This window comes from Osmerus mordax, chromosome 21 (genome assembly GCF_038355195.1).
Source record: "Osmerus mordax isolate fOsmMor3 chromosome 21, fOsmMor3.pri, whole genome shotgun sequence".
NCBI classification, from domain to species: Eukaryota; Metazoa; Chordata; class Actinopteri; order Osmeriformes; family Osmeridae; genus Osmerus; species Osmerus mordax.
The window spans coordinates 5,132,502-5,276,680 of record NC_090070.1 but is presented as its reverse complement, the minus strand read 5'-3'; the positions used below and the strand labels follow the sequence as shown (position 1 = coordinate 5,276,680).

Genomic DNA, 144,179 nt, shown 5'->3' with positions numbered 1-144,179 from the left:
CCTTTGGGTCTTTCCAGAGATTGCCTTTTAATCCTGTGTGATTTACCATTCCAGATGAAGGATGCTATGCATCGGTCCAAAGTAAAAAAAAAAATGTGTAACTCTTTTCTTGCTTTATTCTATTCCCCTTTTCTCCCCACCAGCACACTTGCAAGTCATACGCATCACAGTTCCTCACAGCACCCCCACATGGTTTCTCTTAGTAATAGCACAACATAACACGTTTTAATGTTATTGCACTGCCAATACAATTTATTTTAAAATGAGTTGACCGCACAGTTGAAGTTATTCATGCACACACACGTCACACAAGCAAACAAACACACGTATACACTGAACAATCTCTCATCAATCTGCAAAGAGGAGTTTGTTGCTATTTTTACCAGAGGTAAGATTGCAAAGGGAAAGAGAATGAAGGAGCGGTGACAAAAAAAAACTATCCTAGCTCTATGTATCAGACTGAGGCCAAATAATGGAGAAATACGGCAAGCTTGGACATTAAGTCCAAGCTCATGATCAAGTCTCATGATTGATTGATTGATTACTAGATCATTTCTCATTTTAATTCTTAATTTGCGTGAGTTGATGTTTGAGCTAAACCAGAATCATACTATTATTTTAGGAAATTCATGATTTTTGATCAGGTTTATTCAGGAGAGACTTAATTGTTTGATTAGGAGATGAAGGTCCATAATGGAACGTCACACTTAATTCTATTGCACTTATAAGATCACAGAGAACCAACAAATTACTAATCTCCACAAGAGGCTGCTGTTGTACTGGTAATGAAACAATTCGGTTGAGGCTGCTCTCACACTGATGTGAGACACTGACTCAGGTTCATGAAGCGGCCCTGTTGATGTTCATGAACATCAGCCTCTTGTTATAGGGACTCAAGAGACTATGCTTCTTCAGTGCTGTTTTTGGTCCCCTTGTTACCACAACGATTATACAACTAAGAAGTCTAAATTAAAAGGTAGAGGGAAGTTCAGTGGTCATTTTTTTTTTGGTCCTACACTGAAATAGTACAAAGAATAAGTATCACATGCATAGTCATGGTGCTGAACTGTTCATCTTTAATGGGGACATTATTAAAATTCACCATAAATATAGGAAAATTGCATATGCAAGTATTCTACTCCTCCAGACTCCTTCCTAGTTCTTATGACATCACTCCTAGTGGTTGATAAAGCCAAAACCACGAGTCATAGCCACTGTCTAGTCTGCTCTTCACACCGCACTGAATGTCTGACAGTTATAAACCTCTTTTGTTTATACAACCACCCCATCTGCCACAGTGGCCCAGTTGCGTCACTTAGACAAAAAAAGATGTCAAGAGAAATTGGCTCATCTGAGAAGTTGAATATATGGGCAAGCTATGGGACATGAATTGCCTGCGACCATTGTCAAAATAAAGGACACTTATTTTGGCGTGTCATCGCAATATCCTCTTTTGATGACTCAGGGTTGAACTTGCCTCTGTCAGGCAGAAATGCCAGACCCTCATCATCTGCTACTCCAACACCTTTGAATTGCTGATTGCTTCGGATTGTTTTCTCCTATTTGTGCTTTAGTGCTGAACCAGAAGCCATCCTGTTTGTAAAGGTATTACTCAGTGTTGTGTGTGTGTATTTGTGTACATATGTGTGTGTGGTGGGGCGGAGTGTGGGTGCAGGTTTATAACCATGCCCCTCATTATGCACTTACTTTATCAAGTTTTGTAATGTTCACAGTTATGAGGTGGCTAAACAAACTAACCAGCAAATGATTTACACTGATTTATTCAGCCTGTGTATTTTAGTTTGTTGTATTATTTAGGAAGGAACAACATGACCCAGCAGGGTAACTCTAACCCAAAAATCCTGTCTGTGCGTGCCTTGCTTGTGGGAAGAATTTTGGATCTCAAGTTTAACTTTTTAACACCATTAGCCTACTGTAGTAGCACATGCCTAAGGCACTTTCTCAAGATTTTTATGAATTCAGAATGCGAATGATTAGTCTTTTTCCGCAGACTGCTTAATTTTTTTCTTACTAATCTCTAAAATGTTCTTAACCCTTGGGGCCTTTCACTCCACTTATGCATGTGATAAGTCACATTCAGAGAGAGTCTTTATTAACTCATTAGAATTCTGAACGTTCTTCTTTCAAACATTCTCTCAAATTGTACATGCACCTGGTTTCCTCCATATGTCCTGACTGAGGAGAGGTTCACACCTGACTTCCACTTTTCAGTCGTTTGTGGCACATGGTACACCTAGGAATATCTGCCGTTGTAGCTGAAAGGTGTGTAATCAAAGAGAGTTAGGCATTCCAGCTTTAACACATACACGTTTATATTTAAAAAATATACAGCATACTCGTATGTCTTAGTATTTTTCTGAATATCTTCTCAATATGATAAATATTCTCCCTTTATATGGTACGAAAGAACAAAAAAGATTCAGATTTTGTGGATTGAAAGTGATTGAAATAATCACTTTTCAAAAAAGATTTGAGACAACACCATTTACAACCATGCAATCTGACTTGACAGAATAAATTAACAAGTTGCCAAGTCGTGTTAATCAAGTGTTGGGAGTCAGTTGGCTGAGCGGTGGCTGAGCGGTGAGGGAATCGTGCTAGTAATCCGAAGGTTGCCAGTTCGATTCCCGGTCATGCCAACTGACGTTGTGTCCTTGGGCAAGGCACTTCACCCTGCTTGCCTCGGGGGAATGTCCCTGTACTTACTGTAAGTCGCTCTGGATAAGAGCGTCTGCTAAATGACGTAAATGTAAATGTAAGTGTTCTGTTTTCAAATGTGACAAATTAGATGGTCACTTTATGGCCTCAGCAGTGTACCCTGAAGAACACGTATTCTCCACACAACCAGTAAATATTAAGCATCTAAACTGAATCACCAAAGAGGCATTTTGTCCTCAAGCAAGAAAAACAGACCAGCCGAATCAGAGACGAAAAGTGTTCGAAGGTGCTGTCAGCAGCCCTTGGTGAAGTTTACAAAATAAGAAAAGGCCAGCAGGGTAATAATAATAATAATGGATTTTATTTGTATAGATCTCCATTTTAGTTAATTTTGTCCAGGGAACTGCAAGGAGGTTAGAGTTTCCAGACCTAAGTGTCCTAGATGTGAAATGAGGGGTGAGGAGGTCCTGGTTGGACCGGTAGTGTTTATGGCCTTGTGAACTAGGAGAAGGACTTTGTAATTATTCTTTGGTTGATTGGAAGCCAGTGGAGGGAGTGGAGGACTTGGGTGATGTGTTCTGATTTCCGTGTCCGGGTGAGAACCTGGGCAGCACTGTTCTGAACATACTGCAGCCTCTAAATGGTTTTGGCTGGTAGACCTGCCAGAAGAAAGTTGCAGTAGTCAAGACGGGAGGTGATGAATGCATGCACCAGCTTTTCTACAGCATGTTTCGGTAAAGAGGGTCTCAGCCTTGAGATGTTTCTCAGATGGTAGAATGAAGTTTGGCAGATGAATTTAATGTGTGCATCAAAGGACAATGATGAGCCCAGCTTGACACCCAGGTCTACCCAGGGTAGTCATTTTTACACAGTAAAAAAAAAATGACATCACTCTTCTTTTGGGTTGCAGCATTTTCTGGATGAAGGGTTTCAAGTAAAGTCCAAAAATACAGAATGTGAAAAACAACCACAAATATTCACTGTCCAGTATTTTGAAGCTCTAGAGTTCACATCAGAGTGGTTAACATGAAAAAGTTATTGAGCTTGTTCCATTGTGTTTGTAAGAAGTTTTTCTTTGATCTGAGGTGTAAAACTACTGAGAAGATGAACCAATTCCAGATATGGTGTTGACTTATGTCTTCAGATACTCTCTGTTTTTCTACAGGAGAATTCAGGGGACGACCTTTCAGGTAGATAGGCATGGCCTTTGTAACGAGGCGTCTGTCTTTCCACTTGACATTTCTGGGTTATGTTGCGTGTGGGTACTGTACGTGTGTGTATCTGCACGTGCAAGTGTATGTGCAAGTGTTTGTACGCATGTCGGTGTGTTACACCATGACATAGCGTGTAGAGGAAGAACTGAATCTTGTGACTGTTCATGAAGGTGACAGCAACTTATTGCTCAAAAGGAGATCAGTGTTGAATTTTACCGCTGCAAGGGGCTTGCCACTGACAGATGCTTTTTGGCAGGCAAGCAGCATAAACTGGTATGTGTGTACAGTTTGTGGTAATAGATGTGTATGTTGATAGTGTGTGTGTGTGTGCTTTGGATGTTTTCTCATCAGCCTCTCAACAAAGCTTATTGAGTGTGTGTGTGTGTGTGTGCAGGGGTGTTTGTGTGTGTGTTTATGTTTAAAGTGAGTGTGAGTGAGAGTGAGAGTCTTGTCTAGTCGCGTATTGCAAAGCCATGTGACCGAATTAACTAAGTGACAATTAATACAGCCATACCAGACTATGGGTCAAAGTAAAGTTTTGAAAAAATCCCCATATTCTCACGCAAGGTCCCTTAGTACCATTGACAGCTTGTGTGTGTTTTTGTGCGTGTGACTATGCATGTCGCTGCAAGCATTTAGCGCAGTTAATTACGAGTCATATGAATGTCCCACAGTGCATTTCACTTGAAACACTTGAAAGAATGCTTCAAACTAACCCTCAACCAGACATCAGCCTGATAGTTCCATTCCTTTAGTTCAGCACGGTGTACAATGATTTAACTTCCCATAACTATGCTAAGTACATTTCGTGACAAGGTCAAAAAGTTAAAACCTTATCAACCTTAAATGTTGTGGGTACTACTAACTATTGAAGATATAAACAGAAATGGTGCAACTTCCAAGGCAAAAAGTGCATTGCCACACATCAGAATGTGTCGCATACCAGAATGCACCATTTTAGAATCAACACTATTTTGTGTATTTCATTTCACCCCAGGTGCAAAGAACCTTGAGTTTGGCAAGAGTTTTGCATGAAAGAGATGATGGCGTCCATGTACAACTGGTGTGAAAGATCCAGCAGTAATTTGAGTTTTATTCAAGTTGGAAAGATGGATGTTTTGAGATGATGATTCCCATGGTGTAGTGTAGCCTGAAGAGATATACGAGCCTTAACCATCTACAAAAAAGCTTTTCAATGGGAGTTGTTACTAAAACACATCAGATCTAACTTGTGTCCCACTCACATTCCATTATGTCCATTCCTTTTTTTCCCACGACCAGAGGGGTATGTATATGTCTGTGTAACACAGATTTGAGTGTGTGACTCCTGTTTTGTCTTTACTTTGTTTGATATTGAGATAATTTATGCAGACATTTGCCCTTTGTGGCTCACTAGACTTCCTAATGTAGCCTAGAATTTCTGGCTTGTTCACATCTGACAAATTACTATCATGTGTGGATTTAAAATGCCTGAACATTTTACGCTTTTCAGACATGACTCATCTGTCCTTCCTATTCTAGCAGTACATGTAATTAGGTGGAATAAACATCCGTTTTGTTCTGGGTTGTAAATGGAGCATAAAAAGGTTAGCTGCACATCTTACTCTTGTTATGATAATTGAGCCATACATGGTCAAAAATGGCAGTGATTGGTGGCACACTGCAACGATCCCAGGTTGTGGGTGGAGTTTGCATGTTGCTTGAAGTCATTATTCAATCTTCCTGACTGCAAAAGATCTTGGTCTGACAATAGAACAAGTGCGTGTCCAATTACTTACATGACATGAGACTACAAAGACCAGAGGACAAATTACACATTGGGATGTAATTGTTTTTGATGGTGTTGTGCATTCTATTTTCATTTTCAGTAGTGGGATTTACCTAAGGGTCAATGTATAAAAACTTTGTGGGAGGCTTTTTACTTGCATGGCTGAGTTTCCTTTATAATTATAAGACAATTAATAATCTTACTTAATGACTAGGAATACCACATCTCCAGGATGTCTGTCATCACCAGCTCACACTGACCATACACCTCATATAAGTGGGCAGTTTTTTTGTTTTGATAGTTACATCCGTCACAGTTCTCAGACACATCCTCAGTGATGTTGCAGAGTTTAACAGTCATTCAACATCATGCATCCCAGTAAACCTAACTAAAGGTTGATGAGATCTCAGCTTGCATCCATCTGGCACTACACTGGTCATGTGTGAATTTTTTTGAAGCCACACCATTTCACAGACTGACCAACCTACATACCTATCCAATAACTCAACAAGTAACGCCCAAAGATTCTTCTATCACACCCAGTTTGACAGGCATTTATCCTTCTCACCAGTCAGAGCCAACTATTACTTGTTGGCTTGTATGGCCGGTTCCACCACCAGAATTCACATTCTGATCTAAGGCACCTGATCGCAACCCATCCAAACAAGTCCAACAAAGTATTGTTTGAAGTCATGCCTATCCAATTATTAATGCCTGCTATCATCTGCTTGTACAGCCTTTTAAAGGTGTAGGGGGTTAAATATTGGCCAAACAATCGACACTAATTCCCCTATGGTTTAAAGGAAGATGGGAAACTGAACAGTATATTAGCATGAACCAAATAATTCCAATACCAATGGAATTATAGTTATTTGACTATGGGTTAAATCAGAGCAAGAATGGTCAAAGTAAGGTTAAAATGAAATACACATTTAATAACATTGCAAATGAATGAGATCAATTACAAGGCAAACATGTTACAAAATGAAGGTTAACTCTTACCTACGCTACCATGATTATTGTAAATCAGAGAGACAGCAAGATGTGAGGAAGGATAATGAGTACAAGGACAACCCAGAGTTGAGGAGAAGGTCTCAGGAAATCAAGAATCCACAGAACAATGCTTCACAATTCTTTTCATACACAAGAACAACCAATCAGACCAAATCTTGACCCTTACTTATCAACGTATGACTAGCAATGCTACAGTAAGTTACACAATGGGGTGTGAGAGCCATCAAGTTGAGACCATGTCAAGCAACTCCAGATCTGAGCATATGAGAGGTAGGGGCAGGTTTACACCCAGCCTTACAAAAGGCATATACCCTTTCATTACAAATGGAAAGGATAGCCTCATAGTACTCTTTCACACACAATTAGAATCCAACCTCATTGACTGGGATGTCAAACACCACTACCCCCAGCACTCGGACACAACCGCAAGTCACTAAACCAAACCATACCTCTTTATCCCTAAACATTTAGTATTGAATAAATAACCCCTTTCAATAGAGTAACCCCATCAATAGAATGCCTCAGATGACATCGCCCAAGACCAGTTTTGAGATGTCACAGGACTATCCAGTTAAATAAAGTCCAGTGTGCAAGTGTCTGTCACACAACATATCTTCCACACAGCAGAGTGAACAGTAGAGTGACCGCTAGTGTTCCTGATTGTGGCCTTTTGCTTCAGCGCGGCTCAATGTACTGTGTGAGCTAGTCTTTCAGAGTCCACTGGACCTTACAAAGGATGGCATGCATCTGCCGTTTCTCCTCTTCAGCCCCATCTTGCTCGGAGGACTGCCTCAAGGATTCCCACTGTTTGTTTGTCATGCTGCGCAAGCGGTGTCCTCCAGCTTCTTTCACTCCCCAATGGCCTGTTTGCAGTATCATTGCTGATAGATCGCCTTGTTGGAGCATGTCTCCTTCACATAGTGACATCCACATCAGCCCATCTGTCAAACGGTGCCTTGTTGCTGTGCAACAGCAGTTTAAAGGTTCACTTTAAAGGCTGTCGGGAAATAGATGGGGCATTTAAGCAACTGAGAACCTAGGAATAGGGACCAACCAATATATTAATATCTATTAAAGAGTGATTGATGATCTTCTGCATTTTCAACAAGCATATTTTATTTTTAATTTTCTGAAACCTGTTTTACTGGACTGGTCTATGAGTTAATTTGGTAATACCTTGCTTTACATGCCCAAAACCACACAGAGAAAAACATGAAAGTCCATTATAAGCACATGCATGCAAGACCAGCCCATTTGTCTACTATTTGAGTGTTATGAATCATTTAGAACTGGCCCAGTTGTAAGCTCACAGTAGGACAGAACAAATACATCCATGGGGTGTGTATGCAGCTAGTGGGCAGTTCCCATGAGGCAGTGGGGCATCCGCCGACGAGCTGTTGATGAGACACACCGCAACAGGGAGTTGCCAAGGGGATGCTGGGTACATTATTAGATCTATGTGCCAGTGGACCAGAAGTAGAGTAGAGACAATGAAAAGGGCAGCTAGAAGAATGGTGTATGTGTGTTGTGCTTACAATGTTGACAGACATTGTAATCCAATAATGTCCACAGCCCCCTGCTAGAGTATATGAGACTCAATCCCGGGCGGATTACATTGAGATTTTGCACAGACCACAAAAATGTAAAGACTTATTTTTACGACATCTGTGATGAATAAAAGTACCTCACTCTGGTCAAAACGTCTGTTAAAGTCTAACCTGTCTCCTGACCTGACATTTCCCCATACAAGCAGATTAGTAGTGTGTTTCCAGTAGCAATACAAAACCTTATACATTCTGTTTGTAAAAAGATGAACTCTTTGTGTCTTCTTTTTCTTTTTCGACATGGCCAGTTAAATTATGCAAAATAAGTCCTTTCAAATTATGAGCCAACCATTAAAATTCAATAGGACAATCTCAATTTAGAGAAAACTACGTTGCCAGAGGCACTACATTTCCCTGAAGTCCTCTACTGGTAGCTGGATCCAATTGAAATTACCAAGACACCAGAGTTATTCCAAAACACATGCTTTAAGCCCCCACACACTGCTTAACATCCAGAACTGGGGAGCACTTGCACTTCTGAATCCTTAAATGCCATATGGTCAATATTACAGCAATCAACCCCATATTTGAAACAAGAAAGAAACAACACGAACTAATTGGTCAGGGCCATTTTAGGTTTGGCCAAACCTTTCTGAGTTCTGGAACATGATCCTTGACCTGACTGATAAGAATGACTGAATATATTTGTCATACACTAAAATGTATGCAAAAGCTATATAAAAAAATTAAAGAAAAAGAATAATCCCTGCTCAAAAACAAGAAAATGGGAATTCATATTTTGAAAATGGTTGTAAATCACAACTATACTACCTTCATTTTCTCCGATTCTATATCATCTATTTTTATACAATGCTTTTTGTCTTGACTTGTCTTGTGCTGGTTCCTCTCTTGAGAGTCACTGCATCACATTGCTAATATGATCTCACACAATCACACCTCACACTCGCACATCGCAGTACACCTCTTGGTCACACCGGGTTGTCTTTTCACACATGCACAGGTAATAACAACCCAACCCATGGCTGCCATGGTAACATAATAATAATTCACTCCCTGCAGGAGGTGTTACTGGGGCCTCTGGGAAGGCGAGAGGTAGTCCATTATCTATAATTGGATATTTCATTAATGTTGGCTGAATGTGGAAATTAGGCTGGCAAAGAATGTTGTCCCATCCTGGAAATTTGTCTAATTATCATTGAGCTGGAATATGATGAGGATGGCTATAACAGTCAAATTATTTTGAATGTAATTTTGAATTAAACATTTGAATGTAAATAGCAATTGGAAATCACACAGAGCATAGTAATATAATAGAACATAACATAGCATTCAACAATCCTCAGAAAAATATCTAATAATGTATTATGTATATATAGAACAATAGTTCCTATTGACACACTCTGTTCAATGAAAACCCTTGCCTACCCAGATGCACAGTGTAGTTCAGTTTACTAATGAAACAGCATTTTAATCATGTTACGAGTTACATTTACATTTAGTCATTTAGCAGACGCTCTTATCCAGAGTGATTTACAGTAAGTACAGGGACATTCCCCCCAAGGCAAGTAGGTTGAAGTGCCTTGCCCAAGGACACAACGTCAGTTGGCATGACCGGGAATCGAACTGGCAACCTTCGGATTACCAGCCTGATTCCCTCACCGCTCAGCCACTTGACTCCCGAGTTGCTTTGTGTTGGAATTTATTCAAATGCTTAGGATTGACATATAGTGGAAAAGTTCATCTTATTTCATGGTTCTCATCCAAATATAATTTGATGGTTTATAATGGTTTATAATTTACTTGGTGTGAACATTATTACTTTGGTAGCCTCAACAAAACAGATGATGATATCTTCATTGTTACGAAGAAAAATACCTTGCAAAATGTTGTCACGATGGCTGGCTGCAGTGGTGTAGTGGTAAAATTAGAGGTGGGTAAACTATAAATGTTATTATTTATTTATTTATAATAAATGGCCTATTTAGATGGAACCAGTAAGGTTGGCTTGTACCTGCATCATCGTATTTGAAAGCACGTTATTAGGCTAGCCGCTAGCGTTTGTGTCGAGTGGGCCCGGTGTTTTTACAGAGATTTTTTTATGTGTATGTAAAAGTGGTGATTGGATGTGGGGAGGGGGACTTTGCAGGTTATCTGCCCTCGGACAATGGGAAAAAAATGGCTACTGTGTAATTTGAACTGTACTCTACCCAGCACGGGTTCGTACTGTCTGCTTTTTTTGTATTCGCTCATGAATAGGCTTTCCCGCTGATTGCCATTCAAGGGCAAATTAATATGACACGGCTGCAGGCATTCAGGATGTTTAGTGACCGCAGCACCGATTGGCTGAGCCGTTATAGAGGGGGATATAAGAGGACTTACGGTGGCGAGATGGTGGAGAAGGATTCTACGATCGAGCTGAGGCGGCAGGCTGGTGGCCCATAGTAGCTACCCTCTGCGCCACAATCTCCATTGCTGACTGCCATAGTAGCTACCTTCTGCGCTACGATCTCCATTGCTGACTGCTGCTGTTACAGATTCAACGTGGGCTATAACATCTGAGTCCCGAGGGACGGGGGAGCTGCGCGGAGACAACGGAGGAGTGCTGTTGTTCTGCGCTCTCAAACCGATTAGAAAGGAACGGTGACTTCAGCAAAGGACGCACAGACCTAGTTGGCTTTAGAGGGCTGTCAATGGGGCATGGAAGCTCCTATTGGGTCAAACAAGGTGTCAATCAAAAGGGGAGGGTTCAACGGAAATTTTGATGCCTTCATATTGTAAATACTCCGTTGCTAACCGGAGAAAAGAACACTTTTATGTGAACAAGTTGTTTCTTCTGTCGGCTAACTTGCATAATGAAACAAAGGATAATGGCTATTCATGAACGTAAAACATTGTATTTGGAAGAATTACTTTACATGGTTAGATACTTTGAACCCTTGGGACTGTAAGCAGATCAAGTTTTGATGGCATGATTTGCACACCTGGACCTATTTGAACCACTTAGGGTGAGTAAAACTTTTTTCTTTGGCATTGTTGAAGGAATGCTCACCGGAAAAAGACGTTGACTTTGCTTGCTATTGCGACTTGATCTTGAATTGGTTTATTTCAATGGAAGCACAAGAATCGTAGCTTTCCAATGATGTATAACATGTGTAGCGTCTAAAAAATATATTTGTTAGAATTTAGTGCGTAGTAACTGAAGAAGGGGGGGGCAGCATTTTTGTAACGCGGGCGAAACAGCAGCGTAACGGAGTGTGTGGACAGGAATGCAGGAGCCTGTAATTGAAAACAAAAAGGGACTGACAAAAAACAGACAGAAAACGAAAAGGGCAGGTCCAGCCCAGGGATATGAAAGTCGGTGGAGAAAAGTTCTGACCTTGTACTGTAAAAGTCCCAAACAAGAGCCTGCAAAATATCCAATCTGATTCTTGAAATCCCATTCCAACCTTACCCCACAAGTTTCATGTACCCTAACCATTTTTTTGTCAAAAAAACACAGAAGTGAAGTTTAGTGACAAAACAACATGTATTTTGTGCATTGTAAAGCAAAAGTGTATTTTCAACCAAAAGCAGCAGAGATTCCGGCTGTCAAGAGGCCTCACTTTTTTAAGTCCGCAAAGCCAGCTGCACTACTACACACTACTATACACACTGTTCTTGAACTGTTGCCTTTGGTACACACATCTCCATATGGTTGAAAAAAGTATTTTTAACCTGACGGTCCTCCCCCAGTTACTGCGCACTCACTTTTAACAAATATATTTTTTAGACTGCTACACATGTAATACATCGTTTGAAAACTATGATTCTTGTGCTTGTACTTATGGAAACCATTTAGAGATCTAGTCGCAACAGCAAGTATTACCAATGTCTTTGTCCAGTCACAAATATGTCAACAAAGCAAACGCAAACTATTCTACTCACCCTAAAAGGATTTGCCTGGTCCAGGAATGCAAAGAATCCGAACAAAAATGGACTGTCAACGTTCCAATGGATTGTTGGTGGTCATGATGTTGTGGCCCTCCTCCCCACGGGGTTTGGGAAAAGTTTGATTTTCCATCTACGGCAGATAGCTCCGTGGTGAAGGAGTTGGCTAAGGCGAATGCTAGCGATTGGTTATGGCAGATCAGAGTGGCTCTGGGCAGATCCAATAGTTTTAAACTTCAACAGAGTACCCGCCTTCAAGGAACTTAACGCTTGTCAATGGAGCGATCCCAGTGTAGCACAGTCCACAGACAAAACACGGTACCATCACACCTTCTCCTACCCCCGACAAGGAGAGGGTCTTTCCCCTTTGTCCTTCTCCCAGAGGAGAAGCTTCAAAGCTTCTGGCCCAGCATGGGGCAGAAACGGAGGCCACACGGCCTACAGTATCAGACAAAGGATTTATAAGGAAGAACTTTCTTATGTGGATTTACAAACATATTCTCAAGGACTACATGGCTCATGGACACTATTTCAATGACAGTAGTTGATGTGTTATAATGTGTGTTTTTCTCATTTACTTAGAACATTGTTTAATTGAGGTTTGATTATAACTTCCCTTCAAGGATAGTTAAGTCAGCCAATCTTGATATCAAAATGATTGTACCATACTAACAAAACCATTTATGAATGTTGTATTGTTATATTCTGAAGTTTAAGCATTCCATGGACAGTTTGAAATAACAGAACTCAAAAGGTACAGATACTTCACACCTAGGCAGATATCAGGACGACGCCTAGGTGGGGGGAAACTGACCAATGAAAGAGGTCACCTTCACGGAGACCCCCCCCTTGTTCTTTGGATTATAAAACCCCCAAACGTACAATCACCCTCGCTTGTTCGTAGGATTAAAACTGAGGTGAACCGGTCACTCTCTAACCTATTCCTCTCAATCGGCACATTCACTGAGCGCCCGGAACTTTGACGAGAGATTCCGCTTTCTATTCGTTGGACATAACGAACCTTTGACTCTTTCTTCAAACCGACAAAAGTAACTACGATTTGCAATATTTCTTACTTGTGATATATTGGCATGTTGTGATTAAATTGTTGATGTTTGTTTGTATTTTACAATTTAGCTAACTTAACCCTTGCTAAGTCAGTTACCCTTGCTCGTCCATTGTTACCCCAAAGGCCTACCTGTCCCTCTCTACCCCTCTCTCTCTCTCTCTCTCCCCCCTTCACACGCGCTCTACACAGCCATTGTGTTGCTCGCCCTCATTTGCATACAGCCACTGTACTACTCTGACTAACCCATAACTTACCTGGTATTTGTTCATTATAATTACATTCTCCTAAATAAATCATTGTGTATAATCCTCACGTATCACTCCCGTTATCTGATTTGCTCTACTTTCATAGAATTCACTACTTAAGATTAGATTGATTATTACGAAGGCTATTATTTCAATATTATTCAATAAGGTTTCCTCTATACCTTTAACAATAAGAGGTGGTTCCCCCAAGAACTACATGCTTTATTATTAAATTAAGTATTGCTAATCTTAAACGAGCAAACCCCGCTACACCAGAACCTCTGTACAAATGAAATGTATGAGGTTCTGGTTAGGACCAGGCTAGCCACACTTTGCCCTTTCGATTGACACCTTGTTTGACCCAATAGGAGCTTCCATGCCCGGTTGACAGCCCTCTACAGCCAACTAGGTCTGTGCGTCCTGCCCCCCCCCCTGCCCCCCCAAAGTTTTTGTGTTTCAGAAATACTAATGGGGGATTTAGCTATTATATATGATATGTTTTTATCCTAAGTATTTGACCTTGGTTACAAAGGGTCATTTTGGAGTCTCCAAAAGGCTCTTTTAGAAAACGACACAAATTTTCCAAAAGGAAGAAAAAAAACAGATCCAATCATTTGGGCCAGTATAGGAGAACTGTAAAAATATTGCATACTACGACGTCCCCATCTATGACACTTTTTCTTTTTAAAGATTGTTTTAGGAGACCCAATGGTTCACTTCCAGTTGATTGCCATACACAGCTGTTGATTTTACAGAAAATCCTCAAAATTGGGGTGGACAGGGTCCAAACTGAAACAACAATTCAAACATTTATTGTTCACCCAAATAAATCAACATTATTTGCAGTTCCACAAAGTTTCAACATATTTTTGCATTTTGAATAGACAATCATTTCATATTACACAATGGAATTATTCAATGTTTGCGATGTTCATCAACATCCAACTGCATCTATTCATTGCATGAGATAAGAAAGAGCTTTGCTCTACATTGGTATGTTGGCAACACAAAATCTAGTCAAGTCATTGTCAGCAAAGGCTGGAGGCAAGGGGGGCAGGAGGAGGCCGTGGGCTTTGCAGATATCTTTGCCAGGCTTGACAAGCCTGGGGGGTTCTGGCTCAGAATTGAGTAAGCAGCTGGATTTAGACTTCCTCTATGAGTAGTAGATGTCTTTCTTTCTTTGAAGGGAACATTTCTCGGTTGAGTCATGCTTGGATGGGAACTCCATGTGACAGGGCTGTATTTTTTTGTTTTTTTTATATTTACTTCACAAGTTTAGGTTGAGTAAAGGTCAGTGGGGGGTTGGGCAGCACATTTGGTGCTGCTGGGGTCTCAAAGTTACATTTACATTTACATTTAGCAGACGCTCTTATCCAGAGCGACTTACAGTAAGTACAGGGACATTCCCCCAAGGCAAGTAGGGTGAAGTGCCTTGCCCAAGGACACAACGTCATTAAACACAGCCGGGAATCGAACCGGCGACCTTCTGATTACTAGCCCGATTCTCTAACCGCTCAGCCACCTGACTTAGTTATCTGACTTTTCCGTTGCTTTCAACTAAATGCGATGGTAGGGATTTTGGTCAAGAGTCAAAATAGTATCCTGTCGCAACAACATTGCTTGTGATATTATAAGCATGTATTGAAACAGTTGCACATCAATTTCTTTCACACTGCACAATACACATGCCAGGTAGAATGTGTTCATTTGGCTGTCTATTTGATACTACCCTGCCAAATTGTATGCTTTCTCAGTCACTATCAGCCAAACGTTTACAATCAAGTTTTTCTGTAACACCTAGAAAACAACTAAGGTGTTCTTCAATTCTTACAGGCAGTGGATGCATTTATTGGGTTGGGAAATATTAAAGTCTTTCTCTTTTTTGTCTCAGTGGATCGGTGCAGAAGTCTACTGGAGAGAAACAGTATGCCATAATCTGGGTGTTGGATAGTGTGGTTCGATGACTGAACAAATACTGTCGATTCATGTTCCATGAAAGTGAACATGCATTTTACAGCTACACACTAATGAAGCTAAATAACATTGACACATTATGCCCAGAAGTAGGCTGTTCCTACTATCCATTAATTTCTGTTCTCACCCATTTAAGCTATGGTACAACTGTTAAATATATAAATTCTTATCACCATGCCTCCATAACCTGTAACCATAAGTGAAACCATAAAATGCTATTATATAGATTTCCTCCAACTGAGACCTCATGGATAAGGAGCCACAGGGGAAGTAAAAACAACAACAAAAAGAAAGAAATATTATGGAAACACAGGACCATTCACAGTATTTTAGCTGTTCCCAAGTTTAGATGCTAGAGTCACTAGTACTAAGAGCGTAGTTATTCATAATTCATCATCTCTTTTAGCATTCTGAATGCTAGGTCAGTTATTTTGGTTAGGGACAGAGAGGGGTAGAAAGGTAATCAGTACATGGCCAAATAGGTCTGGGGTTTAGCTTATGGATCACAGTCAGTGTTCCACAACACTGAGCAGCACATTCACTTAAGGGGCTTCTAAACCTGCCATGTGCCATCGTCTGATGGAAAAACTGTAGAGGGGTACAAGGGTGGGGGGGGGGGAGTAAGAGAGGGCAAACACACAAAACAGAAATCAAGAACTGTAAAGGTTTGGAGACATAGAGAGAGAATGAGCAAGAGAAAGTAAGGGAGAGAAAGAAAGAGACTGAGAGAGAGAGATAAAGATGGGATGAATGAGAAGGGAAACAGATAAATGAGATGCTTTGTTAAGATAACAAAGCCGGGCACATACTCTGAAGCGGTGGGAGATGTTTGTTTTTGCTTGGGCAATACTGTCTCCCGCTGTCCTTTTTTTATTTGAGAGAGAGGCTGGGTAAAGGTTTTAATGATTTAGACAGTGTATTTCAAAAAGCTCAAGCACAATGACTCCCAATGCAACCATGTGACTTGAGTATTCTGGTTCCAACTGCCTTCATCCTCCTGAATTTGTGGATGTAAATTCACAGTTGCGTACACGGGAAGCTGAGTAATAAGTGTATTCCTTTCAGATTCTGATGAGAGCTGTCTCGGATTTACAGGGCGTGCGCCCAATGCTAATTTATGTGAATTGTCAATATTGCTGCCAACAAAGTCAGCATCTAGAGATTGACAATCCAACCCCTGAGATTAACATTCATGTCTCAAAATGGGATTGTGACTCAACTTTCACTGGTGACTAGTGAATGCAGATGCAGAGAATGCCATTTAATAAAAAATCTCTGAGATAGGGGTGTTCATTTAAATTCAGAAATTAAGTATGCAACCCTGTGTGTTCACATTCAGGCAAGCTTGCCATAATGTCAAAATGTGAAATCTCACAAACACCAAATGTACCTTCAACACAACCACACACCCTTCAAATATAAAAGCAAAAGTTGACTTGAAGACACAAGTTAATGGAAATCATTCTGGCTCCTGTATACTCTTAAATCTGCTTCTTATGCCTGCCTGGCTTAGGTGCATGTTGGCTCAGTCACAAGAGTCTACACTGAAAATATGTTTCGGAAAGTCATCTGTTCAAAGGAAGAGAAAAAAATACCACTACACTTTGAAGTTCCATCCGACGGGCCGTTCTGTACTTAACACGTGGAAATGTGCTCTATTTATGGTAGAGATACACTCGCACCCCTTCTCGCATTTCTAATTAGGTTCCCTCTGGACCCCCCTGCCCTGCAGCCAGCACCTTCCTCTCACCATTTCAAAATCCTCCTCTGAGAGTCTGTCAATGCATAATCCTCCGAGCCAAAAGCTTGGGGATTTGGTGGAAAGAAAGTGAGTGAGAGAGAAACAGAGAGAGAGAAAGAAGGTGGGTGAGAGATACTGATTGGCACCACCATGTCACTCACAGACACTGAGTCCAAACACTCTAAAATACTTCAGTGAGTTTCAAAAAGGTTACATTTGGGTCAAATTATGTCCCTAAGCAGGAAGTTGCGTCTTTATGTTTGATTATGTAATTCATTTCTCAATAACATTATTACTTTCATTTGAGGTAAACATGCATGGGAAAGTCATACTTATATAACCAAACTAGCAATGTGCAGAGAAATAAACTCATCACTGTACACTAACTGTAAGAAGCACAAATAATTTAACCTCTTTAGAAACCTCCTTTCTGTTCTAAAAAGGCCACATGTTACAGATGTATACAATCCTTCTCACTATTCTTTTCTTTTTTGTGTTTTTTTAACCATTTTAAAGTTGTTTAAGTTTTTTATGTCGTGTAGCTCTCCCGTCTCCAAAATAAAAAATATAAGTAACTGTAATGGTTTTGTTTCTCAGTTTTGTATGAGAGCTTATTCTATACATTCTATATTTAGCAAAAGAATATACCTGAGGTCCTTGAAAGTCCAAAAAGTAAGAGCAAGGTATGTGTGAGAGAGAGATTGGGTTTAGCAACATAGCCATTTCCAAAGTCTCATCTGGGGTGACTATTAAGATCAAATCGAAGTCGAAAAAGGCTCAGCGTGTGATGGTATTGATGTCAAGACCTCTTCGTAATAGACTCCACTGCAGAGAAAAACTATGGAAGGACCCCCGTGTCCCTTTTCAAACCAAGGTCATTCTAAAACTGGCTTTATAATTGGCAGGTGGGTTCTCCATTTTCAGAAGGTATTGTAGGCTGTGGGAGAGCGGGGTTGGAGGAGTGTGTGTGTGTATGTGTGGAGGGGGGGGGGGAGATTGGTACCTCAATGTCCCTCATATGCACACTTTTGGAAAAATCTCTTGGGCTCTCATTCTCACACGCATATATAGTTTTATATATAGGCCGATATACCAGGGACCGTGACATGTGATAGCTTGGAGGACATCCCTTAATGATCCCACTGCAGAAATGTATATGACAGTAAAATCCCACCAGGCCAATACCCAGCAAGGCAGAATTTGGAAGAACATTGCATAATATCTATTCATCACTGTGAATGCCTGTATTTATGCATCAACAAAGAGATGACCTAATTTAGAACAACTGCACATGTTATTATTTACATCTAATTGAAAGTTAAAAATAGTATTACAACCACAAATAAAATAAATATAGTTATTGAAAAAATTGAGAGAGAGAGAGAGAGAGAGAGAGAGAGAGAGAGAGAGAGAGAGAGAGAGAGAGAGAGAGAGAGAGAGAGAGAGAGAGAGAGAGAGAGAGAGAGAGAGAGAGAGAGGTGAGGGAAGTATCATCCAATTACAAACGTCCTATTAATGGCAGGGACGACATGAGAGGCTCCAAACTGATGCCCATGGATGCCAAGGACAAGGATTTTAGCATGAGAGGTAGAACAGACCCAGATGGTACAAGCAATCCCCTTGGGAAAGGAATTAAAAATGAAATGTGCCTCAGCACTTTGTAGCCCCTCCTCCTTTCCTCTCCTCTCCTTTCCTTTCCTCTCCTCTCCTCTCCATGTATCTCCTCTGCCCCTCCCCCATCAAGAGCTGTGTAAATGTGCATGAACAAGGTTACTGAATATAATAGCCATGTTGATCTTTTTATTTATCTGCATCATTTTGCCTGTACAATATTTTATTGTACTTCATCTATGAAAGGGTACTGTATTGTAATCATTAATCAGTAAGCAATTTATGAGTAAGATCAAAATACATTTCCCAAAGACACAAACATAATTTCTATTCCATGCTAATTTGTGTCCAGCCATCGATCAGTCTGCAGACCAGGAAATCATGAAGTGCAAACACAGTCAATCTGTTTAATTGGACAGAAAACTGCAAACTATAAACCACAAACTATTAACCATATTACCGTAATGGTTGCGTGGAGAGTACTTACTTTACAATGTATAACTGCACCACGTGCTTTCTATGAAACAGATGTTAATCCAGGCTAAGAGGGTCCAAAAGTCATAATCTTTTGCTCAATCTGTTACCCACAACCACATTGTTCACCTTGGGGACCCCATCAAGAATTACACAATCCAATTGCGCTCATGACATTTAATATAAAAAATTACAATCCAGTGACTATTCTTAGATGCATGCTTTAAAATATATACATACAATTGTTATTTGATATAATGATACACAAACTGCAAATAGAACTGATAAATCAACATCCTATACCTATTGAACCCTAACCTCCCTCTAACCCTTTATAACAACAAAAACAGCATGCAAGCAAAAACAAAGTAAAGAAACAGTTGTAAATAGTAGAAGTAACATGGGTGTCCATATTCATACAAGTAAACGTGCACATATAGCCATACAGAACGCAAATATCACGCTATTTTCTTCCTCTCTCCCCTTCCCATGTCCCTGTTGGACCCATGTAAGTATATGCATTGCATAAGTAGCACTCTAGTTGTTTACATTTACATTTAGGCATTAGCAGACGCTTTTATCCAAGCGACTTCCAAGAGAGAGTTTTACAAAAGTGCATAGGTCACTGATCATAACAACGAGATAGCCCCAAACATTGCGGGTAGCCAAACATGATGCATACATTGTGAAAACCAAATAATTCCAAAAGGGAAGAACAATAAGAGCATGTTTGCTTGATGCCTGCAGATACTGCTATGAGATCAGCAAGAGAATAAGATGTGAGCATGTACCTATCTTTTAGTTTTTAATGTGAACTGTAAATGTAATGATCTTATAAATCATACGCAGTGTCACAAAAATGTATGACATGTTTGTATTTCTTTGTCCTAGTTGGGCAACTGCAAGAAAGAAAAAAAAATGTATCCCTACATTCTCCGACAGTTTTTTCGGAAGGCTTTTTTGTGAACCATTAATTCAGTAATTCCACAAAGTACCAAGTAGGCCATGTCACTTCCACCTATACATGAAAACATTCTACTTTGAAACCTGTGATACAATAAACAGATCAATCCACTCGATTGCCAAAAACTGGTGACATTCAATCCAAAGGTCACATCTAAAGATGCTAGGGTACACAATTTGTGTCCATAGATAGCACAAAACAACACTAAAGAATACCTTGTAGATAGACACATGGAAGACAGACAAGAGGCATACGATGAAATAGAAGAGATTGGTTCTCATTAAGGTGGTTTTGGAATGGAGGGGTGCACAAAGTAGCATGGTCAATAATTCCCAAAGGAACACTGTGTATACTTGAAGAAGGACATGAGCTAAATGCCAAAGAAAACCTGTCAGAGACTGCCTGACAACTGCTGAGGGCTGCCTGACCTACATGCGTACAAACAGCGACACAGACAATATCCCAGGGATGTGCTGAAGAGGCTATATCTTCAGCGTCCAGCATCTGCTATGCCAGTAAGCACTCATCCATACCAGGAAAGCCCTTTACTTTGCAACAACAGAGAAGCGACAGGAGCTACTCACCCATCAACACAAAGCAATTTTTTGAATCCCATCATCCTCCACTTCTCTTCAATCGAGAAGCACTTCAACAGGTCATATCCCAGTGTACCTTATAATTTTAACCTTTTACATTGCCTGGGGTGTTCATGCTCAGAGCTGCTTTTGTGGAATACATTCCAAATTCTATTTTCAAAAATAGATCATCAAATCTCTAAATACACTTTTGACTGTTAATAGCAGATAGTAGTTAACAGTAGTTATCTTTTGCCACAGTAACATGCATGTCCACAAGTTTGTGGAGACTAGTGTGGGATAAATCAAGGACTACTTGATTACCATGTGCTTATATTAAACACAAATAGTAGATCAGCTGTTGCCTTAGTTCATAATGTTGTTATGTATCGTATTATTCATTTATATTCAGGTGTTCCTGCTGTAACCTACTGTATATTGTGTCATTAGCCTGTGAGAGCCTGAGAGTGTAGGACAAACACCTGCTGGTGCAACTGTGTATTTGTCTGGTCATTATTCTTGTCTTGTCAAGGTGTGAGTTCACTCCCTCCAATCAGCTGGTTTTCTAATACTTACATACCCAGAACCTGAACTTGAAATCACACAGTTATATTGGAGACTGACAACAATTCCTTCCATTCCATACAACCATTTAGGAGAAGTGTGGGATGGAGGCAGGGAAGTGGAGGTTAAGATAAACTGGTGGTCTCAGTGCCAGAAGGGGTCACTCTGACACCATCTATATGGTGCCCAGGGCTGGCCGCTAACAACATTTTGATAAGCCAAGGGTTAGGGTTAGGTTGTATTCCATATAAATTCAGATTCAAGTAACTGTGTAGAATATTGGACACAAACAATGGTGTTATGTAGTTTAAATACTAGTTTTAATGTATTTTCAAATTGTTGACGCTGAACCAAAAGTGTGTGGTCTTCATACATAAAATTGAGAATGGGATAGTGTCTACTACAAATCAGATTGAGGAACAGTCTGTTTCCAGCAGACGTTTGTATAATACTATTAAACTTTGCAAGCCACAATACATAGTATTTGCTTTGTATTTGACTTTCAGTAATTGAACCGCTTATCTTAAAAAATTCCATTCCAGTATACGCTCCAGTTTACTCACCATGACCATGGAATTAGACTACGGAAGACTACGGAATAGTTTGCTTACATTACACTTGCCATACACTCCAACTTGGAGAAAGAGACACAGAAAAGCCCCCTGAGATACAATAGTTCCACTTTTTCCACACAGCACTATAGCCGTTTCCTTAGGCGGGATTCATGAAAGATTAATTTTATCATGATGTCGCCCACCTGCTTTCCACAGACTAATAAGTGACTCACCTAGGGTAATTAGGCAACTGTTGCATTGCATTATCTTCAGCATTATATGGTTCCGGTCTGAGCAACTAACTACGTTCGAAGATGGCATCTGTTCTAATTGGATGATGTACAGTTCTCTATGACCTGGTTTGTGCTTTCAGGACTTTCAGGTCTTTCTCAAGAAACAGCCGACTAAGGATGGCTTATGCATCATTCAATACTTACTACTGGTATTTCATGGGAAGTATGTTACTGAATCACGTGACACTGTATGCTGTGACCTGGTTCTGTATGTTTTAAAACTAGCCTACAGAGGGTTACGAAGTGTCCAAATGGGGATTCTTTTTTTGATCTCCATTGAGTCAACTTTAGTCCCCCTAAAAAACGCCTAGAAAGTTGTACTGTGCAGCTACAGTTGTGCTCCCATGAGGAAACATACTTTGCAAAGCTGCAAATGTTTGTCAGACAGTCCTGTCTCACCCAAGCTGTCGCTTCATTGGGACTGGATTTTAGACTACACCCATACATCTTCAAACAACATGTTTGATCCAGATGTTTGTGTTTAGTTTTTCATAACATCTTTCTCATCTGTTGTTATTTTTGGCATGTGCCCTGAGTTCTTCCTGTGGTTGGATAGCTTGCATACATGTGGTTACCATATACATTTTGTGTCGCACCACTAACATAATCTTGTTATACATCCCTGCTCACATTGTTCTTTTGTAGGTGCTGGAAGTAAAGACAATAATGTACTAATGTAAATGTAGCTTTCATCGCATTCATCTATACCAAAACACAGTAGAGGGGATCTGATCCTATGACATCTTGATAGACGTAGCCATACCTTTGATAGCTATACCCACCCTGTAGAAATATCTGTTTATTAATAATTCTCCTCTTTAGGTTGGCACCTCAAACAATTGATTAAGCTGTTATAAATTATACCACTTTTATCCCAGGGTAACAGTCTGTTTACAAAATGTTTCCAACATTGTTGGAAAGAGGAAGAATTCTTTGCAAGGTATTGTAGGTGTTTAATGAATATGTGAATATGTTCATTGTCTGGCTGTGAACTGCAACTGTGTTTGCACCAAGACAAGCTGATTTATTATTGTTAATGAGGGAGTTAGAATCATACCCCATCAATTACAATTACACAGACAGTTTCTTAACCTGCCCATATTATAACTACATTAACAGCAGTTCTTGGTTATCATTGAGTCTCTTTTATTTGCAAACCATGTGAAGGCTCTATTAGAAGATTTGTTGATACTAATGCATTAAAAAAGATCATCAAATGTCAAACATCCTTAAGAAGATATTCCATTTACTTATTAGTTACTATCTAGTTGTACAGTTACACAATCACTATGACAAAAATATTAAATGTTGTATTGCTTTGAATGTACATAATGAACAGTAACCAGTATGATGAATAATTGAAGGTTACATAGATACATACATAGATGCACCCATGTACAATAGATCATTAATGGCACAGGAAAGGCCCATCCACCTCTTTCACATGACAGACTAGGCCAACATTACAGTACGTTTGCTTATGCAAATGCGCTTCACTGTGAATGCAAGAAATGAGAACTGAGAAGAATAGAACAGAACTGAAAGAGGAGGAAAAAATGCTAACAAAATAAGAAAGGGAATAAATAGAAAATGCTAATGATTTAGGATGGAAGGTTGAGGAAAAAAACAACCATGCCACCAAAAGGTCAGCTCTGGAAGCCACTGTGCATAGGCAACATTTATAAATCAGCTATTTTTTTTTTTCTTATTCTCATCAAGCCAAGAAAGCAGTGACAAGTAGACAAAGAGGAGTACTTAGAGGGGAGCATCCGAAGAAGGGAAGTCATTGCAGGGCCCTACTGTGTGGCTGGAATGCCACTAGCACAATAAACAGACATGGTATGAAGGAAGGAAGAAGATACATTAAATATTAATCCCATGGCAACGCGGCACAGCAGCCCTGCAATGTTCCTGACTATTGCCCTGTTCTTGAACAACATGGGGTCCCACAAAATCCACTCTACAGTATTTTTTGCTGTCTGTGCCCTAAATCAAACACAGCAATACCTACTGTTTTGTAAGATATTGCAAAAAGAAGGCTTTATAGACAGTCTGGTTTGAGACCGAAAATGTTTGGTATTGATTTCCATATGAGGATAGGAATGTGTGATGTTTAATCTATCAAGTACTGACAGGAATGACAGCCAGAACATGGCCGATGGCTCCTGTGCCATCAATCATGTTGACTGTGTGCTCAGCCAGATTGAAGTCCTTTTCTCGATTCAAACTGGTTGAATGAGAAAGTGTCAATAATATTTTCCATGCCATTTTAGCATGTAGTTTTTCTATTTTGGAATAAGCTCTATTATTTTACTTTTTTTATTTTTGTAATGTATTTAGTTCCGCTGCTGCAAACCATACAAATAAATACAGATTTTACAATTTACTGGAAAATTACTGTATAAAAAGGTACCAACATTTTCGGCTATAACTGTAGTCTTGTATTGAAGTAGTTTTAAGATGGTCAATGTTTCAAAGCAACCAGGCATCTTTACTGTGGATTTTCTGGTAGTTCCCCAAGAGATACATTTTAGAAATACATGGACATATATGGACGCACACACACACACACACACACAAGGTCGAGGGATGTTTCTATCATCAACCTTGTCATCGATGACCTGTACCACACAATTTCTCTCCTCCTCAATCATCTCAGTATTCCACACTTCTGCTATCTAAAAATAACAAAGGTGTAACTACTCTCAACCCTCTTCTCTTGACCATCACTTAGGAAAAGAAACAGACTGAGGTCATTCTGGTCAGTTTGTCCCCTCTCCCTTCGTTATTTTTGGGATGTTTATCCCTTTAAGCTGTGTGACATGAAAGCCAATGTGCACAGACATTGCTCAAAGATGTCAGTGAACTATTCTTTCCAGACAAAGTTTTTTTTTGTTGCTTTTAGCAAATGACCTTTGCCAAACAAACTATCTAAAGTTGCTACATTGATTAGATCTGACATTGTTCCTTATTGAAAGACAAGAGTTGTGCTTCATAGCATCCTGTCAGGAAAGTTGAAAGGAACCTAAGAACATGCCTAAATTAATATGTGACTGACATATTATATTCACATACTGATCATTGGTACTTGTTCTGGTACAATGAAGTACAGTAAGCAACTAACTTTCCCATGAGAATCCCAGGTTCCATTCCTGGGTGAGGCAGTGACACAAAAGCTTGTGATGATGTTGACAGTAAGTGAAGATAAAGTCAACTACATCATATGACGGTAATACTGTAAAAACATTTTGAACAACACAAATTTAGGAATAGATTTGTCAGAGCTTAGCAATTCAAATTTCTTCAACCAACGTTATTACATATAAAAACAACTTACTTTCAGGGGTTACACATTGTATGCATACTCATACAGTATGAGCACAAACTAGGAATGGAAATGAACATGGGTAAAAACAGCATCAATACAATATGTTATGATACAGTAAGAGAAAATTATATTTTACCAAGACATTGTCAGAGAAATGGGATTCAATTATATGTTTACGTAATGGTACTAGTAGTTAGTTTCACATATAAATTGTATGAATACCAGCATTGCATAATAGTGGAAGCCCAGCTGTCTGCTTTATGTGTTGCCCACAGTTAGTTTACGGAGATCACAGATGCATACACTCACAACAGACACTTAGAGAAGTGGAATCATGCAGTAGGCTTGTTTGATATTATTTGTAGAATTCTGAAAGATTGTGTATTTCCTGATTCATTCACAATCACAATACTTTATAAAATGATTATAAAGGTCAAACAGTAGTCTACTGGTAGTACAATGACCATGTCAATACATAACTATAACATTTTGAGTCAAAAGCTGCAGGATCAGCAAAATGGTGCAACATCTGTCAGAAACAAAAACATAGGGTACTCAAATCCATGTTCTAGCCTACTTTGTTAACTGATGTAACACTGCTGACAAAAAGAAAAGCTAAAGCTTGAACATTACACACATTGCTGAACCATGAAATAATACAAAAAGCTTTTCTGAGTGTAATACAAGTTCCAAAGCAGCCAAAGTACATTTCCAATTTTGGAATAGTTCAATCCCATGCTTAATCTTTGATGATATAACAATTCTGTGCAATTCTCAGTAGAATACAAGATTCCTGGAAGTGCCTCCCTCGAGATCTTTCAAACTCCAGTCATCAGGTTTTATTTTTGCTTTTGGTAACTACATAAATCTCTCAAACTTGGTATTTACATGTAGCCTACCATATTTCTTTGATTAAACGCCGCAGCGTTTATTACACAATGTTCATTTTTGGTGCGGCGTTTATTCGAGGGCGGTGTTTAATTAGTAAGAGATTTAGTGAATTGTAGCTGCAGTGCGGCCATAGACAAACAAAGAATAGCCGAGTGTAAAATTGAAGCCAAGCGTGTGTCTACATTGTGTAGAAATCTGAAGCAGCATGCCAAAACGTTTTAGCCTGGGTGCCAGCCGAACATAGCCCCGCCCACAAAAATGTTTTGGTCGGGAAGTTGGGTCTGGGGTCGCGCGGTTGGGGAAAAACTATGTCCGAACAAGAGCTGTTCGGATCATCGTATAAAGCCCGCCCTGACAATTTGATTGGTACGAACAGCTCTTGTTCGGGCATAGTTGCGCCCCAACGGAGCAATGCCAGACCCAACTTCCGGACATCAAATGTTGTGGGCGGGGCTAAGTTCGGCTGGCACCCAAGCTATACAACAACATTAGCATACAGGAAATACAACTGAAACTGCTGTTTCAAATCAATACGTCCATTTTGATTTCAAAATCAAATCTTTGGTTTGTTTCTTTTCTTCCCCAATTGCCACAGTGACTCCAGACAGTAAGAGTAGGTTTGCATTCAAATGCTAGACACAGTACCAGATGTTTTTCGTCAAAGAAAACAGATGGGGTGCAGACACACCTCCTAAGCCTTTCATTTTCCAAGGCATTCACTCTACTCACATAAACAGTGTCAGTTACTAACAACCACTGTCAGATAAGGAATTACATCATACTCACAGGCACTAATCTGCCTTGTGATTGTCCACTCTTACTCTCAGAGATAAAAGCTGAAAATCTACATCTTAGAGAATCCATTAGATATTTTTCAGTGACAGCTGGACTGGTGCTGCTGTGATAAGGGTCGTCTGTCTCTAATTTTAGATATACCTTGGATGTGGAGAAATGTGTTCACTGAAAACTCCACGTAAATTTGCATTTGTATTTATCCAATTTAAAAGTATAATAAATAAGACACATTGTATGTAGCACAACAACAAATGCTGCCGATTTTCAACTGAAATAACTGGGAACCCTTTACGAATGTATGTCTATGTCATCAGATTTTTGGTGACCTTCCCGCGAACTTTCCTAAAGGGAGTGAGTTTTCTTTAAATAATGAGGTGCATCATGTGACATGTTTGCACGCACATCCATACAACCACATGCAGGCCCATCCACACACGAACACTCTACAGTAAGTGCTGACAAACTACATTAATTGGTGCTTATTACATCGCTTAAATTCTTGCTTAATACACAAATGCATTTTAAATGTAAGCATGGGAGGCCAACTGGAGTGAAACTAATAGTGACCTTCAGTTGACTTAGTTTAATTTTTAAACATGTTACACTGTAGCATTGCACTTCCACAGCCCCATGTAAAGATTTCATTCGTAAAATTATTATTTTAACAACAAGTTATTGATCATTTTTTGAGGCAGTTTCAAATAAATAGTATCAAATTGTGAGATTTAGAAAAAGCAGCCTCTGTATCAGGAATGTACAATGTAGAATATTGCATCAGTAATGTGATCAAAATAGCATTCCTTCATATGTCTATACATCTCTGAATGGCTGACTAATACTGTCAACCCAAAATGGACCCAAATCTGCATGTATGTGCTTGGAGTAATAAAGTTATAAAGACTTACTCATGGGCACTCTACAGATACCATTGTGCTGCATAACTTGTGTACATTGTATTCCACTTACTAGGCACACTGTACCAAGGACTACTGTAAAACTACTGTGTGACTACTGTGCACTTTTTATTTTCTTTACATTGTGTATTTTGTAATATGCATAATCTGTGCCCGTTGATGCAATTATAAAAGCAATATCGTCCTTGAGTAGCAACACAATGCAACTCTACTCTCTCTACTCTATCTTTACCAAACATAGAAACCATTACTTAATTTCTACATCGCATTAAAGCCATGGGGTGAAAATTCAGTCAAAATTGAATCTCTTTCATAAACATAATCTCTACATTGACTTCACATCACAATGACTTCACATCTCTCTAAACTCTTAACAGGGCTCTCTGTGTTTCTTGGTTTGTATCCAGGAGAGTTCACAATGTCAGAACAGCTACTCTGCTAACCTTCTTAACAGACAGATGTCACCTCTGGGACACATCTGGGACCTGTTTGAAGGCACGGGTGGCATCGCATTGCTGGTGCCCAAACTCCTCACTGTCCTTTCTGCCTGACCCAGATGTTGTCCTTCTCAGATTCTGATCAAATCAAAATCAAGATCAAAATCAATATATCTTATGGTCTGATGAATATATCAAATTGAGAGACACTTAACTTAACATATTGGAATGCAATGTTACTTCTAATGATCATCTTGTTCAATAAAAAAATTACATAAAAAATAAGTTTATTTATTGAACAATTGTTCTTTTATTGTCTATATTCAACCCATCTTTCAAAGATTCATGAACAAATACTGTAATTGCAGCTGTAATCCCTGTGTCACCTTTCACTACAACCCCATACCTCCCATTCAAAACCTCCAAAGTTGGTTCTCTCTGCCAAAGAAAAATCTGTATAATTATTGGGTGTGCTTTGCCTTCGGCAAGGGCACAACCTTTGTTCTCTCACATATATATTATTATTATTTTTATTATTCTTTTTGCCCCCCTAAAACTCAGTCAATATTTGGCCTACATAGACAAAGTTGGTGTCAAACGTTTCGTCTTGGTAGCGATTGAGTTGCTTCTATTGGAATTTACGTTCCGTTGCATGGTTTAGGCTGAAGTTAAGTTTTTGTGGCGAAAAGTGAAGCTAACGGTGGCTAATTTGCTAGCCACAGTCACTGACGTTACTAACGTCACTACGTCACGAAAACCCGCGTGACTACCTTTGGCAGAACATTCGTTTCGCATCTGTTAACTTGGGGGATAGCTAGGCTAACTATAGCTTTACTGCAAGGCAGCTGCAGAAACGCCACAAGAAAAGAGGCCAGGGTGATAACTATTTACTCATTTTACTTGGTGATATGACACACAATTGTGATGTGTAATGTACAATATAAGCTTCCTTAATAATATAAGATATTATTAAGGAAGTACATCTACTTTCGGAAACAGTAGTCTACTATTTCACTGAAGTATTAGCATCATGACGTTAGCCTGTGTTGCCCGGGCAACACATACTACAGTGGTCTATGATGTAGCGTTATCTGTTTTCAATCGTTAAAATAAACATTCCTCACATATACATTTTCGTTGTAGGATTTATTCTGACATTAGTAAACGATTTGTTGGTGAAATTACCATTACCTGTGGTTTCAAACCAGTGTAGCTCACTGCAACGCTGTAGCTTACGCGAGACACACTACAACAACATCTACACTACACAGCTGTTTAGGAAGTCAAACAGCGACAGAACATGTTCGGCACTCTCCTTACTTAAATCAAAAGTCTATCTAACTACTAACCTGAACTTCATTGCCACAGCCTAAACATTGTCAATCTGTTCATGAAAATAATTAATTTCAGCCTAAACCGTACAACGGAACGTTAAATCCAATTCAACCAACGCAATCGCTACCAAGACGAACACAGCAGTAGTCTAGCACTGTACCGTAGTAGTACAATTTACCGGGGCAGCTTCTCCACACAGGGCTATATCGCATTTTGCGTTGTTACTGACAATGGTCGCTACCAGTGAGCTTTTTATGAATGAGCGATTTTCCACTAAATAAATGTCAAGCTTATTTACGTTTTGGGGGGCATATTTTCAGTTAGCAGATGGTACTGTTTGAATCGCGATTCAATCTTCTACTGCCGGTAACGTCGTAGAATAATCTTCAAAGGGGGTTCTTTATTCATGAATGAATGCAATATGAGTAGGCTAAATGCTTGAAAATATCACGAGAAGGGAAAAACTTAAAAGGACGTTTAAGTCATAGAGATTAGGTCAATTTTTACACCGGTCTGCCAAATTTATTCGTTTTGATTCAACGATGAGGCTGCCTCTTGCAGGGGAAATGAGAAGACATCTATTTCATTCTACACTTCACTCGTATTTTCAGTTGTAAATGAGCAGCAAAAAAAATATGCTTTTAAATCTATGTAATCTTTATAAATAATAAGTATGCATTTTTATATAACATATACAGAAATATCAGTTGTAAAAATGTCATTCAAAAACGGACCCCTGTGCAACTGATGCAAGCAAGCACACCCTACAATTTCCCCAGAAATTGTACCCTCTCTAGTTTTGATTGAAATTATGCAGACAATAACTCACCCCTTCCTGGTCTTTTGCTACCACTTCCTCAGTCTCCACTAACGGTGTGAAAGCAGGAAGGTCAGAGAGCAATTTTTTCTCACAGAGAAAACAGATGTAAAAAAACAGCTGGTATACAGAAAAGCAGGTGGATGAATACAAAAGGCAGTCCTTGAATGTGAATATTACGGTCTCAGGACAGGACAGAAAATACAGTGGAAAGGGACATACATGCAAGACTGCAATACAAGAATCAAGAAACCTGTAAGAAAACTTTTTAGTAATATTAAGATAACAATGGATGTTATATTATACATTAATAAGATAATAATAAGGTTAAAACAAAAGTTAAGACTTGACCTACTGATTAGAAATAACACATGTCCATGGTAAATCGTTCAATTTCTCAGACAGTGTGAAACAAAAGGGTGCATTCACAACATATACTTAATGGACCATGCTGGAGGCAGTGCCTGGCCTCTGTAACTGGACATCAAGTCCAAATTTTAAGATCCATGGCAAAGAAACATATATTACAAACAAAACCAGACAAAATGCATAGATGAATGCTTCATCTATGCCTGAATAATTACAGATTTCTTTCAAAATCTGTAATTATTCATTGTATGGTTGGTAGAATCAATTCATGCTTTTTTTGTTTTTTTAAATAAAGAACTGTCCTTTGACAGAGATTGTCACTTTTCAGTTTGTAGGCAAGAAACACCTCAACTAATGATACAGCTGTGTTGAGGTCAAGGCGTGCATTGGGAATACAATACCTTAAGAACAGTTAAAAACATACTGTACTGCATCCGTATTGTAAAGAATGTTTTCATATACATTTGAAAAGGCTTTGGTCCCATTCAAGATTAACAATGTGGTTCATACATTTGGGAAAAATCCATGCTATAAGCATTAGCTATTATTCATACAATTATTTTAAAAAGTTGTATTTTCAGGATTGGTTATTACATTCTCAATATTAAAGTTATGGCCTCTGTTTGGACCTTTATTTTGGCCTATTTTGTCCTGAAAAGTTATGGGTTCTGCTGCTAGGTTGTATAAGTTGCCTACTCAGCTAAAACCAAGACAACCTAAAATCATACTACTTTCCACAGAGTGCCTAGAACCAGAGCATTGAAGCATTGATCATTTTTCTCCTCTTCAGATATTATAAATTCAGGTCTCCAGGTCATTTAATTATTGAGGTCCTCTCTGACGAGTTCCTGTACTTTCTCTTCCAAAAAATGACAGCTTCATTCACCCTGTTCGACTCCTCTGTTTGGCTTTTGGCGTGCGCTGCCAACATCTTTATAAAGTGAGTATCCATTAAGACAACTTTGGTTCAATAAACTGGGAATGCCAGGGCGATGTGGTGTCTTTCGTGTCGCACTTTCACTGGTTGAGGCTCTCGGAGTAAAAGCACTTTGTCATGCACAGGTGCTCTACATGTATGCCACGTAATCTCCAAAGTGCTCAATCAATAATGAAAGGCCCCAACGATCTGCTCAACTGACTGAGACAGATGCGGGACAGGGTAGTAGGGTGCCGGGTTGAAACATGAGGTGAAAGGCGTGATCCGGAATTATTTTCCTGTATTTCGGAAAACAAACCTATGTATTTGCCTCCATCACAAGATTTAGCGGTAGCAGGTTTTGTCTCGATTTTTCTCTTCATCACCGTTGAGACAACCCCCCTCTGCCTCACCCCTTGGACACAGCCCCTCAGTATTTGGTGTACTCCTGTTTTTTGTAGGGTTTTTTTCCCCTCACTCAGCTCCTCCACTGTGGTCAAACCATATGTGAGAGAGGTGAACTAATGGCTCCCCAAAATGTTAGGCTTGAGCTTGTGGCCATCTGGGAAATGGTCCCACTTTCTCCCACTCACAATTCCAAGCCTTATAAATGCCACAATGCACAGGAAATGTATCACTAATGGCATTAGTTAAACATGTTCTATTGCCTTAATAGTTTGAGTTAAGTTAAGATTGCATTGATGTCCTTTACGTTTTTTTGTTTTTTTTTCTCTATTCACACATTCTCGAGGGTTCATCCCAAAATCCACCATAAAAAAAAAGAAATAACCTAATTATATTCAGAAAGGTTTCTTCCACAGGAAAACTAGAAAACCTCTCGACACTGTGATGGTGTAAAGTGGCCTAGAATGTATACCTTTTGATTTCAGTAAACATGTAACATTTCACTAAAGACAAACTAAATCAAAACAAGTTATTCCCTCTGGTTACAGGTCAAACAGGTGATGAACACTGGTAAAGTTAAAATGACTCAATCAGGAATGTTTGTTTATTTCCAACAACCTACATTTATTTAAAAAAAAGCAAACGTTCTTGTTCCATATTTAACAGAACATTTTACAAAGAACTAAAAGCATACAAAACAACAAGCTGATCTCTAGCAGCATCCAAATGTTGGACTTTCCGGAAATAACCCCATTTAATATGTATATATTTATATATCTTCTCTTGCCATCTATACACATATTTCAAAAACAGAGCTATTCATTTTAGTGCAAAAGGAACAAAATTATCTTGTTTATTAAAAAAGAAAAAAAAAGAGAAAAAGGTGGGTTGAATAGGTTTAAATAAAAGTGTTAAATACAAGATGCTTTCTCTAAAGTACTGTACAAAAAACATCAAACACTTTATTTGTCTTATAAAAGACAAATTAAAAAGTGGCTTCACAGATCTGGATCCATCTGGTACATTGTGTTCTGGGATAACTGCATACAAATAGGATTATCTATGGCAAAATTAAAACACAACTTGAATCCAAAGGTTATACTGCATGAGGGTTTGTCATCATGTCAATGTACTACACAATATGACAATTAAATCATCTTGAAATGATGAAATTCAGGGTCACTATATATATATAAAAAAAAAAAAATCTAACGAAGTCCAATATGCTATGAGCAAGGCTTATAAATTACCCATACAATACAATGCAATGCATACCAAGGTTGTGGTGAAGGGTTCAATTGAACAACTTACTCTTAGACAATGATGGTGAGCTGTGGACTGGGTGTGATGAGACAAAGAAAAAAATGATGTGCAAGTACAACAATTGAAGAGACTACCCATACACCACTGGTTAAGTCAGGCACATTTTTGTTCCTGCAAAATAAATATGTCAAAAATAAGTCAAACACAGCCGCATCTTGACAACACCACAATCAGTGCTAACCATAAATAACAGTTTTGTGACTATTACCATATTTATTGCTTGGACATTTTACAGCGGTGAACCTACAAAATTACTTACAGTATCAAAACTTGTATTCAACTAAAAAGGACACTGTGGTTAGGTCCTGTTCCAGAATGCTTTAATATCTTATAAGGGGGATTCTGTGGAATAGAGCTGAAGTTGAAAATGACTTGTGTCTGTTTTCTGACAGGGAACCAATACACTTGTCATCTAGCAAAGAATAGGATTTTACATAAGTTACATTCTTTCATTTAATTCACGTTCCTTCTAAATATGCAAATAGTCCCAACAGCTCTGCTACAATCTTCCCTTCCTTTCCATAATATTCCTTTATCTTACTGTCAACTCTGTTACGAGTTCATGTCATTGCAGACATGTTAGTCACGACTAACCCTCAAATTACGATTTTAGTTAACAACTCACAAGGTTTTGCTTTCAAACCATGACTATTTGTATTAGGATGCTAGTTCACTACTTTCTATTAACGTTGGCATTCAAATATACAATATTTCACTTATTATACCCAGTAACTGTTTATCAAACATGGGCACTGGCTCAGTTAGTGTGGGGTGTTAGCAATGTCGTAGTAAATCTGTGTGTGTGTGTGTGTGTATGTGTGTGTATGTGTGTATATGTATGTTGTGCAGCTCAGGGTTTTTTGTCGACTGAGTGGAGGAACCAGTCGGTGAACTTCCTGAGCTGGGCGGCTGCCGTCTGGCTCTCCTCGTGCAGACGTTGGTTGTCCTGACGCAAGTTTTGGACCTGCTCCTGCAGCATGGCCTTGTCTTCTTGCTCCTGTGGGGATGATACACACATACACAGAAAACATTTGGCTCATAAGATTTCAAATATGATATAATAATGAATACCTAGTATTCATAAGTACCTATTGATTCCTATCAAAATCTAGTACATCTGTAATACATGTAAAAAATGCACATTTTATGTACTGTCAAGTCCCCCCTGTTAAATCATTGCCATGAAACGCTCTATAGGAAGTCATCAGTCAGAGTTTATAACAGAAAATGATGTACTGTAGCCTGTGAACACATGATACATATATAACATATATCAACCTAAAAAAGAAAGGTGCCCGAAATAGACCCCAACATTAACTCATGCACATATTCTCCATATTTGGGGGTTGAGGTGTGTACATAACCAATTGAACCAGTTTGAATCATCTGGACATTGTCTCCCTTTAAGGCATGGAAGCATCTAGCCGAGTTAGGAGTGTTCCTTTAACATCTGCTGAAGGACTATATTCCTGCTATTGTTGTGTGCAGCTGGGTTCAATGAATCAGCGATACGCCCCGGGCCGTGGGAACGTTACCTTTCGGAGGTCGTACTGGAGCTGCATGAGGATCTCTTCCAGCTGATTGACTTTGCCGGTGAGCAGAGCAGGAGCACTCTCCCTACACAGGGACGGAAAGACAATTTTTAGACATCATCTGTCTTCAATAACAGCATAACCTTTCATAGTGGCCTGGCTTTTCAAGGAATTCACATGAGTTTCAGTGCCTGGTACTGGAGTCAGGTGGCTGAGCAGTCAGGGAATCGGGCTAGTAATCTGAAGGTTGCCAGTTCGATTCCCGGCCGTGCCAAAAATGACGTTGTGTCCTTGGGCAAGACACTTTACCCTACTTGCCTCGGGGGGAATGTCCCTGTACTTACTGTAAGTCGCTCTGGATAAGAGCGTCTGCTAAATGACTAAATGTAAATGTACTGCCACATCTCGGCAGAGATGAAGATCGTTCAAGTAGGTTAATTATTGTTGGTTACTGTGCTAGATAAGATCTTGAATGAAACATACATTCATTGCATTAGTATTGACATGGTGACAGCATTGTGAATTCATATAACTATGATAAAATTCAATCTAACTGCTGTTAGAAGAGAGACACAGCTTCACTATCAATTAGATTAGTATAATTTAACCAACGCTTTGGAAAACATGTGGGTGCAATAACATACCCTAGCTCTAGGGAAGCGCTCTCAGAGGCAGCCACTCTCCGGCTAAGCTCCTGGGAGAGTTCCAGGGCCTGCTGGGCTTGTTCGGCATCTGACATGGAACACAACGATGACTGGTCGGCTAACCAAGACAGAAACGCACACACACAAGAACGTTAAGTTTTCACAACCTTAAAATCGAACAAATGAAAGTGCACACCAACATCCAAGTGCATGCACAATATTAAAAAAACACCACAAATAGATTGCACATTGGGGCAAAACCTGTAGAGAACCTGACAAGAGTCAGGTTAGGGGAAATAGAAAGTTAGCCAGCTATAAGTAGCCTAAACAGGAGAAGAAGGATTGCTGCATCATGTCAGGTGGGAGTCGTGTGGCTGAGCGGTTAGGGAATCGGGCTAGTAGTCTGAAGGTTGCCAGTTCTATTCCTGGCCGTGCCAAATTACGTTGTGTCCTTGGGCAAGGGACTTCACCCTACTTGCCTCGGGGGAATGTCCCTGTACTTACTATAAGTCGCTCTGGATAAGAGCGTCTGCTAAATGACTAAATGTAAATGTAATGTGCACAGTGGTTATTGTACCTTCATTCTAGTAGCCATATATAAAAGCATCATAAAATATCCTATAGAGTATGCATTGACAGCAGCAGAGGGGAAATAATGTTGGTGTGGCACTATGCAAAGGTTGTAAGACAAGGTGTTTGGAAAAGAATGAGAAACACCAAATACACCCGACAAGATCAAATAGTGCAGTCACCTAGAGCGTCTTTCTTTAGACACAAGCTACTGGCCTCCTTGTCAAGCTCCAGACCTGAAAATGTGGTTAAAAAGCATAATACAACTTTATTATAGTTGATCAGTTATACCCCATTCCATCCTTGTTCAGAGGAAACACTTCTGTATCACAAAAGTGCTATAAAGTACAGAACAAATGGGCCAAAAGGCAGTATTTAAGAGGATAGTGGTGCATGTTGCAGCCTTCACATAGTCTATTAAAGGAGTACGGGCTTTGAAGTTAGAAAGAAAGAGTTACAGTAGTAGTGAACAATGCCTTTGGAAGGTTCAGAATAAATTATACCAATAAATGTATTGACATTAGAAAACTTCTGCACACATTTTGTTAGCATAAATGTGCCCATGATTTTGAATCTCAGTGAACACAAGAGATTATCACTGCACACACAACAAGCATAAACAATTTGTGAACTTGCTGAATGTTTTATATCCCAAATTGTGAAAATAAATTGTAAAGACCCCCCCTAAACTTATCTTTTGAGGGGCCCTCATTTTTGCCACATTAGCTACAAACTACTCATTAAAAAATACCCTGTATGCGTTTAAGCAATTCTCAAATAGACTTCACCGATAGTGAGTCAGCAGTGCCCTTATGGAGCGTTACCTCATACAAAGCTCTAACTCGTAACTACGCTCTCAATGGGTGAACAGGGTCGCAAGTATAGCAGTGGAAGGTTACGAATGAGATTGAAATGAATTTCACGCAGTTATTAGTCTCAGTATTTGTAAGGTATAAGCACTTTCACTTTGCACAGCACAGCAAAATGTGGTTACCTTCCAGAAATAGAGCATAAGACAATTCTGAAAGGAGGAAGGGGGAGGGGGGATAAGGCAGAACATTTGAAAAAGTCAGAATGGCCTCGCTTATATCCCTGCACAGATGAAATCCTGAGGACTTTGGGGGAAATTGAGGTTAGGCTTATAGTGAAAGGTCAAGCTTCCTCCACCTCCATTGGGCTTTGAGATGCTGTAACAGTGTTCAGAGATGATGCCGCTTCGGATTGCAATGTATTTGGATAAAAGAAATGGATGGAAGACGTGCAACAGACGGGAAGAGAGGATTCTCTCCAACACAAGTCAGACTCAATGTCATTTCGCAGAGGGGCGGGGCTTGACTGCAGCTGGAAACATCTCAACCATAATTACACCTCTTTTCCTGTCGCTTTCCTCTCTGTGTTTCAGTTGCTTTTTTTAATGAACACTCTTCACTTTCTAAATGCCGGGCGCATATTGTCTTAACGTTGACAAGTGTAAATCACAGACAAGGTGATTGTAACACCGGAAAACAAAGGGAGGAGGGAGAGAGGATGTGTGAGACAGAGAGAGATAGTGTGAAAGTGTGTGTGTGTGAGAGAGAGAGAATTGCTAATTTAAATACACAACCAATTTACATATTAACAATATAATACATCATAAAATGTCCTTCATACATATACATGTGTAACTACATATAGGTAGTGACATATTACCCCATCCAGTACACATAGGTCTATGGAAACCAAACAAATGCTTGCTAATGACAACCCACCCGTAGCCCCTTAGATGCTAATTAATGCTAGCGTGCATATTTTTCCATGTGCTTAGCAACAAAGCCTTGAGACCACAGCAAGTGAGTGCTAATCAAGGCAAGCTACTCAAATCCCACAACCAGCTAATAACGCGAGTCAGCACTCCCATGATTCCCTGAACAATTTGATTCCTTCCTTTGTTTCCCTAGCATGCACGGCCAAAAACGACCGTGCCTCTACAACATTTTTGAAGTGCATCCACTGTAACCTCTCACCACTTTTTAGCAAACACTTGTCTTAAAAGTCGATTCAGGTGAACAATTCCACAAATCTTGGGCATCTTTAAAACACACACAACCATTACATTCCGTTTCAACTGAAATGGTTGTAATTAGTGGCAGCACAAGATGAACTGTAAGCTCGGACCCACTATCTTAAAATAGACCTGAAACAAAAATTGGTTTCAAGCCTTTCACATTTCACATCAATTCATCATAAATCAGAGGTCACAAAGGACAGGAATCCATTTGTGAAAATCATAAAACACAAGCCATCTAACAGCCCTTTATAACACCAAAACACACACCACTCCGTGCCAGCTAACCTGAACACTGAATTACTCAGAACAAGGTTAAAACGTGTCATGAGAAGCTATAATTGTCTAAGACAAAGTGTGCAAGCAAGGGTGCTATTACAGTGTGAGGTGGCGTTGAATTTTGCAAAGTGCTTCCTTGCTGTGCTCGCATAGTGATAATGGCTTCATTTCCTATTTTCCAAAAATACTCTCTCCATCTCTGCCTCTCTCTCTTTCTCATTTATTTCCAATTAGCACCTTAAGGTAGTTTGGCACAAGGTATACAGAAGATAAGAAGGGAGCCTAAATGTTTTGACCAGGTCAGGTTGACAGAGATTTTATAACTCAAGAATGAATAGTGGCTCATCAGGTGCATCAACGCAGCTGCCAGGGTTTGATTATGGTTTGGGAGATGTCTGTATGACTACTCTCCCTCTCTCACTTAGACTTTCTATCTGTCTTTCTCAAAATGTCTCAATTAATCCAAAAAAGGTCTAAAATACATCTTTAAAAAAATATTGTACAAAATATTACATTATTCATTGTGAGCATGGTCAGGATAGTTGTTACTGTTAATGAGTAATCATCATCAACACTGGCGCAACATCAAGCAGTCAAACATCAACAAACATTTATTGTGAGTGGTATCATGCAACTGCACCATACCGGTATGGATCAGAATGTTTGGCTTACCTTCGAAAGCCCGGGCTGCGTCCACCAAGTGAGACCAGTCTAGGCCAGAGGTGGTGTCTGGGAGAGGAATCAGGCTGCCATCTGCCATTTTGGCCCTTTCGGCCAGGGAACCATCAGAAAACCAAAGCTCATCTGTAGAAATGCATTATTTCGGATCAATAAAAGGTACTCGAGAAAAGGCCCAGTCTGTGTTTTCACTCTCTCCCTACTCTAGCCTTACATGATCTTGTTTTATTATTGTTGGCCTGCATAGTCAATTCAGTCATGCCAGAACAATGCAAGTTCAAAGATACAGTGATGGATATTCTCTAAGTATATTACATTCAATTTGTCAGTACAGTACTGATTAGGGATCAAGCCTGTGCATAAAACAAGTAATAAAACAGATTGTACCAAATGCATAGCTTTTTCTTTTATTACAAATAAATAAAGGTTGTGTAGTCTCATAATAACTGTCACCGAAAAAAACACATTTGTACAGGCCATTATAACTCCAGTCAATTCGTTCCAGCTTGAGCAGATGCGATTGTGCTAGACATTATGGGGGGGTGGGGGGGTGGGAGGACAATTATGTACTCAAATTGCAGACACGTTGCCTTACTGCTATATTTTTTTTACCCAATGTCACAGTCTGCCACAGACTGAAAAGCTGATTAAATGAGCGCAAAGAAGACTAGCTTCCCTTTGCCAGACAGACAATTAACCTGAGTTGTGGGAGGTCACTGGCGCTGGGGTCAGCATTTGGGGACTAGATGTTCGATTATGTGCACAGCCGGAGGTTCATCTTCCCTTTGGTTTCTGACCCTACCTGGCCTCTCAACAGACCTTGCTAAGCGAAAGGTAATCTGAATGAGAAAGATTTTTTTTCTTTCTATCCTTCACTTTGGTTTTTCTTTTTTTCAGCAAACACTTGTGATAACAAGCTTGATGCCAGAATACGTCTCTTAAAGTTGAACCCTTTACATGGGTGCTTTTAAGATTCAACATATGAATAAAGATTAGAAGAACAATTGTTATGCTTACGGATGGAAACCCTAGTATGGTATTTTTCTATGAATTTAGCTTTTGTCAAAGAGAGCATTGTTATTCTTCTATACCTACAGTAAAGGTTTGCATTTAATGAGGTATGAATGCAAAACATGCCAGTCTACTCTAAACCATCTTCTATGGTACACACATCAGGGTCATTGAAAACATTCTCTAGCTACATCTTAACTTCCATTAATGAACAATAGAGATGCTAACATACTGTACCCTCACCATTATATTTGTTTGACAAACAACACACTTTCTGGAGCTATGAAAAGAAATCCAAGGCAGACACTCACTTTTGTGCAGTCCTTGCCCGATGCGGAGGCCCATGCGAGAGGGCAGGGTGCTGTGGTACGGTGCTGCGCTGCTGAACAGGATATCGTTGGCCAGGGACTGGTCCAGGAGAGAGGTCCGTGAGTTGACCAACGAAAGGGTCCGTCGATGGCTGCACAGGCTCTCATCGGACAGGGTTCGGTAGAGGGAACGCCGCGGAGATGCAGGCAAGAAGCCATGGCATCCGGTGAGTGTCTGGCAAGAGGAGAGGAACAAGAAGATATGGATAATGTGAAGGATGGAGAACTACTGCATTACCATAAAAAAAATGAATTTGTCATATGCCCAAAACAACAAAAACAGTTTATACATTACTGTTACCTTTTACGTAGCAATGCATGTGTTAACAGCAATGTATTAACATGGTATTGCAGTTTAGAGGTAGAACTGACTGGTGAAACAAGGAATGGGGAAGGATGGGCTCTTCATAGGAAAGTCTGCTGTACTTTAGTCCTAACCTATTTTTGGTGACTCAGTCTTTAACTGCCCTTTCGCCAGAACTCCCAACCGTGTGGTTTGTTCTCTCCTCCATACCTTGTTACCACATAGTTTGAAAAGGCTGCTTCACTATAATTTTATCACATTTTTGTCAGTTCTTGCTAAAGTGTAAATTGTTACCACCTTTGCAAAACAAGCATAAAGACAGCAATCTTTTGACTAAACAGTATTTTTGCCTGACTGGTAATTGCTCTATTAGTTTTGCTGAAGCTAAAAGCTGATGAAAACTTGCTAAACTGAATGTGCGATAATTAGGGTGTCTCAAAAGTGCCCTCAGATAGAAAGATAGTGGTGAGGGGAGAGAGAACAAAACAAGGGAGAATAAAAGCGAGTTTCCACTCAGTGGGATATAGTAATTGTTAGGTCTCTTCAAATTCAATTAGGAAAAATAATGTCCAAATGTGGCAGCTGCAAAGAACAAGCAGGAACTGAAGACAGTTGCAGTAGAGGCCTGGCAGAGCATCACCAGGGACGAAACCTAGCGTCTGGTGATGTCTATGGGTTCCAGACTTCAGGCTGTCATTGACTGCAAAGGATTTGCAACCAAGTATTAAAAGTGACAATTAGATTTATGATTATGTTAGTTTGTCCAATTACTTTTGGTCCCTTACAAAGGGGAGGGCCACATATAAAATGTATTGTAATTCCTAAACCGTTCACCTGATTTGGATGTAAATACCCTGAAATTAAAGCTGAAAGTCTGCACTTAAAGCACATCTTGATTGTTTCATTTCAAATCCATTGTGGTGGTATACAGAGCCAAAATGATGAAAATGGTGTCAATGTCCAAATACTTATGGACCTAACTGTACATGCATTCTGTATATAACATAAATTCGACACTTCCAAGGATACTGGCTTAAAAATACGATAATGAGAAATTAAACACTGATCCCCTTCTCCTACATATTGTCTCGGGATGGTCCATATCAGCCAGATAAAGGATCAAAACAGAGCAGAACCAGAAGACAGTGGGCTGCTACACCACTTGGCATGGTCAAGGCTCACCTTCCCCGGGCCCTGCTGCCCAAGGGGGCTGTCGGGCAGCATCATCTTCAGGAAGGCCTCCCTGTTCAGGCCGGGCTGGAGCTGGCCGTCTGTGCCAAACACGGCACGGAGCCTACAACAATACATGAGAGAAAGAGAGAGAGACAAGATAATCAAGCGGCGGGTAAAGGAGAGAGCAGGGGTAGAAGTGTGTGTGTGTGTGCGCGCATGTCGGGAGGGACACAGTAACTACACAACTTTGTGGAAAGGCAGGTGGGGATGGGGGCAGTCCCCACAGCAACAGGGGTAAGTGCACACTTAAGGGACAAGGGTGAGGTGGACACTTGCAATACACATGTATAGAATATTGACATAAAATGGCTTGTTTAAACTAGGCCTGTGTTCTTGTTTAAAGCAATGGTTCCAAACAGTGATGGCCATAATGTGTGTGACAACCAAGGATGACCTCTCATTGATACCACAGCTACAACCAGCTTTTCCCTGCCCTTTAGAGATCCTAAATTCTGAATTTCCCTTCAGGGATGAGTAAAGTTTTCATTTAATCTTATCCCCACCGCATAAACACTACACTTTATCCTGTTGATAGCAGCCAAGTAGTGCAGTGCACTGTGTGGTAGATTTGGGACTGAGCCATAACAAAGACATACCGGTAAGTTACAGGGATACAGGCATGACTTTCATACGAACAGAGTTAACCATGATTTACAGTTCCAGATATGGAACTGTATTCTAACAGATAACAGCGAAAACAGGTTAGGTTGGGGCATGTGCACACACCGTGCAGGTGAAGTTAGTGGGTAACACTTTATTTCAGTCTTCTTTGCTACTGATATTGACCTTATATTAGATTGAAACAATGTTTTATGTTCTAATTGTACATTGGTTCATATGTGACCAATTTAAATAGTATTTTATAGTATATTTGAGTGTTAAGTTAGTGTTCAAGGAAATACCAGGAAAAGAAAAAGTATTAAGACCATAAAATAAAGTGTTACCAATAGGTGCAGTAATGCTCATATACCTGGATCTCAGCGTCAGTGTCTTAAGTAGAAAAGACAAAACGCTCTCCACTCCACTGAAATCCAAAATGAAAAAGGAGGAAAATAATAGCAATGTTCATGTGCAACATAAACAATGTGTACATAAACGGCTCAAAATGATACCTATAATAAGTTAAACTTTTACCAGAATAGCCACGTCGGTGTGGAGTACAGTATATTACCTAAATTGCACAATCATTAGCAGTGTTACCTCCTACTATTACAAGGTGTATTTTTTTTTTTACAATAAGATATTAAGTCCTTGTTAATAATGTCATACTATGATTAAAGAAACTGTAGTGGAACATTTAATAAAGATGAAGCCTGTTTACCTTTAATCCCCCCAAAAATTACAGCATAGTAAAAATAATATATAAAAAATAACCATTGATGCTGATGTGAGAAACCATACATGAATGAGGAAGAATGCTGATCACAAATGTGATGTTCCCAAGTTCAGTTGCATTGTCATTAATCAAACTTTTGTTCTTCGATCAGACACACAAGCCAATTGACGCAAGACTCGACTCTTTGCTTCTGGGAAGGATGTTAACCTTTAGGAAACTAATAAAACAAGACATGTGCCAAGTGTGGAGTGTCATTTAGTTTATAATTAATATAGCTGTCCTGTTTGATCAAAGTCTGCCGAAGTGGGCCTTTGGTGTAATGTACATGCTAGGTAAGTGTACTGTATCAACTTTAACTGGCACAATCCCTTGAAGCACCTTGATATTGATTACATTGTTTATTCTAGAATTTTCTTAAATTCACATAGATAATATACGCCAAAAATAATCTTCTGCGGAATAAAAGCAAAATTCCAACCAGAAAATTGCATCATGACAGATAATATTGTAAAGGCTACCTTCAAGAAAACCATGTATTGCTAAGTCTAGCTATATGGCCACTTCATGGCTAAGAATGCAATCCATTACACAGCAGATGTACTCACGCAAGGTCTTTTGGCCTTTGTGGTTCCTCCACTAAGGTACCATCCTCTGCTTTCTTCCAGCCCATAAGGTACTCCTTTCCTGGTGACTGGCGGGGGTGGGCGGGACCAATAATCCCTGCCCCAGATGTTGTGTCACCAGGTGAGACAATGTAGACTCTGGATGCGTCTGTGGAAGAGGCTGTCTTCAATGCACGCTCTGAGGGGCTGCCGGAGTGTCGAGACCCACTAAGAAAACAAAGTTTGGAACGTCACCAATTACCATAAAATAAGTCACTAAATTGTACATTTCACAATCAATTAACAGTTGAATAACCCATGACTACATTTTTTCCAAGGTCAATGTGTCTCAACAATCAGCTAATTTGACATTCAGAGAGGGTGAACATGTTTATTTTGTGTCCACCAGCTCAAATAAAATCCTGCTCTCTGACACTACCAGCAAGACCAGTTTCCACCACAGCCACTACAAAGCGATTCTAGCCAACCCAGTTAATGTTGATGACAGTCCGATAAACTAAATGACACTGGAGCCATGGGACTATTCTAGGCATATTTGTGTCACAGTCTGTTAAGTGGTTGCGTAAACCACTGCTGGGAGCTAGTGCCATGCCACATCTGCAGAGTGGGCCTCTCACAACACTACTTGTCACCTTTCAAGTCCAGGCCCAGCAGGATGCTGTGTTGCCCATCTCCCCTTGACTGACCCCCGACATTGAGGCGTGAACAAATATCCATGGGAAGTGACTGAAGGTTGGGTTTTTTGGGGGGGGAGAAATGTGGGGTGTGAGGGGCGGGTGGTGGTTTACAAACAGATAAGCTATTTATTAAAGCCTGCATTTGAGTTGAGGATGTGAAAGGTAGGTAGAGTGAGGGGACCCATTATCATCCATTCAAACTCTCCAACATTCCAGACTCTATTATCATTCATGACAGTTTCTTCCATTAATTTATTAATCTGCTGCAGCAACAAAAGAAAGTAACTCACCGTTATGTATACACCTTATATTGCTGCAGCCTCATACTTTGATATTTAAATATCGCTCTCCAACCATATGTGTATATATATCTGTCTTGCTCAGCGTCAAACTTGACATTTCTCTATTGAAAGTGGTTGGACAGATGACAAAGGAGCCCACTGGCTAACTGCTAAAATTAGCAAAATAACATTTCTAGGCATATCCCTAATTAATGTTTAACTGGAATGTGATGATATAGGTGTGTATCTATATATTCAAGTACATGTGACATAATGTTTTTTATTTGTATTCTATCAACATTTTCATAAAATTCCTGACGAGCGTCGAGAGCTAGGTGGACAATAATGGGACCCCTTACGCTAAAGTATAAACTAAAGAATTTGAAATGTCAAGGGAAAGACGTGCCTGTGTGTGCTATTTTTTTGCTGTTTTTTATTAAACACAGAGAGAACAGACAGGCTGAAGAAATAACAGCACACATTGACATAGCAGATGCTGGGCTTGATTGTAGTTGCCTTAGGTTGGATCTGGGTGGTCGACTATACTAGTCCACTATGCTACAGTATGTAGCTCGCACAAAAGGCCTCTATCTAATAACCTGAAGCAAATACAAGCCAAATACAGAAAAAAGGTCACTGGTGATGCACCCAGTACACATCTGACTCCACTTAAAATCAATTGTTCAGACATAGCTGTGCCTGAACAATTGATTTTAGTCCAAATGTGACAATGACCTATTCGATATCTATGTTTCTTATATACTAGTGTAATAATTGGACCAATACGCTGTTCCTATTGGTCCAGAAGACGTTCTCAAAAGTTAATAATACCGTTTATATACCTCCCGAATGTTCGCAGAGGTAAATAAACGGTTTTATGGACCTAGCAACAAGCGGTTGCCTTGGAGATGTAGCCATTGACCTTAACAACGTAGCATCTGCTCGGCAACAAAGTAGCTTAAGTTGCCTAAAAAAAACTAAAACAACCAAATATGGTTTCTGCACAAGTCCGCAATCAATTCGCGTTTAAAAAAAGTATCTGAAGCAGACAGAAGACGAATTGATGTTGTTGATATGTTGCCTTGGAGGTGTAGTGACGTCACCAGTGCAAGTGCAGCTGATTGCTCTGACAACATGGCGTCTGCTCCAGATTCAACCTGTTTGATTTGTGATCTTCCCATGTATTGTTGTAGTATATAAGAAACCAAATGTTTACTCCTCGACAGGTCAGCAAACGCTTTGTCGCCTCGATTTGTTAAAATTATTTGTTTGTAAACCTCGACCTACGGTCTCGGTTAACAAACGTTTTAACAAATCTCGGTTTACAAAGGCGTTTGCAGACCTGTCTAGGAGTAAACATTTGCTGTTTAACTGATAAAATCCTACCTCATGGTATTGGGGGGTCTTGGGGTCTCGGGGTTGAAGAAATGAAATTATATTGTCTGTGAAAATGCGGAGTCCAATTGGTAATAAATGGTGGGGTGAAAAATCGATTCACATTTGAATCGCGATTCAGGCTTCTAGCGATTCAAAAATGTAAAAAAATTATAATAATTGTAATTATTATTATTAATGGGATAAAAAAAATCGGTAATCGATTTTTAATCAATTTGTGACCCCCAAGAATTGATTCGAATCAAATCGTGAGAAACCAAAAGATTCCCACCCCTAGTACTAAAGATACGAGCCCCTCAGGCAATCTTTACCTGGACATGGAGGAAATCTCACTCAGATCTCCCAGACTTCCATCGGTCACATTCCCAGCAGAGGTGGCCTGCGTGAAGCCCTGGGGCAGCCCTCCATTAGGGGTCCCTGCTGCATGGTATCCCCCTGGGTACTCTAGTGGCCACTGCTCCCCTCTGCAGTCCTGCAGTACCAGCCTGGAGGCTGCGGGGACGCCCCCGGCAAGTGGCGGAGGAGGAGGGGGCATGCAGGGGGCCGTGTCGATGCCACTGTCGGTGGATGCCCCCTTGATGTACGTGAGACCCAGGGACTCTGGGTCCATCGGATCCCCGGAACCGAAGCGCTTGTCGTCACTGCTGCCACTGGAGGCGTTGCTGGAGAGGGTGTTGCTGCTCGAGTGGCTGGAGCACCCCTTGTCACCAGACTGGGAAGAGAGATGAAAAAAGGATGTTGGGTTAGTATATATTATTTTCAAACTATAATAATAAAACAGTAAATACACCACACAATGTATTTTTTCTGTATTAATCTAGCCTTAATTATTATAATTTTGTAATGGGTTGGGTTATTCAGTAGTATTCAGTTCACAATTATGGTAAGCTCATAACCCTGGTTACACATTTTGTATAAAATAGTGTGTTACTTAGACAGGCCACTGGTACGTTTAAATAATGCCATCAAACTTTTTAATCTTATTAAAAGTGAGTTAGTCACAGGCAATCTCAGTTCCACTTAAATGCCAGAATTGTCAAATGAATTATTTCTGAGGCCCAATTCATTGAAAATTCAATAACCAAGCCTTTCTAAATAGATGGTAGACACTATGAATGCTTAATGCAGCTCTCCATAGGGAAAATTGCTTCTTGTTTCTTTCATGACATTTGGTGGGCATGGGGGTGGGGGGGGAAACCCCCCAAAAGTACTTTTCAGATTTGGGAGGGGGACACAACTTTCGCAAACATTCATTTGTCATATTAATAAAAAAACAACATTTAAAGAAAGCTAAGTCACAAGCTAAGTCACATGACCTTCCCCCCCAAAAAACAGTTGAATAAACTTGAAGCGACAGCTTGCCGTTTCGAGAATTTAGCCACCAACAAGGGTAGTATGACCTTTCCTAGCCAAATCTGTCAGCTGCAGGTCTACCTGCCCTGGACATGAGGTCTTCTCCCTACGCAGGCATTGCGTTGGACGTCCGTAACATGCTTCGAGGTGTATCGGTAACTGAGCTGTCCACTGCACTGAAAGCAACACCCGGTCAGATAAAGATCAAGTGACCGTGTGAGAAAGGCGAAGAGCCCATCTGCCCAGCGGATCATGTTGCGGTCTCGAACGATGGCTGTGGATGTCTTGCATTTTGCTAATGCATGTAGGACGAAATAAGAGGTCCTGGGAGTATTGCGGTTATCCTGTGAGGAGCCTTCATTGAATTACATGGCTTCTCCTAAGGGGTACTTTCACTTGACTGGCATTGGATGCAATGAAGGTTGGGTTGAATAATTGAATGCTTGGTTCATGATGATGTCCTCTGACACAAATGTTAGATCCTGGGTAGCGCATATCTAGTCAAAGAATTCTGATGAAACCATTTGTTAATGGCTAATGACTAAAACAATCAGAAAAAATATATAAAATACTGTAACTATAACTAAAATCTGTATTTATTTATGTTGATGACAACACAAAAACCACATCACTGACTAGGTGAAGTTGGTTTTGAATGAAGTTCACTACACTGCAAATTGTATTTATGTACCACAAGCTGAAATTGGAAGTTCAAATTCCAAACCTCATTGGCTGAAATGATGCTTTGCCAAATGCCATCTGCTATAACATGATATTCAGGGGCAAGTAGCAAAAGCTAGCTATTCGTTGTATTTTTTTACAGTTTTGCTGTGGCTCATTTTTGGAAACTGTCTTAACATTGTCTAAACTAGAAGTGCAATCCCCACAACTGTTATTGCTGTACATGCTCTATTGCATGTTTGCAAAAGGTAGTTTATCACCCAAAACATTTAATTCATGCTTCAAAAGGTAGTTATTGAATCAGTGAATTGGCCAATGCTACCAAAATGAAAAGCAATTTTGTCATTGTGTGAGCCGTACTGCTCAAAATGTTTTGATGTTTTTTCACCATGGCAGTCAACCATGGAAATATTTATTATAAATAAAAATGTTGACCAGTTTGGATATTTGAATTTACTGTTTTGAAAACAAAATATTCTCATTCGAGAATTGAACCAAAACAATTGAGGAACAAACTGTAAACTGGTTGAACTGTGGTATTGTGCAGTACTGGAATTCATTTTCCCTTGCTATTATTTTATTTTACTTCTAATACTCACACGTTGGAACTTGGAGTCCTTAGCTCCCTGTCTTGGTTGGCTTCTTTCCCTCATGTTCAGAATCTTTGTGGAGGGATGATGCCACTTGGCCTCTGTGAAAGAAGAGGAAGCCATGTCGTTGCTTGTTATGATACAGACTCCATTTCTTTATTAACATTCTAGTGGCAGACATATCTGTCATTTTAGTGAATTGAGGTCAGCTCGAGTTCCAGAAAGCTCTGTTCAAGATTCAAACATAACACTAGAATTAACACATAACCTTGTAATCATAGTTGCCTACATTGTATTGTGTGCAGCTGTCATTATCTGCAGTAGACTCATGTATCCCAAATCTATTCTTTATCCTCAAATAAGGTAGGAGGGGAAGTGTTAAGTCATACCTGCAGACCTGGTCCTCTCAAGCTTGGGCTCTCCCTCTCTCCGACTCTCTCCCTCCTTATCAACAGGTGCGTCAAGGAGAGCAGGGGACTGAGACCTATTAACAAAGGATATTTTGCTGCTATTTTGTTGTATGAAAGGTGGAATGTGGACATTGCTTGAATCTTGAATGGAATACCACACTGCTTCATCCTAAACCCTTCTTTCCTTTCCTTGCAGCCGTCTCTCATTCTTGAGATAGTCACTAGTTCTACAGTATCAGACGAGTCAAGAAAGCTTTCAACAGCACAGCTTTTACAAACTACAACTTATCGGATCAGTGTCTTTTTCAAACGAAGGAAGGAAAAAAGAGAGGAAACATTTAGTCGTCAGTTGAGTTTTTAAAACCCGAACCTGCCTTTGTCTTTTCTTTGTCCCTTGTAATGACAAAGCCAAAGAATGTGTGCTGGGCCTATACTTGGCAATCAAGCTCACCATCACAGGCCTTTGTGCTTAGGCCATAGCAGGAAGCTATATCTAGAACGTTCCCTTAGCTTAACACAATCTTGAAAGAGTATGGCAGCCTAGTCACATTTCCACGAGGGAGAATGTGGGATATTGCTGGAATGCCTGCAACCTGAGCCAGAGGGGTGGTCCGCCAGTGGCTCTTGCTTGGACTGCCCTGTCTGGACTGCAGAGGGGTCAGGGGCTTGTTGACGGTATGGGGGGGGGGGGGGGGGAGTTGTGTTGGAAGTGTCATCCAATTCTAGATGCATGTTAAATGGTGATACATCACCATTTTTATGCATAATATGTAGCATGCAGATTCTGTATATAGTGTGAATGTTGTAGTCATTACCTAATTACTAATCTTCAAATTCTGGTTGGTGTCTTTGGAACTGAAGTATTTTGATCAATTCATGAATACTGTTGTCTAGCGAATATAGTTTAAGTCAACTCTCTTAAATGCAGCCTGGTTTAAGATAGTCAAATATCCAAGCATTTGTCTTTTCTCCTCCTTCATCTATATTGTGATACACAGATCCTTTTAGCACACACTGTTCAATTCTAGGTTAATTTTACCAAGAAAAATCATACTGTTGCAAGTATCAAGCAGGTAAACCAGCTGGTGGCTGTACATTTTCTATCCTCCACTTACCCAGGTTTATAAATATGAATACCAAGCAATAGCAGTGATTCAGTGCATGCCACTTCTCTAAATGTGTACATGCATACAGAAATTAATCATAACAGTAAGAATAGATCATAACAGCAATAATGTATTATTTTGCTTGTTTCATTCCCAAAATAGGTTAAGATGTACAGCTTAGGATCCCTGCTACAGGATATCAGCAATGCTTGGCCAAGTTAACGCTCAGTTGTTATAGATGTTGCCCACATTACCCGTTAATGGCAAGTTTCTGGGACCAGGTGCCAGTTGGTCCTGGATCGCTGGAGGTGGACTGGTTACTGGGAGAGCTACAGTAGAGCTGGCCTGTTTCCCCTCTGCTACATGAAGGGGTGGGAGATATCTCATAATCCTTAACGCTGTAAAAGAAGAGACACATGGGGATGCTGCGTTTAGGGATTACTGAGGGTTTAAGTAGAACATGAGTCAAAGAGAGTGATTTTTTGGATATTGGTATGTCTGGGGCATCGTAACACATAACATGTTGTTAATGTAACCTGTATTGTATCTAAATATATCAGGTGCTGGCCATGACATTAAATTAATCAAACTGAATTTTCTTCATGAAACAATTACAGCAACAACAGTGAATAGCAATGTTCTGGATTGGTTGGCAATTAAAAACCAACAACTGTTGTTTTGCTTATCCTCAAAAAACACAAAAGCACTGACAAGAAAAGACATACTGTATTTGCACATTTGCTTGTTGGTGGGCCTATTCATGACAGACCTGTGACTAAAAGCAGTTGTGGTATAATTCACCCCCCTCCAATTTAAATAGGGGAGGGTGCATGTGTCACTGTATCAGGGACTCAGGGAGAGGCTCCATCCTGCATGGGGTGAGGCAATCGCTATTCTTAGCAGAGTGTCCGTTGTCTCCAAGCAGTTAACGAAGATGGTAAATCTCCCGGGTGAGAAACCTGATGCTGCCACTGGCCCAAAAGGAACGCCAAGCATCTCAAAACCACGGAACATATGGAAAACATGAGGACAGTTTCAAAAGGTGCTATGGGGGAAGTGATGGGATTGGAAAAAAGGAGGGAGGTATGTTGGGGGTGGAAGGGGGAGGGGGATGAGGAGAGGATGAGTTCTTTCCAGATGGGGTGGGAAACGCTGCATATTCAGTATCTCAGAGAGATGGGGACTGTGGCAAAGCCTTGGCAGCTGCGAATGGAGTCAGCCAATTAGCAGACTGGCAAGGATTGTAGTGATAAGGGGGGTCCAAACTACAATAAGGCTTCACACAACCTCAAACAAAGAACTCAGAGTTTCTACATGTATTACCCAAAGGTAAAGATGGCACTTTTTGTAGTCTCATCATGCTTTGTACTCTACATAGCTTACATGTTCATACCCAAGACAAAGACACATGTTTTATAAATGAACGTGTGAAGGAAATGTTAGTCAAAGCTTGTTAGGATACCTAAAAGCACTTTGACAAATCATAATATTATTTATATTTCTTGCCTTTAAATTGTGCTCTTTCCGAACAAATACAATTGTCAACATTTTATATTGAATGCTTTCCCTTTAAGTCATATTTGTCATTCAAAAGCGGTAGAACCAAGGGAAAATACAGATAAATATGAAGTGGAGGGGAAAACAAATAATAAAAGAAGATACATAAAGTCAACATATTATATTTAAAAATAGTCTTAGGATTAAATGCATAGCATGATTAACTACCCCTTAGAGCCCTGCCACACCGAGCAGCAATATTGTGTGCTCATGTGTTTTGCTAAACACATGCATATTAGTCAATGTCCTCCACAGTGTGACATGGTGTTTCCAAGTGGACAAAAGCTAAATGCGTACTTGGTGCACATGCATGGCTTGTGTAGTGTTTGTTAGTGTCTATTTCAGTTATGGTAAATTATATGCCATGTACATTAATGCATGCTTACTTAGTAAATACCTCAGAAAAGTCTTAATTTTTCATACTCTTTTTGGTGAAATATGGGTTTGGCACACCTAAAGTTTAATGGAGACCCTCATTGCAGTAAAGCACTGACCTTTTGGTTTCAAATAGCCTCACTACTTTCACCCAGGTACATGCAGGTAGCACCCCAGTACTGCATAGCTACTACAGTACTCCAATGCCCTTTGCCCACAACAGCATACTGAGTACACCAGTTCCTAACAAGGTTTTTGATGATGTAATTCTGAATCCATATGAATAGGAATCTAAATATCCAGCTCTTGATGCTGAATGTCAGATATGCTTGGATCAAAATATATATTACAATCTAAAGAACGTTGATGCCAAAAATAATTGTATTTTTGACGAAGAGCAATCAATGCCATATTGTGTTCAGTCACTGACCAGGGGCATAACACTTAACGTTCTTTTTCCCACAATAAAAACCACAGCAAACAAAGTATGCTATGGTTTCCATAAATGGAACATAAATGGCAATCACACATGCATGTACTTTCATTTACAGCATCTGTACATTTGAGTGCATGCATGAAAACAGTTGACACACAACTGTTACATCACACAAATACACATACACACACACATACACAGCAACCTAACACAGCTGACATGTAACAGAATGCTATCAGACACCAGAGCAGTGTTGGCCTCCCAGCTCACTACGTGCGTGTGTGTGACATTGAGGACAGTCCACAGCAGGAGACTGTAAGGGACTCCGAAAGAGAGCTTTGACAACCAGGAGCTTGATAAAATATTCACATGACAAGAAGCCAGGCTAGCTAACCTCATCAATCCCACCCCTTTAATGTGCCAAGGAAAATAACTGAGGCTTTAAATGAAACCCACTTCTCCCAAACATGGGGCCTGAATTTACATACAGTATTGGTACATGCTTTATCTCACATGATATTTATTCAAACTTTTTCTTTTGAATGTAAGTACTACCTTCTTTAGGATTGTACTGACAAAGCATAGAAATGGTAAAACACAAATGTTTAGTCTTGTGTTATTTTGTTTCCTGTTGGATTCAGTTTCCCAGTCATGTGCTTGCCCCTTGTTAATTTTATGCTAATCACATTAGAAAACCTTGACCTAATTGCTCACGGGGTATGCAAATGATACTGTGAGGCCAGTAAAGATAGAGGTTCCCATTGTGACCATTAGGATAATTACACAAATGCACAACTCATTAGGAACTCTTTAATATACAGTACAAAAATAGAATGTTATACAATAACTGTCACATTAAAAATAAGCAAATGGCTATGACCAGGCTTTAGAAGTAAGTAAGTAAGACTTTATTTATATCAGAATCAGAATCATAATGGGATTTATTCGCCATGAAAGTTTGCACAGACAAGGAATTTGCTTTGGCAGGAAGGTGCATACAATAAACATACACCTAAAATTTAAATATGTGGACTATCTATACTAAGGGTACATAAACTAGCAGTACTAAGTGGGATTAGAATAGAATTAAATATACAATAAAATAAAATATAAGTTGCCGTAAATTACAATATAAAAAAATAAAAATAAAAATATTACAAAAAATACAAATGTACAAGATACCATTATTGTAATGCAGTGCAAAAAGCAGTGTGTTTTAAGCAATAAGTCATTAGAGTCAGTGTGGTCCCTTGGCCTTGTTGAAGAGGCCAACAGCGGAAGGGAAGAAACTGTTTTTGTGGCGTGAGGTATTGGTCCTGATGGACCGCAGCCTTCTGCCGGAGGGGAGTGACTGAAACAGGGAGTGTCCAGGGTGGGAGGAGTCGGCCACAATCTTCCTCGCTCGCCTCAGGGTCCTCGAGGTGTGCAGGTCCTCGAGGGTAGGCAGATTGCAGCCAATCACCTTCTCAGCAGTGCGGATGATACGCTGCAGTCTGCTCTTGTCCTTGGCAGTGGCAGCAGCGTACCAGACGGTGATGGAGGAGGTGAGGATGGACTCAATGATGGCTGAGTAGAAGTGCACCATCATTGTCTTTGGCAGGTTGAACTTCTTCAGCTGCCGAAGGAAGTACATCCTCTGTTGTGCTTTCTTGATGAGGGAGCTGATGTTCAGTTCCCACTTGAGGTCCTGGGAGAGGATAGTGCCCAGGAAGCGGAAGGACTCCACAGTGTTGACTGGGGAGTCACACAGGGTGATGGGGGTGAGTGGGGCTGTGTTCCTCCTGAAGTCCACAACCATCTCCACTGTCTTAAGAGCATTGAGCTCTAAGTTGTTCTGGCTGCACCAGGTTGGCCGCTTCCCACCTATAATCAGACTTGTCTCCACCAGAGATGAGCCCAATAAGGGTGGTGTCGTCCGCAAACTTCAGGAGTTTGACGGACGGATGACTGGAGGTGCAACTGTTGGTGTACATGGAGAAGAGCAGAGGAGAAAGGACGCAGCCCTGAGGTGATCCGGTGCTGATGGACCGGGAGTCAGAGACTTGTGTTCCCAGCTTAACGCACTGCTTCCTGTCAGACAGGAAGACTGTGATCCACCTGCAGGTGGAATCAGGCACGTTCAGCTGGGAGAGCTTGTCCTGAAGCAGGGCGGGGATGATGGTATTGAAGGCAGAGCTGAAGTCCACAAACAGGATCCTGGCATAGGATGCTGGGGAGTCCAGGTGCTGTAGGGTGAAGTGGAGGGCCATGTTAACTGCATCGTCCACAGACCTGTTGGCTCTGTAGGCAAACTGCAGGGGGTCCAGTAGAGGGTCAGTGATGGATTTAAGGTGTGCCAGCACCAGGCGCTCGAAAGACTTCATTACCACAGAGGTCAGGGAGACGGGTCTGTAGTCATTATGTCCTGTTGGCCTTGGCTTTTTGGGCACAGGGATGATGGTGGAGGACCTGAGACAGGCTGGCACATGGCATGTCTCAAGGGAGGTGTTAAAGATGTAGGTAAACACCGGAGACAGCTGGTCAGCGCAGTGCTTGAGGGTGGCTGGAGAGACAGAGTCCGGCCCAGCTGCTTTGCGGGGATTCTGCCTCTTGAAAAGTCTGTTAACTTCAACCTCCTGAATGGAGAGAGTCGTCACTGTAGAGGGGGGGAGGTGGGAGGCCTCCTGGGTGGGAAGGGGTAGTTCAGGACTGTCCAATTGTCTTTCAAATCTGCAGTAGAACTCATTCAGGTCGTTGGCCAGGCGGGAGTCGTTAGTGGAGTGGGGGGCTCTGGGCTTGTAGTTGGTAATCTGCCTGAGCCCTCTCCAGACAGAAGCAGAGTCGTTTGCAGAGAATTGGTGTTTTAGTCTCTCTGAGTACAGTCGTTTAGCCTCCCTCACCGCCTTGCTAAACCTGTTCTTCGACTCCTTGAAACTGTCTTTGTCCCCACTCCTAAACGCGGCCTCTTTCTCTGACCTCAACCTTCTGAGTTTAGCTGTAAACCAGGGTTTGTCGTTGTTGTAGCTTACCCTGGTGCGTGTTGGTATACAGCAGTCCTCACAGAAGCTGATGTATGATGTCACAGCCTCTGTGAGCTCATCCAGACTATTGGTAGCAGTCGTGAACATGTCCCAGTCAGTGCAGTCCAAGCACGCCCGCAGATCCTCCATAGCTTCACTGGTCCACTGTTTTGATGTCCTCACAGCAGGCTTACAGCGCTTTAGCTTCTGCCTGTATGCAGGAATCAGGTGGACCATGGCGTGGTCAGAGTGACCCAGTGCTGCTCGGGGGACCGCATGGTATGCTTTGCTGATTGTAGAGTAGCAGTGATCCAAGGTGTTTCCTTCTCTGGTAGGGCATTTGATGAATTGTCTATATTTTGGGAGTTCTTGAGTGAGATTGCCTTTGTTAAAGTCGCCTAGCACAATAACCAAGGAATCCGGATTTTCATGCTCCACACTCAGTATCTGGCTGGCGAGCACACGTTGAGCCTCGTTGACGCTAGCCTGCGGAGGCATGTAGACGCCAACCAGAATGAATGATGCAAACTCTCGTGGCGAGTAAAAAGATCTACAGTTAATAAAAAATGATTCCAGATCAGGAGAACAGTGCTGCAGAATCACTGTCACATCTTCACACCAGCCACTGTTAATGTAAAAACAAATACCACCGCCTTTCGTTTTGCCAGAGAGCACGGGGTCACGATCCGCTCTCAGCAGTTTGAAACCTGCTAGCTGTAGCGCAGAGTCTGGGATCAGTTCACTCAGCCATGTCTCCGTAAAGTAAGTAAGTAAGTAAGTAAGACTTTATTTATATTTTCTTTTCATACAAGAATTGCAGCTCAAAGTGCTTTACATAAAATCAACAAAAACAATAATACAAGTGTTGATCTAAAAAGTTTAACAAACCAAACTAGCCGCACTCTATCTGCGGTCTCTCGAATCCATCTTAGATCCGAGCTGCCACTTGCAGTTTCTAATACACAAACATGACAAGGGGGTAGACAGGACGAGACTAGAAAGTTACAGCATAACATGAGGAGCAAGATAGTCTCGCTTCAGCGCTCTCCAGGGGAGTTACGGGGCCGAAAGTGGATAAGATTGGGGTAGTTGTTGACGCATAAACGCACAAAACGGAAGATGAATGAAAGTCTCTGTTTTTCCACACCAATAGCTGAAGTTCATCCAGTTTGTTGCTCAGTGAACGCACGTTGGAGAGAAATATCCCCGGTAATGCTGTGCGTGCCCCACGCCGACGGAGTCGCACCAGAGCACCGGCTCGTTTGCCTCTCCTACGGCACTTCGCTGCTATGACAAAGCCGAGGGTGGCTTTGACTATAATTCCCACTAATTCTGCCGCTGGAAGCAGAAAAGTGGGAAATAAATCCACAGGAGTTGTAGTCCTGATGTTTAGAAGTACTTCTCTAGTTAGAGAACCCCAGAAATCTTGGCAGAACACTGAATTAACAGACAAAACAAGACAAAAAAGAGCGCACCTAACGACCGAGGCAGCCATCATCGGCGCCATCTTGGATCTTGGGGGATCTTAGGTATAGCACATTTCATACAAGAATTGTAGCTCAAGGTGCTTTACCTAAAATCAATAAAAACAATAATACAAGTGATAAAAGTAATAATTAAAATAGCAAATCTATAAAAACAATAATATAACTAATAAAAGTAGTAAAACCTTTCTGAGATAAAATTACTTAAATGCTTCGGTAAAAAGATAGGTTTTAAGCTGTCTTTTAAAAATGTCTAGCGTGTTTGCTTCCCTAATATTTATGGGTAATTTATTCCATAGTTTTGGGGCGTAATTGACAAAGGCCGAATCACCAATCTTCTTATGACTGCTTCTGGTGACCTCTAATAGGCCTGCATTTGATGATCGCAGTGTTCTAGCTGGTGTGTAGTTTATAAGGGAGTTAGCAATGTAGCTAGGTCCTTGTCCGTGTAGAGCTTTGTATGTGAGGAAAAGGACCTTAAAGTCAATTCGGAGCCTGTGTAAAGTAGCTAGGCCAGGACTAATGTGTTCTCTCCTTTTAGTTTTGGTTAATAATCTAGCTGCAGAATTTTGAATGAGCTGTAGTCTTTCAGTGGTTTTCTTGGGAAGACCAGTGAAAAGTGCGTTACAGTAGTCCAGCCGGACTACTTCCCTTTATCTGTTCTCATTTCCTCATCTCAAATATAATCTGATTGGACCCAGTCACCCTTTAAGTGGTGTTGGCAGATTACATCAATAACGCCAAGTGGATATTAGTTGTGTGTGATAAAGGAGGACTTATCCATTTTGAATAGTTAGGAATTAACCTTTTCAATCGTGAACAAAGGTGAATTATTTTCTTCTGAAAATCAGAACCATCATGAAGCAGACAACAGATAGATATGAAAGGAGAAGACTGGGAGAGGGAAGGGGAAGGGTACCTGGTTCCATCCTGTAGCTTCCTGTCGAAGGAGGTGCTGCGGGAGATGGTGCCATGGACGTACTGGAACATCTGCTGTCCCGGGCTGGGCCCTTGGGTTGGTGAGGAACGGGATAAGGGTGGACCGCCGGGAACGGCGGAGACCCGATGCCAGGCAGCAGTGGTCATTCTGAAGGGGGTGGGTGCTCCTTCGTGATCCACTTTATATTCCACCATTGGCACACGGTACAGTTCAGTGTAGCTCCTGAAAATACAAATAGGTCAAATCCAAATGGATTCACATGCAATTCCCTAACTACTTCCATCCATATCATACCATACTACCACTGGTATGAGGTCATTTAACGAACGTGATTTTTTTATTATATTTTTATTAGGTAAATGGCAAGGAAGAATCTTCCATGATTCCAGAATGCTTCCAACTGTCTAGATCAGCCATTCCCAACCTTTTCCACTTTGCGGCCCACTTGCATAGCTCAAATATTTTATGCGGCCCGTGTACACATCCGTTCACATAATTCGCTCTTATCACACGTTTAACTCACCACGGGAGCCAAACAGTTCACTTTCATGGCAACATTTATTTTAGCCAACACAGAAGACAAAGTGTCCATCAGTGCCACACTAAACACACATTGTAAAGAGAGGTAACCTGTATAACTACAACCATTCCTATAGTTCCATATAACAATTTTAAATAGCAAACATGCCAAGCGTAACTATTGACGTTTTGGTCATGATGTATTAAAAGGTAAATGTACCGTATTTTCCGGACAAAAAAAAAAAAACGACAGTGAGCCTTATAATCCGGAGCGCCATATATATATGGATTAATTCTGGTTGTGTTTACTGACCTCGAAGCGATTTTGTGTGGTACACGGCGCTCTGTCAAAATGTTTTAGTACGACTTTGGTAAACTACAAAGCCACACCGCTTGCAGCATTAAGGCTACCGTTGTCAGGAGTGTCGCGGAATAATACATACTGTGCTTCACCATAATATTACATTGTGAATACGCTAACGTTCGTTTTAGCGGTATCAGACTGTTTTTTTTACGGGTTACAACTGATCAAGGTTGGGAGTTATTGTGAATACGCTCATTAATGTTTGAACAATGTTGTGAGTTATTGTGAACACGTTTAATAAAGTTTGACTGACTGACTTATCTGTAGTGTTGTTTTTGGCGTCCTGTTTTAATTTTTGTTTTAGTCTAGTCTGTGTCAAGCTGTCATTTGAGTTTTTATTCGTTTTAGTCACGTTCATACTCTTTTTAGTCTAGTCTAGTTTTAGTCGACTAAAAGTCTGAGCATTTTAGTCTTATTTTAGTCAGACTTATCCATGACTATTTTCGTCTAGTTTTAGTCTACGAAAACTGATGACATTTAGTCTAGTTTAAGTCAATTAAAATTGTATTTTTGTGTCTTTTTAATCAAAACAGAAGTAGTCTAAGCAGTAGTCTCAGGAGGCATGTTAATACCAAAACCATATGTTTAATGTATTGGTCTAGAACAAGGTATTCAAAGTCATGTTGTTGATGCCAAATTCAGTTCAGTGTGATTGCTATGTGAATGACAAAACTAGCTACAGTATTTGGCCAACAAGGGATGCTTAGTACACATGCAGTCAGTCAGGTAGGAACTAAGAACCCACTTTACACTGTCTCATACAAATACGCACACACACAGTACACACACTAGTCACACATGGTAACCCACTTTACACTCTCTCACAAACAAACAAAAAATTTTTTTTTAACAGCAGTATATATAAATATTTCAGTTTTAATTGTTTTGGCGGCCCACCTGCATTAACCACAGAGGTCGACAAGATGGTAATCATTGGTCTAGATGGCTTCAAACTAGTAATTGATTGAATTGCTTCAAACATAAAAATAAAAATAAAACTGTTAACTTTCCAAAATGTGAAGTCATTTTGACTGTAAACTGGGAGCAGCCATTTCTTCTTTGATTTAACCACTGAATACATACCCTCTCCAAATGGCACAGGCACAAGGCATCAAAAGGTGACAAAAATTCACATGGCATTAAATACCAGTTGGCAGGCAACATACTTAATATTTTTGGGCAGTAATTGCTCAATTCAGTATCTATCTACATATTGCGTCATTGCGTGAGGCCTGTGGCTGAATTACATCAATAACATGGATTAACCTAATGAGTCTTTAGGTCATGGCTTATGGAGCTAATTAGCTTGGATGCTTCCCTGCATCCCCAAGTTTCTGCAACGACCAGGCCAACAAGTATAGGGTTGAGGGTTTAGGTTGGTTGAGGGGCAGTTTCTATGGGCGTATGTGAACACCTCTGTGACATTGCTTGTAAAAAGGGCTATAAAATTAAATGTTGATTTGACTATCATAATTTTTTCCCCAACGTGTTCGAAATTTCACTCAACAGTGCTTTGGTTGTGCCACTGTTAGATTGGTACTAGCACCCTGGGGTGTTGTAACAAGAGGCCAAGTCGATATGCTGGAATCAATTTGATTCGTAAAAATGGCTTGCTTAACAAGCCACATCTGTGCGAATATTACAAATATTACTGTATTTTAAAAGGTAACGGTAATATTGAACTTTTTCTTTGTTGTTCTTGTCCATTTGCTATTAAACCGTGGTCCCTTTTATTTGGCTGGCCGCCAAGTGAACTGACCTCCTTGGAGTCCCATCCTCATACGGATGAACGATGACCACACTGACGGCAGCTGACGTGCGGAGCAGGTCAATCATTTGCTCATGAGACAGCGATGCAACAGCCACCTTGCAGATCTCCACCAATCGGCAGCCGGGACGTAGCCCAGTCTGCCAAGCAAAACCGAATGGCTCCACATCGGCCACAACTCCCTCGAAGTTGACGTGGAAGCCAAGTTGGCCAAGACCGTTTCTCCGCAGGGTCATCTCCACTGTCTCACAGCCACGGGTGACAATCTGCAAGGGTGCAAATAAGTGGAGAAAGATGGTTTTAAGAGCAGTAATGTACACTATGAAATATATATTAACATTTTATAACCATCTCAAAACATTATACTTAAATATAAACCATCAGCATACTAAAATACAACTAGATTGGACACTTCTAATACAATGCTAATTGGAATACATTTAAATTCCATTATAAAAATATAAACATTAAAATGTATAATTAGTACTAAATAAAGGCTTGGTTTATTATTTTATTTAAAATGTGTAAATATTACTAAGCACATGTAGCACTGGCAGTCATCAACCAAGTTTTATATATTTTGGTTGCATCTTCTATAGCAACTGGCTTGGGTCAACGCTTGCCTTAATTAACTTTGGCTAAAGTGACATTATTGAATAATCTTCAAACTGCTTAAGTCATTCCTTCTTTCTACTTAGAAAGACAGCATGGCCTATTCAACTTGGTAGCTGGGTTTATTGGAAACATCAGGCACTGATTTTAGGTTGGCAAAGAGAGGGTTGTTTGTATGTTTCCAATAAAAAAGGGAGTGGGAATCAGGGGGCATTCTCCAAATGTGCCATGTGTTTCTTTAATTATGTGAAGAACACTTGGCCACAGTGTTCATCACCAACCGGCAGAGCGTGTCGATGCGTTATTAGCTCAACTGAGATACAACCCCCAGTTCCTCTTTGTTGAAGAGATTATGTTCACTTTTGGAAAATCCCATGGCCCAAAATGAACTGTCTGAGGTATGAGGCACATGGTATGTGAACCACAACAAGTTATGCTTCTTTCTCAGAACAACCAGCATTTTCTCACCTCATCTTTTCATTTTTGGTCTCAACGGTTTTATTTCTATCTGCTGTTTCAAAGAGTTTATTTTATGACGTACAATTATCCTGACTGCAGTGATTGGCAAGAGCATGGGATTGAGTTCTTCTCACCCAAGGTAAACTATTTAAACTAACAAGATTAGTAATGGCTCACCCTTCATTTAAGCCATTTTAAAACAACCTTCTAGAGAGGTAAATTGCAGTTCCCAGGCCAACTTCAACTTACAAGAAAACCCTGACCCATCATGTTTTAATATCTAATTCATCCAAGGTAAGGCCTCTCTGGTAAAGGTAAAATGTCCAACACACAAATCTGACAATGTGGGCATATTTACAAATCGAGATAAGGATATAGTTTCAGTAAAGGTTAAGTTTGAAAGCATCCTTATATACTCGCCTCCAGGCGTTGCATGATCTCCCGAACGTCATCCCAACATCCCTCCTGAACAGAAAACACCACGCATTCCCCACGCTCGTAGAACAGCTTGACACTCCCACATAACGTGCTCCAACCAATGACGTCCCGACAGTAGCAGTTAAAAACCACCTCTTTGGATGCCTCCTCGATCAGCACCACAAACTCGTTGGAGACAGCCAACAGGCAGCCAATGTCTGCCGACTGTCCAAAGTCCCGGGCCACCACGGCCCAGGTGACCGCCCCTGTGCTCTGCAGGTGGCTGTTCCTCCTAGGTCTTGTACGCTCCTTCTTTTTGCCGCCCAACGTGATGAAGCTGAACTTTGCGCCAGATGAGTCCACCGGGGTGGCGCTGACAAAATTCTCGGCCAAGTCTTTCAGGTACTCTTGTCTCGTGCGCATGGCCATGGCACGGAACTTGTCTGACTTGTGAGCCGCATTTTCACCGTTGATCATTTTGGCCAGGAGGAAGTCCCGGAACACTGCTGACTTTGGGAACATCACTTCCTGTGGGATGGGTGGACCGAAGGCGGGAACATCTTTTGATCTGGTGACTGCAACACTGGTGAAGGGAGAAAAAAGAAATGTAAAACAAAAGAACTTTGTTTTTTAAAGTGCTCTTTTTAAAAGGCATCAAGTCCAAGAGGATGTCACCCTGTGACTAGCCTTGCCACATGTCATCGCACATAACACAATAATTTGTCACCACACATTGTTCGGTCTGATATACAAGAACAAAAATAATAACAAATAACATTTTCTATTTAATTTACTCCTATAATCTTGCTAAAGAAAAACAAACAGAGCAACACACAACAGAATGGGTCATTTGAAGGATTAATGTCATATTAATAATAATAATCCACAACCTGAAAATAGAAACAACTATTAAACTCCTAATGCAAAAGGAATACTGTAGCAGCTACAACCAATGATAATGGATGCAAATATAGAATGTTTTCCCAAGTAAATGTTTAACATAGGTACAGTAAAATGTGTGAAATGGAATGATGAAGGTCCTCTGAATCACTTAACATAACCTGATTTGGAGTAAACACAAAAATCTAACCAAATACGTTTAAACAAAATGTGTTTGAATCCTTAGAGTACTTGTATCCTCTCACACAATTATTCACCCAAAGTGCATTGTATGAATGCCACTATGCTCACCTGTAGCAAACATTTTCAGTGCAGGGGTTGTGTACTTTGACTATGATGAAGACATGTTGAAAGTGTGAGCGGATGTTTACTGGAGTGAAGGGAAGAGCACCAGGTTCCTGGAAAATGACTGTGACTATGTCGTTTCCAATATGTCTCTTTCTCAGTAGCTGCAAAAGGAGGAAAAAGAGACAGGAAACACATGACAAAGAAGTCAACTTTGAAGCAAGCATATCACTTATTACACATCAAATTCAAATCACCCAATGATTCTGAACCTGGGTCAAATACTGTGCATTAGCTCCATCATTGAGCTTTTACCCTGAATTTTATTTAGCTATCTGCGTAAAATCAAGTAACAGTGAAGTTTTTGATAGTAAATAACATGTGATTAAGACATCTGAATCAAGTGTGTGATCTGCCTCCTTACTCCCTTGACAGAGGTGGTGAGCAAATAGGATTGTGGCGGAGCCGCCCAGCTCAGGGAGTTAAGAGAAAGAGATCTGTTCTCTGGAGACCTTCAGGAGGATTACTGCTAATCCCAGACAATCAGCCCTGATCCCAGAAAAAGGGATCAGGGCTAAATCATCAAATCACACAAAGTCCACTAATTAGGTCCAAGACACACGCAATGCCATCATATAACACTGGCTCGATTTTCAAATGGGAAACGCTTTCCAGAAATGTCACTCACAAAGTAAAGTGTGTCCTGGACCAGCAGATGGATGTAGCTTTAGGAGGGCCTGAAATCGAAGCTGCTCTGTCAGTGCAGGCGCTATTTTACGGTAAAACAAATTTGTCACAAGGACTGTCCTTTCAGTTTACACTAGCAGTCCTTGAAATTCCCTGCACGATACATGTTACACTTCTGTTTTCTGTTAGCAAGAAAACAGGGTGCCAGGGACCCCATTCCACCATTTCTAGATGTATCTGACATATTCACACAAACACCACACACACGGCTAATTGGCAACTGCATGCAGAATTGTTGCTGCGGTAACATTTCCAGCAATTTCCTTTCCCATTAACAGTTCACAGGCTACAAAAATGAGAAATGCCAATTCTAATTCAGCAGAGCACACTGTGACTAAAGGTCCAAAATTACCAGCTGTCTGCTGTGGGCAAGGGAAGGCCACTGAGCAATCTGTTCTATTATGATGGCAATAATGATAAAACAAGGGCATTTGACTCATAGTTGCAAACAGGATATACAATCGCCCATGCAGTAGGATATATGAAAGTTGAAATGTACTACTGCAAAATAAATGGAGGAAAAACAATATTTGTTTCACAGAACTAACTTGTCTTTCTGGGAAACCATTATAAAGCAACTTGATTCCTTCTTATCAAATTAAAAACAATTGATTTGCAAATTCTTGCCTCACAGCTAGCATAACATACTTAACCTACATATCAAATATTAACAAAATCAAAAAAAAAAAATGGATTCTAATGTTTAATATGTGTGGGTAATAATTTACCTTAAAATTATTTGTATAACTAAGTATTTTTACATTTAAAACCTAAGATGATGTGTCTTCTCACCTGTTGTCTGTTATTGGAAGTGTATGGGAGCAGTGTGGATACATGGAACATCAGCTCACAATCTTTATAGTTGGTGTAGAGAGAGTGGGTTCCCGTGGAATCCGCTGACACAAAAACAAAGAATTGAGGTCAGACTGACTGACACAGAACAATACAAAGTAATGGATGTTCTAATCATGAAAACAGACACTGCAAGAATAGAATGTTCAGGATTGAAAAGAACAGGTCAATAATGTAACATGTAAAAACTTATAAAAAGCACTTTAGGGGGGTTAAACCTTGAAGTTATTGCACAAGTTCACATACATTTTCACATTTGAACACTTACTTTTGTTGTCAAGTTGCGCCCTATACTTGGTGAAGCCCTTCAATCTCACTCTTTGACCCAGCAGATCTAGAAACTCATCCAGGGCAGGGCTGGCATTCTCATTGTTGTACATTTCTTCCTCCGTTCGCTGCCCCGTCCGGCAGTACAAGATTCCCACCTTGTGTTGAAAGCTTAGCTGGATCACATAAAAAAAGATTTGGCAGTTCAAACACATCTTAGTATGTCAAGTATTGTTTTCAAATGCTTGGGTCTGATGCAATGGCTTTATGGCATTTTCATAAGAATGACAAGACACATGTTGTCATGTCTCTTGCCATGTCTATATAGATAAGCAGGGTACTCATTTATTTTAAAGTAGAGTGATATTTAAGTGTCAGTTTATCACAATTATCCAATAAAATGACAATTTCCTATTGAATCGCTACATTGTATTCCAAGTGGCTTTCAAAAATACATGACAAGAGACAATCCCTCACTGTCTGTATCTTTAGATAACATTGTAGATTTACAATGTGGATGCGAGCAGTGTGCGGTGTCAAATTAGGCTTAAAGCGCAGTGCAAGCTCTCAAGGATAGCCCGTTTTACTGGCAAGTGCATTTTATCTCGACCTATCAATATCCATTACCTGACACCGGTGCTGAGACAGTCGTACTAAGTGTGCTATCAATCTGAACAGGGAGTCGACACCACAAAAGACGAGTAATTTCATTCAGAGTGCCCATCAGACAACACCCAACTGTTGGGTCCTGAATAATTTATGAGACTTCTGGAATAAGGGAGAGTGGTGGGGGATGATGAGAAGAGGTTTTAAAGGCAACATTTCAACCCACAACCAAAATCATAGGGACCAATGCAAAATAGGGATTTGTGCGGGGGAGACTGGGCAGCTCAACGCTAGGCAAAAATTGTGATTTGAGCCGCTAAAATGAAAATAGATTTGCGAGTAACAATTTCACTTTCATTCACGCTGCAGGTGCTACCTTTAGCACGTCTTCCCTTCTCTCCAACACGAGAGGGGCTCTTTGGTGAGTGTCACAACAGCAGTTGTCATAGCAACCCATGGCAAACATTTAGCAGAAGGTGATGGTCAAATAATTTTGATTTGCGGAACAAAGACTGAAGCACTTTGAATGATTAATATTTTGAGGAAGCTAGCAAAACATGAGTAAACCATTTAATTTAGTCTCCTCCAAATGGTTGTCAAGATATATCCCCTATATGCTTGAGGTAAAAATTGCCGTTCATTTCAGTCTCAGCTTTACAATCTTTTAATTATTTTTATTTTTTTGACTAAACAGACTTAAACTCTATCTCATCAATACTATTTTATTGTACTAAAATGATGTTACCTTTGCAGTAGTGAAAAGCTAAATCGATCCATCCTTTCCATTACACCTCTTAGATTACTTACACATTGAGTTACGTGGCAATATAAGGTGTTGTTTTTCTGCCCTCTTGGGAGTAAAGATGAGAAAATTTCTATAAATGTAAATATGTGACAGTCACGGAGGTCTAGGGGTGAATTAATCAAAATACTCTTAATATAATTAGGATAATCCCCTGACATGTTCATCCCTATAATATTGAACTACATTCAGTGTATCATCTCAAAATAATGAAGCTTCTTCCACTCGGCTTTGGTGTTAGCTTGCCAGGTTTGTACTTTTTCCCAGACCATACCAAAATACAATCAATGTTAGCAGACTTTAGACCAATAGAACAGAAATGCTTAATCCATGAACCAATTAGGACAGAGTCTTGAGAAAAATTCCATTACAGCACATCTAATAACCAACTTGAGGAACCAGATCAATGCCTTAAAGGAAGCCCCACTCAGGAGCTTCACTCAGATCAATGGCGTCATTGAAGGGTGGTTTCTAAAAGAAGTACCAGGCTAAACCACGTTCCATTCACTCTCTCCATTCAAGTTTCAGTCTTAGGGATTAGCTGTAGAGTAGGAAAACGACCCAGGGAGTTCATTCTTTACATAAAAATTGGGAATTCAGCATTGTGACTCTTCACACAAAAGGTCAGGATAACTATTGTAGAACTGCCTGTCATATACACTATGAAGAAGAGTTTCCACACATGCAGGAAGAATAAATAGAACCCACTGTGCATTCATCAACTAAAAAAAACCTGAATGTTTCTCATTTCAAAGACCCATTTTTTGTGACTTTAAAGAATCACATCTCTGAATAAACTAGGAATGATAAAACTCAACAGTTTTAATCAAGGTAATAGTATTGGTCAAAGATCACTCACGCCTTGCTGGTCCAGTTTCAGAAGTTGCTCAGGCACCTTGGGTGAATTGATTGCCAGCCGAAGACACTGAATATTCAGCTCTGGTACCACATACTCCAGAACCTCTTTCAACGGTAAGCCCTTAGTCGTACCGTGCTTGGCCGTGGAAGGGACCGCATCCTCAAGGATGGCTCCCCGGAGGGTGGTGAGCTTGAGGGAAAAGAAGGTTTGGTGTAGGGAGAATGACCACATGTAAATGTTATTATTATAAGTCCGGGAAATATCAGAATATTAAATACCCCGGTTTTAGCTCAACAAACATAATTAAAGAGTAGGTCAACCAAAAGAGCCTCCTCTGAGGTGCTAGTCTGAGTGCATCAGTTTTGAGTTGAGCATTGTAGCAACTGTATGTATCGTTTTATTTTTTTCTGCTTAATAAAATGTATTACTTAGCGACGGACAAAGTTTTAGGAACTCAAATGTAACCCATGGGACAGGACTAAGAGCAAATTGTCTGCACCCCATAAGTCTTCCATTAACACCCCGATTAAAGTTAAATGTTACAATCAAATCTACAAGTCTCAGCACTTTAGACGATTAAACAAAATGTATACTATGCCATTGGGACATGGCCAGATCCCTGTTCCATTGTATTATTTAGAATTTGTACAAACTTTGTAAAAAAATAAATAAAAAAAGATGGCAACATGAAGAACATTTTCAGCACAAGATCTAATATACCAGACCAAGAATGCATCTCTTAAACACTGCCCCCTCAATGCAGGTCAGTTTACCTCACTAGTCCTGAAGGTGACACGGTAGTTGTACTGTGTGCCATCTTTTCCTTCCTCCAGTTTTTCCCTACGGACGCTGACCGCCACTGGACCCAAGGTCTCATCTGTGCCAAAGTAGTTCTGGTGATCTGAGAGTGAAAGGCAGCATCATTCATTAATAAGCATGTACTACCTGGATATTGATGTACATTCATGTGGTTCATATAAATATAAAACAGTATTCTTTTGCCCAATTTTTTTAATTTATCCACTGCTTAAGCATTCGAAAACAATCAAATAATTTCATATATAGATATATATATTTGTATTTTTATCAAGCCGGCCTTGACTGAAACACCAGTAGAAGGAATGGTTTTCATCAAGGGCACTTAAGTTTTCATAAACTCAGCAACTAAACATTGTGACATGCGACGTGTTAACAATCGCAAAATTCCATAAATTTTACAACCCCAAACATTTTTCTTCATTACAGTAGGCTGAAGAATATTTCCCCATTGCTAATCCCTTTTAACATAATTCTATTCAACCGAATGTCCTAATTATGTTTTGTTTGATCCCATTTCTGCACAACAAATTGCAGACACAAGTTCTAACCCTAGGCTGAGGCTACAGTGTGGAGGGGATCAAAGCACAGCAATGGAAGGAACTGTAAAGCTGTGTGGGCTGTGAACACATATGGAGGGAACTGAAACCAAAACCTCATCATCATACTGAACAAGACACACAACCAAAATACACCAATGCTTCAGTTGATCGCTCATACTTAGGACGACATACATGCTTCCCCTGTCAAGTCGAACTTCTTCTGTTTTATTAATATCCATTCTTATTTTTGTTCAAGCGTGCAAGACTTCAGGAAAAGCTATTACCTCAGACAGGGGCATATGGTAATTGACCATCCATTTTTCATACTATGGATTCTAAACCATTTAAAAGGGTAAAACTCTTGAGTTACCAATTATGGCAGTGAAGCTATCAAGAGATGTTTACCTCACAACATGTCATGCACTCTTGACATGGAAGGGACATTTGAAGTACCTGTAAGTCCCTTGAGATCAGGGTCAAAACAGGCAAATAATAAGCAATGCCAAATTCAAAGTGGAAATGCATAGAGTTGATGTGGTGTCTGGGATTTCAATATGGCTGCTTGATGAATATGAAAAAGCTGTTCAGTCAGTTACCTATTTATGAGAACATTGCAGTGCTTGCAATACTTGTATGAGTTGCTCTATGCTATGTGAATACTTCCTCAAACATTTAGATGGGCTCCTACCTTTATTGTAAAAGTACTTGTGGTAGTAGTATGCTCCTTGATCAACATGCTCAATGGTGTAGCGCTTCATCATGTCTCGAGGAAAGGCTTGGCTCTCCCTTGGCATCTCTAGCACTGACACACCTGCATTGGTGCAGCGGGTACTTAGCGTTGATTCAAGTGTATAAGCCTCTCCTACACTCCCATAGGTGGCGCTATTCGCCTTGGGCAAAGCCAACTTCCTTTCCCCCTCACCCCCAGTCTCATTACGAAAGTAAGGGCAGCTGAGAACCAAATGATTGCCTTTCCCGTCCCCCTCATCTGCTTCCATGCTTGCTTTGTGTCCAAGGTCTTCGCAGCTGCCCACCGGCGATTCACAGATGGGTATGGGCATGACGGTGTCCCCTGTCCCAGAGGCCTGGCATTGGGAGGCTGCTGAAGCCCCTGTGGTAGTGTTCTTCCTCCGGCCAAGGTCAGCACGGTTAGCAGCAGCTTCGCTAATGTTGAATAGGACACTCTGGACATCATAGTGGGCAAAACACTTCTGGTAACTAAGGGGCCTGCCGAACCTCCCGACATCCTCCTGATCTAGGTAGTCTCCCTCGCTTTTCATAGTCTTCAGTCTCCGGAAGATTGAGGTTTCCACCTTTTCGGACTTCATCCGCTGGATGAATGAGCGCTCCCTCTCTCGGCTATAGAGGAGGGAACTGTCAACGTAGTCGTAGCCCGGTATGCAGACAATGTCTCCTCGCGCAATCTGGGCAGCAGTCTGAAGACTTGGGGACAGGGCGGTGTTGAAACGCAAAAGTTCAGGGAAGCTTTGTGGAGGAGGTGCACTGGGTTGGTCAGCAACTTCTGGGTGGTAACCCCTCAACGTGGCTGAGAAACCTTCACCGGACAGACCCTGCCGATCTAAGGAGGAAGTGCTCCCGTACTCACGGCGCAAAGTAGCCCCCGTATTGGGGTTGATAGTGGTATGATCAATATCCTCAGCTCCGATGTCACTTATGGTGACTTCGCTGTTGCTCCTCTTCACTCTAGCGAAGCCTTTCATAGGTGAATGGTTTAAGAGGTCGCAGAGCGGGTACTTGGTCTCTTCAAAGTCTGTGCTGTTAAGCAACTCCTGACTCTTTCCGGGGATGGCGTCCATGTTTTGGTCAGATGGCACTAGGCTGTCATACCTCGGTGGAGGGCAGGCCTCCCAGCCATCCTTCCGCTGGGGCCAGTCTGACACTCTTGCCCGGACACCCATCTTGGGTCTGGCTGGCGCTGCCTGCCCATGGGGGATTGGAGGTCCCATATTCCCCTTTAATGCCTGGAGCTTCTTATTGAATGGGTTGTCCAACTGCATGAAATAATTGGAGCCCTGGGAATCTTCGACTACTCCAGAAAGGTTTGTCAAGTCTCCTGTCCTGAAGTTAGGCGCGTTCATATCCTGAGCACAGGCGCCCCTCAATCCAATTCTGCTCTTTAATACAAGCCATATGATAGAGTTTCACAGCAGTTGCACCTCTTCTTTCTCAGTTGGCTAATAACTAATAGGTAGTTGACTTCACCAGGTCCATAATCCATTAGAGGAGTCCTTCTTCTGAGAAAAAACTGAGAATATTTATCCCTACAGGTTGTCCTCATCAGTCTGTAACAGCCACATTGGTGTATTTTTTGTACCACAATCTGAAATGAGACAAAGAACACAATAGTTAATTTCATAATCCCAAGATCCGTCTTTCAAGTAAGGCACAAGATCCAACCCAAACCCAGATTAATTGATACGATATGCTTGCATCAATATATGTCAAAGCGACATGTTTGTTTTTATGGGTTTGCTGGAATCTTTGAAATGTATTTCGAGCATTAAAGGGCATGTTAAATCAAAAATAAAAGATGAATTATGTAATAATACTACCACACCACCATCATTGGAAAAATAACTGGAGTGCATACAATATATTCATGGAATATATTTCAACTTTGAACCATCTACATAATTCCCAAAAATCCAGACAGAAGATTGTGCATCCTTTCATGTGTGGAAGGTTTTGTTGTACCCGGCATGCACCAGCCCAGGGTTTAAACAAGCATTGAGCATTAATAACACACAGGAGGTGTAAAAACCAATTTGCAATAACTACATAAGACACCTGTCCTAAAATTGGAAACGACACAGTGTGGTGCCTGAGACAGGGCAAGAGATGCCATCTGCACCAATGATGCCTCCATTTATTATTAAAGGCCACTAATAAAGTGTGGAGGGGGAAAGGAGGGATGAGGGAGCATTCATTAAATGCATGGCCTTGATGTCTGACCATTTGAGAGCAAACAGATCATGAAAGTGCAAGATGAATATGGATAGACGACATTTCCTGCACCCCTCTCCCCACCCCCACCCCATCCCACCTGTCATGCATGTGAAAGCTTCCAGCCCAACCAAAAGGGATGGCTTTGGTTCTAAGACTTCAATTAGTAACAGGGTCTAACAGAGCAGATTAAAAAGCAGATATAGTAAATATAAAACATGATTAGAATATTCTTCCCCAGAACACATACAGTAGTTCTATTCTTTGTTATCTGATCCACAAAGTGAAACACAGTGAAGCTAAATGCAACGGAAAACCAACCCTCCAATCTACTCTATATCTGGCCCTGTGAATTGAACTGGACTGGAAAACAACAAATATCTTAAAACAACAGGGTCATAAGTTCCTCCCATATATCCAGTTGACACACAAACTCTTCTAAAACCCCAGAATTCAGTGCAAAGCTGGTACTGAAACCCTGGCAGAGTTTATAACAAAAGAGGAGGGATGGATATTTATGGATCAACCCCTGTACCCAAACGAAATAAAAGTTCCCCCACTACTGCCTCACAGAAAATATATTAGTCCCTGACTATGTCATTACCAGTTTGTGTTACACTTTCTCATTGATTACCATTACATCTGGTGGGGCTGTAATTGTAGGACCAACTTTGATCAGGTCTATGATTTCAGCCAGAGGCTGAAAATAACCTACATTCAGACTTGTGTTGTCTACTCCAACAGCAACATTAATCAAGATATTTCAGATCATGTAATATGTGCGTAATATATTTTATCTCTCCCTGTGTTCTATTTAGATACAGCTTGGAGTCCAACAGTCATTATTTTGGGAGGATTTTTGACACAATTACTCCAGATTGCTTATGGCAGTGTTCCTTGGTTGAATTGGGAGATTACAACATAATCCATATCAAGTTGTGATAATGATGAGAATAATACCAGGAAAGGAGGTCAATGAGCAGCCAGAGCTAATGTTGCCCAGTCCCAAATCCACAGAGACAGTTGTCTCTCCGCGTGTGTACCCATCATCTCTGTAAGGAAGGAGGGTTTAAAATGACATGTGCTAAATGTACTAGGGATTCTTGATACAGTCTTCACAACAGTTAATCCTAACAAACAGCAACCTGGGACATTCTTTTCTCTACTTGCAAGAAAAGAGCATCCCTTCTTGTCTTCAATATTAAAAAAAATGCACATCCTACACACCTGAGCAGACAGTCCATGGACAGGCTTGGCAACAACATGAGTGATGCAAGACCTCAAATCAGAAGCACATGTCCAAATATGGGGAGCAAAGATATGTTTTCATTGAAAGTGGGAGATTCTCTTCTGAAGAGTGCCATTCAGAAGTCTATGCCTACAATTATTTTGTTATTGTTTCTTTAATTGTGATGTGATGAAATGATAAGAAATCTTTATGTGGCCCACTGTATCATTTCTTCTGAGACTACCTCTTTGAGGGTAGTGATCAAAAGGAGAATGATTGCTCTTGATTAATGAAACAGAGTTTAGTGTGTGCTTGCCAGTGTATACTTACACTGAAACATAGCACATCTCTTGACCTGATACAGTTGTAGTCGACATACAAAATAGATATTTAAGATGCTAAATCATGACATTTGTAGATGGTTCAAGTATTAATATTTTTTTTTACATTTACAGGATTAACACACTTCAAGAAAACTCACTCTAGCTACTTGTTTTACAAGCATGTCAGTACTGTCTCACGGTAGATTGTGAGAATAGTTTTACAGATGTGTTAAAGGGGCAGTGCCTGTTTGCTACACACTTTATGACACCAGTTGGCTACACTTGTAATTTGCATGGCGGCAAATGGTGCATTAATACAACAACAACAACAACAACATTTCATGAGCATAAAAATAATAAGTAAATAAATAAGTAAAGAGATCATACATTTTTCCTAACTGGTCCTTTACGGCCACACCTCAGGCAGTCATAAAAAATCTAGCCAAGGCATTGACCGCAATATGCCTTTAAGGCCCAAAATCAATGAGCTCACATGGCTCTCATTGCAAACTGGGCCTGTATCCAATCAAGGTTGGGGAGGCGGGGGGAGAACAGGGTTACAAAATTCTGGCCCAACACTTGGGCCATGCTACAACTCCCTACATGGGTTGCGCACTTTTCATGGCCAACCAACACTGGCACCGACACATCATTAAGAAATGACTAAACCAGCATGGGCTCCACCCGTCTTCTATTTTTTTGCCTTGTTAGGTGCCTGAGTTTAAACCTCCCACCCCTTCACATTCCTGCCTCCCAGACGCCCGCCTGCCCCCCCTCAGTTGTGGCACATAATGCTTTCTGTGCCGGGGTGGGGGGGTGGGGGTTCTCCACCAGGATTTATTCCAAGCAGAGCAGGCTCTCTGGGTCCGACAGCAGGGATCGGTTCACATACACATTCCAACGCCAGAGTTCTCCCCCTCAAGCACTACGCATACATTTGATTCCAATTTCAGGGTCCGGGGGCCAAATCAGTGAGCGTTTACATGAAGCTGACAACTCCCTTGTGGAAGGCAAAAGACAGAGGTTGGGTCTGGGGGGTGTATATGTAGATGGGGAAACAATCTATAGTTTAGCTTTCGTTTAGGAGAGGTGGTAGGTGGACCTAAGGAGGAAATCTACAGAGGCTGTAAGATAAACAAAGCCCAGGAAATGTGAAACATCAAGGTGTTTAAAGTAAACACTCGGGTGTCTCAGTCTGGGGAGTAGATGAAAGACGCCACGCCCCCTGTGAAGACCCTTATGGGGTGGTGTTCATGAAGTGTTTGTGTGTGTTTGTTTAGGGGGCTTATATAGCTATTTGTGCCACTGCTAGGTTGTTGTTTTACTGAACAAACCAGCTGCCCCGCTGGCCTCCAGACACACTCTGTTTCCCATTAACCACCCATCTTCAGTGCCTTGTGCAAGTACAGGTAGTGTGGCTTCTAATGGCCTTCTGTTTTTGTCTTGCTTGTCTGCCGTGTCAGTTCTCGCCCGCATCTTTGGCAACCTAAAGTGATGACGTTAGTGTTGCGAGTATACAAGCCTGGGGGAGTTGCAATGAAAGCGAGGAAGAGCTACGCTTTGCTGACTGGGCGGCGCCGACCAGTATCAGCTGTTGGAATAAATCAAAGCCAAGACACCACGAGAACTCTTTCTCACCCTGGGTCAACCCCTGGCAACATAACAGTTCCCAGCTAAGGTTTAGGAAAGCTGCCATTTGGAAGATAAGGGTTGTTTACATTAGCTAATCCTTAAACAGATTAAACAGGTTGATATCATTTATTGGGACTATCCAGTGCTGGCAAACAAGCAAAGACGCTGGCCACTCACGAAAAGTCAACCCATAAATCTCTTTTTTTTCTTTATTTTTTTTTACAAAAAGCCATGTGGAATTTTGGAGCATTTAAATGTGCTAATGTTTAGTTATTTACATTTTGACCCCTCTGGACTTTTGAAAAGTAATACCTAACATGTGCTACTCTCTTTTGGTCTAGTTGGAAGGTTAAATGCACTGCATTGTTCTACAAACCTTAGGACCCTGGTGTGCTAAATATAGCTACTGTCTGGATGCAATGGCACAGACCCAACTGTCCTCTGGAGATTGTAGTGTTACTACAGTACCTACTATATATTAAGGCTTTATCTCCCAGCATGCCTTCCCTACAGCATGTCATTGGAAACTTAAACGTACTAGCATCATGCAATACAGCTCTGAGCAAAACAAAGCCTTCTCAGGACATTTCTAGAGAGCTCCACACAGGAACTTTGTATTCATACCAAACATTATTCAGTGTTTTATGTTTGTTTGTTTGGCTTGGATTTTTTTTGTTGAGGGTTGTGGAAAAACAGCTTGTGTATACCATTGTATGCACAAGCATTTTTGTGTTTATAGCAGACAGGTGAGTCTTCAGTTAGCCCTGGAGCTAAAGACTGAAAGATAAGTGAGGGATTGTTTGGAAAGGACAGGCGTTCTAGATAAAAACTCTGATCGTGTTTAACCACTCTGTAAAAAAAATAGTGTGGGGGGAGGGGTGGGCAGCAGAAAGATTAGGTATGCCTATAGTTTGTTTACCAAATAGTGAGATCCTCACAAAATACAAACATTACCCACATGCACAGGCCTCTGGACACATCTTTCAGTGAAGATAGGACGGATAAGAGATAAAGAATAGTGTGTGTGTGTGGGGGGGGGGGGGGGATGCCTGTTTTCACTCTGCCACAGCTCTTGATGTTGTCCCTGTGTACTGTGTTTGTTCAGGATCTGCTTGACGTCAATGTTTGGCACAGCAACACTCACATGTGAATCCAAGGGCGCACATGTAGGCCAATCACATGGATGGATGTAACTCAAACAAATATAAGGCCATGATGTCCAAAGTTAATTTTCTATTGATTTGATACTCTGGATAAGAGCGTCTGCTAAATGACTAAATGTAAATTTAAACCAATAGGACATTGCTGTGATCTGTGACAATGACAGAAAATGGAGAGGAAGGGACGGAGTGAGAGTGAGAAGACACACTATTAAAACAGGTGTTGACAGCAGTTGAGAGCATGGGGAGATGGTAAGAGAGATGTAAAAGAGAGAGTGCATGTGAGCTAGTGGGAAAAGAGAGAGGGAGACGGAGAAACAGTCCTTTCACGTTAGCGAGCCTCCTACGCGGTTTACCACCGGGATTTCCCAGAGAGCTATTTGAGGACAGCAGCTTGCTGAATTGTCTGGCGATTTTAAAAGAGAGTGAGAGAAGAGACAGAGAGAGGCAAGTATCATTCATGCTACAATGCTCTTGAAAAAGAAAAACAGGGGAGAAAGACCTGGGGAGCGAGCAAGAGCGAGAGAGAGAGGCAGCTATTGAAATCCCCATGAATCCAGAGCAGCAGGTAGCTGGTGAGGCTCCAAAAGCTCTCACTGCCCTCTGCTTGAATGGAGGCTGCCCCTCCCCTTATAAGTTAGCGGTTGACAACCTCAACACCTAGCCTACACAAAGTAAAGCAAGCACCGCATCCCTAAATATCCACCATCTGGTGGTCTAAATGGTGGTGGTGGGGGCGGGGAGGTTGAGCAAACGGAGAGTAAGCGAGGTCCTCACACCCCACTGTGAGGGGGGGATTCCGCTACCCACTCTCCCACCCCCCATTTTTCTCTCCCCCGTTTCCCATACTCATTCCAGCAAGGCCTACGCCCCCCCCCCCCCCCCCCCCCCCCCCCCCCGGCTTCAGTTTTCCCTCTGCCATCTCATTACCATAACCCCACATGTATTCTGCCGCAGCACCAACCCTCAACCAACACCCTTTCACCAGCAGAATACAGACACACAATGAGAGACAAGACAGCATGCACCTTCCCAGCTGGAAATAGAAAGACACAGTCGCTGCAGCTTGCCATTTCAATAAAGAGAAATTCGATAAAAAGGATATGGTATAAAAATGACTGGAAATGTGATGCCAGTCAACTTTGAAAAAATAAAAAATATATATTTGAAGGGAAGGAACTGGTTTGTCACTTTACCTTTTTGGGGGGGGTTAGGGTTACAGTGTTGGACTAATATTTATTCTGTCCCGTTACATGCCAGGATGGCATACTGTGAAATGCTACCGGTTGTATTATGAAAGCCAGCATGCTTTTCTGGCTTTTCTGCCCCATAATCCTTTACGCCGCGGAGCAGGTGTCAACTGTAGACAATGCTATAATAGCAGACCTATATGCTTTAAAAGGCTAAATATACAAAGCAGTAAACCCTAGGTTGCATACTGCCTGCAACAGTTCATACTGTGTAAGTGTAGCTGCAATACTAAAAGTAAAAGTAGCCTATATGGGTTAGGATGAAGCCCTACTCTAGGAGAGAAGAGGTGGGGATGTGCAGTTAAAAAGGTGAACACCGTTGGCCTCTAACCAGGCCCCACACACACCCAAACACAACAGCACACAAATATATATACACCCACAGTTTGGTCATAAATCTTTTTCTGCAAACAAACATCCCCAAATAACCTGAGGCACTGATAGTCAACACAGCTGCCATCCAAGCAACAATAAATTAAGTTGCATGTTGGGTTTGCATGCCTCCATTTGAATATTTAACTTTTACTTTTTGTCTTGCTTTTCAAATAAAATATCTATTACAAAATTACAATTTCAAAATATGTATTTATATGTTTTACATTATAGCCAACATTATACCAACAAAGCACAATATAACTTAAAATACATTTGTAAAATACAATATTTTTATTTGGCCATCTTTGAACCCCAATCTTTGAATAGCTTATATTATGCCTAGGGCTGTAAAGCTCTCTCTCTTGGAAGTCGCTTTGGATAGAACCGTCTGCTAAATGAATTAATGTAAATGTATGCCTATAACTGACTGCTGAAATAATGCTACAAACGTTCAAAAAGTGCAATGAAAAGAAGGAGGGGGGTAATATTCCGAGATTAAAGTGATAAATTTGCGAGAAAGAAAATAGTAATTTTGCAAGAAAAAAGTCGGAGATTTTCAGAATGAATAAAGTCACAAATTTGCGAGAAAAAAACTAGTACCGTATTTTTCGGAAAATAAGCTGCATTTTCTATAAGCCACACCCCACCAGAATGGGAGCTTTGTGTTTGTATATCGGAGTATAGGCCGCACTGGTATATAGGCCGCACTTTAAACGGGAACAACAATACCATAGCGCCGGTTAGCGTTGAGTGGTACAATGCTCATGACTGTTTATTTATCCAGTCACACTTTCCCATTGGACAGCTTGGATAGCCATCTAACTAGACAACATTCCCAATCAGGGTGAACACTCAAATTATCTAAACTACAGACCATAGCATGACACATATCAAAACAGAAGGAACACAACAATAGAACTCCAAACAATGCTTATCTAACTAAGCTAATGCCCTTAACTTCGTAGCTTTTCAGCTTGCCGCGGGGCATTCTGGGTACCAATGCCCTTAACTTTGTAGCTTTTCAGCTTGCCGCGGGGCATTCTGGGTACCAAGAGTATTGTCGCTACAATACCAAGCAATGCACGAGGAGATCTTACAGCATTGTGTAACACATTTCGGTTGTGGATTGTATGTCCAGAAATAAAGCCAAGTTATTCATTTAGTGGCGAAATGCATTGTTATGTCTACAACATTATTTTAGATATAGTATAAGTTTAGCTAGCTTGCAAATCCTGAGGATAGCCTACTGTAGCAGACCTTTCTATGTTCAACGGACAAGGGTGTTTTGTCCCTCGGGAGTTGCCGTAGGCATGACGCTGACGTAAGCATTACGTGAAGTCAGTGAGGGCTGTTCGATAGTGATGGGCGATACCAATCATTTTCTTTTCGATCCGATACCAAGTACTTTCAAGACCAGTATCGTCGATATCGATACCGATACTTCTATGAAATATTTTTATTTGAGTAATTTTATAATGCATTCTGAAAGCCATCATTATTAATATGAAATAAACCGCAATAGGCATTGTTGCCTCCTCTGCTCGCGTCAGCTGTACTTTGTTGTGCTCTTTAGGGTGTTTAACTTTTAGATGCTTGTCATGTTTGTGGTATTACCACAATGGCTTATTGTTGTTTGACAAATGTCACATGAAGCTTTATCGTTGTTAACTGGAGTGAAATAACTCCAGATTATGCTTCTTTTTCTTTCAGTCATGACCGCAGCAATGCACTCGAATCTGCGCTTTCACTGAGTGAGAGAGCGCGGCGCGCTGCCGCTGATGAACTCATGATAAGCACAGACACAGCGGAAGAAAAAATAGTTCCTATTGACTTTCTTATTTAAATACATTTCTATATTATACGACCTACTACTATTATAAAAGTATTCTAAAATCACTTGTTTAAAAGAAATCCCAGGTAGGATCGATATTTCAAATTGAGAATCGATCCTTTTGATACAATGCTAGTATCGAAAATATCGATACTTTAGGATCGATCCTCCCATCCCTACTGTTCGAATGGCGATGTCAAGAAGAGCAATGGTTGTAAAAAGTTGTAAAAAGAGCCTGCGTCCGTGTCTTATTGTCCACACGACCATATAAAATTATATCTAAAACAAACCTACAAAAAGCTTGGTTACACTACCGAAGTTGAATTAGATAATGTTGTTAGCGATGCTAGCGTTAGTTTTCTAGCTATATATAACATTTCACTGGGTCTTGCAGCTGTTTGATTTACTGAAATTATTATGAATTGTTACGTTCTACTAGCCTGGTCCTAACCAGACCCTCGTACATTTGATTTGTACAGAAGGTCTGGGATAGCCTGGCTCTGCCCTCCTACGTACTTCCGCTCAATTTTGATTTTGCTTCTGTACTGCGTCTGGGCTTGAGGTACGCAAGTCAGATGTCTCCAGTTCACTTTCTACCCGTCCAATCAGCGAACAGAGGGAGTGGCTGAGAACTACGACGTTGATGTTGTGCGCTAGTTTGTGTTGTCATTCCGTAATGGGCGGCGGAGAAAGATGCAAGCGAAGCCATTCTGTCCGTTGTGGCAAAGCTGCCGAATATCCAGAATTTAAAGCCGGAGCAAGAACAATCCACAGGGTTCGTTTGATTTTCCAGCTAGCTCTGTTAGCTGGAAAATAAAAAAAAACATCAATTTTGCGCGATAGCGCTGTCTCGTCCAAAAAGAATTACACAACAAGGCCGCACAACTATAAATGCTGAGCGTGTCTCCGCACACCCGCACATGACATTAATGCAGACCCGCAGAAGCATAAACCAGGCTTGATGCAGCAGGTGCTCAACCAATAGAATAAAACGGGCGTCATATCGTAGAAATAACTAAATATTGTAAAATGTTTGCATCGCACAGATACGACGATATGTTATTACACCCCTACTCATGTAATATAATAAATTAATTATACTTGATCTAAATGTAACTCAATTTTGTTCCTTTATTGTAACAGATACTACTCTACTATAGTTTTGGTAATCCTTTAGGATTTGGACTGAATTGCAGGCAGTTTACATTTACATTTACATTTAGTCATTTAGCAGACGCTCTTATCCAGAGCGACTTACAGTAAGTACAGGGACATTCCCCCGAGGCAAGTTGGGTGAAGTGCCTTACCCAAGGACACAACGTCAGTTGACCAGGAATCGAACTGGCAACCTTCGGATTACTAGCCCGATTCCCTCACCGCTCAGCCACCTGACTCCCTAGTTTCTTCCTCTTTCTCAGTGGAAAATACAGAATACAAAAACATCAAAAATCGAGGTAAGAGAAAGATTATGATTGTAAAGTAAATTGCAGCTTCACCGTCAAATGACAATTCACCCTCCCTTTCCTCGAAAGACATATTGCACCAGTAAAGAAAAAGATTGACATTCCGCTTATCTGTTCCGCAGATAAAAAAGATAAATGAAATGATTGTGTTGCCACAATAACCTTTAGGCCTCCTTGCAACCCCCCCAAATTTCTAAGGCGGTGAAAGAGTCCTTAGAGGAGAAACAGCAGGATTTGAGCTGGGCCTTTTCATTTTTTCATGGGGGGCTGGGAGGGTAAAGGAAGTTCGCCCCACAAAACGATTCTGAGGTTTCAAAAGAGCTAGAAAAGGGACCAAGCACTTTGAGACCTCATGAAAGCCTTCTATAGGCCATATGCTGTGGTTGCATATTTCTGACCTCCCACCGATAGGAGCAAAATAATAGGAGAAAGGTATGAAGGGGTAGACTAATTTTTCATAGAGACTGAGTGTGGAATCATTTAAATAAGTACCATGTGGACATACGTTGAGGTCATTGTCTGGCAAACGTGTGATTGGGGAAGGCTGTTTGTATCTGTATCTATGTTTAAAATGTGTGTGGCACCTATGGGTGCATTTGGCCAATTTTGGAGCTGTTTTTTACTTTTCTTTGGTGGTGTCTTTGGAAGGATACCAAGATAATGTGGGCTCAAAATCCAAACTATTTAGGGAAAACCCTCAACAACGCCAGTAACAAAGCCTGCTCATCTCTCTTCATTCCAGGACACACAAACCAAATTGTCCCTCTCAAAGAATGATAGAGCTTAAAGTAAATAAATAACCCTTAATCTGTTTCTAAATGTTCTTAACTGAATAAACCTTGAACAGTCGAGAGTTGATACTTGAGGCTTGAATCACTGAGCTGAGCACATTCCTCAAAAATAGAAGCCTTGTTGAGTTGTGTTTCACACAACAGAGACTATATCCAAGTCAGGAAGCCGATGCAATATTAAAAGTAGCATGCGAGTTGCCAGTGATTTCAGAGTGCCTGGAGTGTCACACACACTGTCACCACAATAATGGATTCAGCCTCAAAAAAGTTAGGGAAAGCCTTCTCCAGAGGCAAACATTTTAGGCCTATACTGAATACATTAGATTAGATTAAATTATACTTTATTGTCATTGAACAGCACAAGTACAGTACAACGAAATGCAGTTTGCTTACCAGAAGTGCAAAAAAACACCATATTGTCTGCACATATTCAAACAAATCAGACCTGGGTTAAAACATTAATTACACAAATTACAGTCATTGAAAATGTCCATCCAATTCTTTTTAAAACAGAATCCTCTTTGGTTGTGGGGTTGGTTGGTGTGTGTGTGTGTGTGATTATGTGTGAGAGAGGGGGAGGGTGCAAGTGTTTCAGTCTAGCGGAGAGCTGTGGGTCAGCGGCTTCAAAACTAGGTAGACAGCTGTCCCCTAGTCAGTCTGGGCGGGAGGAGTTAAAAGAGGTAAAGACCAGTAAGCGAGAGCATTGAGAAGGGGGGGAGAGAGAGAGAGACAAATAAAAAGAGGGAGAGATAAAAAAAAGGTCTTCAGGGAGAGAGAAAGGTAAAGAGAGAGAGCTAGAGATATGTATGGAGATCGATAGAAAGAAAGGAATGGGAACGAGAGAACGAAATCCGAGAAAGAAAAAAAAGAAAAGAAACACCCAAGGGCTGAAAGAGAGAGTGATGGAGAGAAAACCTGCTTCGAGGATCAACACCTCTTCAGATCTGTTCCAGTTTGAAAGTCCATATCATCCTAGTCCTTAAAGAAACGTTCACTCCCTTGGTAAACAAAGAGAGGTAAACACCTTGAAGAGTCCAGACTATTTTGCAAGATGGCTGCTATTTAAAATCAATGTGCCCTGTTACCAAGTGAGTGTGATGACTGGCTTGAATTATTAGGAACCTGTCAAGCTTGGCCTGAAGTCTGATTCAGGTAAAAAGACCAGTCATTTCCTCTGCAAGACTAAGGTTGCTGTTCATGTCTCTGCACACAAACCCATTTCTGCAAATACACTAGGGAGATTTCAAGACACATTGTACTTGCTGTATATTGTATGAACTCCCTGTAGCCTGTGATGATGTAAGGTAAGGAGTCTCTTAAGCATAAGATATTTACTTGAAAGACCAAGTAAGTAACTTGGACTGAGAGGAAGGGGGAGGGGAAAGAGAGGGAGAGATTGTATGGTCATGGTGTGTCACGTCGTTCTTATCCTCCCAGTCTCTAGGCAACAGCCCCATGAATGACAGCAACCGTTCTGTCGGGAAACACACTACTGTGTCTGTAACGAGACCTTTGATTGACAGCGAGGGCCTTATACTCTGGCACTGTTGTCGAATTGGGGGAAAAACCTTTAGGAGATAGACCGTAATTTAAGGCTCTTTCAAGCCTTTGTGTGCTATTGCTGCAGCATATCTGGTAGCTGAAGTGTGTTGTTTGGGAAATTGTCTGAGAGCATGTGTGTGTTTGGGAAAATGTGTGGGTGTACTGTATGTGTGTTAGTGTGTGTTTCACAAAAGGGGAGGGCAGCACAGTTAACTGGCAAATGTTCTAACCACCTGATCTCACTGTTTTACAGTACAACCAGTGAGCTTAAGTCAACAGACTTCAGTGATTTTGGATGTATGTGAGTGTGTGCTGGATTCGGGCGGTGGTGGGAGATTCTTCAAATTCGAACACAATAAAAACCTGTGAGGGATTGACTTCACAAGATATATAATGCTGTAATGACTGTCTTTGCAAATGGAGTGATAACCATTTTCTGTCAGTCAGACTGGTGTGTAACCAGTCACACAGGACATGTGTGTAAAATAATGAAGTTGAGTGATGTTTATTGACACAGGAATTTCTAAACATGTTTGCCCAAAAACACACAAAAAATGCTCAAAAAATACAGACAGAAAATTGGAGGAACTAAAATGTATAACTCTGTAATCTAATTTAAAATTTTAATTCTGGCCTACAAAAAAAAAAAAAAAAAGAATGTAGAAGGTCAAATGCAGCCCCCTAACAGAGTACTTTGGAAAGTCACTCTTGTCAACAAAATATTCATGGAAAAATTATGCTTTGAGAGAGAAGACAAATGCTTAATTTGTCTTTACTGAAAAACAACCAATCATGCACACCCTATTAATGACTATGGGATGCAGCCAGCAGACGTATGCAAAAGATTTTAATGACATTGCTGCTGCTTGCTTTAATTATCATCTGTCTATCCCTCTGCAGAAACCAGCAGACTACAGCTGCCTGGCAAGGAAAAGGAGGAAGGCTACCACCTAATGACAGACTGTGCAGTTCTCTTGTGTTTTGGAGCTCATTGTAGCAGTAGTATTATGGTATGGCTCTTTAGCACTTTACTGAGTGCATTTCATCAGCCTCTAATAGCTTTAGCCGTTCTTTACATTGGCCCGGTGTGTGTGAACAGGACTGTGCGAGTACAGTACAACACCCGTTGACTCTTTCCTCTTTCGTCATCATTTTCCTGCTTGTATCTGAGAGGTAGTCATCATTGATGCCGACGGCTGACACAGAAGTGAGTCACTGGATTTTGGAAATCTCCCCAAAGTCTTTTTTTCTTTTACAACTACTATCACAAGAGAACTTCTGCACACACTGGAGGGATTTCTTATGGTCCTAAAGCTGTTCGTTTCCCACTCTGACCAAACTGTTTAATATCTTTGCAAGAGCAAGACAAGAAGACACAACTGGTCGCAACTGACAGTGAATGGGACAGTGGTAGAAAGAGAGAGGGGGAAGAGAGAGAGGATCGAGAGACAGAAAGCTGCATAGAAGCCCAGAGAAAGGGTGGAGGTGGGTGAAGATAATGCATGTTTAATGCCCCATTGGGTACATCAGAGTCCTCCCAGCCTTAGGCAGTCCCAGCAGAAGAAGTCTGGAGTCAGGTCTGGGAAGCCTCAACCAACCCCCCCTGTGTTCTGCTCCAGCTGTGCTAACCTCCATCTCTCCATCCCCCCTTTCCTCCCCCACCTCCATGCTCTTCTACTCCAATTCCGTATTCCCTCCCTCCCTCCACTCCACATTAGCGAGGGAGGATGCATGCAGGACTGGAAACTGTACACTTCTCAGAGTTTATGTTTTTGTGCCCATGTGTGTCTGATAGAGGGTAGACTTTAATGGCCATCAGGCTGTCCACAACACATTTTGGTTCTTTGAGCTAACAGTGGCACAGTTTCTGATACATTAGTGATGTTCAGTGTGGGAGATTGTGTGTGTTAGCTGCTTACTACAGACAGCATAAAGTGCACAGTGAGTGCTGAGTCAGAGAGGAGTTAGCATGGCCAACTGAAAGTCCTGCTTCTTCACACACCCATGAACAAGCACACACAAATGAACAAGCACACACACACACTAGACACACTGCCATCAAAAGTCAAACACACAAGTGGAGCAGCATGGTAATGTAAAATCAGCTTTGGTACTTTTTCCTGCTAAAAATCATATTGCCAAAGAAAACAAACTTGTTGTGTTTGCCACTGCTTTCATAAGGTCATAAATCACATACAATCCTAAACTGAATATTCACAAACGGTGATCTTGAGAGCATATAAGCTTAATGTCTAACACGTCCACGTACATCCATCTCAAACTCTAGACCCAATTCTAGTCATGGACCATTGTTTTAACACATTTATCAAGCTAATTTAGATTAGATGAACAATACCTTTGAGGTTTTATGACTGTTACGAATGTAGTGTTAAACAGCCCATAATTGACATGGCACTCAAAATACATGCACATTGTAAAAATTACTACAGGAAGACCATTACTGTAGAAGAGGGCATGTTATGCTGTTGCTACCCATTCCCCATTTGAATCCTCTATGAAGCTAGACTAATTGAGCTTGGTAAGAGCTTTTAGATGCAGTCTCCACTCTTGATTAACAACCATAATTCCAATTAACCTTGAACAACTGGGGTCATCTGCAACCAAATGGGCCCCCTTTGTGATAGGATGGCTAACAGGATGGCTAACAGGACAGACATTCTCTTGATACCATCCAATGGTGAAACAGCACAATGACGATAAGTTTTCGCCAACACTGGAACTGTTACTGCTGTGGCGGAAACTCAATATTCATGGCGCCAAGTGGATTGAAAGGTCAAATTCAATTCTAATCCGAGGTCATCAACACAGCATGTACCCTGAACAACAGAAAACAACAGATTTCATGGCCTATTCATTAAGAATCAATTAACACTAGAGAGAGTACAATTTCTGGGGAAATTGTAGGGTGTGCTTGCTTGCATCGGTTGCACAGGGGTCAGTTTTTTAATGACATTTTTACAACTGATATTCCTGTGTATTTTATATAAAAATGCATACTTATTATTTATAAAGATTACATAGATTTAAAAGCATCTTTTTTTTGCTGCTCATTTACAACTCAAAATACGAGTGAAGCGTAGAATGAAATAGATGTCTTCTCATTTCCCCTGCAAGAGGCAGCCTCATAGCTGAATCAAAACGAATAAATTTGGCAGTAAAAATTGACCTAATCTCTATGATTTAAACGTTCCAAGTTGTCCCTTCTCGTGATATTTTCAGGCATTTAGCCTACTCATATTGCATTCATTCATTAATAAAGAACCCCCTTTGAAGACTTCAACGACGTTACCGGCAGTAGAAGATGGAATTGCGATTCAAACAGTACCATCTGCTAACTGAAAATATGCCCCCAAAAACGTAAATAAGCTTCACATTTATTTAGTGGAAAATCGCTCATTCATAAAAAGCTCACTGGTAGCGATCATTGTCAGTAACAACGCAAAATGCGATATAGCCCTGTGTGGAGAAGCTGCCCCGGTAAATTGTACTACTACGATACAGTACTAGACTACTGGGGGGTATTCCAGGTAGCGGGTTTAACAAACTCTGAGATTAACCCTGAACTCAGAGTTGAGTTACTCTAACATGGGAAACTCCGAAAATTCGGTTCCAGAACACCTGATATGAATTAGTTAATTCGACTCGGAGTACGTCAACTCTGAGTTTAGCGCGTGCACGAGTTCTACTAAAAGCCAACATCTATGGAGCTCCGATACTAGGATTCACCATGGAAAAAGGCGACAAAAAAGGGCTTCCTATTTCACCGCAATGGAATTGGAAATTTTAATCCGTGCGTATGGCGAATCCGAGCACATATTTCAGAAAAAAAGTAATAAGGCTGTTGCTGCAAAGGACAGACAATTGGCGTGGGAAAGAATTGCTGATCGAGTCAATGCGTAAGTTTGAATTTAGTCCATCAATCGAACATTTAATGTCCGTTAATATTACAGGTGAAAAAGTGTTGGAATTGTAATTTAATCAAATACAATGTTCACAATCCCACAGGCGTGAAGCGCACTTGGCAACAACTGAAAATGAAATATAAAAACGTAATACAAATAGGTAAGGCATATTTAGCCTTTTGGCCTATGATGGGGATGTGGGTGCCATCAATGCAGCCAATCACATTGGGAAATCCTGCAAAATTGAAAGGATTTACTCATCCCAGTCTGAGATTGCAACATTGTCATTCACATGATTTCAAATTTCTTCATTGACTTAAACTGAATGTGTGCTACATCGCCAATGTTGTATAGGAAACTCCCGTTGGCAAAGAAACGGAGAGCAACGCATATCATTTGGTCTGTTCTGAGAGCACGTCCACGGTGTGTTACATTAGCAATGTATGGATGGAGAATGTTGGTGAGATAAATTATTGAATGTGATGAAAAACGGTAACGTTCGCGTAGGTATTCATCGGGGAATGAAAGTACATCCAATCGCGGTCTTAAAATCCTCTCCTAGCGTAAGGCTATGCAAATTATATTTTGCTCGAAATCGATCGGCCGACCCAGGAAAGAACACCCCATGTCTGCAAACTGTTTCAAGATCCGAAAGTGGGTGGGGATTGCTAGGAAAACGCAGAGTTTTTCATAGAAAACCTGCTAGCGAGCAGGTTAGTTTCACCGCGTAAGTTACCATGGCAACTTACCAAAAGGTTTCGTTACCTCTCTTTCTGGAACGTGGAATTCGGAGTATGTCTCTTTTCAGGGTTAAACAACTCAAAGTTTTCACTAAACCCGCTACTTGGAATACCCCCCAGCTGTGTTAGTCTTGGTAGCGATTGCGTTGGTTGAATTTGATTGAACGTTCCGTTGTACGGTTTAGGCCGAAATTAGTTATTTTCATGAACAGATTGACAACGTTTAGGCTGTGGCAATGAAGTTCAGGTTAGTAGTCAGATAGTTTCACCTACTGAAAGACTTTTGATTTAAGTAAGGGGAGTGCCGAACATGTTCTGTCGCCGTTTGACTTCCTAAACAGCTGTGGAGATGTTTTTGTTAGCTACTCACTAGTGTCTCGGGTAGGCTACAGCGTTGCAGTGAGCTACACTGGTTTGAAACCACAGGTAATGGTAATTTCACCAACAAATCGTTTACTAATGTCATAATAAATCCTACAACGAAAATGTATTTGTGAGGAATGTTTATTTTAATGATTGAAAACAGATACGTCATAGACCACTGTTGCCCGGGCAACACAGGCTAATGTCATGATGCTAATACTTCAGTGAAATAGTAGACTACTGTTTCCGAAAGTAGATGTACTTCCTTAATAATATCAGCTTATATTGTACATTACACATCACAATTGTGTGTCATATCACAAAGTAAAATTAGTAAATAGTTATCACCCTGGCCTCTTTGCTTGTGGCGTTTCTGCAGCTGCTTTGCAGTAAAGCTATAGTTAGCCTAGCTATCCCCCAAGTTAACAGATGCGAAACGAATGTTCTGCCAAAGGTAGTCACGCGTGTTTTCGTGACGTTAGTGACATAGTGACGTTAAGAACGTCAGTGACTGGCTAGCAAATTAGCCACCGTTAGCTTCACTTTTCGCCACAAAAACTTAACTTGAGCCTAAACCATGCAACGGAACGTAAATCCCAATAGAAGCAACTCAATCGCTACCAAGCCGGTAGCACCTAGGTTGTCTATGTAGGCCAAACAGAGTTTTAGGGGGGAAAAAAGAATAATAAAAATAACTAGAAATATTTTTTCAACGACATCCGAAGCTGCCCTCCACTCTAAGCGTTTCAGTCTGCACTCTAGGGTTTCACGTACATACCCATGTAAATCTCAGAAACGGCTTGAAAAAGTCATGAAACATAATCAGTGATATTGAAAAAAGTTGAATAGATATCAAAAAGCTGAATTATTTAAAAATAGTTTAGGGTTTTGTCAACATTTTTTAGTTTAAATGGTGGCTCTAGCTGAAAGATTGAGGAAGAAGAAGGATTTGGAAGTTGAAGAAGTTTAAAGAAGTTTGAGAGGATTTGAAAGAAAACTCCATTGGAAACCCATGTTAAAAATATTATGAATATTGATTTATATTAATTCAAGCATAAGAGGTACAAAGCTGAAAAGTCATAGCAGGAATGGCCTGAAACTGCTGAATCTTTTGATAGCTGAACGGTTTTAATAGCTGAAGATTTGAAGGCGCTGAAACGTGCCACGGAAGAAATAGAATAAGAAGAATAAGAAGAATATGAAGAAGTTGAATAAAGATTCAAAGAACAATACTTGGAATGCTGAAGCAGCATTCCAACAATAATATATATGTGAGAGAACAAAGGTTGTGTCCTTGCCGAAGGCAAAGCACACCCAAATATGGATGCTATTTTCTGGAGTGAGACACACAGCTCAGTAGTATTTCCTGTAGGTTGATAGTAGCTACAGTGCTACACATTTAGCAGAAGATGAGATCCAAAACAGAATCAAAACTTAAGAGTATCAGGATCAGAGAAAAAATATACACAGATGGTGTTTACAAAAGTCAGATAATAAACAGAGCTTGCCTCAGAAATGTGTGTGGTTTCACGAAAAGGGAATTTGATATTCGTCCCCAGACATTCACGGGCAGACAAACTCTACAGTACAGTCAATTACTTTAAGATACATCTGTTGTAGCTTTCAGACCTGAAAGATGATCTGTTCAATATGATTTCATCCAGTAGATTTCCACATTGAAAACCTCTAGTCTGAAACAATCACATGCTTTGTACAGAGTTGTAGTAGCAAACAGGTGTTCATTTTTACATGACACCAGCTGATCATCCAAAAAAATAATTACAAACTGACATTCACAAAAAGTTGTCTTGTCACCCATGTTTGCACTCATCAGTTTGCAAACCTTCCTATAAAGTCTGCATCAACAGTTCCCTACCAGAATAATCACATCCATAATTTTCCCCCTTTTGGCTAAACTGGCTTGATTAGACGATTTCTCATCCAATTCATTTACAACAGTAGTGGCCAGATAGCAGAAAGGGGGGGGCTTGGAATGCCCCAGCAGAGCTGCAGGGGCTTCCTATTGATATGTCACTCTCGGCTCGGCGCAGTGTAGGAATGTAGGGAAGGATTCTATAAAAAATAAAAAAAATGCTGTCTCCCATTCAAGACCAGGGGGACTAGTGAGGTCAGTCACCTATCTGCTCCTGAGGTCAGTCACCTATCCGCTCCAGACACAACGTATCGCCCTAGAGCAGTGCAGTTAACCGTGGATAACAACGCCTGGAGGTTGTCAGCATCTGGACACAGCGATTGGGGTGATGACTTTGTGACTTCTTAAAAGGGGTCTACTGGTGAAAAGTGACCTGTAATTCCATCTGCTTTAAAGCAAAAGTGCTTCATCCCTAATGTATTAAATACATCTCATCCACTGAGTATGGATATGATATGTAAATCAACAGCCAGTTGAGTTTGTGCTCAGCTTTCCAGAATGCATACAGATCTAAGGATTTTACACAATAATAATGATCATCATATCTTTTGTTTGATTACAACTGTGACAATAAGTGGGTCAGGTCCATCTCCAAATCCCCCCACTTTTGTGTATTGTCAGATTGAGAGGTTAAACAACAGGGCAGTTGGAGAGCTCCACCTTGACCCGTCTAAAACCATGGTTCCATCTGTTACCCTATAAGCATAACAAGGAGTAAAACAATGCCAGTCCAGTGTATCCTATTAGCATATGATTGTCATGTGTATCACAGAACAAGGACGTTGTGTTTTTCTAAATTGTGTCGCCAACCCCCCACCCCTAAACTATCCCAACATGAGGAGAAGACACTTGAATTCTTTCTTGGCTTTACTGTGGGAGCAAAGGCAAGACTCATAAAATGATGAAAATCTAAAAGAATAAAATTGTCTGGAACATTGACACTACAATAAAATGGATCCCTACAGCCCTTGGTTTTTGTTTCACCGATTACCGAGTAACAACAGGGTTAAAATTTGTTTACCAACTGAACATCAAAAATATATTGTCATCCAAAGCTGCCATTAGTGCAAGAGGGTTGATTTTAAGGATGATCCCAATGAATGTTGCTCAATCTTAAATATGAGTTATTCATGAAAGCTATAAAACACTAAAGGAAAGCTGAAGGAACACGTCAGTCTCCTGTCAAGATCCAACAGAGGGCCAATAACAAAAAAATACATTCTAATATGATAACCCGTCAATGACCAGTCAAGACAAGCCTTGAAATGTCCTTGCCAGCAGACAGCCTACACACTGCTGAGCATTCATCAATTCTCCTACGACTTTAACGTCTTCAACATTCACAATGGTTGAAATAAAAGTCTCTAACAATGTCTTGTTTGCTTTGCTCTAGGACTCATCTCCATGAACACCCCAATATTTCTATACCTGCCAAAGAGTTGATGGTGAACTTATCATACACTAGTGCACAGTGCCCATGATGCAGTCAGTGATTAAGATGTCAGTGAAACACACAAATACAGATTTCTTGAACTATAGATAGTGCATAATGCCCGTGATAAAATTGGTGATACACAGTGCTGAAGTACTTGTTCAACCTCCACAGCTGTTCTGGCTAAATGGCTAATGTTAGGTTGATAAAAATGTACTTTATTGTCATCTAAACATTTAGTTCACAACAGAAGTCATTACATGCACAATGGTTGAGCCAGTTGTCATAATTGTAGGCCTAATTCACCATACAGTGCTGGCAGTTTTGACATCCAGTAAACACATAAATGTATGTAACAAAATTCACTGATCTATACTGAAAGTATATCCAATTGTCGCTCTGTTCACTAGCCAGAATATGAACTTTGCAGAGTGCCCGGTTCTTGAGATGATCGTGGGAAACTAAACCCATTCTAATTTGTACACATGCACACACACACACAAACAGATTCCTGTCATTATTAGAGAGATGAGGATTATTTTGCATTGTCCTATTTTCATTAACTCATCCAGTCTGATTGGTCTTTCTGGGATTCCCCAGGTGGAAACAGAGGAAGCACTGTCAAATCAATGTTTAACAACAGGGAAAATCCTTCACACTTCTACCTACAGGTTTTGCTGACATCCTGAAAACACCTTTTACCCTCTGGTAAATTATAGGCCTAATAGAATCATGTTTGTTCTAAGCCGTGTTTCAACGTTGAAGCACTTCTCGTTGTGGTTAGATTTATGTCAGGTTCAAAAGCGAGCAACAATTTAGAGATTCCTCACAAAGGATCTGCCTATCCTTTTCATTTGATCAAAGGAGTGTTCAAATACCGAAGGGTGTAATTTTGAAGTGATACTTCTCTGTATTTACTCAAATTTCAAAACTGACTTAGGACATTGAAGAATGTACTCTTCTTAAATCAAATGCTTTGGATATTCAAATAGATTTATCTATTTGAATCTATGAACATTTGAGCCAGGACATCCATTCTAACAGCCCTGAACCCAATTATATTTATGTCTGAAAAAAATGCATATAGCAGCCATTTGTTGAATTTAATTTGCGATGCATCCACATTGCAGTGCATGGGGAGGGGGTAGGAGCCAAGGCTGAGCCAAACCACAGGAGAGGCCGAGTGTACTCCAACGGTCTACATTCATAGTTTTGCTTTGTGAAATATTTAAGAGTATGTCAACCAAGATTATTTTCAGCCTAGAAAAGAAGGAATGCAAGTAATGTACTGCATGATCATTTAGAATGTAGAAATAAAAACTAGTCAAAAAACTCCAGCATGGTCGTCATTTTAAACAGTCATTAATAGGAACCAACATGTCTTTATGGAGAACACCATTTGGATGGAAGTGTGGGCAATGGTGTCAGGTGTCGGGGCAGATGGCAGCATAGTTCAGGAAGACCTTGCCAGCAGCTAGATCCTCTCCCTTAGGAGTCTGTAGTGCTGGGTAAGGAGTGACATGGAGAACATTGCAGGAAATGGCAGCACAATATTCATAAAGGGAAGAGAGGAAAATGAATCATGGTATGATGGAAATGACATCCAAGTGATATTTCTGAAGACCCTTATACCAGACATTAAATTTAGAAGGTCAAAGTAAAAACAACAGTGGCACATTCACTCTCACAGCTTCTATCCAGAAGGTTCACCTAAAGTTCAGCAGGTTACATAGATAAGTGGTTTATCTCCCACCACTTAAAACTAATCAATCTACCAAATGTACATCCTCATAGCCTTGATTGTCAGTACACTGACAACAACTAAAGTACTTTTTTGCTAAAGCTTGCTAAAAAATGTCCCAAACAGGCCTGTAGTTGTTACAGTGATTATAACTAATAATAGATTAAACACACAAACAAACGAAGCGTGTAATTCCATTCGCAGTACTAAACCTGTTAATCCAGTTTTCTCCCTTTAAGGGCTAGACCCCATGACAGCCTAGAAGTCTGGCTGGCAGACAGATAGACAAGCGAGCTGGTTGAATGAAGATGGGCGCTAAGACCAGGTGATTCGGGTAAATGTCACCACGGTCAGCAGAGCGCAAGTGAGAGCAATTCCCCCCCCCCCCCCCCCCCCCCCCCCCCATACCCTAGAGCTAGAAGCACCTCTTTAAGGTCTGAGTGAAGGAGCCATCTTGACATCGACCTGCAACCCAACCCTTCACAGTGTGTGGAGTACGGGAGAGCCATCATCTCCTGCCTTGGTGGTAGGAAAAAGGAGAAGTGACAAGTGTGAAAGTGACGAGTGTGGAAAGGTTGCTGTCTCTTGCTACACCCCCATGGGGTTTCCAGCTAAGACGCTCTGGGTGACAAGCATCAACCAAGCTAGAGCCAGTCTATGTCTTAATTTCCTTTAGCATACCAGATACCAAATCCAGAATCTGTTTGACCAATTTATTTGAAAAAGAGCCAAAAAGAGCTGTTTAGATGAAAACAGCCTTTTCAGTCACAATAAATGCCACAGTGACCACAAGTGACCAGTCAATGGTCATATGCACTATTCGTTGGAGAGTGTATTATATAGAATGCCATGTATGTAATGCAAAGTCAAAGATGACAGGGCTCTCCATAATGTCTTACCTCATTGTTTTTGCTCGCCTTAGCTCCATGTTAATCACAGACTTATTAAGCACACTATTCAGTACTGGGTTAATTCTGACTGATGCAGGACATTTCAGGGGTAATATTTTTACAAATTAAAGTAGATAGTAACTCAGTCCCTTTGGGTCTTTCCCTTAGCGTAACACTTGTTTACATGGTGACCCGCAAAAGCTCCGGATTCTCCCTGGTTGAAAAGATTGTACTTGGCCTCTCTAAGAAGACTTAAACGTGGACTAGGAATATTTGCAGTGTCAAACATCTCACGCTGTGTCGTCATCTTAAAAGTGGCCATGTGTAGAACATAAGATCGTATTTAGTCTACAGCATAAGGCCTGTTGACATTCAATCAGAGGTTCCCTCTCTGCTAGTGACCTTGTTTCATAGGAACGTGGAGGCACATCAGGAAGCATTTCCTTTCCGTTATCTTGGATCATGAAGATTGTATCTCCCCCCTGCCATGCAAGATACTCGCAGTGAACCACGCAGCGTCTGCTTAATGTCCCCTGGGAGTCCGGAGATGCTTACGAGGGGGATGGAATATGAAGGATAGGAAGTGAAACCTGACCTGCAAACGACAGATCCGGCTAACATAACATCCCAAACGACTAAGCCTACCGTAAGTACACATTTGTCTTAAACAGTCATGGGTGGGGTAGGAGAGAATATAGATATGAATAAGTGGATTAAGCCTGACTCCACTGGGCACCGGCTCGCGGTCGATCCGTGGACTGCTCTGAGAAAGCCTAATGCGGTTGCAAAATACTCTCGCCTTCTTTCCCATCACATCTACAGACAGCATGGCTTGTCTCAGCTGTCCAGCATTCCGGGATTAAAAATGGAGTTGAAACAAAAGGCCCTTCCTTATAATTAGCTTTCCTTCACAAGGAACGTTGAAAGCTCCTAAAGGGTGCTATTGAGAAGGGCTGAGTGCTGACAGGCACTTTTGCTAACTCAGATAAAATAATCTAATCTTCCTGAGCAAATCACCCTTAAGCTTGTTTTGGGAGCTTGGCACAACAAAGGCTATTGATTTTAGCCATGTGAGAAGGGTATGGACCAAACGTTTTGAGAAATTCAGTCAAATTGAGCGAGTGGGGGGATTTTAAGAGTTTAAGAATCCCAGTACATCTTTTATTCGTCGATAGGCAATTTAAATGTTATGATTGAAATGCAGTACTTTATTACAAATCAAATTCTGTTTCATAACTCTGATTCAGTAAAAACAAAACATGAAGGATAACTACATGTATGTGTCTAGATTAAGCATGAGAGAAATTCAGTTTCAAAATCAGGCATCTCATTTGCTGCCTTCACTACTTGGTCTATTGTAGGGAAAATAGATATTTCAAAGCTGTTCTGTCAAATTCAATCTCCCATTGCTTATAAACCACATTGAATATCTTCATTCTGATTGACATCTTTAAAAAAACAGCAAGATCCAAGCATTCACTTAGTATCCGCTCCTCCAACAGTCTGGAATCAAAAGTACTGTTTTCTATTGCACAAATAACCACGAATTAGAAAGGAACCCAAGCAGGCTGATGAAGGTAACAGCTGGACTGTCAATGTTTCAAACATGAGGTAAAGACACCAAACCACTTTCTATCAGTTTCGCTTCCATGGCTTAGGCTATTGCAATATGAAATCGCTGCGCAGTGCTTTCTAGCATTATTTAATTGGCAACTAATTCAAAAGGAAATGTATAATCATAGGTTTATGTAGCCTACCATTTCTTTTTGGCATCTCATTGTTTACTAGTATAAAATAGGGCAACCAGGATTTACCGTTGATTTGTATCAAACCTGTAACTCAAACCAATTTACTGCTGCATAATTCAAATCGAGATATTAATCAATACAACTTTGCATTTAAGAACATTTCGTTCTGTTCATGATCCAGACATCCATAAAATCAAATACGAATTTACATAGTCCTATATAGTCTTATTGCTCACCAATTGGCTGTAAAAGTTACAGCTCCGTTGTAGATTCGATTTCTCAATGATCTTTTTTGCGGCTAGACACGGAAATCATTGCTGAAGATAGATATTGATGCCAAGACACAACACGCAATTTAACTCGCTCTACGTTTTGTCAAACAAAGAGATACTCTGCAAGTTTTCCCTACGCCAGGCAACTTCTTAAACAAACCGATAAGTTAAGATGTCATACCTCCAAACGGATCCACCTCCAATCTCATAGCATCCAAAGCGATTTACTTCAAGAACGACATTGCACAGCAGAAAGAACTGACTACTGAGTATCAGTGACTACTTTAATAAACAAATAAACCAAGCGCTGTATTCCAGCCGACGTATCAGTCGCTCTCTTTCAGCCCTTTCTGTGGAGTTGCGCTGGCAGCACCGGTTAAAGGCCCGCCTCTTCCCTCTACTGATTCGTTTCAAGAAACCTACCGTGAAGTGGGTGGTTACTTGCTATTCTCAACGTCAATCTCCCCTCTTTCTAAAGCAATGAAATACACGGTGTAGATCAATCTTTTATAATAATAAAAATAAATTAAGTATTTATATTAAGTATGCATCAGTGAACTCTCACTTTATTCTTGTCAATTAAGTTTAAAATAACATGTCTAATGTTATGTCATCTAATCAGGATACTTTAAAGTGGTGCATCACTGTCCCTAACTGGACAGTGTCTGAAATTACATGGACCAACAGCACATACAACAGTAGTGTTCAATAAGAGAGATATTATGATTATCAAAAAGGTGCTGTTTACATTAAGTTTGGGAGTAGCCTGTTTGTAAAACAAATCTAAGAATATTGGATGGGTGAAAAGAACCGGTACCATATTGATTGATTTAGTATTGTGTATGTTTTTTTCAACAAGTTTATTTTATTTTCTATCCTAAAAGAACAGACAAGGTTGCATTGACTTGAAAATGACAGCACTGATATCTTTAGATGTGTCTTTTGTGAAAAGTGTATGTATCTTCAGCAAACTATAATAGATAGCTTTAACTTTTGATTCTTTGAGTGCAAATACAGAACTTTAAAAAAAGATATGATATTTTGTGCTACATACACAGATTGTTCGAAGAATAGTCATAAAAATTACAGACAAGTATTATGGATGATTCAATGTGTCAAGGGTAAAGTTCCAGGGCAGCATGAGTCATCTCGACTCATCATCTATTCAGACAAATGCTAGTCAACAGATATGTTGCGAAGAGACAGTAGCCAAATAATAACTGCGAAGGTCAGTGCTGCTACATTTCTACATGTATTGGCTATTGGAATCCACAGAAAAGTATTCCAAGAGAGGAAAAGGCATATGATTACATTCAATAGATTTCTGATATGACTCTATATCAGAAATCTATTGAACACTATCAATAATACTTCCTACTGCACTATTGTGTTTTGCAATAGAACTACACCATGGCAGCTGTACAAAAAACTATTAATTACAAAATGCCTGCAACAAGTTATAATAGGTCAATAAAATGTAATCCTGCTGTGATGACAAATTGCTCTTTATCATGGTGTAAGCATGAGAAAGAGAATGTTCTCCACCTTTTCACAATGTCCATTCACCAAGACGGTGTAGGTATATATTCAAATTTATATTTGAATGGCTGAAATATGGACAAGGACAGAGGTCATGTTTCTCCAGCAGGCAGGCATGAGTGTCTCCTGGTGGGGAAAAAGAGAAGATTCATGACCACCACAAACTGATAGAATGGTAAATTAAAAAGACAGATCAGTTGGAATATCAGAAAGAAACGTACATGCAATAATTATATTAAGTGCAACAGAGAGAAAGCAATTTAAAGCAATTGTCAACATAAGGGAGTCAGGTGGCTGAGCGGTGAGGGAATCGGGCTAGTAATCCGAAGGTTGCCAGTTCGATTCCAGGTCATGCCAACTGACGTTGTGTCCTTGGGCAAGGCACTTCACCCTACTTGCCTCGGGGGAATGTCCCTGTACTTACTGTAAGTCGCTCTGGATAAGAGCGTCTGCTAAATATGTAAATGTAAATGTAAACATATCCAGTGGTGCTTGTGACTCAAAAGAAAAGATACCAGTTTTCCGCCTTACTCCATGTTCAGTGTCGTCTTGAACTACCATTGAGTAATCTGGTGTGTAATATGATATTTAGGATTACAATTACATTCTGTATGTATGCTTGAAACTAAAGTATTTTTTAACGTATGTTTGCATCCCTTATCGTATGTCCCCTCATGTAAATTTGTATTCATGCATGTTAAAATTTTATTTTTTTAAATGTTCTCATTAAATGACTACAACATAATTATACAATATGTGTACATCCTGAACTGCACTCACCTTAAAAAACATATTTAACAAGTATTAAATATAAATCGTTGTTGTTTTTTATATTCTGTTGGCCAAAGGGCATTTTTCACCACACTTACTTTATGTCTTAAATAAAAATGCATGACTTTTTTTTCAATGTGTACTTTGAGATTATTCTTGTCACTGCTCTATGCAACAATAGAAAAAACAGCACCCTCACTCTGAACTACACCATTCTAAGCTCGCACCTCACATCTGTGGAACGCTGTACGGACTCCTTTCCCTGTCCGTGCCACTCCAGATATCCTGCAGTTCCTCTTCCTCCTCCTCGAACTGCCAGTGGTCTGGATGGACGGGATCTGATGCTCTTCCCGTAGAGCTGCTGGGTGAGGTTTCCTTTCCCAGGGCGGTGCTGGACACAAGATGTTCAGAACACACGCAACAGTTTTCCTCAGTGCAGACAATGAGCTCCTCAGATCTGTTTACACCCTGGCTCTTGAAAACTCCAGAACCAGTAGTAAAGCCCATGACTTCCTGAACAATAAGGTCACTTTGACTAGTGAACTGGGTCTTTGTAAACGGACGGTATATGTGGCCATTCAGGTCCCGGATCTTTGTATGAACGCTTAAACATTTGTGGGGATTGTGTGATTCACAAGGGTGATCATGTGAAATAATGATGGGGAAGCGGTTGAGTTCAGTGCATTGTTCATGAGACTCATATCGGACTTCTTGTTCGCCAAGGTCCTCCTCAGTTTCCTCTTTAACGCAAGTGGAGTCGGTGGGGATTTCTTTGAGCGTAACAGAACTCTCAAGACTTGTCATGCTCATGCTGTGGTCACACTGTAAATCCTTCGCAAGGGGAAGCAGACACTGAACAGAGACAGTTTCTGAGTTGATGTTTTCCACATCCTTCTTCTCTGGTTCCTCCTCTAGACTGTGGGTGACAGTCTGGAGGTCAATGATTTTAGACGATACACTAGTTAAACATGGCAGTCTGTATGAATTCAACAGCTGATTCTTGGGACTATCAAACTTCACGTCAGTGTGTCCACTCTGAATTGTGTTGTCTATGTAACTCATGTCTGACTTGTGCTCCCAATTCTTAGGCAAGTCCAAACTCAACATCGACCCTAGAGCGATGGTGTATGGGCTCCTTTCATGTCCATCTGTAAATTTAGAGGGCTTGACACATTGCACTTGGAAAGAAGGAACGTTTGATGTCCGTGAAGATTTGGTATCTGCAATGGTGACAACTGAATTATTTTTTATATACAGCTGAAGTTCTGTATTGACTGGACTTTTAGGGGTAGCATGCTCTTCATGCTTTGCCTCAAGGGGCCAGGTGTTGGCTCTGTGTGGGGCATCAGTAGGCACAGTGAACGTCCAATCCAGCTTGTTCATTCCGACGACACCAGTGACAGTGTGTCTGTGTGTTGTTTTTTTCCTTCTCTTCATTGCCCCGTTCAGGCTAAGAATGGAGTTGGACCTGGTCTTGGTTATGGAAGGGAGTGCAACAGTGCTGAGTTTTGGTATGTATGTTGCAGTGGTTGAGCTAATTTGATGGCTGGCTGACTGAAGGGTTGTCCCTGCAGTTGTTTCTGATTTAACTTCTTTGTTCACTAGACTTGTCACTTTGTTTCCATCTGTTACCTGCAAATAGGTGCTCACCTGCAACAGATGAAAGTAATAAAAAACATGCTATCGGCCCATTCGATAAATACTGGTATTCAAAACTACTTTAGTACCTGTGCATACCATGATATACAAATGTGAACTATATCAACATATGGTGAAGTTTTTCTATATATCCCGTGAGTTAGAAGTGTTCTTATAGCCAGCTGCAGCAGCATTGGCTCAACATTTACTGAGTATGAGTTATTTAGAAAAAAATATTGACACTTAATTTCTCTAATAGTTATCCTACTCATTTAGGAACAGTTCTCCAACCAGGTTAATCGTAACATAAACTATCATGTAAATAACAACAGTACAAGACGGGCAATAGCGTTGGTCTGTCACAAGGACTATTGTAATGATCTACAGCATTGTTTGTGTTCAAATGCATGTTAAAATATGAATAGCATTAAGCTGGAAAATGGATACTGACCCTGTGCACAGTTTCAAATGGCTCTTTCTGCTCTTGAGAACCCTGTGGCTGACTGGGGACTGGTGTTGGTTGGTCAAAACTGAGGATGAGGTTGATGCTGCCCCCTAGAGGTGTAATAGCAGTATGGGGATCCTCAAGAACAAGACTGGGTGATACCGCTACCACGTCTACAGAGCCCTGGTGAGAAATGTACTTAGAGACATTGACACTTTGTCCTTGATGACTGCTCTCTGGTTCCGCTTTGGGTCCATCAATGTGGATCTTTGCAGCACCCTGCCTATGTTTTGAGAGCAAGCTTTTGGAATGTTTACTGATGTCTATCCCAGGAGGAGGACACTGCAAATTACAACCAAGAAGCATATTCAGAATCTGAAAGAGGATAAAAAACAGGACTAATCTATTTCCACTGTTGCTGCTTTATCAGTACAGATTGAACACTCTACCTGGGGCTGACGTGTCGATAGTATCCATGTGCCAGGTAGAGAAGTATCCTTTATTAGTTCTTCAGGTTTCTCCTGATTCAACTGGTCTTTCTTCACCTTCCAGTGCGCCATCATCCACCCCAGCATACTTTGCAATTCATCAGTTTTCTCATTTATCTGTAGGAAAAACATTTTGGGCCATGATTTCCATCTCCTTCCTATTGGGTAGGCCTAACATGTATTTCTGAGACAAGACCTAAAGGTAGCCAACTGCATGTCGGAATTCAGACCACTCTGTGAAGTTATAAGATCTTATAAGATGTCGGAGATCATTATCAAATATTGGTATTTCATCTTTCCCCTTAAGTAACTCACAATGTTTGTCAGGTGGTGCCCCTCTGTTATAAGCTTCTGCCCGGCTCCAGCAAATGCATCAAACTCTTCAAACTTCTGTTGGATTTTGAGGTCTAGTTCAGATGACTTTGTCAACTCATGAAGTTTACTCTTATTTGCCAAAGTATCGGAGAATATACAAGTGCACGTTTCATCGGTCCAGGAACTGGAATGGAGACAATCAAGACAGAAACATGCAATTGGTTGGTGGCTCTGTAGATTTGTTCCACTTGTTCCAATAGATCTGATTAATTATTTATAGGCTCAAATTCCTGTTATTTTCTGTTTAACTCTCCAAAACAGATAGAGAAATACAACAGCCACATGAAAATGCAGAAGGTGCCATACGCAGATGCCACAAATACCTTCAGAACATACACATTTGGCCAACCTAGCCAGCACACAGATTGTTCTATAATGGCTTAACAAGGTCTCACGTGGAATTCATGACACTCTTCTTTCTGCATTACTCACATTATAGCTAGGTAGGTTCTCAAAAAGTCTTGCAGTTCACTAAATTGTTGAAGACGGCTTTGGTTCTCTGCCATGGTCCTGGTAAGCTCCTCCAAAGATTGCAGGGTGGTCTGGACATCTTCCCACGTACCTATTGCTTTCTCAGATAAGACAGCCTGTACGTGGGAGGTCAGTCTATTCATCTCCTCCACCTCTTCTTTGATAATCCGATAGCCCATCTAAAATAGAAAATATAACTTTGACTTACACAATTGAACCTAAACATTTCATTAACACTCACTTAAAATTGGGTTCAGATTTGGAAAGTTTCAGTTTTTGTGTCTCTGGGAAGCTTTTTTAAAATAAGTATGTTACTTATAATCTGTCATGTCTTTTTTATTTGTTCAAGTCCCATTTGTCTTGAGCAATGACATTGAGTTGGTTTTGACAAAATACACAGTTTACAATTGTCACAATTCTGAAATAACCAACCTTTTCTCAAAAGCAGATTATTCACACTGTATGTTAGAATTTGAAGAGGGGAAAAGCTAACAATAACTGTTGAGGTTACAATTCTAACCTCCAATTCCTCCTGTTGTTCCTGAAGTCCTTCCAGTCCAGAGTTATCAGGTTCACAACGAACCGCCATATCAGTCTCGGCGTCCAAAATGTCCATACTAAGTTCTGCACACCTGGACAGAAGTTGGTTGATGTGCAGGGTCTGTGTAGAATTCTAGAAGAGGAGACAGGACATTGGAAGGTTTCAGAAATGCTATTTAAGTTAAGGAACCTTAATAGGTCAATTTTCACATCATTAATAAATACTACTGTTTGTGTGTCAAATATTTCCTTTAATTTATCAATACAAACAGGAAGGTAGATAGCTAGGTACTTTATTAATTTTTTAGTGGAAATTGCAACATTACAGCAGGGAAGATAAAACATTTAAAATAACTACACCTGTAAACAAAACTGTAAAATAAAATACACAGGGCTGTAGATGTTGTAATACACAGGGTTGATTCTCATATGTACAAAAAATATTTTATCCAGGGCACACACAGGGAGACACACAGGTGATGCAGGTAAAACACAATGCACAAAACTATTTAAAGCAGAAAAGTTATAAAAGGTTTGATAAATGTACATGAGCAAAACTAATAGAAAAACTGTGTGTACAGTGAGCTATTGTACCTGGCATATTAGTTCTGGATGTTGATAGAGGGAGTGTTCTCTTTCATTCATTGCTTCACTGAGGTCCTCCAGAACCCCAAGTAACTCCTCCATAGGGTTACCCACATCTTCAGCATCACTCGTTGACTTATTAGGGATCTGCCATCATTTAAAAAACAGCTTAAAAGACTTGTCATTTTTGTTTTATGATATTTTGTCTTACCTAGGGTACTTGAACTAGTTTTTGGTCATTCTTATTTGAGAGGCAATTGGGCAAAATGTAGAATTATTTCCCCTAAATAATTATATTAACATCCAGATTCATGTTAATTTAGCTTCTTCATCTCAATGGCTAATCTTTTGGCCAAGTGCAGTCCTGGTAGTCACATGTACAGCCACAAGGTTAGTCACATGTTTGTATGAAGATCCAAATCTAGGTAATGCTAATTAGGTGTGGACTTACAGTACATATGCCATTGAATTTGTCTTGTTCGAGGCATCTCTGCAGTTCTGTCATCATCCCAGTTTTACAATCCTCCAAGGTTGCTGAAAGGCTTTTGACACCTGGGATGATGCAGGGCTTCACATCATCCACTGGTTCTTGGCACCCTGACAGACATGGCTCAAGTTGATCTTTCCATGTGTCCTGAGTTTTTTCCATCAATAAAAATATGATTGTGGGATAATTGGTACTGTATACAGAATAAGTTACAGTATACATTTTATCACAACCCTATACTGAAGTGCTCTGACATATATCCATGCCCTTCATTTCATTTCGTCATTTAGCAGCCCTTCCTAATGAAACAAAAATGTTATCTTTCCAGGACCCAAAATGGAGGTGATAAAATCAGATTAGCTTTTATGAAGAATTTAAAGGTATTTAATTTAGAATCCATGCTGTGTAATGTGTATTGTGTGTTCAAAACTCAACATATACTATTATATACAGTCAACTCTGGACTTCTTAGCACTCCTGGTAAAGATGAGTAAAAAGGGTTATAAGATTTAAGATTCATTTCACGTGTCATGAACGTTTTTGAACAGTCTAACTTTTAATTTAAGTCTGAGGAAAGAAATCTGTCCTCAAGAAATATTTTTTTTTTAACTACTTGTGTCTCTTCTTTACTCATCTGCAGAGAAAATCTAGAAAATTCAGAAGGTACCACACATAACAGTAAAATTAGCCAGTTTATCAAATACACAGATCATTTAACCAGATATAACCAAATTGTATCTTTGTGAAATGAAATAAACAAAAGATAAAACTCATATTTCCTTATCCATGTAACAGACACAGCCACGCCAAGGTACACTTGGCGATCTTCGCCCGCAACCAGGAACGAACCCGCCACCTTCGACATCTCATGTGCGACTACTACCAGCTACGCCAATGAAAAGCCAGCAACCCGCTGGTGCGGGTGGCCTGTATAGATACCTGAAGAGTGAGTTTAACCGATCTACACCGGCTACATACCACCTAGTCACCTTCGGAATTATTGGCACCACTGGCAAAAATGAGAACAATTCAACCTTCAATTGAAGTAAATTCATTTTGAGAAATAAATCTGTCATCAATCATTTTCTTTTTTGAGAAACCATGTGTGCCACAGTTATTGGCACCCTTACATTTAATGTAAGGGTACAACCTTCTTTTGACCATAAAACCGCACTAAGTCTTCTCCTTAACATCAATTAAGGTTTGAGAATACAGAGCAAGGAGTCTGAGAGGCATTCCTCTTTACAGAATCTCTCCAGATCATCCAGGGTCCTAGGTCCTCCCTTGTGCACTCTACTCGTCAGCGCAGCTCATAGATCAGGGGACTGAGATGGCTATGGCAGAATACTGTTTTTGTGTTCAATTAACCATTTTTGTGTGAATTTAGATCTGTTAACTGTGCTAAAAGATCCAATGACAACCTAGTTTTTTCCTTCAATGGGCAGCCATATTCAGATTAAACATGTCCTAGTATGTTATGGATTTCATGATTCCATGTACTCTGATAAGGTTTCCAGGACCTTTGGAGGAAAAACAGCCACACAACGTCACAGACCCTGCAGCATACTTCACTGTGGGGATCAGGATATTTTTGGTATAACCATCCTTCTTTTTATGCCAAACTCACCTTGAGTGTTTGTTGACAAAATGCAAAATTTTGTTTAATATGACCATAGAACACTGTTCAGGTCAAAGTTCCAGTAGTGTCTAGCAAACACCAGTTGCTTTTGTTTGTGGTGAGATGATGGGAAAGGCCTTTTTCTCCAATGGTGGGTTTGGCATAAAAAGAAGAATAGTTATACCAAAAATATCCTGATCCCCACGGTGAAGTTTTTTCCATTGAAGGAAAATATAAACCTGGGTTGTCATTGGACCTTTTAGCAGGACTATGATCCTAAACACGTCCAAATTCATATAAAAATGTTTAACTGAACACAAAAACTGTATTCCTCCATAACCATCTCAGTCCCCTGATGGATGAGCTGGAGAAATTATGTACAGAGGAATGCTCTCAGACTCCTAGCTCGGTATTCTCCAACCTTAATAGACGTTAAGGAGAAAACGTGATGCTGTTTTATTGACAATGAGAGCTTGTACAAAGCATTAAATGTAGGGGTGCCAATAATTGTGGCACACGTGGTTTCACAAAAAATTATTATTTCTTAATGAATGAATTTTTCTCAAAATAAATTACTTCAATTGAAAGTTGGATTGTTTGCATTTTTACCAATGTGACATTAAGCTGAATAACAAAAAGATGATATTTGTTATTCACTTTTTCCTAATCTTTGCCAGGGGTGCCAATAATTCCAGAAGCGACTGTACATATACACTACCGTTCAAAAGTTTGGGGTCACCCAGACAATTTCGTGTTTTCCATGAAAACTCACACTTTTATTTATCAAATAACTTTCAAAATGAATAGAAAATATAGTCAAGACATTTACAAGGTTAATTATTATTATTAGAAATAATTATTTTTATTTGAAATATAAATTTTGTTATTCAAACTTCGTCAAATAATGCTCCATTTGCAACAATTACAACCATGCAGACCTTTGTCATTCTAATTCTAATCTTTCTAATCATCCATTAGTCTTCTAAGGCAATTAGCAAACACAATGTACCATTCGAACACATACAGTAATAGTTGCTGGAAATGGGCCTCTATTAAAAACCAGACGTTTCCACCTAGAATAGTCATTTACCACATTAACAATGTATAGTGTATTTTTGATTAATTTAACGTTATCTTCATTCGAAAAAACTGTGCTTTCCTTTGAAAAATAAGGACATTTTTAAGTGACCCCAAACTTTTGAACGGTAGTGTATGTATATGTGTGTGTGTGTTAAACCTGTAAAGTCAGTAAACTTTCAAAGGAAATATTTACCTTTAAGTTGTGTATGTCAAAGCTGTCTGTGTCAATCATGCTCGCTCTTCTAAGCACTTCCCACAACTTCTCAACCTGCCGAAGGCGGTCCTTCATGTCCACGTTACTTTGATGCTGAGTATGGAATTCAAATGCCTCCTCCTGTTAAAAACCAAAATGTGCATAATTTGAAAACAGTTAAAATACCTACTAAACTAACACATTCCAAATTGTCAACTTCAATCAAATTCCACAATCATCTTGCATTTCAAATACTACAAGTTGTAATTGACTAACTCACATTTAGCAGTGTGTTTTAGGAAATGGTATCTGAAAATAAACATGTAACTACTTTCATGACACTTTTACATTATGGCCAGGCAAGATGAGTCTACTTACACTCTTGGATTGAAAAAACTTAGGCCTCTTGGAGATTGCGTCAACTTTGTTAATAGTTTCTGTCTGTTTTTTTATCATCTCCGCATCTAGACCATCAGTGTTTTGATGGGGAAGGTCCATAGCAACGTTGTCTTTCAACCATAAGAGTGTCTTAAGCGGAAATGAAAAGAAAAGGAAATGAGCATTATCTCATCACTGATTTAATTTCTCCAGGTAACAAAAGTTTCCTATTAACAATACAAAACTGCTGCAGTAAACATGGTAACCATGGAAAAGTCTGTCATGACCCTCATGGATCAAGAATGGTTTGCATAAAACATATTTCAACAGTTAACGCAGAATATATTTTAGAAATAAGTGCTTTTACATTATTAATTACTTGTATAATAGCACAGCTCACTATGACATCCAAGAGTCACAACTGTTTGAGAGATTTGCATAATTTTTGGCAGGTACCTTATCAGCTGATGTTGTAGAGTCCTGTAAAAGGATCCCAAGCTCAGGTCGGTGCCTCTGAGGACATGTGCTTGAATGGGCTGTGTGTTCCTTTCTGTAGACAAACTCTATATTTTCATTTCTGTCCTAGGTTTTCTGCCACAGCAATATGAAAAAATGTAATAAAAATACCTTTCTCTTGAAAGTTGTTCTCCTATTTGACCATCTAAATTACTAGTGCAGTCACATGTAGCGTAGGTATAGTTGTTGTGAGGACTTCTGTTTTTTTCACCAGGCGTTGACTTATCATGGATTTCAAAGACTTGCATCACCTATAAAGAATATCATATCCTTCATCATGTGCAAATAGGGAAGTAATATGTGTGCAATTCCTAACCTATTTTACTAATAAATGTATATGTATTGGTAATAAAGTAATTTGAAGTCAGAAAGAGAAGTTTCTAACTTGAAATTCTTTCAGGCGGTTCTGTTCCTCCTTGATGTTCTTTCCCATAATTTTGTGGGCTTCATGTTCCTCAGTACTTTGCACTTCTCTCGTTTGAGTCGAAGAACCAATGTCATTACAAGAGAGGCCTATGGTATGGGTAGTTGACTGGTCTGGTTTCATGTTCCTGCAGATGAGAATGTTCAGGTGAATAAAAATTGTTAGGTTAAAAATGCAAACAACTCTGCAGACTGAATGAAGTAAAATGACCACTGGAAAAATTATTCAGGAACCAATGCTTAGTGTTTTAAAAAAGTTCATATGGATGTTGTTAAGGATTGTTATGAATGTGCTAGAGGTTTGACATGTATGTTAAATTCCTCCTGTGAAAGTTTTCATATTATTATTATGTTGTATACCATTTAGTTTCATATATAGACCTGTTCATTGTCATCAAAGGACAATATTTATAAATTCATAAAGTCTGTCTTGCAGTTCAAGTTGAAGCTCTTCAGTCTAACATCTTGGTGAAGAAATAATGTTGTACGATCTGTTGTACAAAATATTGCAAAGTACAAAAGCTAAACTACTGCTTTTGATCTTCAGTTCTACAGTTATATACTGTAGTTTGACAAAAAAATTGAAACTACTTTACACTCCAACACTTAGCACTTTTAACACGTTCATAAACATCTGCCTAGGCTGTGTCTCAGACATAAAGGATGTACTGTGCTCTGAGATATATTAAATTAGCTAATGACATGTTACGCAACAATGACAATCTCAACAGACAGTCTTTGTCTTTAGGGGGTGACTGAGTGGTTGTTGGCCAGTTCCAAAAAGATTATGTCATACTCCTCTGAAGCGGTGAGGTCATGGTTTCAGGAAATGCTTTTGTTTTCAAAAGGAATTATAGGACAGGGAGTGGACAACTTGGAGGTGTCAAAAAAAGGAGTGCTGTAGTGTTTGGAGTCAATATTGTTTGGGGTATAGATATCTAAAATGAAGTGTTGCCAAAGTTTGTTATAAAAAAGGAAAATGGTGGACAGTGATATTGGACCACTAGCCACAACAAGACATATTAAACCTAATATTTTGTTTTATAGGGTATCTGTATTTCAAGTAAAAAATCTGTATTCAGAGGGAAATTTGTATTCGATCTCAAATGTTTTCCTGTTTAAATAAAGGATCTTTTTTTATTTTTTTATAATTGATATCATAAAATCTCAATATGATATACCATATACAAAATACCGTAATTCCTTTGTCTTCCTAAAGAATCAAAGAGTGCTGAGGACTCTACATTACCTAACACCAACCTTCTTTGCTGCTGGATACTGCCCCAGCATATTAAGTGCATGACTCAAATGACCCATAAAGAAATGACTGACTTGGGAACTGACCAGTGTCCTTCTGTTCATAAGCTACATCCATCTCTCTCTGGCCACTGTGCCATACCATACTTATGAGGCCCTCTGCAAACATCTGGAGTATAAATTAGGGGCAGCTTGATCATATAAACTCCACCAAAATGTATTTTCCTATATTCATCCATATCTGATTTTGGTGTACGGTCAGTTTTTTTCTCTAATAAGATTAAACTAGCGCTTCGTCATGTGAAAAACATGGTGAGAATGTCAAATATGAATTTCTCCATTTTGATTCTATGACCATTATTTATTCTGCATTAGCTCTCAGAAAGTTTCAGTGGCTTATTAGGGCAATGTAATGTGTCAGCAACAGTTGCCATTAATGGTATTGTCTGAGCAATGCCAAAACCAGTCTTGCACAACAACAGTGTTAATAAAAATACATTATCTTACTTGCAGAATATGTTTTCCATTCATTTAGAGTCCTGGTCATCTGGATGTAATTTTCCATGAGTTCATCTAGATTATTTAGGTGATGTGAATGCTTTGACTTGTACGTAAAATATTGACTTGTATTCATAAACAACAAGATAGTTTTGAAGTGCTGCCGAATCATACCAAAGTTCTGTAGCCATGGTTAGCTCTGTTGTGTTTTTATGCCCAGAATTTCCACATGTTAGTGATTTGCTACAGTGGGAAGAACAGGCCCAGGGTAAGTAGCCTGGTCCTGAGGTCATAGTTTAAGCAAAGAAGGGAAAACCACACATGGGTGTAATTTCAGTCAAGCACCAATCCACCTGTTTCAACTGATTTAAGTCGTACATTGACCTATTAGTGAAATTAAACACTTCTAATTTCTCTCCTCTTCCAATAAACAAAAACTGAGGATGCTGCCCATATCATTTAATAAATATTCCATATTCCAGAAATACACAATTCCAAAAAACACATTGTAAGAACGTTTTCAGAAGTTTAGCATAAGACTCATGGAGGTTAACAAGGATGTGTCATTAAAGTGGAGCCAACAGGGTTCACATTCTCAGAACGTTGGTAACATGCTAAATGTTTGGATATTCTGTTTACCTGCTTTCCTCTTGGAGAAGGCCCCAACTCTCCTGTACTTCGGCCTGCTTCCGTGTCACTCTGGCAGCTAGGGTAGGGTGTAGGTCGGACAGCCGCGAAACAGTCTCATCCAGCATCTGGAGAAAGCGTGGTCGAAAGGAGGGGCAAAGAGGCCGTGGAAGGAAATGACACAATTCATTTGGATTGGATTTTTACTGGCTTGGAAAAGGACCCACTCTCTTAAAAACGGAAGACCTTGGTTAGACGGAACACAGAAGTATTACATAGTACATAGTCACAGAGGTCTTTTTCAACAGTTAGGGGAAACCCCTTAAAAAATGTCTACGAGGAGGTCTGTTGATTACTAGTCCAGCGAAGCGTTTAATTCCATGGTTTAACGTCGCTGTTTAGGTTCTAGATTCAGCAGATTTCGATATACGTATTAAATATCAGAGGTTCTGCTTTTTTAGCAATACATACCATAATTTGACTCTCGATATCTTTGACTTCTGTGTATCCGCTGTTTCTTTGATCCTTCGACCCAGAGAGGTGACCTCTCTATATTGAGACGAAGGTTAGGTTAATCCAATATTTTCCTCACATAAACCGGAAATATATCATATAATTATGCAATACTATTTCATATCACATTGTTTAAGTTCTTATCACATATGGATGTTACAGGTGCAATATATTATTTTGGAGGGGGCGCTATCTGCTATGCTGTTTTACCTTCCCATGCATGGCACAGATGATGTTATCTGCTTGTTGGTAGAATGAGGAGACATCAAGAGCCAGCTTGAGGTCTTGGTGGTAGTTTCTTAAGAGTGCCTGTAACCTCAGCCATCTAGGATACAAAAAAGACATAAAAAAACACAAAAGTCAGTAACGGATTTTACAATCCAAGGTTTTTAGTCGAAACCTATGTTTACAAGTGGAGTCAGGTGGCTGAGCGGTTAGGGAGTCGGGCTAGTAATCTGAAGGTTATCGGTTCGATTCCTGGCTCTGCCAAATGACGTTGTGTCCTTGGGCAAGGCACTTCACCCTACTTGCCTCGGGGGAATGTCCCTGTACTTACTTTAAGTTGCTCTGGATAAGAGCGTCTGCTAAATGACTAAATGTAAGTCTGAAATGTTTACAAATGCAAATGTATAACTTCATAGATAAGCCACAGACACTATTGTACAAACCATAGTAAAAAATTGTGAACCAAGAAGAAAGATGACAATGCTGCACATTTTCAAAAGTAGTCTATGTTTATCTGCATTTTATGTTAGATGCATTTTTCTAAAAACTATACTTTACTGTAACTGTTGCAAACAGGACCCACGTTTGTGTAATGGTCTTCTCTCTAGAGGGAATATGTTTTCTCTCTCTTTGTCCAATTTTCTCCTGCTTGTCTCGTAGTTGGTCTGTGTCCACATATGTTGCTCTGCATTTTTTTTCATCCTACAGAAACAATTACAAAATAAACATAGCTTTAAAAAAACATAACTGGAACATGCCCCTCTTTTAACATACAAATAGTAACCTTTTCAGGTATATGCAATGTGGGAAGCCAGTAACATCTGTGAGGTGTGATTTTGGATAGGTAAACATAAACCTGATTCACATCCAGACTTCTTGTCAGCTGGATGAGGGAGTTTTCGATGTCTTTGAGATCTCGCTGTTGTGTGGGTAACGTGTCCTCTGAGTCCTGGGACGGAGATCTCAATATGTTGCATCCATACTCCAGGTTTTTCTTGAACCACGTGTCTACCTGTACAGACAGCCATTAAAACACCCCCCAAAAAATATTGGTAGTTGCTTACAAGATTAGCTGTTAGTATACTGTATGTATGTATGTATGTATGTATGTATGTATGTATGTATGTATGTATGTATGTATGTATGTACGTATGTATGTATGTACATATGACTTAAATGCTAACTGTATCCTCTTGGTTTATTGGTAGGTGCTGCGGAATGGAAAATATACTATGAAAATCACACTGTATCTGTGTAATTAAGCACTGTTAGAAAGGCCATGTCTAGTTTGGTGCAGTACAATGAGGTATTGCACGATAACAGCCACTCTTGGGATATTATAAATATGAAAAGTTGTGCATATAAAGCACCTTCAGAGCCAGAGACCTGAGTTCACTTCACAATGAGAGCCCAATTTGGTTAATATACCATGGCATTTTACCCTTCCTCTCCTCCCTTTATCTTTTATTGACTAATGCTTCAGTCTGGAAGTGTTCGGTTAACTAAACAGTTGTGAGAGTTGCAGCGGTCCACATTCAAGCCTAAACATACACACATCTGGACAGCAGAGCACAAGCAAGCAAAAGGGCACTTGTCAATGGATTTGTCATTAAAACACGTTTAGTTATGAAACACATACTAAGTCGAACTGCAGTACATTTCTGGAAAACATTACTTTAGGTCAAACACATTTTTTAACACGTCATTGCATACATTATTTGTCTGCTTGTTTTTATTGCATTACACAACATTCTTGAAATTCTCGGTGGAGCATCGTCTGAAAGGAGAGCTAAAAAATCTAGTTTTGTAATGCTTAATTTAATAGCCTCCAAACATACCTCCGGAAGTGTACCTTAAACATTACAGCTGTCCTCCAAATTGTCAAGAGAAATTTGACAATTACTGTACTTGTGTGCTATACACAAAATGAGATTCATTATTCCTGCATTTGTGCGGCCAAGAAATGTGTTTGTGTGTGTTTTTGTGATTTCATAACTGTAACCTTGTGGAACCACTCCGTATCAGTCTGCACTGTGGACAAGCATTCTGTCCCGATGACCTCATTGCAAAAAATTTGGACTGATGCATATTATCTTTTCAAGACCTCTTACATCACCCTGTGTAGTTAAATCATATAGACCACCATGTTTACCATGATATCAGAAACTTTCTAGACCTGGTTTCCATCTAGGACAGATGTTGGTTTGCTGGCACATTATGTACAGTACTTAATTTTTGCTGTAATTTCACAATTTCAGTACAGAAGTAAAAATGTATACATAAAGACACTGTCACTGGTACTTTTCCATTTTGTAAATCATAAAAAAAAAAAAATCTACTATGTCTGCAATTCATATGAATGTTGTCTGTTCAGCAAGCACAATATGCTGGCCTTTGCACAATGTTGTAAATTTGCAAGCTCTCCATTGCATTACCATCGAGAATATGGCGTGAACCTTACTGTCAATTTCTATATTGCCCCCCGTTATGTTTGAGACCCAGCTTACATAGCCCACTAGCCCACAAAGGGTTTAAATAGCTGATATAGTTCCCTGTAAGAAGTCTCAAAAGTAAACATGTTTAACATCATCACAGATAGTTTGAATCTGCATTTAAATCTAACTGCTATATAAAATCAGGTGTCTTATAGATTGTGTTGTCTGTGTACTGGGTATGTACAGTAACCTTTATATTGTAACTTGTGACTTTAAAGGCCCTTAGATAAGGCAGGCTCTGTGCTGCTCAAACCATCTATACAATACTGAATTGAGGAGAAAAAGAGCCAAAACCATGACCTCATCTTCAAATAATTGCTCCTCTTTTTGCTGTTCAAGTAATTTTTTCTCCCCTCCCATTTGCCTGCACACAGAGTACATTTAGTCATTTAGCAGACGCTCTTATCCATAGCGACAGAGAGTAGAGAGAAAGGTGATACTAAAATACTGTTGCTTGTTGTCTAATGTCATTTTTGCTTGACAAATACTACTACTGTACATTGTCTTCATTCTTGCTCTTACTGATACTAATATTGGAAAAAAATCTTTCCTTAAAATAAACAGATTTTGAGTTTGTATGATATAAGTTTGTGATATTCAATCAATCACTTGCAGATGCTGTTCTGGCGTCAAATTATTAACAATGTAGATATATTTGACTGAACGAATGCTGTTAGATCCAGAAGTACACCACGATTACCGAAACAATCTGTTTAGCATCTGTTCCTCTGGCAAGCCCCTTATTCATAGGTACAAATTGTGTTTGGAATTATTCTCCACAAAGGCAACCTGCCTAATGACTATTTTGACTACACAGGCCCTTCAATTACGGAACTTGTGAGTAGTTTCTGTGGAAATAAGCAGATCATTTGAAACGTGGCCTTGCTTTGCTTAATGACATCATTGCTTGAGTTTTGAGCATGGACGATGCCACACCAGGGTAACAACATATACATCATATTGGGTTTCAAGCTGGAACAATGCACACAAGTAATGTTAATTTCATATCGTTTTTAATAAATATGTTGCTGTGTTGCTAGCTTGTGTGGAAATCATCCAAAGAAAGGATTTTTAAGTGGTTAGTCAGTCAGTCTTTAACCACGTATTCTGTAATTGCTACTTGGTTAGAGAAAAACAAGAGTTATGTAATGGGTGCATTACATACTAGACTGAGAAGAAAGGCAAAAACATGATGTCACACATGAGTGTGGATGTAATTAAGTCATAGGTTTTGTGCTCTGATACCCTTTGATGTCCTTTGAAGTAAACAAATGGCAAGGCATTTTTAAAAAGTCAAGGAAACTAATTGTCATCAGCACCATGTTGCTTAAAAGTTGACAGTTTCTTGTTCAAACTCAACAAAACGAATGAAAGGAATAGTTTTGCAAACAGATGCTGGCTAGGGTCTACATGAGAAATCCAAGATGAGAGAAAAAAAGACAAGCAGGTTAGAGAACTATCATTTAAGGTTACCTTCAACTGAGGATCAGATATTTTCCTCAAGTTTACTCCCATGGATGCTTGATTAGGATCAACACTGTTGCTGTTGCTACGGTTGACCGCTGCTTTGACTGATGTATCCCTGTCGCAATCACAGGGCGACACAGAGATGGCTTCAGCATTGCTGCAGATGGCTATCTTTCTGATAGACCTTGAACAGACTGGGGATGAAATAGAGTTTCTATCCTCCTCTGCTCTCTCATCCTGGGCATCCAAACTGTTGACCTGGTCGGCCACACAAGCAGGTTTGGCGGTCACCAGCCCTCTCTGCGGCTGACCCATGTAAAGAGCCGCTTGGTCGCTTTCGTAGTTTTGAATCTCGTCCCTTGGGAGGTAGGTGTCTGTGAAATCATGGCATTTATGTTCAGATGGGATGGACAGCCTGGTCCCAATGGTGAATGGTTGGATTTTCCTCACAACTCCTTCTGACATGGTTCCTCCTGTACGGTATCTATGCTGACATTCCGTGTTGGGAATGGAAAATGATACAATTAACCGAATCTGACCCTTACTGACTGAAACATCCAGAGTCAGAAAGAGAAATCTTCAGAATCATAGGAGCAAACAGAACCTGTAGTCATCGGACCAGGAAAACGAAAAGCCGTCTAGTTGACTTGTCTGCCAAAGCTATGAAATGTGCTCAGAATGCCTGGGCAACATCAAGGAAATCAATGTGAGAAGAGAAGAGGGAGGAGTGCCTCCTCTGAGCTACACTGTCGATAAAGAGAAGAGTGTAGAACTGCAAAAAGGAAAGTGTCTGGCTCCTTGCCTGGCTGACTCTCTGAGAGAGAAGAGAGAGAGAGAGAGAGAGAGAGAGAGAGAGAGAGAGAGAGAGAGAGAGAGAGAGAGAGAGAGAATGGAGGGAAACAGGGAGGAGGGAGTTTCATTAAAGACGAGTGAGGTCATCGTTTTCTGTCAAGGGCTGGGTAGAGTGAGTGAGGGTTGTAAACTGGGGGCTGTAAAAACTTCCTCCCCAAACAAGAAGCCGCTCTGATAGCACTATTGAGTTACAGAGGGGTGAGGGCTCTTTATCTCCCCCTCTCTCTTGCTCTGGCTTTGCCTGTTCACAGCTGGACAATGAGGTCATGCTTTTTACAAGAACAACAAATATGCAGCACCTCTGGACCTCACTTCTGCACAGACTGCTCTCTTTCTCTTTGTTACTGTATTGCCCTCTTTACCCCACACGCTGTCTATATCTGGACACTTAAAACGTTTTATTTCATTTGTTCAAGCAAAATATTTGACTAGTGCTAGTGTATTCAGTAAACATTATGTTTTAACTAAATAAAATGTCGATATATTGCTTGTAACAGTATCTTTAGTTCCACAGTCTCTATCCAAACATTTGCAGACAAGCATGGGAAACACATTGTGCTTACTAAGGCTTCAAGCTCTCACTTGATTTGAACCAGGTGTCCTATCTATGGGTCGGGTTGCATTGTGACATCACCTGCACATATCCATGGTATAAAAATGCCAGCTGAATATGTTGTTTTGCTAATTGCCAGGGAATTTAGGTATTCTTCAACAGCCAAAATTATATATAAAAATTGTTTTGGGGAATAGAGAGAGTGATATCAAACAACTGCTTTTCAAGAAATAGTAGGATAGAACAGGTTGTGGACTTTAGGTAAGAAGATAATATAATTTAAAACATACACCCTTAGTACTGAGCATGTCAATCTGTTTTCTATGAGAATTTAAGACAATTGTAGTTTGTTAATCCCAAATTGAGAAATATCCACCACCTTTTCAACACTTCACTGTTGCCCTGCTCTGGCTACATGAATTAAAATTCCTATGGCTGTAGCTCATCTCTTTCTCATATCATGTCAGCTCCTGTTACCCTGATAGCGAGAACAAAGACTTCACACACACTTCCATGATTCATGCAATTTATCCACAGTCTCTGGTTGTGAAACACACTTGCATTATCATAGCAGGAGGTAAGCAAAGTACTAATTTTGGTCTTGAGTGTGTCAAAGGTATTGAAATGTAATTGGCTATCTTTTTTTACATACTTTATGTAATTTTTTATTAATTCATAATTCATTTAATTTTGTGAAAACAACCAATACAACTCAAGTCAAACTGGTAACAGCACCACAGTTTGATACTGGTAAGGGTATGACATCATACGTTGTTCATTGTGATTGCCACTGTTACTCACTTCATTGGTGCATTTGACATACATGGCTGGTCGACACAGACAGTTCACCAAGGAGTCATGCAGCCGCATATGCTTGCACCCGGCACCTTCACATGAACCGCCAAAGAATGTTAATAAGGGAGGCTCAAAGCGAGCTGTCAGGGCCTGCAACAAGCTACACAACCAGGTTGGTGGTGATGACATCAGCCGGAAGGTTCTTGATCTGGAGGTCAAGACTCGCCAGAGGGGTAAGGTCTGAAGAGTAACCCCTGAGGCTTCCATGGGTTGGAGCAGGAACTCAGTATCCATAGGAGATTTGATGGAGTGTAAATGGCCTGAGCAAAAACAACAATGAGACGGCCTACAGGGAGAAGGTCCAGCACCAGCTAATGTTGTGCGCTGACAACAAGCTTGACCTCAACACCCAGACCAATGAGATCATCTTGGACCACCGACGGACGAAGAAGAACCATGCCCACAACCTCATCCACAACGAAGGGGCGGAGGTTGAGCGTGTGACCAGCTTCAAGTTTCTGCGTGTTCACATCTCTGGACCCTCAACACATATATAAAGAATGCACAATATGTTTACCGGGAAGACTGAGGAAAGTGCACCTATCTGCTCAGATCCTTGTGAACTTTGAGAGCATTCTGACAATGTATCTTGGTGTTCTATGGCAATTGCTCAGTCTCTGACCGGATGGCCCGGTACCCAGCTACCCTCCATCGAGAACATCCAGCGGAAGTGCTGCCTGCAAAGGGCGAGAGGCATCTGATTGATTTATATGATTAGATGCTAACAGCCTTTCATTGGCTCAATAGTAAAAAGCCAAAGTATGTACTCATACTGTGCACACAATGACAATGAAGGTGGTTATGCTTTTCCCGTAAGCTCCTTTCCTGGGTCCAATTTGCTAGTTGTCCGTCATTAGCTTATTCTTCTTTTCTGAGGTAAATTGCTCAAAATGTTGGATATGTCTACATAGTTGATTGTCACTTACCTCTCTTGTGGCAAACTTTACACAGATACAAGTCAGTATAGTCATGGTCAGACACTTTAGGGGACATAAACATAACAAAAGCACATGTTTGACGGGGTCTTTAAAAAAGGTTGAAACACACTACACAGTGAGAGATATTTACATAGTCACAATACTAAGTAATTATTTGGCAGGCTTGACTTGGCCATGTTATGATTTTACCTTTTTCATGCAAAATGCAGTACATTTGATGGATTCTGGACAATATTTGTTTCGTTTTGTTGATTGGTTTCCAATAATATAGCCTACACACATTTGCATACAGCAAGTATATATTGTCCACTCCCATATTATGTCCCTTTCATCACAATTAAATAAATAGAGGCCTCGTAATAACTTGTACCTATAAACCGGAATTAAGTGTAACGACATAGCAGCTCCTCTGTAACTACAATATTGTTGCACTAGGTATTTTTAGGTAGTTTACATGGTAGTTAATGTAACCTTAGTATAAAGGGTTACCCATAATCATATTACCTAGTCCCTTACCAATGTCCAAAGTAAATTTGACCAAATATCTTTATAAATCCAAGTATAAACACATGAACATTGGACAAGACAGGTTTTGACAGGTTCTGTGCTGGCTAAAAATGAGCCTTGGAGGATTCAACTTGGAAGTTGTTGTGCCTTCCTTCTTCTCATTGTTCTCGTTAGCCATTCATATCAGAATACTGTTATCTTCATATCACTGTCTGGTTTTTTATATTACCATATTGATTCATAATGATGACAGTGTACTGTAGTATTGTAGGCATGTCTTTTTACACTATTCGTGTTCCCTATGCCCTGTGCTTAGACCAGGAAGGAAGCTGTAAAGACCATAAGGATGAAACAAGGACTTTAGTATTCATCAGCCAGATATTCTGTATACCAGCTGCTGTGTCTTATTATTGTGTTTTCTCTGTGGTCACTATAAAAAACAAGCTATCTGACCTTCATGCCTCAATGACACTTTGCAACAAACCATAATTTCAGTGTTTGATCTCGTCATTATAGTGTTACTCCTGTCTGGTGTAACTCTCTCTCCTCTTAGCTAACTGACACTATATAAAATCCAGATCCTCAATTGACACAATGGTATTACATTTAAACAAGATTACTGCCAATGCGAAACTCTTGTATATCCTTATGAGGATTCAAATTGGATTGTGAAATAAAAAATATATGTCTAGTCATGAAAGTATTCACAGTGGTCAAAATTAATACTAATCTGTAAATTATACTGGTGCATTAGCCTACACTGCATACACGTATTTTAGGTCCACTTCAGTCCAATAAGAATGATGAAACCTTGCTGCCCCCTAGCGTATACAATAGCAAGCACACACACTGTAGGTAAATGTTTTCCACAGCTGGTCGAAGCCACGTGTAGCTAGTTGACGTGTTGTCGTGTTGTCGAGTAAAGATTTGCCGGCTCGAACGTAAGTGTATTCAAAATGTATTTCGTCCTTCGATACACTCAGATACCTGTTTATTATTATCACGCTATCCTTAGCCTACGTGTTTTGTGCAGAAAGATAGCTAGGCTAGCCTAGCTAGCTTGTTATGGAACGACGCTAGCCAACATAGCTAGTACTGCTACGATGATAGCTAAAACCGTGGGCTTCCTAGCATTAAAGGTACATGGAATCTAGCTAGCTAGTCTACCAAATTAACAATCGAATTAGCATGTTAGATTAGATATATTAGATACAGCAGGATCGTAAATTGTTGTGATATCAGTTGATGCTAGCTAGCTCAGAGTGAGTAACTGAATGAACAAGTGCACAACATTTCAGATTTAGCAACCTCACCAGTTGTCATACTGTCTCCACTATTTGTGCATGGGCTGTGTGTCGATCTCTTTATTTCTTTTTGCAGCTTAATATGACCTCTCTTTACAAGAAATCAACAATTAAGACCAAGCATGATTCAACAGTTAACTCCAGTTCACATAAGATGACTACGAAGGCCAAAGTTCAGTTAAGTGCTGCCTCTAACATTAGTGATGAAGACTCTGAATTGGAAATGGAGAGAAATTTTACTCTGCTGAGTAAGAAAAACTCTGTTGTCACCAATGACGAGGAGAACGAGTCAGTACGTGAAAGAGAAGAGGATTTAAGTGGAAAAGTGTTTGAAGAGGATGATTGCAGTGAGAATGACGAGGAGTCAGATGGTGATGAAGATGAAGAGGAGGATGAAGAAAAAGAAGAAAACTTAAAGGATGCTGATGAAGACAGTGCACATTCAGAAAGCGATGACAGAGAGGGCAAAGTAGATACTGAAAATGACATAAAAAAAGGTTGGTGTCTGTAAGTCTTAGTAAGTAAGACAGTGCAATACCTTCTTACCTGGCCCTTCAATGGAGGAAAAAATACTTTGAGATAATTTCATGCTGGCATTGAGTATGTTTAAAATGTATCTTTCAGAGCTTTCCACAATGTCCTTCGAAGACATAATGACACTTCAAAATAAAGTTGGAACAAAGGTATACAATGAAATAGCATATGGCACCACCAAGGGCAAACAACCCATTCAGAAAAAGAAACGTTTGAATAAAAATAGGTAATGTATAACATTTTATATTAGCAAGTAATGGTTAACTCCATGTGCATGGTGTTGAGATTTTAATGCTTTGTCTCAGACAACTCTTAATTGCGGTGTATTCACCAGGCCCATGGAGATATCAGCCAAAAGACCTGCCCCTTACCTTAGACAAGTCATTCCTGTAAAGAAAGCGGTAAGAACCTTTGAGCCCAGTCCATAGTTAACACTGTGTGCGGGTTCTCGTCAGGCCACGGTTTCGTATATTATTTTTTTATACATCTTTTTTTTTTCACATCCAGGTGTCCAGAGACCCTCGGTTCGATGACCTATCGGGCGAATACAAACCTGAGATCTTTGAGAAAACCTACAAGTTCATCAATGACATTAAGCAACGTGAGAAAGACGTAAGTTAACTACCAAGTACAACTTTCATTGTTGTGATTTCTCTGCGTTCTTTTCTGTTCTGATTTCCTTCAGGGATGGCACAACACCACTATGAGTAGAACACATTTAAAATGTTTTAATTCTGTGCTCCATAGGTCGTACAGAAGAGAATAAACAAAACAAAGATGGCCAACCAGAAGGAGAAACTGCAGTTCCTCTTGAAGAGAATGGTGAGATTTCCACCATACACAGTTGTTCTAGTGCTGCTACTAACGAGATGAAGGGTGCTATTGCTATCCACTTCATTTTGGTCCTGTTTCGTGGCTTCAGGAGAACCAGGAGAGGGCTAGGAAGAGCCGTGAAGAACAGAGGGAGAAGGAGCTGGAGTTCAAGAGGAAACAGAGAGAAATGGCTGGACAGGGCCTGAAACCATACTTCCTCAAGAAATGTAAGTGCATTTATATTTATTTGAAATGTAGTTTTCCATTTTATCTTACTGACATTGGTTTGTGTAATTACCCCCTTCTAGCCGACAAGAAGAAGCTGGAACTGGCCGACAAGTATAACGAGCTGAAGAGGAGCGGCAAGCTGGAGAACTTCCTCAGCAAAAAGAGAAAGAGGAACGCTGGCAAGGACCGTAGAAAGCTGCCCTTCCAGCACAAGGACCAGTGAAGGGTGATCCATTCTGGTCTCTTGACCTTTAAGATAGTCTGGAATTGTCCATCCTCATGGGAAAAACATCCAATAGACATCAGTGAATTCATGTGAACACAGGATGTATTTCTGGGAGGGGTTGGGTGAGGATTTCTATTTGAATTCTATTGAATGCGGACATATTACAGCAGGGGAGTCTTTTAATTGGAGAGAGTTTTTCTTCACATGTCTTAGGCACTTCACAAGCATATGTTGACATTGTGTCAGGGTTTTGTCAAATCCTTACTGACTTTGTATGCCTTCACATGTGAATGCATTTCTTAAGTGTCAGATATGCAAGGTGTGTTAGACCTTTGGTGTATGCAGAAGATTAACTATTAAACACACATTCTTTTTTGTAGTTATTTGTACAAACATTTGTGGTCAAATAGGGTATGTTATGACAATTGCATTAGGTGTTGACATCACTAGTTGTTTATGAATGGTGCTTAACAGACATCTAGTTTGATCTAATGGTTCAATGACTTAATGTAATAGTCTGTACACTGACTTGTTTACATGGAACCTGGAAGTACTATGCAGAAGATACACATTTAAGGGTGGATTGGAGGATGATATTGCTAAACAGAGGACATAATTCCAGCATTTGAAACCGCATTTGAACACTTCCCTATCACCATTGCATGTATGCTCTTACCACTTGGTGGAGCTGTGATATGTTGATAATGCACTCTTCTATTGGGACCAACATGACTTCCTGTGCTCAACCACTTAACAGTCACTCTCATCGAATGTAAATGTGTAAATGAATTAAATCTAGTACAATTTAGGAACAGCGTGTGAACAAATGCAAAATCGTACAATCATAAATCCCATATTTTTTATGTTACCTGTGGATAGGATAGTTGGCATATTAATAGGTAAAATCCCGAGGTGAGAATGATCACTTTTCAGTCTTTAAGATGACCTGTATAAATACAAGCATTGGTAAAGGATGAGAAGCTACCTGCTCCTCACACTTTTTAAAGATGTGACATTCTGAAGCCCAACTTTGTTTTCTTGTGCTGCTTTGCTGGACTGCTGGTTCCCAGTCTTATTTTGTCTGTCTAAATTAGATTTGTGGTACTTAACATGCATCACCTTCTGGGAGAATCTCTAAATCATAGGTAGGTGCCCAGGAATCATCTACGACTCTTGAGACATGATCTCAGTGCAATCATCTATAGTCATCATCACAGCTACATTGTCAAAGGGTTATTTGGTTGAAAAATTGAGATTCAATGTCACAGTTGCAGACCAGAACAGTTGTTTTCACCATTCCTTATTGGTGTTAATTGCTCTATTCTGGAAGCTAAGGATATATATTATTTGAAATTTTCAGTACTTTAATTTGGATTAAATCATCAATTGCTAGTTTGGCTGCAAAAAAATATGACACCTACACTTTTGAGTTCTTAACTTTCTAGATGACTTGTACCCAAACAAAGTATATGGCTGTTATCTATTAGTTTTAATTGGTGAAACACGTTTTCTACATGTGACTCATCTTTAGAGTGAACTTGGGTGCCATCACAATCTTGGGTATCAGCACAATGCTCTTGTGATTAAATTAGGTTGGTTTGATTACTTTCCTGGCTATTACCTCTGCTTCATTTTAATTGGATCTAATTAGCGTCGGTATGTATTAAGACAAAGGACTGTCTAACTATTCCCCTACTTCTTTTCCTGTCCTCATTTTTATATTACCTTGTGTGCCTTATTCAATCCCTATTGGAAAAAAATTAAGCAGCCTTTTTTTCAATCCTTTTTCACACAGAAAACATGCTGTTGCAAAATGTGCAACAAATTAAGTCCATTACATCTAGTAATATACCATGGGGATTGGGTGGAAACCCTATCTCTACTTTAAAGAGGGACTGCACAGTTTATGCATCAGGCAAGGATATGCGGTACTAGGACACCATTTTCAAGTCAAGTTTATTTTGTATTTTTCATTGTTGGATGGACATTGTCTATCGACGGTTCTTGATCTACACTATACAAGTATGATTTCATGGCAGGTTTACAACTCAAGGCCGTATTTTACTCTCCCCTAAAACCCATTTTAATATTCCAGAGAACTGGTTTAAGCCCCCTTGAGTTTGCTGTTTGAATTAAATAGAAGAAACCTGAGGGTATGAAGAGATGAGAAAAAAGAATTCTAGTTTCTTTCTAGGTGCAGAAGCTGCTTTTTAACCTTTTTTAACGGAGATCTTGGTGATGATATCATGTCTATGCTTGATATTTTCATCTGACTGCAGTTGGATGTAATTAAAATGCATACTGTATGTATTTACTGCCGTCCTCCAGAACTACAGACTGGTATCACTGTTACCCTTCCTTTCAAAAACAATTGAACGTGCTGTATCTAACCAACTGTCTAACTTTCTCTCTCAGAACAACCTGCTTGACCCCAACCAATCGGGCTTCAAGACTGGCCACTCCACAGAGACTGCCCTCCTTTCAGTCACCACTGCCCTCCAGTCTGCCAGAGCGGCTTCCAGGTCATCCGTCATCATTCTGCTGGACCTTTCTGCAGCGTTTGATACGGTTAACCACCAGATCCTGCTCGCCAGACTTTCTGAGATGGGCATCACTGGCACTGCACTCCAGTGGATCTCATCCTACCTGTCGGGAAGATCCTACCAGGTTTCCTGGGGAGGCAAACTGTCAGGACCTCGCCAGCTCTCCACTGGTGTCCCACAGGGCTCCGTCCTTGGACCCCTCCTCTTCTCTCTGTACACCACCTCACTTGGACCAATCATCACCTCCCATGGCTTCTCCTACCACTGCTACGCTGACGACACGCAGCTGTACCTGTCGTTCCCCCCGACCGATCCGGGGATCTCAGCTAGGATTGAGGCCTGCCTCACAGACATCTCCGCCTGGATGACCGAGCACCACCTCCAGCTGAACCTCGCCAAAACAGAACTTCTCATCATCCCGGCTAAACCCTCCATCTCCCACGATCTCTCAATCACCCTGGGATCTGCGATGGTGACCCCTTCATCCTCTGCCAGGAACCTTGGGGTTACCATGGACGACGAGCTCTCCCTCACGGCCCACATTGCTGCGGTCTCCCGGTTGTGTAGATTCACCCTCTACAACATCCGGAAGATCAGGAGATACTTGTCTGAGCACTCCACCCAGCTGCTAGTCCAAGCACTTGTCCTCTCCAAGTTGGACTATTGCAACTCGCTGCTCGCTGGTCTCCCAGCATGTGCAACCCGCCCTCTTCAGAGGATTCAGAACGCAGCGGCCCGCCTGGTCTACAATCTACCCAGGCGCTCCCATGTTACCCCGCTCCTCATCTCTCTCCACTGGCTACCTATCATGGCCCGTATCAGATTCAAGACCCTGGTATTGACCTTCCGAGCAGTGAACGGGACTGCACCCGTCTACATCAAGTCTCTCCTGCAGCCTTACACCCCCACCCGTCACCTACGGACTTCTTCAGACAACCGCCTGGTGGTCCCACCGCTCAAGACCGCCCGGTCCCAACACAAGCTCTTCTCCTGTCTGGCCCCCCAGTGGTGGAATCAACTCCCCACCTCCATCAGAGATACTGACTGTCTCTCCACCTTCAAGAAAAGGCTCAAGACGCACTTGTTCCGGGAGTACAACGGTACTTAGGAATGGTTCGCTTGACCCGATGTCAGTTTCCTCAAGGATCACAATGACTGTTGCTTAGAGACTTGTTGCTCTTGTGGTTAGTGGTAATTGTTTTAAATTTTTGTTCTCGCTGTGATATATTGTTTTTATTACTGTTGCTTGCTTTTTTTCCACAGGTACACTTGCACTTATAGCGGTTCATGTTGTTTAATTGTAACTTGTTTAACTACATGCTCTTATGGTTCTTCCCTTTGGCACTTACTTTGGTTGTTCACAATGTGTGCTTCATGTTTTGGCTACTCGCGATGTTTTTTGGCTATCTTGTTGTTATGATCAGTGACCTATGCACTTTGTAAAGCTCTCTCTTGGAAGTCGCTTTGGATAAAAGCGTCTGCTAAATGAATAAATGTAATGTAAATGTAATTTAATTGCATTGCTTGACTGGGGTTAGAGCACTTATTTCTTACAGTATAATATAACAATGATATGCACTACTACTATGCTGTAGTAGTGCATGTCTGAATGGTGGTCAACAAGCTTCAAGGACAGGAAACAATAACTAACATATCTAGATAAACAAATGGGATCAATGCATGGGAGGGGAAAGGATACAGTAAAAATAAAGCAGTTTACTGAAAACAAATAAAATACCAATGACATAAAAACATGGCTTACAAAACTACCAATAGTAGAAAAAGGATGCAAAACTAAAGACATCAAATATATTAGTCATTTTAGTAATTCATTAAATATGCCTTTAGGCAAGAATACGCTAGATAGGGAGTCAGGTGGCTGAGCGGTTAGGGAAGCGGGCTAGTAATCTGAAGGTTGCTGTTATCATTGTTTCCATGGTTTCAGGTGCAATGGGGACCGTCAGGTTTGAGCATCTCTCTAATAATGTCAGGAATGTGTGTGTGTGTGTGTGTACAAAGTAGAGTGGGTTCAGTTTCCCAGGATCATCTCAAGAACCAGGCACTTTGCAAAGTTCATATTCTGCATGTGTCCTCTTTATAATCAAACGGAGTGCAGTGCCGCGATTGCCGTTGTTTGGATAAACACTTTCACAAAAATAAGTAATGAAAAAATGCAAATAATTTGCCTCCAGTTTGGCTTGCTTTCTTTGCGTCCCAGCCCCTACACTCTGGTTCTAGTGATGGGTATTCCGGCTCTTTTTCGTGAGCTGACTCGTTTGACTCAGCTCACTGAAAAGAGACGGCTCTTTTGGCTCCCAAACGGCTATTTGAAAAAATAAATGTTTTGACTATTTCTTTGACTATGATAGGTGTGAAAACAATTCTAATTAAATGAAATCAATCTCTATCTTAACCTGTCTAACCTGTTTAAAAATTGATTGATTAGTTATGGCTCTCCGACTTTCGACTCCTCGTCTGACTGTGTGTGTGTGAGTTGGCTTTGGCCCTCCCTCATGCAGTATAATTGGTTGACGCCCTGTGTATGATTGACAGGAAGAGAATGTGAGGCTTATCAGACAGTCGAATGTGTGTGCGCCTTTAGGGCTATATACGTATTTGTTTGTTGTTCTTTGAATTACTAAATTATTTTACATCCATAAAATCATTCATTATTTCATTATTACATAATCATTTAATTTCTATAGGGTATATTTTTAAAAATAGAGTCGGCTCTTCAGATATGCAAGCTAGCTCCCGACGTTCACCTACAATTGCCGGCTCTTTCGTGATCGACCCATCACTATCTGGTTGGTCTTCTGGTCTGCAGCGAGTTTCCAACGAATATCTCGAGAACCGGGCACTCTGCAAAGTTAATATTTTGCAGGTGTCCTTTTTATAAACCAACGGAATGCAGTACCTCGATTAAACTAATGCAATTAACAAAGGCATTCACAATTAAATGACATGAGTAAGGAAAATAGAGAAATTATATATTATTTTGAAGTTACAACAGATAATCAGCTGCTTTCAAAGGGGCTGGCTAGCTAACAGAACGACCGAATAAAGTGGATATACTTTCAGTATAGATCAGTGATTTTTTTAACCTAAATTAATGTGTTTACTGATGCCAAAACTGCCTGCACATTGCAAATGTACAAGCGCTGTATGGTGAATTAGGCCTACAATTTTGACAACTGGCTCAACCATTGTGCATATAATGCATTTCAATTGTGATCTGAGAAATATAGGTACCATAAACACTGAGAAGAACTGTACCCTATCTACTGACATATTCATCACCGACTGTATCATGGACGCTGTGCACTATAATAATAAAACCAAGCGATGCTAAACCGTGTCAACAATAATGTCAACAATAAAGCTTCATACTGTTCCGAACCTTTCATCCAACATGCTTGTATGGAAGTCAGCCTTTGCTAACTTATTTAACGGTTGAAGATTTTTGGAAGGCAGGCTAATTAAATAGGCCGGTAACAAGGCGTGAGTTTATGCACACGCACGACTTTGTGATGGTTGGCGCCATAAATTGAACAGATGGTCAGGCAGGCCAGCTTAATTCAGTGCCAGTGATGTCACTAATCTCACGTTGAAAGAATTTGCATCTTCTCACCATGCAGACATAGGCCTAGAGTAAGCCTACACAGCTTAAAAATCTTCATTGATACTGTAATTTCCAATAAAGGCAGTTACTTGTATACTTTTAGTTTTATTACATTTACTTTATATATTCCATCCATCCATCCTCTACCGTTTTTCCGGGGGTCGGGTCGCGGGGGCAGCAACCTAAGCAGGGAGGCCCAGACTTCCCTCTCCCCGGCCACTTCCACTAACTCTTCCTGGGGGACCCCGAGGCGTTCCCAGGCCAGCCGAGAGACATAGTCCCTCCAGCGTGTCCTAGGTCTTCCCCGGGGCCTCTTCCCAGTGGGACGTTCCCAGATCACCTCACCAGGGAGGCGTCCAGGAGGCATCCTTATCAGATGCCCGAGCCACCTCAACTGGCCCCTCTCGACGCGGAGGAGCAGCGGTTCTACTCTGAGCCCCTCCCAGATGACCGACCTTCTCACCCTATCTCTAAGGGAGAGCCCGGACACCCTGCGGAGAAAACTCATTTCGGCCGCTTGTATTCGCGATCTCGTTCTTTCGGTCACTACCCACAGTTCGTGACCATAGGTGAGGGTAGGAACGTAGATCGACTGGTAAATAGAGAGCTTCGCCTTTCAACTCAGCTCCTTCTTCACCACGACGGACCGATGTAGAGCCCGCATCACTGCGGACACCGCACCGATCCGCCTGTCGATCTCACGCTCCATTCTTCCCAGTTGTGTCAGTATTTGACAATCTTAGACTCAACAAAGTTTTCTATGTTTGCTGAACGTGCGCTTGCGAGATCATGGTGGTTTATCAGGCAGGGATGATGCAAGAATTTTGAAAATGGCCTTAAAAATGTGAAAACATTGTGTTTTTCTATATTACTGGTAGGTATGCCTATCACAACTTAATCTTTAGCAAAACAAGGTATTGAGTTTAATCTCTTACAATACAACAGCCAAAGGCCATACTGTGTCTGGGGAATGTTGAAGATTGGGAACAAGTGAAAACTGATGGACTGGTGATTGTTTGGTTTCTGTAAGATTTTTCTATCCGTTCCCTTGGACTTAGTTTGAGCTTCACTGTTTGCAGTAAAGCTGACAAATGCATTCACACACACACCTACATACATACGTAGGGGTATAGGAAATCCTGGTCACATGCTCTGATCTATACAGTATCTCTTGGGCTTTCTTTATGTTTCTATGTCTCCTTCTCTGTCTGCCTCTCTCTCTTCTCTTCTCTCTCTCTCTCTCTCTCTCTCTTCCTTTGGGCAAAGGGTGTTTTGATCAATAATAGTCAAACTTTTCTGCTCTTTCCCTGTGATAAATGCATACACACACATGAACACACCCTTCCTATCCAATTCCCCCCACTGTCTCTATTTCATCTATTGTTGGTCCAGTTTTGTGTCCGTTATTCCCCAAAGGCTATTAACTCTCCAAGAGTCCAGGGGGGTCACACACATTGCTGTCTATTGCCCATATTAACCATGTGCTGATAGACCCCTGGGCCATATTGTTTTTGATGAATCTGAGCCCATATCGCTAGAGTCCCTTGGTGTGTGTTAAGGAATCCATTTGGCTTGCCCAAGGCCCTACTAAACATGTATTATGCCTCTCACAGACTGGTGCACAGCCAATTTTGCTGTTAAGTGGACCATTCTTGATGTAGAGGCTGGGAAAGGGCATGCCAGTTTAGTTTAGAGAGTGGAATGATGTTAATGTTGGGAACTTGTTTGACAGTCCTTTTTTGAAATGTCCAGATGTGACAAAAAAGACTGTAGTATGTAAACAGTGTGTTACTTGGACTATTTACACTTTTACGCAAAGCACAGTACACTTAAAATGTGAACCTGCAACCTCCTGGTTTGCAGTCTTGTGCTCTAACCACTGAGCTATTACCCTCCCCACTATCCTTTGTAATGTGCTTGAGATGGAGATAGAAGAAATACAATGACTGTCTTAAGCATGAATAACTCACACAAACCTAATAAGCAAAAGCCAGAGTGGGTGGCCCGAAGTGATGCTGCTTCGATATTGCATGGAGGATGCACAAAATACTTTAAGGAGATGCTCTTGATGAACTTGGCGTGATGGTGGGGCGAGACGAGGACAGCAGTTAACAACAGGTTGTTTACTGCTGTTAACAATGATAAACTGAGGAAGGGCTGACCATTCTTTGTGTAACAACCAAAGATAATTTAGTTCTTGGAAGCATTCATTGTCATGGTATTGAAATGAAAGGCTGCTACTGGCAGACTGGAGAGAAAAGTGGGTGGTTGAAAGAAACGACACACACACATGACCTCCTATATTTCAATAGAATAATAAGTCATGACAACGATGGGAGTGGGAGGTGGAGGGTATGTTGTCTCAAGGCTAATGGTTAGCGTGCCTGTGTTATTTCTAAGTTGTGTTATTTCTGATGAGAACATATTCCCTTGTCTATTGAGTCAATACACACAATTCTGTATAGCCACACAAACAATCAGACATGTGTATACTCCACCCACGCACAGAGAATTAAGTCTTTGGAACAAGAAAAAGTGAAGGATAAACAATAAGGGTTGTGGCCTACTGCTAGAAAATAAGTTATTCAAGTTGCATGTGATGCTCATAAACAATGTCATGAATAATCAATAGCTACTCAAAATCTGATAATCAAATATTGCAACATTTGAATAAACATTATATATGTCTGTACATGAACGCAACATACATTTTGTAATACAGTAAAACATTTTATGTAAATAATCTATTTAAAATAAAGTTCTGAATTTGACGTAGTACCAAGATCTCAGCACATTACAGTATTTCTATCAAGGTGGTTCTTATCTCTTTCTTTCGTTTCCAACTTGTCACTTGGTGTCCAATGCTTTATCCTCTGACTTTTCCATCTGACAGTGGTAAGAATATATCTCTTTGAAAAAACATATCTCTACACAGAGATCTTTCTCTCCAGGCATAGAAGAAGCTCTTTAGAGAAGCTCCACATCAGAAAACAGAGTTGTGTAAGCATTACTTTGGAACACAGTCTTCTGTGATTCAAGGATGACAGTGGTGAATTAGTGCTTGTACAGTATTACTGAGTATCAGTTTCATATTCACTGACTGCTATTGATTACAGCACTCATTGTGATATTTACAGTGACACACTGTACTTTATCAAGTGTAAAAACGACTTTCTTACATTTCACATAAAAATAAAATACTTAATTTTGAATAGATTGAACCTTTATTTAACCAGGACAGTCATTAAGAACAACATCTTCTTTACAATGGTAGCCTGGCAAGTGGCAAGAATCAATTGAGGGGAAACACCTATCAATACCAATAGGAAATGACCAAAAGCAGAAACAATCTGACGTGTTTTTTAACTGCTTTGATTGAACAGAAAAAAATACATCATAAGACTCATACACACACACACACACCAGAGTAAACATACAAACTCATCTCCAACCCCTCATATAAGACAGTAATTACAAATAAGTTGATTGGTTTCAATGTATTTTAATTTAAATTGCAACAAAAAAACAAGAGAAAATATCCACAAAAAAACACAATAATAACCGTCTCCAAAATTAAAGAAATCACAATATTCTTCACAACAGTTTAAAAATATATATTTAGCTGTTCTGTTTTCTTTATATTTTGGGGGGTTTCCATCACAGAACCCTTTATCCTACTATATTACTACCATGTGGGGCACCAGCTCAATGCTCACGTTTGGTCACATTCTCTGTCACTTACACAATCTGTCTCCTCTGGTAAAGTTGTAAAGTCCTCAATGATTACCTGAGGTGGCATGGGCATAGACATGGGCACTGATATGGGCACCGTTGGTGCAATGGGAATGGAATTCTTTTGCATATCTATCCCGAGAAGTGGTTTAGGGGCTTCATGCATCTGTCTCCTGTACTGTACAAAGCTGCAAGTCTTCAGGATGATGGCAATTACATTTTTACCTATTAGTATCCCAGACACCCTGGTGTCCCTGTAAAAAAACATGTTCCCACCACGAATAAAGATTGTTATGACATTTATGGTCACAAGACTGAGAATTGGGTAGAGCATCATCTTGTGGGGCACAATGTTTACACCCTGCATGCTAATCTCACTTAGCGACACACATGGCAGCACCAACAGAAGAATGTAGCAGTAAAAGAACATCAGTCCCTCCACCCATAAGGGGAGGCCTTTCCTCTGAGGCTCCCACAGGTTAGCCTGCATGTCCAAAACATCAAGCAGGTCAACCACCACCCAGAAAAGACGGCTCCTGATCTCCTCCTTCTTCTTGTGCGGCCGCACGTACTCCATGTGATCTGTGGCAGCCAAGGTGATGAAAACTACCGGTATACAGATGGACAGGAGTAAGGTGAGGGCCTTTCTCATGACCCCGGCATCTGCCCCTATCCCATCAACCGTGCCTCTCCCATCCTCAGCTTTGTAGTTCTGGTAGACAAAGTAGACCTTGATCTCCAGCACAAAGACGTAGAAGAACCAGAGGATCATGGCATAACCACGCTTTGCGGTGTGAACCTCTGAGCCCACCCACACGGCCACGTAGCGCAGCACGATGAGGAAGCATATGTCACCAACCAGAACCATGATGCACACGCCGATCTTCCGGGGTCCCTGGTTCTGTTCCACAAGGTAGGCGTCCATCAACGCCATACTCCCCATTATCAAGATGGTCGACAGGCAGACATGGGGCTTGTTGGTGGGCGGTGGAGGCACCATACTAAACCAACAGAAACTGTCCCACCAAAAGTGCACCAACGAGTTGATGAATAATGTTGATCACTTCAGTGCTTTTGAATACATATTTCAAAAAGTGGGTTCTCCACAAATAATTTAATGAGTTAAAAGAAAGCAGTGTGCAGACTATTTATCGGATATCCTTTCTCATGTGGGATTAATCGTTTTGGACATGGTTTTGTGCTACTTCCTTATAGTTTTAGTCCAATAATATGAGATCCATACACAAGAAGCACACCAGGTACAAGAGTGTACAAATCATCATGCTGGATGCACTGAGCCTGATTCTCGCCAACACTTTAACTTCAGAGGTCTGTGACTACATATTATTTTGCTTTTCATACAACTAGTCAAATTGAGTCAGTTACTAACTTATCTGACTGATTCTGTTAAGTAAAAAGTTAAATAAATAATAAATATATATCCATACCATTTAATTATGTAAATCCATTATCCCATTATCTGGTGCAAACTCAAATTTTCCCATTATTAGCTAAATTTCTGTGCAATTAAATTCAGCCATCCTAACATTAAGGCAACTGTCAGATATTGTTACATAAGCTCCGGCGTTACATGTCCTCCAGAAGCTCTTATGAGCAGTTAGTAAAAGGAAACTGACTCTACCACACACTTACAGTTTTCTCTCCAGTCCTAGTCAATCATAATGATTCGCAGCATTATATATCTGCATTGATGCCAATGGGAATTTGTAGAGCCCAGCACTAATTCGACACAGTGGTTCAGAGTAAAAAATATTCTATTGATTATATCCAGCGCAGAGAACGGCTTAGTTTCAGTTATAATCCGACATGTTCAAAATACCATTGGAAATACTTCTTTGATGCGAGATGGAATCTTACCAATTAAAAACATTTTGCTTTAAGTTTACCCACAAAAAACACCCCCACTTCCCTTATTGAGCCTTGACAGATAACCTGTAAGCTTAAAGACAAGGAAGATAAAAGTTAATCTTTCAACTTGATTTCCTGGAAACCAGCCTCTTGGCCTTTGATAGAAATCCTGTTAACTTCAAAAGACTGTTTTTCTCTTCAACAATCACTTAACTTCAATGAAAGACTCAGGTCCAAATTGCTTGTTGTGCTTGCAATTGTTGATCCATTGTGTTCCACATCACATTTTTATCCTGGAGCCATCTCAGTGCGCTGAACCTATAAATAAAAAATGCCCATGCACTTGAGACACTTACACTTATAAAAAAGTAAAGCTAGTAAAGCTCTTTTCGGTCGTATATGTCCACATTCCAAAAGGACGCGAATGATGGGCGGAATTGTAACTCTCCTGTTAAGTGTGCGCAAGAACTCTCAACCAAATATTTTTTCCAGTTAGTGTGTTCCACGCTCTCTCTCTTGAGGTGTGAGGTATGTGTCCTCTCAAACTAGGTCTGCAAAAAATTCTTCCCTCCTCCCGCCTCTCTTCCTTTCCTCCGTGTGCGTGCATCCAAGCGTTAGATGTGGCAGAGGCATGCTCAGCAACCTAGCTGCAGAGACGGGAAGAGGAAAGAGGGGGGGGTGAAAGCAGGCTATGGTTATAACCGTCACTAGTTTTCTTTTTTTCTCAGATTTCCAATCTCTCAAGTCCGATGCTTTTTCAAGTTGTTGGCTCAGATTGTCTTTGGAGGAGTGTGACTTATCATGTCTGGTTTCAGCTTTATAAAGGGGGAGCCTATAAAATATACACTATACGCTTATAGAGTAATGAGATTCATTATGTGAATACACCGCATGAGGGTTTTGCACACACACACACATCCTAACTGCCTGACACCGATACACACATCTTCCACTGCTCTGCACACTTCGGGATAAAAATGGCATCACCTCGTGAGTGTAATAAATGTGTGGGGGTTAGGGACCACATGCAGGTATAGCAGTCAGAGCCTTTGCCCTGCTTTTCTCACGGGACCACAACTTTGTGTGGTTTTGAGAACCTTGATGATATACCCCATTTGCATAATTATGAACTCATGTCATATCTAAAGTAGTTCAAGCTTAGGACATGTAAAAACAGTTTTACATGAACAAAATGTTATGCAAATTCATAGAAAGAAAACAATCTCTGCTTTCTCGTTTCCTTATCAGACGGACAGACGTATTCATAATGAATGAAAGACTTCCTCTTCCAAAATGAACAGAGGGATGGTACGTTGTGAATAATACATGACAAAAGGCAGGACTGTGTGGTCTATGAGCTAGTGTGGGCACGAGGTGCGCCAGCTAATTAGGAATGTTTGATCACTTTGCATTCTTTTGGGGCGTTCGCAATCAGTCACAAACACAGGTCAATCTGGACAGCCCAGGCCATCCCAGAGGAACTGTTTTATGTTGTGATGCATTGGTCCACATTGTAAGCTGTACAGACAGGGTGGTGTTGGTTGCAGCTAGAGGTAATGGCATTGTTGCATTATCATTACCAAACTCTCTCTTCTCTCTTTCTAGTCAGTGGATTACTGTTACAAACTGGGAAATATAAAATCACCAGAAAAACATGTGTTGTGTTTGATTGGTCAGATAATCAGAGATTGCCTACCTCCGTTTCCCCAAGGTTTCTCAGGGTTCTGCATTATGGCCTGATCATTCACAGGCAATTGATTGGATCGATTGGCAGCCTCTCTAGTCTGCAGAGGAATCTTCGGGTCCTGTTTAGCACTAAGACTTTTCAGCAGGAAAAAGCACACTCAAACATAAATGTTGCCATAATTAATATCAGACAACAATAATCCATACATTTTACCAACATCATTTTTACAATTTATGTTGCAACAATGTTAACAATTGTTGCTTTTTATTACCATTGTTTAACCTTTATTTAACCAGGCAAGTCATTCAGAACAAATTCTCATTTACATTGATTGCCTGGAAAATGTATAAGGTCACTTGAGGGGAAAAGGGGTGCAAGATAAAACACATCATACAACAAGTATTCTAAGTAAAATGGTAAAAGCAAGAGAAAAGGACACACCCAAAGTAAAGCACAAGTGTAACATGTAACATCAAGGAGCGACATCAAAAATAGCATTTAGACTGGAGAACACAGGTACAGAGAAATACCCCAAAATGAAGCATACAGTTACAGTTGAACTACAGAATGAAACTCAAATAGGGCAAAGGTAGGTCCAGAATATACAAGCCTCTTCAATAAAAAAAGAACAGCTTGCTTCTGTGTCATTTCAGTGATCACCATGACATCAACTTGGTGCATTGCCATGGAAACCCCAGTTTCTCAGTTCTAATACATCTAACTTCCTTTAATTGCAACTGGCACCAGACCTTTTTTTCTATTCAACGCAGGGTACAGCTAACTCCATTACTGTAATGAAATAGGAAACTCAAATGCAAATTGTGAGGTTCTCCAATCTTATTATATCAAAGAGGCTATAAACCATAGGAGCTATTTAACAGTTTCACTGTAGCCAACAACATGCATTGCACATATACGTATGACTTCTCTCACCAACAAATTGGATCACAAAAAGTCAAATTCTTTGCTCTTGTATCTGTTCTAGAAAATGTAAATACAACTTCATGTGTTTTGCTGTAGTTTACTATACTGTCTACCTATATTCTATAATTAGATCATCAATAGGCTGTTTTGATGTGTCAAGAAAAAGAAAATTAGGTAAAGGAATTGCCAGAGAGCTAACTGGGAATTACCAGTTCAACCATGCACCCTTTATACAAAATCCTACCTAATGCATCTTTGCTTATTGGCTTGTATTTCTCTAATAATGACAGGAATCTCTGTCTGTCTGCCTGTGTATCTGTATTTTGAATGGGATTTTAGGGCTGCGAGCTTCCAACGATTATCTTGAGAACCGGGCACTCTGCACAGTTCATATTTTGCATGGTGTCGTTTTTATAATCCAACGGAGTGCAGTGCCTTGATTTACGTTGTTTGGATAAGCATTTTCCCAAAAATAATTTGCAGCAAGTTTTGCCTGCTGCAAATTATTAAACTCTCGGACACATTGAGTTGACTAAGCTGCACGCTCTCGCGAGCCGAAACGATGATGACAGAATTTCAATTGTGATCTTATAAATATAGGTACCAAAGCCACTGAAAAGAACTGTCATCAATAGCTGCATCACGGGCACTGCACTATCTATCCATAACTCGACATCATCGTGGGCTGTGCCCTATCTACAGTATAATTCCAGGAGTCTATGTGTGTGCCACCAATTTCATCACGGCCACTGTGCACTATCTATAGTCCAAGTAATCTGTATTTGTGTGTTTCACTTGCATCTTAATCACTGACTTCATTATAGGCACTGTCCACTAGTATCCAGAAATTGTAGTTGCAGTGTACAAAAACTACAGTTGGCATCAGGAGATCAGGCCACTGGCTAAGTGTAGGACTCACAATTGAGTAGTCACCTGAACCTTCAGACACAGTCTCCCAAAAAACTCCCAGAGGCGGTGGTATTCTTAGAAACAGGATTCATCTCCTATTTAGTGCTGGCCTATTTCTCTTTAACCGTGAAATATTGTCCTGCCGAAAGGAAAGCTGTTACCGGTGTCTCCATGTGGCTCATTGTGGCTTGCCTTCCAACCAAAAGCACATTTTCCAGCTGGTGCAAGAATAGGCCGTAGAGCCTCAGAGAACACAGCATACTGGGTAATGGACACTGTCATGGTCGGTGTGGGAAGCGGAGCCACTACCATCTGCTTAGGTGGTAGATCTGAAAAATAAGATTTTGTAAGACTGCTGTCTGACTAATATTTGTCTTTATAATTATCATACAGTAAATTGTGAATGGTAAAACTTAGTGGATATGGAATCCACTTGTTGCTTTTTTATGAAGGCGTAATATGGTGCAAGGCTGTAGCATCACAACTTGCATGAACCACTTTCTAATAGTAAGGGTCAGGGGCGTCGTGAGACCCTTTTTACTGGGGCATGTGCCCCAGTATAAATCTGCTGTGCCACAGTAAAATCTAAAGTTTGAGTTTTAACAATTTACTTTATTAGTCAGTGCATTAATTTAGATTGATATATTCCCGGAAAAAATAAACTCAGTATCCCAATCAACGCTTGTAAAATCAAAGCAGTTTAACCGAAAACACAAACCGATGCATGTCACTGCGCTCAGTGCCGGTCATAGCACATTTGGTTCCCTTGGCAAGGTTTACCCCTGGCGCCCCCCCTTAACCCTAACCCCACTTTTTAATGCCATACCAATCATTTTATTTTGACTAAAACATAAAAACTATATTACATGAAGCTCAAAAAAACTGTATTTGTACTCAAATTAATGCGAAAAAAATATGTGTGCTCACATTAACTATTGATGTCCCTGCCAAAGCTCAAACTTGCGTCCCTGAACTGTTGTATAGTGGGTTAAGCAAGGGGAGTTTCTATAGCCGAGTAGCCTAGTACATTGTGCGCAGCATGCTTGGAAGAAAAAAAAGGGATATGAATAGGGGACTGTGTCCCAGTAGAGTTGTATGTCTAACAACACCCCTGGTAAGAGTCATGAGGTGCCACCATTTAGCCTTTAAACAGTCCTTATACTGTAGTACAGGGGTCCCCAAACTGTTTTCTGCAAGGGCCAGATAATTTTTCCTTTCTTTAATGTGGGGCCGGGTCGGTCTGTAACAGAAAATTACATGGGCCGGAGTGACTACCAGTGTTATTGTGGAGATTTAATTAAGATTTTACATTTATTTATTATGCTAGATCAGTTTATTATTTTGTTATGCACCATACATCCGTACATATCAAGGGAAATAGCCTATTAAAAGAGCATTATTACTATCGTAATTACCTTTTTTCATATTCATTGCTATTGAAATCAAAACATTTACTTACTTATGCATATTAATCAATGTGAACTGTAAAAAAAAAGAAATTCTCTGGCATTGTTCAGAGGGCCGGTCCAAATATGTGGGCGGGCCATATTCGTCCCGCGGGCCGTAGTTTGGGGACCCCTGCTGTATTATATATAAAAAAAAATACTAAATATTTTCCTCTCTTATAATTATTTATCTTTTTAACTTCTTAGGTTTAGAGGCATTATCTTAGAGAACAGGGCATTTTGGGCATTTCCCTCATATTGTTAATTTATTCTCTGGAAAAACTACTTTCAGGTAACTTTTTAGTATTGTGGCTGCCCACAAAACCGTAGAGAAACAGTGTTTATCATGTTTGGTGTCTATCAATTGATATACACTCATAAAACCAATCCATTAACTGCTACAAATTATTGTTTTTCTACCAAACGTTATTTGTAAATTTGTTATGAATGTATTCCTTTGGATGAATGCATCTTCTAAATATTTCAAATATAAAATATTTATGGACTTTTACGTGTTTTTGTCTAAATATATTTAAGTTATTCACAGCTCTTGTTGTATAAACACTGAGGTGTTTCAGAACCCTCACATGCTTGTGTTTCATCCCTCATCCATGTGTTTCATCACTTACAAAATATAAGGTTTAGTCTCTTTTATTTCCTAGTTGTCACAATTTTGGTGTTCCAAAGCAACTATTTCTACACTTTGAAGAATCCATACATAAGACAATTATTCACATGAAAAATACTTACAGCATGTTTCTGCTGATTCAACTCAAATATTACAACAATAAGCCAACACTCTACCTCCTTTTTCAGTAGTTGACATTCATGTGACTGTAACACGTGTAAAAATATTTCTGTCAAATTAAATCATAATGTGATTTGAGACAATTATTTGGTGCATTGTAATACCTAGTGTGGATGCCAGGTGCCCTGCTCCAGTTCTGGTTTGTTAATGTATGATTGGATCAAAGGATACATGACAATACATGGTGGGAATGTTAAACAGATGTTTGCTGTACTGTTGAACCAACCAGTCTCATATAATTTTTCAGAAGCACTTGCATACCTCTCAGACAGAGAGATGCTAACAAACACATCGTCTGACCCACAAACGTCTTTTATTTTTGTTTGATGTAGGTTTTATAGAATGGAAATATTAAAAAATCATGAGAAGATGCTCTGGAAATGCGTAGAGAGGAATGAAATTAGCCTAATTACAGTGCTTCCGTTTTCTTCAGAAAAATGTCCAAAGTCTGTGGTTGTGTCTTAAATAGCTCAGCGTATTTCCCTGTTTTCTTATCCTACTTGGCTTCAGATTGAGACTTGCTGTGAGATGCCTGGGGAGATTGGTGGTGGCTGGTGTTGGGGGGATGGAAACATTGGGTAAACATCAATATTAAAATGCCCATTCAGAATCCAGCCCATTCCATATGGTAGAATGTTGTCTCGAATGGATCATGATATGCTAGTATACAGTATACTAGTGTTGAATACTGCCTGATGTTTGGCCATATAGTTTTTAGTCATCCAAGAAACCCTGCTGACAATCAAGTTCACCTATGGTCCATTCAGGACAAATGTGTCTATTTGATCTAATATATCTAAGAAAATACAATGAAATACTGTAATGAGATTGAACACTTAATTGAATGTATGCTACACAACACAGTCTACTAAATGTTGAATATACAGAGCTCCAATTGATGCTTTAACAAAAACTTGAAAGTCGTTGAAGTGTTGAACTTGACCACTTATCATTTCACACACACATGCACGCACAAACACACACACATATATAACTTCTGGTTAACCGGACATTATGCACTGTTTCCTGCTGTTTTTTTTTTCAGGCCAATCCATCTTTTTTTCATCTACCTTCTAAACTCAATGTTGAATATAGATTCAAAGACTGATGACATTTATGAAAACAACAATAATTTAATTCATTTAAAGACATAAAGTAACTTTTAGCATAAATTATTCAAAACTGTCCTCTGAAGACTTCATTAGAAACCATACAAGTAAAAGTTAATAAAATCTCAATTTGTAAAAAATATATAAATAAAACGTTTAAGAAAATGTCTCTCAATTAGTCAACATAAAACAATTATTCTTTGGAGGACATGAATTAAATATTAGCATGCTATTTTTAAACATTGGTTAACAGTGTGCACATGATTATGGACTATATTTCCAGCTTGGAAATATGGCTCACTAATACTTGAGGGACAGTACTTGCAACAGCCTGTAGCAGATGCTAGAAGTCCAAGTTCTCCACCATTGACTCTCCCTTATTCACTTCAAAGCAACCAGGAGGGAAAGAGGCCAGGTATTTGCATATATTTGCATACCTGCAGATGCATCCTAATTTGCAGCAGCTGTTGGTTTAAACGATCCCCATTTGGACAGAAGACGTTTGGGTTTGGGTTGAAGTAACCAGAAGGATGTTTATCAAAAACTCTTCCACTTAACCCATGAAATAGTTACCCACAGATTTGGTTCTTGGGACCCCAAATAGCGCCCTGAATAAGTTCTCGTTTTACCCTAAACCTATGTGGAACAGTTCAGACCTTGGAACGACCAACAAAACTACATTTAGAACTTTGGCTAATTCAATCCTACAGTTTGTGATACCTTTGAGTCATGTGTTTTGTGTGTCAGAAATATGTGGGGAAATCAGAAGTCTTGTGGGGTTCTCAAAGTGGATGGTGGATGACACTCTTTGCAAGGCCCATTTTTCTGTATCCCCAACTCTTGGTCTGGAACCCCCATCACCTTCCAACTCCACCTCAATTCAGATGCTGAAGCCAAAAGATGACATATAGTCTAAGAAGTAATCTACTGTATGAATTTAAAAGATAAAGTTAAGGGATGGAGTTTGAAATCTATGTTTTTGCAGGCAGTAGTTATATCAGTGTGATATTGTTTTATATATTTTTTAATCAATATGTTAGTTATATAGTGATGAAAGTTATGTTGATTTTAAACTATGAAAACTGTAAACAGGATCTTGGAGAAACACAGTCTGTATTATACCTTACTAAATCAAGATTGTGATTTATAATACTCTACTGTTTATGTCCTAATAGCTCTGGAAAGCACTGGCCTTGAACCTGAAATGCCCTTTGTAACTGCAGCACTGTGTAAGTACAAGTGACAGAAATGTGTATGTGGACATGAAACCACAGAGGCCTCCCTGAAAATGCCAACTGACCTAATAACTAGAGCCCTCCCAACAGCTGCACATTCACTCACTCACCCAACTCCAGATACACATCTAAAACAGTGACTTTGGGTAAAGTCTTAGCTCATAACCAGGTCACAGGGAAGTAGAGCTTTGGAGCTCACAGTAATTGCCTTTCGACATAAAAAATAAAAAAGGAGCATCCTTCTTCACGCTCTGATAAGTTGGGCTGGAGTGTGTTTGAGCTGTAGATGCACAGGTTGTCAAAATAGAGTTGCACTTCAAAAGGTGTCATTTAAATGTTATTGGTCCTTTGCATCACATCTTTGATGCTTTTAGTCAAGTAATCATTGGGACATGCTCCTACTTCCTTATGTCCTACAATGTTACATTTACATTTAGCAGACGCTCTTATCCAGAGAATGTTGAAATCAACTCTTACATCCCATCATCAGTAAAACAACATCCTATTCTGAAGCTGAAGCATTTTCTTGTGCCTAAATGAATCACATAGTCTATTGAGTTAGTAAGGAACCAATTTAATGTGGGAAGATGCCCTTGTTCTATTGTTTGACCGTGTTAATCATGGTAAACTGTTTATGAAATTACAAGAGCGAGGGGTCCCCCCATACCTAATACGTATCATGCATTATTGATACTCCCATCAAACTATGCAAGTCAGATGGGGAAAGACAACATCGGCTCCTTTCCCAGTTACCAATGGGGTTAGACAAGGGAGAATATTGTCACCTGTTCTTTTTAATTTGTATATGGATGATCTTTCTAGGACATTAGAAGTGTGTAAGACTGGCTGTATGGTGGGGGATAGGTGTATTAATCATCTGATGTATGTAGATGACTTAGTTATTATGTCTCGATATAGTGCTGGCCTACAGCAACTGCTTAGAGTCTGCTCAAACTATGGACTACAGTATGACATCAAATTCAATATAAAAAAGAGTGATGTAATGATTGCCAGAACTAAAGAGGACAGGAAGCTATGCTTTCCCTCTTTTTACTTGTCAGGGCAAGAGCTGAATGTAGTTGCTAAAGCAAAATACCTGGGCCACATCATCAGGGATGATGTGATGATGATGACATACAGCGCCAATGCTGTAAATTATGTGGACAAGCAAATATGCTGGCACGCAAATTTCATATGTGTAATGACGAAGTTAAAACATCTCTTTTTAGAGCATATTGTACTCCGCTGTATACAGCTCACCTATTGTGCAGCTACAGTAAAGCAAAGATACATAAGATAAAAGTGGCATACAATGATGCACTTAGAATTCTGTTGAAGTGTACAAGATGGTCCAGTGCTAGCCATTTGTTTGTGACGAATAATGTTCCCACCTTCCATGCTGTACTGAGGAATTTTATGTACAGATTTATGTGCCGGTTAACAGAGTCAAAGCATGGGCGTATCTAGATACGCCCCAAAAGGACGTATCTAGAGCGTCAAAGGTTACGCCCAAAAGTTTCATTAGCCCCCCAAATTTGTTTAATAAAAAAAAAAAGCCCAAAAGCCTTCCTAAAACCCACTAGAGGACACTATTTAAAAGGATATTTTCAAAGATTTCTTCTGGGGGAACATGCTCCCAGACCCCCCTAGTTTTGCTGGGTTGCAGGAAAAATAATAGGTTTTATCTAGGGGCTTAGCCCCCCCAAAAGTGGGAACCTAGATTCGCCCCTGAGTCAAAGAATACAATTTTAACTGCCTTAACCAACCCTGCACT

General features: G+C 40.2%; 5 protein-coding genes across 8 annotated transcripts; 1 reads left to right on the top strand and 4 right to left on the bottom strand.

Annotated features, from left to right (window-relative positions):
• Positions 1–33,030: 33,030 nt before the first annotated feature.
• sipa1l2 (signal-induced proliferation-associated 1 like 2) lies at positions 33,031–97,364 on the bottom strand. 3 transcript variants are annotated; one of them, XM_067259466.1, is made up of 23 exons: positions 97,265–97,364; positions 70,171–71,823; positions 68,898–69,025; positions 68,125–68,313; positions 65,859–66,033; positions 65,531–65,634; positions 63,998–64,155; positions 62,810–63,389; positions 61,310–61,584; positions 58,647–58,889; positions 51,131–51,274; positions 49,750–49,844; positions 49,370–49,461; positions 47,048–47,448; positions 44,366–44,590; positions 43,395–43,448; positions 42,374–42,485; positions 40,831–41,062; positions 39,503–39,634; positions 36,690–36,743; positions 35,938–36,055; positions 35,297–35,378; positions 33,031–34,758 (listed from the first exon to the last, which is right to left on the bottom strand). In XM_067259466.1, the coding sequence occupies exons 2-23, from the start codon at positions 71,579–71,581 to the stop codon at positions 34,612–34,614; spliced, it is 5,151 nt and encodes a 1,716-aa protein (XP_067115567.1). In that variant the 5' UTR covers positions 71,582–71,823; positions 97,265–97,364; the 3' UTR covers positions 33,031–34,611. The 3 variants fall into 3 exon arrangements, with proteins under 3 accessions (XP_067115567.1, XP_067115570.1, XP_067115568.1); XM_067259469.1 differs by lacking the exon at positions 36,690–36,743; XM_067259467.1 differs by lacking the exon at positions 43,395–43,448.
• Positions 95,701–122,903, top strand: rrp36 (ribosomal RNA processing 36). Of its 2 annotated transcripts, none has more exons than XM_067259476.1 (8): positions 95,701–95,709; positions 120,798–121,218; positions 121,346–121,481; positions 121,590–121,656; positions 121,763–121,867; positions 122,003–122,077; positions 122,178–122,295; positions 122,377–122,903. In XM_067259476.1, exons 2-8 carry the CDS (start codon positions 120,804–120,806, stop codon positions 122,517–122,519), a joined length of 1,059 nt encoding a protein of 352 aa, XP_067115577.1. In that variant the 5' UTR covers positions 95,701–95,709; positions 120,798–120,803; the 3' UTR covers positions 122,520–122,903. The 2 variants fall into 2 exon arrangements, with proteins under 2 accessions (XP_067115577.1, XP_067115576.1); XM_067259475.1 differs by lacking the exon at positions 95,701–95,709 and adding an exon at positions 120,279–120,358.
• On the bottom strand, positions 100,184–104,037 carry LOC136965609 (uncharacterized). The gene is made up of 8 exons (XM_067259793.1): positions 103,945–104,037; positions 103,331–103,483; positions 102,772–102,989; positions 102,280–102,463; positions 101,926–102,081; positions 101,483–101,818; positions 100,252–101,043; positions 100,184–100,204 (listed from the first exon to the last, which is right to left on the bottom strand). The coding sequence occupies exons 1-8, from the start codon at positions 104,035–104,037 to the stop codon at positions 100,184–100,186; spliced, it is 1,953 nt and encodes a 650-aa protein (XP_067115894.1).
• Positions 103,442–112,164, bottom strand: LOC136965608 (uncharacterized). The gene is made up of 11 exons (XM_067259792.1): positions 112,160–112,164; positions 111,736–111,850; positions 111,025–111,140; positions 108,593–108,758; positions 108,319–108,458; positions 108,148–108,241; positions 107,692–107,841; positions 107,314–107,454; positions 104,387–104,532; positions 103,945–104,082; positions 103,442–103,483 (listed from the first exon to the last, which is right to left on the bottom strand). The coding sequence occupies exons 1-9, from the start codon at positions 112,162–112,164 to the stop codon at positions 104,506–104,508; spliced, it is 954 nt and encodes a 317-aa protein (XP_067115893.1). The 3' UTR covers positions 103,442–103,483; positions 103,945–104,082; positions 104,387–104,505.
• Positions 122,904–132,399: 9,496 nt separating the features above from the next.
• LOC136965607 (transmembrane protein 121-like) lies at positions 132,400–133,419 on the bottom strand. The gene has a single exon (XM_067259790.1). It carries the CDS (start codon positions 133,417–133,419, stop codon positions 132,400–132,402), a length of 1,020 nt encoding a protein of 339 aa, XP_067115891.1.
• Positions 133,420–144,179: the final 10,760 nt, after the last annotated feature.

Coding starts and splice junctions, on each gene's coding strand:
- sipa1l2 (XM_067259466.1), bottom strand. CDS start 71,581: ATGAACGCGCCTAACTTCAGGACAGGAGACTTGACAAACCTTTCTGGA. Junction 69,026..70,170: donor CAAGTACTTTTACAATAAAG/GTAGGAGCCCAT, acceptor TTTCACTCTCAG/ATCACCAGAACTACTTTGGC. Junction 36,744..39,502: donor CGCAGCCCGGGCTTTCGAAG/GTAAGCCAAACA, acceptor CCACATTTTCAG/GTCTGGAGCTTGACAAGGAG.
- LOC136965608 (XM_067259792.1), bottom strand. Junction 107,842..108,147: donor CTACAACATCAGCTGATAAG/GTACCTGCCAAA, acceptor TTTCCGCTTAAG/ACACTCTTATGGTTGAAAGA. Junction 104,533..107,313: donor TTGACATACACAACTTAAAG/GTAAATATTTCC, acceptor CATGTCTGTCAG/GGTGCCAAGAACCAGTGGAT.
- rrp36 (XM_067259476.1), top strand. CDS start 120,804: ATGACCTCTCTTTACAAGAAATCAACAATTAAGACCAAGCATGATTCA. Junction 121,219..121,345: donor TGAAAATGACATAAAAAAAG/GTTGGTGTCTGT, acceptor TGTATCTTTCAG/AGCTTTCCACAATGTCCTTC. Junction 122,078..122,177: donor AGTTCCTCTTGAAGAGAATG/GTGAGATTTCCA, acceptor TCGTGGCTTCAG/GAGAACCAGGAGAGGGCTAG.
- LOC136965607 (XM_067259790.1), bottom strand. CDS start 133,419: ATGGTGCCTCCACCGCCCACCAACAAGCCCCATGTCTGCCTGTCGACC.
- LOC136965609 (XM_067259793.1), bottom strand. CDS start 104,037: ATGGAGGAGTTACTTGGGGTTCTGGAGGACCTCAGTGAAGCAATGAAT. Junction 102,990..103,330: donor AACAACAGGAGGAATTGGAG/GTTAGAATTGTA, acceptor TTTCTATTTTAG/ATGGGCTATCGGATTATCAA. Junction 100,205..100,251: donor TCAACTCAGAAACTGTCTCT/GTTCAGTGTCTG, acceptor GTGTGACCACAG/CATGAGCATGACAAGTCTTG.